Source organism: Parasteatoda tepidariorum, chromosome 3, assembly GCF_982258835.1.
Source record: "Parasteatoda tepidariorum strain Cologne lab strain chromosome 3, Ptep-v5.0, whole genome shotgun sequence".
NCBI lineage: Eukaryota > Metazoa > Arthropoda > Arachnida > Araneae > Theridiidae > Parasteatoda > Parasteatoda tepidariorum.
This window is the reverse complement of record NC_141757.1, coordinates 78,146,619-78,274,549: the sequence shown is the minus strand read 5'-3', so window position 1 is coordinate 78,274,549 and position 127,931 is coordinate 78,146,619. Positions and strand designations below refer to the sequence as shown.

General features: G+C 26.8%; 4 protein-coding genes and 1 long non-coding RNA gene across 13 annotated transcripts; 1 reads left to right on the top strand and 4 right to left on the bottom strand.

Moving 5' to 3' along the window:
* Positions 1–9,463: 9,463 nt before the first annotated feature.
* LOC107438996 (uncharacterized) lies at positions 9,464–22,959 on the bottom strand. Of its 7 annotated transcripts, none has more exons than XM_021144330.4 (7): positions 22,559–22,709; positions 20,510–20,699; positions 16,876–17,042; positions 16,212–16,443; positions 15,072–15,191; positions 12,389–12,553; positions 9,467–9,940 (listed from the first exon to the last, which is right to left on the bottom strand). In XM_021144330.4, the coding sequence occupies exons 1-7, from the start codon at positions 22,588–22,590 to the stop codon at positions 9,593–9,595; spliced, it is 1,254 nt and encodes a 417-aa protein (XP_020999989.3). In that variant the 5' UTR covers positions 22,591–22,709; the 3' UTR covers positions 9,467–9,592. The 7 variants fall into 7 exon arrangements, with proteins under 7 accessions (XP_042913917.2, XP_020999989.3, XP_020999991.3 ...); XM_021144332.4 differs by lacking the exon at positions 22,559–22,709 and adding an exon at positions 22,844–22,959 and having other exon boundaries at positions 9,468–9,940; XM_021144333.4 differs by lacking the exon at positions 22,559–22,709 and adding an exon at positions 22,201–22,319 and having other exon boundaries at positions 9,468–9,940.
* LOC107438997 (SH3 domain-binding glutamic acid-rich-like protein 2) lies at positions 22,876–28,708 on the top strand. The gene is made up of 4 exons (XM_043058044.3): positions 22,876–23,016; positions 24,583–24,765; positions 27,337–27,465; positions 28,419–28,708. Exons 1-4 carry the CDS (start codon positions 22,972–22,974, stop codon positions 28,641–28,643), a joined length of 582 nt encoding a protein of 193 aa, XP_042913978.1. The 5' UTR covers positions 22,876–22,971; the 3' UTR covers positions 28,644–28,708.
* A 12,291-nt stretch (positions 28,709–40,999) lies between these two features.
* numb (NUMB endocytic adaptor protein) lies at positions 41,000–100,127 on the bottom strand. Of its 3 annotated transcripts, none has more exons than XM_071181836.2 (9): positions 99,906–100,127; positions 54,714–54,850; positions 52,809–52,880; positions 51,535–51,612; positions 50,818–50,958; positions 49,181–49,367; positions 44,264–44,497; positions 43,209–43,358; positions 41,000–41,792 (listed from the first exon to the last, which is right to left on the bottom strand). In XM_071181836.2, exons 2-9 carry the CDS (start codon positions 54,846–54,848, stop codon positions 41,323–41,325), a joined length of 1,467 nt encoding a protein of 488 aa, XP_071037937.1. In that variant the 5' UTR covers positions 54,849–54,850; positions 99,906–100,127; the 3' UTR covers positions 41,000–41,322. The 3 variants fall into 3 exon arrangements, with proteins under 3 accessions (XP_071037937.1, XP_071037942.1, XP_015906919.1); XM_071181841.2 differs by lacking the exon at positions 99,906–100,127 and adding an exon at positions 94,148–94,171; XM_016051433.4 differs by lacking the exon at positions 99,906–100,127 and adding an exon at positions 58,589–58,950.
* A 6,104-nt stretch (positions 100,128–106,231) lies between these two features.
* Positions 106,232–109,161, bottom strand: LOC147813912 (uncharacterized). The gene is made up of 3 exons (XR_015432613.1): positions 109,008–109,161; positions 108,046–108,220; positions 106,232–107,443 (listed from the first exon to the last, which is right to left on the bottom strand). It is a non-coding gene; the product is annotated as an uncharacterized LOC147813912 (long non-coding RNA).
* Positions 109,162–112,467: 3,306 nt separating this feature from the next.
* On the bottom strand, positions 112,468–124,948 carry Tcs1 (Threonyl-carbamoyl synthesis 1). Its single transcript, XM_016051432.5, has 5 exons — positions 124,493–124,948; positions 122,284–122,464; positions 119,289–119,523; positions 118,025–118,161; positions 112,468–112,613 (listed from the first exon to the last, which is right to left on the bottom strand). Exons 1-5 carry the CDS (start codon positions 124,563–124,565, stop codon positions 112,550–112,552), a joined length of 690 nt encoding a protein of 229 aa, XP_015906918.3. The 5' UTR covers positions 124,566–124,948; the 3' UTR covers positions 112,468–112,549.
* Between the last annotated feature and the right edge of the window lie 2,983 nt (positions 124,949–127,931).

Sequence of the window (127,931 nt, the reverse complement as noted above, 5' to 3'; positions counted from 1 at the left end):
TTCACTGGGATAATTTTAGTTTCAGAAATTTTAACTTTAAAGACAAAGAATTAATATAATTTTTTTTAAACAGATTATTTTGTTTATTAAAATTTCTAATATATTTCAATTAATCTTTCAAAATCATTTTAAATATTTTATACTAGCACTATACTGACCAATGAATTTCCTAAACAATTAAAGAGTTATTTTATGAAAAAATATTTATTAAAAGAATATTTTCCCTACTTTCAAAACTCAAACAAAAACATCTATTGTTAAAAAAATATTTTTAATTAGTTGCTTTATGTAATAATAAAATAAATATAATTTTGTATTTGCAACCTCAGAAAATAACTTAGCTAATAATAAAATTACTTGTAATTAATATAGTATGTGAAGAACTTACTGCTTTGTTTTACTTGGTAAAATACTAGAGACTGATATATTAAACAAGATGCACTAACTTTCAAACTAACTGGGTAAACTTCACACTATCTCTACAAGAGTAAAGAGCAACTACTAAGCAAAATGATGAAAATTCTAGTAATAGCAAGAATCTCTGCCCTTTTTCTTAGAAAGGGAGAGGTGCTTCCTCACCTCTGTTTTTTTTTTTTTTTTTTTTTTTTTTTTACGCGTATATGAAATGGACGAACAAAAGTTCAAGTGTAGGACAGTTCCAATGATCTGAAAAGAAAGTAACTCTAGTTTAATGGTTCCCTGAATGAGAGTTTTTTGAAGTAAATTGTTAACCTCTCAAAACTAATATAATTTTATTGCTGTGCTACATCTTTTTGTCAGTTAAATAGAGCTATCAGATAAAACCAGTTCTACGGTTTGAGATTACAAAATACTTAAAATCCATCGAAGGTTGGATACAATACAGTGTCACAACTGTAAAAATTATTTGTTACCATAAATAAATATTTCAGGATGAAAAAAAGTATTTTTTCATTATTTCTATCTATGCACTTTGTTTTATCTAACCGAATGGTAGGATTTAGTGACTTTGTGGTCAACTCAATAGAAGATAAATTACGCACTTAAAATCAGCCCAATTCGAATCAGATTTCAGCAGTTAAAAATATATTTAAAAAAAAACAATAAATGAACACTGAATTGTATTCTCTAAAACATCAAAAATTTTATTAATCAACTGATGCTTTTTACTGGATTAGTTGATTTTCACACACTGGAGTAAAATTATTTTCAGTAATTAAAAAAGTCCCTACATTTATTTTCATTAAAAAAAAAATTCTTTATAAATTATAGTTATTTTATTTAAAATTAATGCATATTTTTTATTTTAATTTTTAAGAAAAAGCCTTTTAACTTCATTAAAATAATGGTTTGTAAGGTTAATTTACTAAAAATAATTCGAAAACAATTTTCTCAACATCTTATAAAATAAATTTGTTAATTACCTGTTTGCGTGTGTTTCGCAGAATTATTTTACCAACTATTTAATTAAATTTTAACATTTCTCGAAATTTTATTCTTAACATTACCACCATATTATTTTCCATTAATATACAGATCAATTGTTTTAGTACTTTCATTTATGTTTTCCGTTAAAGTAAAATTCCTTTTTAAATTATTGGCAAGTGTTCATAAAAAGAAAACTTAGAATTAGTAGTGTTATGAAATTAAAGATATTCTGCTGATCAAAATTATTTCATACAGAACAGCTGACTATTTACGAAGCATACTGAAAAAAAAAGCGAAATATGAAGATAAATTATTGTCTTTTTTATTGTTTCTTATTTATTTGAGTAATGAAAAGTAAATGCGTATGTGTGCACAGCAAAAAATACAACAGTTTGCTTTGTTTTTTAAAGGAACAAAAAATTATGGACATACAATTTTATTTTGATGTTCAAAATTAGTCTTGCCCGCTAACTTTAAGAAAGTTGCCCTTTTATAAATGATAACATTCAAAAAATTTACTTAAAAAGTTAATATTATTTCTCAACTTTAGCACGATTAAAAAAAAATATTGCTATAACAGGAAAATGCTCGATATGCCTTATTTTGGTAAACAGCAAATACTAAAAATGGAAAAAGATTTCAAAACCGTGCAGTTTTAAAATCCTCATCTTAAATAATTGTTCTTTTTCTATCTGTAGAATTTCCTTAAGGCTGAAATTTTGAAGAGATTTTTAGATAACAAATTATTTTATAGAAGCAATTAATGTGTTCAGCAAATAGTTTTAACATGCATTTTTTAGAAATTATAAATAGAAATTGTTCTTTCATTTCGCCGTAAAAAAATAAGAATATTAAAGTTGTTAACGATAATGTATGCTCAATTGAAATGTGACAATTATTTAATTAACCGCTGAATTAAAATGTGTTTGGACATAACATTTAATTGTTTGAAACAGTAAGAAACAATTAAACTTACTAGATAACTTATTCTTTTATTTTGTTATAAGTGGCAGGAAAAATGAAGAAACGTGGTGAAATGCCCAGTTTACCATCATACTTACTATTCATACGTATAAAAAAATAAAAATAAAGGGTAGAATATAAAAAGTTTTTGATTTCGTCCTCGTTTACATTTTCTTTATTTGTTTTCTTTTTTTTCAATTATTATGTATATAACAAAATTTGCTTCATTTATTGTTCTCTTTGTTTCAATTTTTTTTTTTTTTTTAAATTTTATAAATTTAACTTATGTGATACGCATTATTGTCATCTGTATCATCTTTATTGTGCAGTTATGAATTTTGTAATGGTTTACTTATGTGCCGAGTTTTGTGCGAGCTAGACTGTCGTCCAGACGTGGACTATATGGTTAAGGGTTTTGCAAACCTAGGTACACGTCTGGAAGAAAAGAAAAAAAAAAAAGAAAAAAAAAGAAGAAGAAAAAAAAAGAATATAAATTCGATTGAAATATGTCCTTAAGTATACACTAAAACATATCTAGAACAGATTTTGGATCAATGACTAAAAAATATATTTTCCAAAATTTTCGAATAGGGTGGAGACATTAACTTACTTGAAATAATTGACTTGTAACTACTTAACTTCGATTTAAGGGGAGTGGGGTCATTCAATTGTTTAATTCGACTTTTAAAATTTCACTTGTAGATGGAATTATCTAACATACTAAAAAATGTTTTTCAGAGCAGCAGTCAAAAAATAAATAAATATAAATAAATGAATTAAAAAAATGTACCGTTTCAAATTTTTTAGAAAGTTTGATGAATTTGCATTATGTTTTTTCAGTCTAAGAGCCACAATTATTATAATAACCTAATTTTAATATCACACTAAATATTTTAATTTAATATACTGTGCCATTAAATGAATAATCCCCTGAAACTAAAGCGGAAAGATAAGAATTTCATTATCTTCAAAAAATATGAAAATGTAAATAAAAGACGACATTGATAACCAAGAATCTTGTTCTGTTCATAAGAATGCCGATTCTCTTGTTAACGATATTAGTTCTCTGCCCGTGGAACATAGAAAGGCATTTTGCCTTTCTCAGCTATTGCAGTTTTAATAGTTTTGCTTTTATTTTTTATTTGCCTCTTGGGGACTGCAGTTTTTCAAGTTTTATTTTTTACTTTTATTCATATTTTGTAGTTGCAACTTCACATTTCTGTTTTATATAACTTTCCCCCCGTTCGCGCGAGTCTTAAGAATGGACATTCATTTTCTTCATATTTTTTGAAGCCGATGAAGTTTTTACCATGAAGTATAATGGATCGTCTGATCATTATTTTGATCAGAATCTTATGCTGAAAGCATAAAACATCTGTAAATTATTATTTCAACAGGGTTCATGCGGCCCTTAAAACATTAAAAATAACTGTGGCACCTATATTGAAATAAACAAGTTATTTTTTATTTTAAAAATAAAATTTCAAAACTTAAGATTTTGTTACCAGATATTTGAAGTTATATATTGAAATTGATTATTTAATACTGAGGTAAATATAACCTTAATAAAATACATTTTTTTTCTTAGTTTTGCTGCCACTATTATAGTTTCCTTTATTTAAGGACTTTACGAATTCTGTTTAAAAGGAGACTATTGCATCAGATATATGTATGATGGTAAGAGTCGTAAAATAAATTAGTATTAAAAGGAGTAAAGCAAAGAAATTTTAGCAGCAATATTTGGTGATCATAACTGTTGAACATGTTGAGCGACATTTTATGGTGAATTTAGGAAAATCTATTTCAGAATGTATAAAAACATCAGGATGCTATTTGCAAATTATCTTTAAGTAAAGAAAGCCACATAACTCATATATTTGGTAGAATGAAAAAATTTTTTGAAAAAAATGAATCATACAATATTCGTAAACATACATTTTTGAATCTTTCTATAATGTCACAAAACATTCACTTTTTTCTTCAATTATAAAAAAGAAATATTTATAAAACCTTGTGAATGTGCATTATAATTTTTTCCAGATATTTTATGGGATCTTTTTCATGATTTGCCCGGCAATCCTGTATATAATTAAAATAATACAAATTTGGTTTTCATGTACAATCTTCATATTTAAAGAAGTTAAATACGACTTAAATACAAATAATGCCATATCAAAAGTTCATGCGTTCAAATACTAAAATCTTGGAAAATAATATATAATTAATAAATTGATTCAAATTTTATTTTTAAAGGGGATGAAAATGAAAGCAATTGCTGCTATTTAAGCAGTAATCAAGTAAAAACAAATCTGTTGCCTAGAAACTTCAAGATACTTTTCTATTAACAACTTTAAAAAAAAAAAAAGAATGCCTTTTCAACTCGAGCTAACACAAAAACAAAAAATAGCTTCCTTCATTTTATTCTTCTTTATTCTCTCAGCCAGAGTTGGCCGTTGATTACAGTAATCGATTACAACTGTAATTGATTACAGATAATTACAGCTATGTAATCAATTACTTGTAATCACGATTACAAGTAATCAATTACTTGTAATCGTGATTACAACTTTCAAAAAAATTTGATTACAGCTGTAATCATGATTACAATTTTGATTACAGTAATCAATTACTTGTAATCACGATTACAAGTAATCAATTACTTGTAATCGTGATTACAACTTTCAAAAAATTTTGATTACAGCTGTAATCATGATTACAATTTTGATTACAGTAATCAATTACTTGTAATCATGATTCCAAGTAATTGCGATTACAAGTAATCACAACAAAAACGATTACGAGTAATTATGATTACAAGTAATCAAAATATATGATTACATGTAAATTACATGTAATTGTGATTACTTGTAATCAAACTATACGATTACAAGTTATTAAGATTGTATACTATAGTCAAATTTTTTATGTAAGTATTCATGTGTTTACATATTTTTATGTACATAGAATACGCATATGCTTAGTATAACGATTAGAATAACGTACACGCATTAACGTACAATTTGCGATTCCTATACTTACAATGTATCCACAAACGTTGCTTGTACGTACAATTTTCATAATTATATTGTAATATACTTAATGCAATGCGCATATGCTTAGTACATATAATTATGCATTTATGATACATGTACGCATGTATGTTAGTTTGTACAAAAAGGCAATGTTTTGTATCTTTGTATACGTAGACAATGTATGTATGAACGTATATGAAAATAATGTTTATGCGTTTGCATGCTTTTATGTACTTAAGTACATATATTGTATGAATTTACGATAATAGCACGTATATACAATGTACGTATGTATATAAAATTTTACGTATTTACGTACAATATGCAAGAATGCTATTTAAAGGTGCAATATATGTACATAGTTGCGTAGATAAAATGCGTACATGTATACATGCATATTTATATGTACATCGATATATGTGCACGCAAAGTATGTACTTATGTACAACTTTCGTATGTACTTGTATAACTACATACTTTGTTAATACTTAATGTAATGCATGGATGTACAAAAAATAGTTATATGCACAATGTACGCATGTACATACAACGTATACATGTACATAATTACAAGCAATGTACAAATACATGCGTACATTTAAATATATGTAATTACAATATACACATACATTGTGCATACATTAAAAAAATTTATATGAGTAAAGTTATTAAAATTTGTTTTAAAATTTATTCTAAGGCATATGAAACTCGACCTCATATTTTTTAGAAAGCAAACGATAATTTTATTTTGAATTTCTAAATATTAATTCCACACATAAAATTTACCGTTTTTCTTACCATTTAAAAAATTTCTATGAATCATGCATTATGTTATAAAAAAATAAATCTGTATTGTCAAACATTTCATGAAAATACCTGAAAATAATTTTTTATTCAGAGAATTTCAAAATGATATAGAACAATTAAAGCTGAAAACTAAATTTAAATATCGTTTGATTTTGTCATTTAACTTGCTTGAGTCATTAAAAGTTAACTTACATGCATTTTATTTATTGCATTGTACACATATTTAGACATAAATGTAATGTACATATGTATACGTGTAATGTATGTACGCATGTACAATGAATGTACATACATTCATGTATTGTACGTGCATATATAGTATATATGGATAAGCATACACGGAACATACGTGTATTGTACATGTGTGGATACATTCATTGGACATATATACATTGCACTATATGCAAAGATAGGGATAGCATGCATGTACACATGTAAAATTTGTACGAAAGAATTATGCTCAATATATTTATGCACATATGTACTGTATATGTACACACATATGTACATTATATGAGCATTATATGTTCATTTCATCATATGTACATTATATGAATATACATCTGTACACTATATGTATATACATCTGTACAATATATGCATCTCAAATGTGTGTATGTACGTACGTTATGCCTGTCGAATGTATGTATGAATATATGTAAAATATAAATACTCCCAATGTACGTACAATCGTACACAAATGTATTATGCATATTTGGATAAATACATTGAGCATGAACATATTATGTATATGTACATAAATACACTGGACATGCATATCATGTACATGTATACATACATATATTGTACATCCTACAGATATACCTATATTGTACAGCATACATATATTATACTGTTCATAAATCAATTGCACATGCATGCATGGGACATACATTGTACAGACAATGTATGTATGTTCGTACAAACACAAGTACTTGTGTATACATGCGTACATGAACATAGATATACATTTTACATACACAAATATTTGCATAAAATGCATATATTCATTGTGTATAAATGTACATGCCTACATTGTTTGCACATGCATACGTAATTATTATCTCTATACATACGTACATATATTTTATACCTACAATATAAGTGTATGTACATGTGTGTGAAACTAAACTGTCTGAACATATGCACTAGATAAAATCATATGTACATACATTTTAGTTATTCATGTGTACGTATACAAATGCGTACAAAATGCAGTGCATGTTCATACGTGCAAAATGTATCAGTATAAAATACATTCTACTATCTACTGTAAAATATAATCATTTATAAGAATACATAGTCTTGTAATCGTGTATTTAGATTACATGTAATCATAATTACATGTAATCAAATTACATGTAATCATGATTACATGTAATCAAATATTTTGATTACTTGTAATCATAATTACTCGTAATCGTTTTTGTTGTGATTACTTGTAATCGCAATTACTTGGAATCATGATTACAAGTAATTGATTACTGTAATCAAAATTGTAATCATGATTACAGCTGTAATCAAAATTTTTTGAAAGTTGTAATCATGATTACAAGTAATTGATTACTGTAATCGACTATGTAATCATGATTACAGCTGTAATCAAACTTTGTAATCACGATTACAAGTAATTGATTACTGTAATCAATATTGTAATCATGATTACAGCTGTTATCAAAATTTTTGAAAATTGTAATCATGATTACAAGTAATTGATTACTGTAATCAAAAAATGTAATTGATTACATTTTTGGCCAACTCTGCTCTCAGCTTAGTTGCTTAACAACAGAGTATTTCACTCTTGTCAATTATGTGGCTAGAGTATGGTTCGTTATATTAAATTTTTAATTCTGCTTGGGCGATAATTCTTGCCATCTTTTTGGGACAACGCCGAATATATAAAACTTTCTAGCACCTTAAATTTTGATCCAATTTTTTAAAAAATTTGAGGGTCAGAAATCCAAACATGTAAAGGAAAAAAAAATGTCTGTTCAGAGAAAGTGCGTTTTGTGCTTGATTTCGCAACTTAATTAATAATTAGTACTAATTAATTAGCACATTTGAAGTCACCCTTAGCAGCTATGAAGATTGAAAATCCGATCATTAGAATGAAAGTTATTCAGGGTGATATTTTTTTTGTTCACTGTACATGGCAAATAATGATATAAATTACACTAGGATGAAAGTCATATGAAAAAATTAGGAGATTAAATTATCAGAAAATGATAACTTCTATACTTGACTAAATTAAATAATAATAAATATATTTTTTTTATTGAAACACATATTTTTTTGCCTTTTATTATTACACATACAAGAAAACAACATAAAAAGATGACAAATATCACAGGTGCATTTTGAAATTAAAAACTACATTGTTAAAGAAAATATTTTCTTAACTGTATTTCTTTTTAGCTCCTTGTTAAATTGAAATTATTATGGGTGAATGAGTTTTTAAACTTCACAAATAATACTGAATTTAAATTAAACCAAAATTAACTTTAACACAGTTTTAGATCATTTTGTTTCAAATAGTTTCTAAACATTTCAGTTAGTGTAGAACGAAAAAAAAAAAGAAATTTGTTTTAAAAAAAAAAGCTTTGATTACAGATGAAATGAAAATATCACTCTAAGTAGCAAACAGCAATGATTTTCGATTAATAAATTTTTTAAAATGTGTGCAAACAAAATATGAATTTCTAATAATTGCCTAGGAATGATTATAATTTCTAAAACATTTTTAATGTCTACATTTTTATGATTATTTAAGGTTCACATTCTAATATAGGAAAAAATGAAAACAATAAGAAAAAGCTCAATTTTACATTTCAAAATTAAAATGATTACACTTTATGAACAATTATTCATTTTTATAAAGAGTTTTGTATAATAAAATCGTAACTTATAATATTTACTAGCTTTATTCATAATGCATAAAAACAAGTGTAATTTTGAATAAGTAATTTATAAATATATTTAAAAATGAGCAAAAGAAAATAATATCATAAACAATCTTTGTAAAGGTTACTATAATTTTTTCAAAATTTTAAAAAACATTTAAAATAGAGACTAAATTGCTAAAAATGGGTGAAAACTTTCAAAATAGAAATCTTACCTTAACAAAAACAAAATAGTATTGTTTTAAGACAATATGAAGGAACACAATATAGATTTTTATGTAACAAAAAATATGCAAGAATCATTCAAAAATAAATTATGATTAATTAATATGCATTATAAATTTCAATAATAGTATAAATAATTAAAACTTTGAAAACATTAATATTATCAAAGATTAACAACTTTATTTTACACTGCAGTTTTTTTGTTCTTTATCAGAACTTAAAACTTTATTTCGAATTGCATACATATATACATAATTTTTAAAACATTTTTTGAGAGAAACATTTCACTGCTTTGGCATTTTTGGTTGAATAATTAGACTGTAAGAAATTAGAAGACATTAAAAGATTACTGTTAGAAGCAAATGGGCTATAGGATGAATAAGAAGAGTGTACAGGATGAAATCCTGTCCTATTATTTTTAGGTTTTATAGCATGTGGAGTCCTTAATTTAATAGGTTTAAGTAAGCACTTCTGAATTTTTGGTGAAGGTAAATTAGATAAAACTTGGTTTTGATATGCACATAACTCAGAATATTTATCTTTGCAAATGTTGTCTGAGGATAAAATAGAGTTTTCTTCTTGTATTTTAATATTTTCACCATCAACCTATGTGAAAAGAAATTTAATGACATTCGTTAAAAAAATTAACAAAATTGTTAAAGAGATTCAAGTAACAAACACAAAATTTCATGAATAGCAATCTTATAAGTATGCATGGTTAGATATAAATTTTGAAAAGTACTTTTTAGGTGAAGGGCTACTTGCACAGCATATTGACTAACGAAGGGCCACACGCATATTAGTCATGTTGGCAGCAAATATGATAATTTTTATCTAAACATCAGTTTTCTAAGCACTAAATTTTTGTAGGAAATTAAATACTTTTAATTCTTAGAATTCATTCAAAAATGAAGAAACACACTTTTTCAGAAAATTTATAAGGTTTAAACAAAAGCCAAAAATTCAAACAGTTATAGTACAAAATAAGGTTCAATATTAATTTGGTATTATACTTCTTCAGATATTATTTATATTTCTTGAATTGGAGGTTTTATGAATTTTAAATGAGGAACTTTTCTTTTTTTGAAAAAAATCACCTAAGTTGTGCAAAATTTAAAACAAAATAAATTACAAGCAGTGAGTAGTTAAAATTTTGTGCTTTCCTACACTTTTCGAATCTTTCAGGTTGCCATATCATTGTATTATAATTCGGGATTCTAAATACCTCTTACAAATGCATGACTATGACTGCTGAAAATATGATGAAAAAATAACTGCAGAAATAAATAGTATCAAAAAGTGATTAGAAACTCACATGTTGTAATAACATCGTAGTTATGGTAACGGAATCGTTAAAATCATGTGGGAAAGCATCGCAATAGTTGAAAAGGAAAAAAAAACTTACATTTAAGATTAAATCAGCACAACAATAAGTAATTATTTAAATGTATGATTTAAAATTCGCACGCCGTAATAAAAATAGGAATTTTCAAAACCATGCAGGAATGCATCGCAAAATCTCATGAAAAAATTATTGAAAAATAACTTGGATTTAAGGTAAAATCTGCAAAAACACAGCAATTCAAAAAGTGGTTTTTTAAATATGCAATTTGAAAGTTGCTTGTCGTAATAATATCGTAGTAAAAATACAGGATTTTCAAATTCACTAGGAAAAGCCTACCAATAATTGCCTTTAAAAAAAAGAAGAAGAATTTAGATTTACAATGAAATCGGCACAAGTAAAGCTCGTAAAAAAGTGATAAATTAAATGAGCTATTTATAACTTACAAGTCAAATATTTTAAAAAACACAAGAATTTTAAAGACTGCATAAAGACTGCAGAATTTTAAAGACTGCAGACTGTTGGTAATAAAAATGGCAAAAAGGGGAAGAAAAAAAAAAGAGATCAAAACGTCACTTGGATTTCTGATGAAATCGGCAAAAAAGAAGCAAGTCGAAAAGTGATCACTCAAATTCGAAATTCGTGCATAGTAATATCATGTTTAAAACATTGGATTTTTGTTTAAAACCATGCGGAATTTTGTAGCAATAATCGCTGAAAAGCGATCGATAAACATCATGGATTTACAATAGAATCTGTGAAAATTGAGAGCATTAAAAAGTTATAACTCAAATGAGCGATAAAAATTTTTTTCTTAATTAAAAAAAAAACAAAAACGTCCAGAAGCTTCAGCGGGCCGAGTAACAACAGTTGGCGGATTGTGCACCCCTAAATTAGTATACATTAATGGATAATAAATTTTAACAAAAATACAAGAACATTTTAAATTATTTTTAAGTGTCATCATGTCATTTTAAGCAAATATTAAGGTAAAACAAACATAGTTTTACTTTTATGTACCTTTTTTGATTCATTTTTAGAGGAGTTCAAAGATGAATAAAATGATATGATAAGAAAATTTTTTAATTTTTAATCTATATAAAATATAAAAAAAATTATCAGTTTATAAATAAGAAATTATAATATCATTTCCCTAATATGAAAATAATATCGCCTAAAAAAATAAAATTATAACAAAAATATCATGTCTCCCCTCACTTTGACTTTTTCTTTAAATAAAGCTACATTTAATATTCCAAATTTCAAAGGCTCAAATAAAAATATTCATTAATCCTTACTAGCTAAAAACTATTTGCGCTGAATAACAATCGATCTCTATCTAAATGCTGAATAACAAAAAAAAAAAAAAATAATAATAATTCTTATAATGAAAGTACTGTTAATCAAAGTGTATATATTTTATTTATAATGAACAAGTTTGTTATTAATATAATTAATTCTTATAAGACAAGCACAAACTCTATTCTATTGACAAAAAATTTGGTATTTTTTTTAACACAACTCAATATTGGCCTGCCCAGTTATTTTGAATAGCTCATATTATCTTTGACATTATATTTTCAATGAAAATTTTAAACTTTACACAATAATACAAGCCCTATTTTTTTAAATCTAACAAAGTGATTATGAAATGGAATGGATTAAGACCTAAAAAACAGTTTTAAAGTAAAATTAACAGAATCAATAGTTACCCAATAATTGTCATTAGCTTTTAATTCATCATTGCTAACTTCACTTTTTTTGAAGAAGCCTTTTGACGCACCATCAGATGCTGAACATGAATTAATTTTACTGGTAATGCAATCAGTTTGAGTTTCAGCCACAACTAAAGTAGGGCATGACTTTGGCAAAGAAAACTAAAAATATAATAATGAACCTTGAATTCTGCTTAATTTAGTTAATTACTACATTTTACAGAATATACAATTTTGTTTTAGTATTCACTAATCATTTACAATCCTCATCATTTATACTTAACTCTACAAAACTTAAACCCTTGGGCAAATTTGTACTGAAATTTATTTACTATGCACTAGTTTGTCATTTTAAATACTTGACACGGAAAGAGGATAAAAAGGGAGATTCAATCAAGTCCCTAAAATTGATGATTTATTCATAACAGGAGATGCTTAAATAAGTCTCTGGGGTGATTATCCTAAAGAATGTAAGTAATTTGATCAAATCTCTAAACTGTTTTTATGAAAAGATGAAATAAATTGTTTAGAGGTTACTTTTAATGTAATTAATTGGCTAATATTAATAATTGATGGTTAAGACTAGTGGTAACCAATTAAGTTGGTTAAAGTATGGGCGAACGTATACCGGGTAATGGCACTTAATCTTAAAAAGAATTATCAGTGTTGGGTAAATCGTGCAATGGTCCTTACTTTACTTGATTAACCTGATTCTTAAAAGATAAAGAAAAGTTATTAATTATCAATAGCCGCATTCTATAGATTAATATTTTCATGAACTATATTTGTAAAGAAAACTTCTCAGTTTCTAAAAATTAAAGAGGGGTTAAGAAAATATTTCAATTAGAGAGTCGATTGAGGTAGAAAGCAAACTTTTCCTCATGTGACTTTTCTTTTACTTAATTCATGCAAGTATTTTGAGCAAAATGTGATCTCATGGGAAATGATATACTCTAAGTAGTATGCCATCTATCTATTACAGAAGAATAAAAGTTCATTTCCACCTATAGTTTGGATTAAGAAAAGGCATAGAAAATTTATTTCATTTCTTTAGTTAGAAGATGCATAAAAAATGGCGAAATTAATCGTACACTTTCACTATGAAGAAGAGTGCCTCATCTTATATAAAATAGATTTTACAAGGATTGAAAAATGTAAAAGTGGTTTTGGACTCTTTCAATGATGATTGGCCCAATTTTATGTTCAGAAGTTATGGAAGGGGGATATAGGCATTTATGTAATAAAGATTGGGGAAAAAAATGTTCCATGAAATTGTATGAATTTATATTGAAGTATACCCTATACTCATTGATCATAATTATATATCATCAGATTTGCACAAATAAAAACTTTAATAAAGTCATTTTTAAAAGGTTCAAATTGTGGTAGGTTCTCAAATGGTCACCACCTTTAAGTCAAAAATTAATATGAAAAAAACTAAGTAACTTGCATACCAACAATTGCTCTTAAAATTAATTTAGACATCTTTAAAAAAACAACAATTAACATTTAAAAAATAAAATAAAAAATCGTAATTATAACCATAAAATTTCACAATGCAGAGACATCAATTTAAGTGTTAAAAGAATAAATATATAGTTATCATTAAACTAAAGAAATTATTAAGTTATTGTAAATTGATCTAAAAACTGAATTCTCAGCTTTTAGAAGCAATATTTTGTTTGGCAGCAGTTCTCCTCCAAAAGAGATTGGGCATCTATAGTTTAAGTGAATATTTAATAAGTATAATTATTTAGAAGTAGAAATCGGCACAGTAATTTTTTTGAAACACTGACATCATATTTTGAAATATTACATAGTTATTAACTACAAAAGTATTTATTGACACAAGAATTAAATCAGTACATTCATCTAACAAGCATAATATTTAGTGATGCTTGTTTCATTCTACCTTTAGTGAAGTTGTGTTATTCTAAATGACCTAATCAACAAAATGAATTAGTACATATAAAATTTTTTTTTTGTCTAACCTTTGCTACATTTAATATTTTTCACTTATTTTGATCTAAATTAATACAAAATAATGAAAATTATCTAAGTGTTATAGTTAGTGATGCCATTTTAGGATGCTTTACCTAATCTTAGTATTAAACTAAAATATTATTATACACTGCATTTATTTATAGAAAAGGGTATAACTAAACAGCAAATACAGTTACACAATTTAATTCTATAGTTTTCAATTAAAGAAGTAATTTACAAATTAATTTTAAAAATTAACATAACGTGGCACACTGGGTAGCCAAAAATAAACAACCATAATTTAACTTGCATATTAATTGAAAAAAGTTCACAATCACTGCCTTAGAACAAATTTTTATTGATTGTTTAACTTTTGTCCTTCTCCATAACAAAATTATGTATTTTTTACTTAATTTGATCACAGTATTTAACAAAAGACATTTCCTTAAAAAACATTAAACAAGATAATTTAAAAACAAGGACTGAGAATTATATACAATTTTTTCCCCCTTGAAGCAATAATTCATTGTTAAAGTATGAGTTTATAACTAAATCAGAGATTAAGAACTGTATCCCTCCAATTTCAACAACTTAGATTTACACATTTTTTTCTTTTTTTCTAATATTTAATATAATTCAAGAAACTTAATCTCTTTCTAAGACTGTGACTACACCAAAGACAATATTTTTAACTTACATTTTGTTCCAACTCATTATAACTCTTTTGAAGTTTATTTAGATTTTCTTCCATTTCAGCTTTGTTATTTTCAGCAGATTCCAAGCTGTCTTTTAATGTTGAAACCTTACATTCCATTAGCTAAATTAAAGTGAAAAGAAGTAATAAATTATTTTTAATGAAAAAATTCTTTTACTATGGAAATTTATCTACAAAAGTTAATTTAAAAATCATTCACACATCTAAAAATTTTTAACCAAGTTTTAGTTAGCAAAATTTAGTTTAATGATTATATTTAACTCAACATTTTATTTAAGATAAATATTTTTTTTTATTCTAAATAAATAGATTATAATATTTAACTTTTATACTAACTAATAGATTATATTATTTTCAATACTCACAGATAAATAACTTTTCATATTTCAACTTCTATACTAATTTTATATTTTAACTTCTATGCTAATTCAGTTTCATAATACAGCAAACATTGATTTAAACAAATTAAAAACTCCCAAGAATTACACTAATATTAAAATTTTTTAAAAATAAAATTTTAAGATTTGTTTTTATATCGAATGATAATAATTATATATTGCTTGCTTACTACCCTTATAAATCAATTACCTACATATGATTATTCAATTACTACAATGATGTATGTATAGTACAATGTGCTATTTTCAGACTACATATGATGTATACTCATCGGAAATATTCTGTTTTAAGACGAAGGAGAGATTGCAAACTTTACAATGACAAAATAAACATTTTTATCGTGGAAGGTTCTCAAATATAAATTCAAATTTGAATAATATCATATTGAATAAATACTGCTTATATATATACATATATATTTTTACTATTAATGGAAAAGTTATGTTATATCAGTAAATTTTTAAAACATTCTATCACTACAATAATAATGCATTTAACTATGCCTTTGTTTACCAAGAAATAAATAATAGTGGATCACGAAAATGAAATATCTCTGAAAATGAAAATTCTAATACAGTTTGTTTAGAAACTAAGCAGTAACAAACTATACCCTTAAACAATATTGTTTAAAGTGGTTACCTTAAAATAAATATTACATTAACTAATATTATATTAAATTATATTACTTAATTTCAAATGATAACACAATATAAATCTACTAACTTCAACTATTTGCTGTAGTTCTTCATTTTTTAATTTAAACTCATTATTCAGTTCAAGCAATTCTTTGGATTCATTAACAACTTTTTCTTTTTCAGATTTTAATTCTTTATTCTCCAGAGTTAGTTCTTTAATGAGTCTTTCATTTTGCCTCTTAGCTGTAGTAAGTTTCTCAATTTGTTGATTCTTTCTAGCAACAGACTTTTCTTGTGTCTTTAAATTATTTTCAGTTATTCTTAAAAACAATAATCATTTTTATTAATACAATCATTAAAAATCTAGCATTGATTTAAACCTCAATGACAGTTAAAAAGAAAAATTCTAAAGTAAATTTTTAACAACTATACACTTGAACACAGATGACAAAGAAAGAAAATATTTAACTGAAACAAAAACTTAATTTTAATTCAAAACTACAGTTAAACTCAATAAAATATCAGATCAAAACTATTAATACAATAATCAAAATGTTCACTGAAAAAACAACCTAATTTTTATTCAAAACTATTGTTAAACTCACTCAATCATCAAAATAAAATTACTAAATCAATATTTAAAATTTTCACTGAAAAAAAAAGCTTAATTTCAATTTAAAGCTATTGATAGACTCACTCGAATATCAGATCAAAATTATTAAAACAATAATCAAAACTTAAGATAAAGCTACCTTAGTTGATCCTGTAAAGTAGACGCTTTTGATTGAATAGCTCTTATTTCCTCTTTGTAAGACCGCATTAAAGAAGATATTCCACAAGAACTGTCACACGTTTTCTTTAATTCTTTTTCCTGAAGAATGTTTGCTTTACACAAATTTTTATTCTCAAGTTTTAATTCCTATAAAATTAATAATAACATTTTAGTATACAAAACTGAAATTGGAAATTGGAGCACTAAATTTAAAACCAGTAACAATATATATAGCATTAAAAAACATCAACAATAATTTACTTTAAGCGCAATGTCGAAATAACATCCATTTAATAATCAGAAAAGAATTCTTATTAAGATTCAAGTATAATTAAAATACTTAAAAAAAAATTATTTAACTTTACTCAGATGATAGTTATAATACAGGCCAATTAAAAAAAAAAAAACTTCTTTTACAGACATACTGACACACATAAGAAACTTGAGTGGCCTATTAATAGAATGCAACAATTATGCAGTATTAAAAAAATAGGCTAGGCATTTGTTTAAACACTTTAATGTTCAGACCCTATATGAAATTTTAAATTTGAATCTGCACAACACTATTCAATAACTAAAAATATTTGTGACAGAAACTAATAACTTGATATATGAATTTTTTTTTGCACTAACAAGGAAATAGCATTAATTGTCTCTAAATTAATTTTTAAACTAAATTAAAAATTCTAGATGTAAGGCAAATTTTTTAATACTGATTTTGGGGAGATAAAACTAAATTTGTTATACATTTTAAGTTACTCAAATAATTTCCAATTTTTTTTTTTTTTTTTTTACACTGGGTAAGAATCTTGCCATTACTGATTGGAATTAAGTTGTAAAATAAATGTAAAAAAATATAAATAATAACGTAAGAATACTGTAATAAATGTAAATTATTGTTTATGATGTGTAAGGCAACAGTTCTATCTTCTCAAGAACTATCGCCGGACTATCAAAAAAGATGTAGACAAAAGATCCCTATGTAAACGAAGTTATATAGTTTGACTTACATCAATAGATCGATGAAATTTTACAACATTGACTATTAAAGGGTCATATTTGGCCATAGGTTAGGCATCTCAACTGTAGGTCAAGTCTATGGCTAACTAAAGGCAAAATATTATGAGAAATTACTCAGGGCGTGTAGCCAAATTTTTCAATAAAAAATAAGTACAGTAGGGAATCGATTGTCCGGAACGATCGGGACCACTGACTTTTCCGGTTTTCTGAATCGCTATAAAAAGTCGTTTTTTTATTGTTAAACCCAACTAAAAAAAAAAATATTTGGAAATAATCTTAAAAAGAAGAAATAACGATGAAGTAATACACTAATGGTTATTTCCAAAATGATGATAAGGTAAACATCTTTCAAAAAAGAAAGAAAAATCCTAAAATCTTATGAAGAAAAAAACATTTCTTTTAAAAAAATAGCGGCAAAATGTATCGAATTTCGTTCCAGTTTTTTGGTTTTCTGATTTCCAGATAACGGGTTCTGTACTGTACCTTTTAAGCACCTAAAAAACATTTTCAAGCACTTAAAAAAAATATCATAATTAGAAAATGCGCACCAATCAAATTTTTTTCTTCCTATTGTTGAAAGTTTTTCATATATACATTAACAAAATGCAGAATAATTTTCGAAGACACAACATGATTAAGATAAAATAACTAGTTTCTGACTAAGAACTCTTTTCTTGATTATATTAGTAACCCCAACAACAATTTTAAATAAATTCAATATTGAGTGCCTCATTCTACGTAATAAATAAATAATTACTTTAACTATTTAAAAATATTAATTCAAAATTTAATTAATTTAACTATTATTTAAGAAGATTATCAAATATATTTTTTAAATTTATATGAAAGTTATTTATAAAAGCATATTCAATAAAACATTAACAAGATTAATATTATTGATCATACCAAATCTGTAAAAATTTGTAAAGAATTAAGCAAACTAAAAAACTTTAGTAAATTTATATTACAAATGTAAATTATTGAATGGCCCTTAATAAATTTCTTAGCAAAATTTGTCACTTAGTTCAGTATTTCTTTAAAAAAAATGATTAAAAAAATTTAAATAATTTTGAAATGTAAATACAATGAGTATTAAAGATAAACACTTCTGTCAGAAGTAAATCTGAGATGATTGAATTTTTTGTTTCAATATTTACTAAATCAAATCACTGAGAGATGAATTAAAGTTTTTTGGAATGACAAATCCGAATAGCATAAGAATTTTTGCTGCATTGAAATTTCTTCACTTCGTACTTTTTTAAAATCTTGCCTTTAAATATTATTAAGCTTTTTCACAGAATAAATAAAAAACACTAAAAATTTTAGAAGTTTTTTTCCCCCCAATACCCACCTGTGTTAACATTTTCCGTCAATTCAGACATTTACAGGGCAGATTTGTTGGCCTCTCGTTCAGGGGCACCATATTAGGTGGGCCAACGTTGCTCTCACAGTAAGGACAGATAGTACAGAGAAGGAAAGAACATCCATGCCTTGCCCGGGATTCAAACCCATAACCTTTCTGATGCAAGGGCAGTTCCCTAACCCCTACATATGCCAGTCGGCAAAATTTTAAAAGTAATAATACAATAAAAAGTAAAAAAATAAAAATAATATGTACAGCAAAAGTTTAATTTTTCTAGGCAATTAGTGGATGGTCCTTCAGATAAAAAATTTTACATTTATAAATCTCAATTTTTATCTTTTTTAAATTAAATGAATAAAAGGAATATGGAAATTTTTAGGTGATTAAGCTTTGTGATTCTAAACAGTTCTCAAGAAAATACGTAATTAGTGAATGATTCTTAAGTCAAGTTCAATGATTATGATACTGATCTATAAATATAATAACACAAGGCCATTTGTCAGTGACGAAGACTATGGCGTTTCCCCAACGATTAAATCAACAAGAGACATAAAATTTTCCTTTGTTATTAAAGAAAAAATGAGGCAATGATTAGTTGGTTCCCGTTATCATCAAAAAGTCGAGAGATTTTTCAGTTCAATTTCAAAGGATGGAGAACGAAGCCTGGAATTGAGAATATCTTGCAAAATGCAGCTGAGTTACACATGAGAGTACAAGAATCCTTCTCACTGAATCCAGCTCAGTATATACACATGTGAACCTGCAAGTATTTCATCAAATATGTAAAATCATTGACTCATTGACGCTTTCATGTGCTACAAACCGACGGTTCGCCGAAATAGCTTGTAGGGGAATGAATTATGAAAAAATTAAAAAAAACAATGTGATAACCTCGCTTTTTGCATAATTAGAGGTAAAAATCGACAAGGTAAAGAAAAAATATCTCATATTGGAAAAGGGAAAATTAAGCACTTTTTAAAAACACCCAACGAAAAAAGATATTTTAAAGGCTTTTAAAAAATGAAAATAAGCACCTTTAGGCATTTTTTAAAAATGCTACGCACCAAGAAAGAAAATTTGATCACTAGAATTAAATTTATTGTGAGATTAAAATGACATTCAAAAAATGTCTCTGCACTGGAGAATTAAATACATAATCTGGAGTGAGTGAAAAATGACATTAACAATTAATGTATTGATTTAGTAAATATAATGCCATAAATAACTTTACTTTGATCTGTTTTCCTAATTCTGCAACTTTGTTTTCTAAAGATTTGATGTTAATTTTTTGTGTCTGAAAAATCTCTTCAGCAGTTGCATTCTGCATACGAAAACCCTCTGTAGTTTTTTTCCTCTGAGGTGGAGGCTTGCAATACTGGTAGTAAGAGGCATGTTTGTTACCTATTGACATTATATACCATCTAAAATAAAAAAATTTAAAAATTCATACATCAAAGATATAAATTGTGATAAAGCCATGAAAAAACATACTACATAGTACAAATGTAATGCACAAAAGATAAGAAACAGGTGGTATTAGTTTTACAAATAAGGTCATAAAGATTTTTCAATATTTTATTGGCTAAATTACAGAGACAAATTTAGCTTTGAAAATACTGTACAGAAATCTATCCTGAAGCTGGTAATAAAAAGATCAGGTAACTAGTCTTGAATTTAAACTTATTTTTAAATGTTTAAAATTAAAACTAACCAATGAATTTTTTTTAAATTCAAATAGAAAAAGAAGGCATACATCAAATCAGAAATATATAAAATCAGATACAAAATATTTGAAATTAATTAAATATTAAAAAAAATATTATTAACTGATAAATATATCACTTAGAATAAGCACCAGATTTCTTTAGGAACTGAAAAAAATCTTTTTATTATAAATACAAAGTCCAAGTTTAAAAAGAAGAAATTTAGAGTTAAATTTGAATTTTTCAATCATTTAACTTTTGATCTATACAACTCGGAAAAGTCAATGTGCGCCTTAATATTTTAATAAAAAATTATTTATGAGCTTTTTAATGAGAATACAATACCTCATTTTACATATCTGAATGCAAGTTAGTTAATTACTTTAGACATTTTTTTATTAGTGATGAAACATCACGAAAGTAAACAAAAATGTATGGTCAACAGTAAAGACAAATACATTAGATTTGGTGAAGATATTTCCTTCCCATGGTGTGATTTGTCACATCAACTACAAGCTCCAAAAGGATTTTAAACTTGAAAATATAAAAAAAAGTTTGCCTGGGAGTAGCTATAAGTTATACCCTTCTAGTCTGTCCCCTTCTGTGATGTTTATTTTTTAGTTTCTTGCGAGCCACTGCCTGGAAGTCGCAAAACTTATAAATTACTTTGGCACAGATCATGTAACAGAAACAATCATGAGGGGATATTATCATGACTTTATAATTCAACCCTTTAAAAAAATTCAATGAAAAAAAAAAATTGGCGTTCCGAAGTTGAATTGACTTTGTTTGAAAAGATGCATTGAAACAATACATTGATTGTTAAATTTGCTTTGCTTACAAAAATTCTTTAATTACATAATTTCCATTATAAAATTCATGAATTATATTTCTAAAGAAAGAACGGGAAATAGAGTATTAACATTAGTTCAAAATGAAATAACTGAGTAAAGAGCTTAATTATTTTTAAAGGGAAAATGAGATATTTCAAACAAACTAGAGTTATATCCAAATAGAGATTAAGGTTCCTATGGAACTATTATGATTATTCCTTGATTCGGAAGTGAACAATAGATAAAATAATAATATTTGAATGCAAAAGCGTAAAAGATTGAACTTCTTTTTTCAAGACTTAAAGGAAGCTGAATAACAGTACACTGAATACTTCAAAAAAAATTAAATATTTTGCTAAAAATTATTTTAAAACCAACCCATTTACCACAAAAGAATTAACCAAGCTATTAAAGTCAATTTCAAATATAAATGTTGCACAAGAAGATACATTTTATTCATAAAAATAATAGTAGCTTATTACTCTGATGGGTAATAAAAGCACGAGAATTAACTCCGGTATGAACGCATGCAGATACAAAAAGTTCTTCATTAAATTATTTGCTAAAGTAACATTATCAATGGTTAACATATTTTGTCCTGATATTAAAATCCTGGTAAAGTACTTATTTAATTTTACAAAATAATAATCGAAAACGAGAAGACAAACGATCGCGCTCCTTTAATTTGTTTACATTTGTTACAGTTAGTTCTTAAAAAATTGTAAACAAATGAAAAATAATTACATTTCAAAAAATAATTCATCTATAAATTCCATTCAGACATTATTCTATAACAAATAAATAATGAATTGATTTCTGAAAACAAATAAATTAATATCAATCAAAAATAAAATATTTCACATTCAAAGAACGTTTTTGTTAAAATTCTATGCATGTTTTAAACGTATTTATATAAGATTAATTGATATTAATTATCTCATGAACTTTAAATATAGGAATAATGTGTAAATAATGTTTCGAACAGCAATAAAAAAAATATATAAATTTGTGACGTTTTGTTTGTCCTACTTTCGTTTGGCGTTTTAGCTTTCTGCTTTGCTTACGAAGTGAAAGACGAGAAGATCCGGGTGTCTGGTTTTGGGATGCTAAAATAGCCTCTGGAGATTTAATCGGGATTTTTAAATTAAATTTTTAATATGACGATTAAAGTGTATATCTCTGGAATTTGTGGTAGTCACGAGGTTTGTTAATCCAAATGTTTTAATTATAAATTAGGCAATGAATAAACACGATATTGTGTTGATTACCAATCTTGAACAGTATATTCATTTCAACAGAATAATTAACATTTAATTGGATAAACAAAGCATTTGTGATCTAACTAATCCCTAATAATAACACTATTTATTGCTGTCTGAAATCTCTTTTAGTTTTAATTTGAAGTCCGCTTTGACAGAACATAAATATGCATGTTATGTTTACAAAATTTTATTAGAATATATTTTCCGGCTATTAAATTCTTATTTTATTCGTTACAACTCCTAAATATGAATTATGTTAGATTTTACAATATTTATATCTCAAATTTTAAGCAAATTTACTTATTTTAAAATATACTTCTATAATTGTATGCTTGAAAACTATGATTTGTATAATAACTTATGCTTTTCAGTATTATTTTACCCTTTTCTGCTTCTTTTAATGTAGCACAAACTTGATACTGCTTATTATGTGTTTGTTCTATGATAAGGTATCTATAATAAAATTTTATTCAACATAAGTTTCAAACTCTACCTACTTATATGTAATGAAATGGACTTTGTATGTAGCTTATGTTTAAATTTTATGATGTACAGAAATAAATTATCTTTTTAGTTTTACTGGTAGTATACCTGTGATTGTTTACACTTTGATTCAGAAAAATAATTTAGGTACAAAGAAATCCTAAAAATTTTTATGATATAAATGTAGAGGTGCACAGCAGGGCCAGATTAAGCATACATGGGGGCCCTAGGCCATTCAAATTTTTGGGGCCCTTCGAATAAGTTGTTTTTTTAGTATATTTTTTATTTATGCAATTATAAAAGTATTAATATATTTTTTCATTTAAGAAAGCATATTTAAAATAAATAATAATAAATTAAATTTTACTTTATTTTGTTAAATTAGAACTAAAAAAAAATAATCATAACATTTTGAAAAATTTGTAATATGTATTTGAAATTGATTTTTTTTTAAAATCATTGTTCCTCTTAATTCTTTTAAATTCATATTCAGAAAATCCATTTTAAGGGGACCCCTAATCATTGGGGGCCCCAGGCCATGGCCAAGTTTATAAGACATGTTAACTTGATCCTATCTTATTTAAATTTGTGGCATTAACCATCGAAAAGAAGCGATTAAAGAACTACACTCATAGAGATTGAGTGTGTCAAAGACTTAAATGACTGATTTCAATTTTCCGATTTTTCAAATGAATTTAAATAATATTTAAAAATTTTGTTCAGATTCAGCCGCGGTCTGCAAATCGAGAGTTGGTTGTGCACTTCTTAATATAAAAGATCTACTAACGAATTAAAACTTATTTTTTAAATATTTTTGTATCTTCACATTTTTGTTCTTATGGAAAAACTAGCACTAATTGCCAACCACTTTTTTCTTCATTAAAGGTGGAAGAATATTCAGGTTTAGGTAGTATGTATAGTCAGTATTTTAAATTTGCTTTATAAAAATTTTAAAAATGTTATAAAAAAACATTTTAGTTTTTTTTACATTGATTGACCTCGTCTTTTTATATTATTTATTAGGTGCGAAAACATCAGCAAAGAGTATTGTTTATACTGCAGGGCCTACCTATTGACTTACAGATAGTTGATATTACAGAACCAGGGCGTGATGATGATTTAGTTTTTATGCAAGAAGAAGCAAAAAAACATGATAAAAAGACTCAACTGCCACCTCAAATCTTTAATGACAGTAAATATTGTGGGGTATGAGTGGATTTATTAGTATTCATTTCTTTATTATAATTTATATTTAATCAGTGAATAGCAATATAATTTTAGTAAGCATAAAGCAGTATTAATAATAATGTAATTTTTCTTAATGGCTATTATTTCTTTTCTTTATCTAGGCATATTTATTTTTTAATCATATTACAATTCAATAACCTAGTCTTTCCAGTTTAATTAAATGAATAAAACTTAAAAGGCAACATGATTGAATTTTCTTTCCTCAGGAATTGTTCAATAGCTTTTGTTTTTACTTAGAATTTTGTCACTGAAAGTTATTTTGAAAGGATGTGAAAGTACCAGTTAAAATTAAGATGTATTTTTCTAATTTTCCTACCAACTAAACATTGGTGTTTGTTTTATAATTTACTTTATCTTATTTTTTAAAATTATATTTTAAATTCTTAATTGTTTCATCAAAATTATTTTCTTTGTGATTAAATTATTTTTCTCTTGTGCAATCGAAGCACACTTCTTTGTATTGAGATACAAATTTTAATTTTAAAGTTTTAACAAGGAAAGACCTTTAAGACTTGAAATTAATGGTGTTCTGCTGGTCCTGGATGACAGAATTAAGTACTTAAAATCAGGGTTCGTAATTTTTTTTATTTGTTTTAAATCAGATTTTTTTTTATTTTATTCAAATACATTGTAAAAACTTTGATTTATGATTAAAAAAACTTTATAAATGTTTAATCAAAAATAAATTAATATGAAAACCCCATAAGCAGAGTATTTTCAAATGTTCTGCAACAGGACTTATTAATTTATACAAATGTTCTGCAAGCATTTCACAGAGAAAAAAAAGTCAACTTCACGGTAAAATACTATATTTTCATTTATTAAAATACAGGATCATACACAGATACACAACATTATTTTTTAAACCAAGGCAAACATTCTTGATTTGTTACTTTTTCAATCACTTTTGAAGTACAAAATTTTGTTAATGACGATGATGAATTAACGAACGAATTAATGACGAACCTTTAATAAAATGCCTATGATATGAAGGTCTGAAAACTAAAATAAGGGCTGCCTTAAAAATCTTTCGAAGGAAAACGTTGTCACTTATTTAATATACAAATTGTTCTGCTGGACTTCGTTTGTTCTGCGACGTACGTCACAGTTTTATGCACTTTCTGCTACTGGGATGAAAACTATATTATAAAATATTTTAGAAACTCAAAGTACCTAAAACAGTTTTTCGTTATAATACTCAGCTTTACATGCATAACAACCATTTTGAAACAAATGTATGATAAAAATGTATGACTAGATAAAATACAGAATTTAAAGAATACTTTAATTATTAACACAAAGTTTCAATTAGCAAACCATAATCTTAATTTAAAATTGCGATTTCTTTTTTTTTCCCTCTTGATTTTTAAAATGACAAAATAAATATGACAGATTGTGTTTATAAATGTAGTTATTCATCAAAAAATAAATATTTAATCTAAATATTTTTATATTAAAACATTCATTTTTAATCTTATATGAAAATAGATAGGTTAAGCTAAAAAAAAGTTTTTAAAAATCTATGTACTCATAGGAATATTTTTTCACAAAATTACTTTATAGAAAATCTGATAATGCCAAAGATACAGTAAAGATATTATGAGAAAAAAACACTTATTGATAAAAGAGACAGCATAATTCTAATTCTGATTTATTTAATTTAATAACATAAACATTTTTATTCTTCGATTTGAAATTAATGTGCAATAATTTAATAATAATTTATTAAAAGTATAATATAATTTAATTTAATAATAAATAATAAAAGTATAATTAATTTAAAACACTTTTTTACCTTTACCAAGCTGATTTAAATCAACAAATCCTGCTTAAAATCCCAAGATAAAGTAATTAAAAATTCTAAATTTTTTTCAAACATTGCTATTATTTTTTTTAATAATTTTTTTTTAAATATTTTAAAAATATTTTATTTCAATAATTGTTCTTCTTTTCTTTTCATTAATCTTATTATATTTTTTTCCATGCTTTCTCTATATTTTTAACTTATTTTATGAGTTCTATATAAAAGAATCAGTTAATAAAATATTAAAAGAATACAAAATATTTAATTCTAAATTGGCAAAACATTCTTTGAAAGAAACGCGCTTAAAAGCAGCAGAATTTTCAAAAGAAAGAATAAATATAGCAATAAAGAAAACGAAGGAAATAAAAATATGACCACCGAAGCCGACGTCTTCAGGGGGTACCGCCCTTGGAAGCCTGGCCTGGACTTATACAAAACCTTCGGGGTACTGAGAGAGTTACTTTTGGCATTTAATTTTGCCTTTCTCTCAATAGAAAAGGTTTTGTTTTACGGCTTCTGAGGACGGTACCCCCTGAAGTCATCAGCTTCGGTGATCATATTTTCATTTTTATTTCCTTCATTTTCTTTATTGCTATATCAGTTAATAAAACTTATTATTATTTTTCTTAATTTTCTTCATTATTCTCTCTTTTCTTTTTATCCTTTTTGTCTTTATTACAATATATATATATATATATATATAAACTTTTTTTATCCCTTTCTAGGACTACGCAGATTTTGAACTTGCCAATGATGATGATGAAATCATGAGGTTTTTAAAACTTGAAACAAGCGTACCTAAATCTGAAGAAATTAAAGAAACTGTCTCCCAAAATGGTCATACAAATAATCTGGTAATTTCCCATTTAAAAGTATTTTAAGTTTTTAATTTTAAAAAAAGGGAAATATTCTTTAGTTTCCAGTTTTTATGTATATATATATATATTTGTACTGTGTACTCTTCCCCTTTGAGTTTCTTATTATTTTTTTATGAACTTTAGTAGCTTTAAGATTCTGTTTAAAATCTACATTTTTATATATTTTAGTTCATAAATGATGAATAATTACTAATTTCTAAATCATTTTGTGCTACATTTAAAGATATACACAGTATTCTTTTTAAGGAGAAAGTTATGCATTTATTTTAAGACATGATTACAGTAGAGTTGCAAATAAATAAATAATTAATTAAAAATAATAATGATGATGTAGAGAAAGTATTAAAAAATGTATAGCTTAATAGCTGAACTGTTATAAGTTCAATGTAACTAAATAGTCAAACATGAGTAAGGTAGTCAAAAAATAAATGTTCACGTCCTATGCAATTAATCCTAACTTTTTGTTATAAGTTTGTCAGAAACGTAGAGATTAACCATGAAACCAAAATATTTATCAGGGGGAAAAATTTTTTTTTTTTAAAATAGCTTGATTCAGAGAGGAAATGGCATCTCAAATTCAAGGTTAGTATAAATTCTAAAAAAAAAAAAAAAAAAAAGATATCTCTTAATAAATTTTTACATTTTAAAATTTATGTTAATAATAAAGTTAGTTTTTTCTCATGCTTGATGCGCTTAATATAATTAATTATCTATGTAATGCTAAGCTGGTAATTTCCTGCTCTCAGATGATCATTGCAATCTAAAATTTAATGTAAAAAGAAAAAACTTAATCTTTTTTTCTTTGAATGTAATTAATTATATTCTTCCTTCTTATTTTTATTTTTCTCTCTTTTTTTTAAATTTTTTTTTATCTATTTAGATTTTAATTTTATTTTTTATAATTGTGTTATGCTGTTACCTGATTATAGGAGAATTCTGAGGTAAATGAAGAACCTAGTCTAAATAGTGTCCAAGAAAACAATATATCTAATGATAAAGATGTATCATTAAATGATTTAGAAAGTAATGTTACAGGAGAAAATATTGAGACATCTGTTGATGATGATAACAAAAAAGATATACAAGAAGTTAATGTGTCTGAGAAAAAGAATGTTGAAGGATCTGAAGAAGAAAGTGAAGAAGAAACTGTTTGAAAAATTGAATTTAAAAAAAAAATCATTTAAAAACATTTCAGTTGAAGCTTTCAGAATTATCTCAATATATTTTTCTCTAGGAATAAATATTTATGAAAATTTTGAACTGTTTAACTGAAAAGAATGTGGGAGAGAAGAATTTGTTTAAAAACTTTCCTTTAACAAGAATAATCCATTATAAAATATTTCAGTTTAATCTTTTAGAATTATTTTAATATATTTTTATTCTACATTCTATATATTAAATTAATCTTAACTAATTTAAACTTATTGTTCTTCACAAAAATCATGTATCATATAAGTATCAGTAAAAGATTATTTATAAAAGCTTTTCATTATAATATTTTAAGTAAAGTTTTAAAATTATACTTAATTTAAGTATTCTAAATTAATTATTTTGTGTGCTTTAAAATTTATTTGTTTACTATGAAATATATTATTAAATAAATGTAAATGATCATTTTTTTACTGTAGCAGTTTAGTGTACCCCAAATGTTATTTTTGGAACAAAATTATGAGGTTGATTTTTTTTTTAAAGAAGACTAAATTTAAGTTTAATTTTTTGTGCATGAAATATTTTATTTAAATATTGATTTGCTTTATGTTATAGTTGGTATATATTAATGGATTGACATAACAGATTGTGTGCTTATCATAAGCCTCATTAATTCACACAGTTCACAAAAATCAAGGTCATTTATTTATTTGTTCCTTTTTTTTCCAGAATATTCTGATTTGGTTTAATGTAAATACTTTTATGTTGTAGGAATGTTGGTTTAGTTAACCTATAACTTTCTGGTTCTAAATTTATACATGTGTAATGTTTATTAGTTGGAAAAACCCTCTTCACTCAAAGTACATGTCATATTATTATTACTTTCCTTAAACTTAAATTTTTTTTAAAATAATTTTTGCAAATATCCCTGTTAATATCGGATTTTTTAATTTATATATCCATTACTGAAGCAAAATATTTTTCAAAAACTTTAATCTGAGAAGTTGATTCTTAGTAAAAAGGAATTGTCTCTAAAAAGAAATATCTTTCTGCGATATTAGTTTCAGATTCGATAGTTACAATATTTTATGATGTAAATTTGTGGAAGTTTTGTGAAATAAAGTATAGTAATTTGTGAATAAGTATGTATAGAGTAAACTTAAATATTGTGAAATCATTTAAACTGGGCAAATGTTAATTTTTTGAGATTACATAAAAACACATTTAATGCTAATGATTAAAATTTTTATATAGTTTTTTTAATTTATATTTATTTTCTCTCAGTTGAATGCTTGTTTCTTATACTAAAAAAGAATTCATAAATAGAAAATTTTTTGTTATCAAGTTAATCATTATTTAAATCTTTTGCTTACTTTCTGTTATAATATGTTAAATTTTATTATTTTTTTACTAAAATCAATAATCTTAATAATTATTGAAAATCATTCTCAATTAATTGAAATTTGTTATAATAAGCAATGGTTATAACAAAATGTTCAATAAAATCAAAAACAATCATATTTCCTTTTGCAAATAATTCATATTTTATGATAAAAATAAAACAATTATTTTGATTAATTGAATTGCATATTTTATATGCATTATATCAAAATATATCCATTTCTCATTCTGCACTTATGTAAATATACACTAACATTTTAATTTTCAAACCTAACCTTTTGGACATTTGACAGCTATTAAATCTTCCCTTTGTACGTGGCTCTTCTTTAATGCTATTCAGGTAATTTTAAATAGAGATTTCTAACAATGCCTATTACAAATATCATTAAAAAGTTTAACAAACCTAAATTTTGTTTATAAATTTTAAATATATAATAAAAAATATTTATTATATAAAATCCATTCTTGCACATTTAATTTTAATTAGGTTTTATTCTTGCTCTTTTTAGCAATTAAAATGCTCAACTATGAAGTGAAACCTATAACATCATATATTTTGATTTGTTTAAGTTAACTGTCTTATTCATTGTAACTAAAAAACACTGTTCAATAATAATAAGTATGCCTAAGATACATTTTTTACTTCTTTTACTTTCAGTATTAGATTAATTTTATTTCTGAAGTTTGTTTTTAAAAAAATAATTAAGCATATTATTGTATTTTTGAAATAAGTAATAAATATTTTATGCTATTAAAATTTTTAGCTTAGTTATTTTTATAGAGTGAAAAACATTCTTCAAGAAAGGAAACTGTTTGTTATAATATTTGTTTTCCTTTTTTTTATATCTGTTTGAATTGTTATTAATTGTAATATTTGTTTTACAATTATCTAATAAATACTACAATTTAATGTTTTCCATATTTTTTTCTCTGCTTATTTGTTTAAATATTAAGTTTAGTTTTTTCATAATACTTGTTTAAATTCCATCAGAGACACTTCTTGGAAAATTAAGAAAATAGCTTGGTCTAAATATTTGTCACTGGTTACTAATTTCAAACCAATCATCTGTTTATTAAGGTCAAATATGCTGGCTACTAAGTTCCCTTATTGAAACAAAGAGGATAAAGGATATCCTAGATTAACGATGGCAAAGCTTTTTAACTCTGCGAGAAAAACCTTAGCCTTGATTACATGTCACAATAAAAGCATTCATAATTTTTTGATGTTTGCATAGCAAAAAAAAGTATATTGTTTTCACTATGCTTGGAATTGTGTTATCACGATTTCATAATGAGGGTCTGACCAAAAATGAGTTTACAACAACGAGACACGTGTCACAGGTTCACTATCATGGTACTAGATCTATCTCTGAATATTGTTTCTTGCTGTAAATATTTATTATTCATACATGTTTTTTTTTCCAGTCAGATGATCGGAATTCTGCTTAAATCCTGTTTTGAAACTGGCCTGCCTTGCATCTCCATTTGCATGCTTCACTTAATTAACATCATGTCCATTAGCAGAGCATTAGATCAACATATATCCTTATCAATAGCTACCTTAATTTTTTTTTAACATTTAATGTCATCATGCTTTGCTTTTGATGTACAAATTACCATGCATGTTGCATAAATATCTCTGTGATAACATATCTCTAATTTAGAGATTAAAACATATGATTTTAAGATTATTTTGACCAGAAATTTGATTGTCTATTTACAGCTATTTTATTGTACTTAAAAATTAGCCTACTGCTGGCAGTAGTTTGTGTTTTTATGTAAGTGTATAGGTTTTATGATTTTAAGTATTTTTTTTTTTTTTAACATTTATGACATATTATACTTGCATGGTTATTACTCTTTTACTAACATAATTGTTATACGAATGATATGAGTGTTATTACACATAAAAAAAAAAATCTATATCCTGAACTAACCTTTTCATGTTTGCAAAAAGTGTAATTTTATAAAAACACCTAATTATTACTTGATATTGTTGATGTATTTTTTTTTTAACCAAGTATCTATTTTAGCCACAAAAAGTTATTTTATTTTTATTATATTTATTTATTTTTAAAAAAAAAAGTTATTGCTGTTATTATTTTAGATGCTAGACAATCTGTTATTATTATCATTCTAATTATTTGTTGATGGGTTTAAATATTGGAACGTTTGATATCTTTTCTATCCCAGTGGTCTTATATAATTTCAAAACTTTGAAACTAAGTTTTTTCGTATTTTTACTTTTATACAAAACATTTAAAATGTACTTAATTTGTAATTATAAATTAACTTGTTGCCTGACGAAAGCACTTCTCCAGTATTTGAACTGTCATAAGATTTAATTGTGGATTAAACCTCAAAATAAAATTGAAATTAAATTTTAAATCAATAATTAAATTTTGAGAATTATAGGTGAGACATTCTCTCATCTTTAATTCAAAATAAACAGTAGTCATAGTAATTTTTATTCATAGTAAGAATTCCTTTTTTTTGAGGAACATCTTTTCTAAAATGCTCTTTTTTAAGGAGCATTTTAATTTTCTTCTGTTACATTTCTGTTATTTAACATAATTTGCTAAAATATTATAATGTATTTCTATTCTATTATTACCCTTTTTGCAATTTTTAGACCCAATCAAGAATTATTAATTCATCGAATCTTTGTTTAATATAACCACAGTTGGATTATCATGTTGAAATAATAAGCAAATCATCGATACTTAGTTTTATTAGTTGCACATTTTTATTGTATTTTACTTTCATAGTTTTATTGTTAACGATTTTGGAATTTTTATACATATTTTAAATATTTGCATAAGCTTTTAAGGATCACATTCACATAATAGACCATGGGCCTAGTATCCAAAATAAATTTAATTCAAATAAATTTTTGATTTAAAATTATAACTCGGTAAATAAAGCAAAAGGACATTTTTTTTAAAATTTATTCATTTCAGTATTAATAAGTTTAAGATTTTTATATTTACAATTGATCATGAACAAATATTGTATAAACTTAGTTATTAATGTATTAAATATTTTATTTTTACTGGTTAGAGAGAGAACTTTAATATTATTAGGTTAATTATAATTGAATTAAGTCATTATTCAAGTAGTTCATCACATAGTATTTTGTTGTTTAATAATATGCATTTTAAATATCAATGCTACAAAAATATATATTGAACCCTCGATGACTGAAATAAGTTTTGCCTTCACCTTTTAGCTCAGCATTTGTTTCATTGACCCAAGTTAGTACTTATATTTCCTTTACATATATCAAATAAATTGGCCTATCTTAAAAGTGGTAAAATATAATATTTGCCATCTTTGAAGATATTTAAGTGTCTTTGCAAAACTGGTTAGAACTCTATTCGATGAATGTTTAGTTGTCCAAAATTAGACATAAAATCTCAGTTTATAACTAAATACTGTTGTTGTTTAAATATAATATATAAATGTGTTCATATTGCATTATAATATATGTATGTTTTTAATAGGTAGAAATAAAAAGTATCTGAATATCACTACTATATATAAAACATATGAATTGTGTGTCTTCCCTTTTATAACTAATCCCCAGTATTTAATTTTTATTATTAACTATTTTATTAATTTTGTCAAAATCTAGTCTTATTGTTGCTTCTGTTATTAAATATTTTATTTTTAAATATAATTGTTTCTTATAATATTTTAGGTTTATTTAAATTTTTTTCTTCGGAAATTAAGTTTTAAAACTGGTCGATAAGTATAACGCAGCTTAAGTTATTGTTAATTAATAATTTAAATCTTAAGTTTTCCATTTTTTTAAATTATCTTTGTGTGTGTGTTTAATGTCTAACATATTAATTGCTATGTAGCATGATTTGCACAATTTATTTTTTAAATAAAAGCTAATCCAATGTATTGCATATTTTGTCTTTAGAGTTTGAAATTATTTACCATATAATTGTTTCCTGTTGTGAAATGAAATAGATTGTGTCACATGTTCCTAATAATGAAAGCAGCAAAGAGGTTATTTGATTTTCTAAAAAAAAAAAAAATTACTTTGAAAATTTTAATTACACCTGAACAGTAGTTTTTGTAGAGAAACAAAAAGCTTTACTTTTAAAAATTGACAAAGCAGAGCTTTAAGCATTTCTAGAAACCATCCGAAATTTATGATCTGATCAACAACTTTAGTTTGTTTAATTAAACTTAGCAAAGCAAGTGATTCTATCAATCACAAAGCAAGTGATATCTATAGAATAGGGTCGTGAATAAAATACAAGCAATCATTTTTTTTTTTTTTAAAATCTATACTCAGATCTAAAATTTAAAGCAATTTTTTACACTGTCAAGGAAAAATTTTGTATTAAATATATTAATTGTTAATGAGATTCTCATCAGCAAATATTGTAAGAATACTATTCTCTTTAAATTTTACATAATTATAAGTTGTTATAACGTTTCATCATTTTGCGTTGCATTCCAAAATTTTTCCAATAAAACTAGTGGGTTGGATTTTTCGGTGACTTAACAGTTAATTTCATCTTAGTAAACAAAATATTGAAAAATTTTGACTTGTGCAATAATGGAATAATAGTGAGAAGTTTATATCTTTAAAAATATAAAGGTATCAGACTAGTTACACAGTTTCTGATATCACTACATTTTCTAATGATTACTGCTTATTTGTGTGATAATATTCAGGATATCGCCAATGTTAAAAATTTAATATGCATCCTATTAAAATTTATAGACATATAACAGGAATTTATGTTGATGTGATGAAGTATGAATTCAGAGAAAGTGCATCATATGTAATGATAGACAAATAATATTTATGAAGTATAATTATCTTTCTTGAAATGAGAGAACAGTTCTTATAGATAAGTAAACCATATTAAGCTAAACTCTGGTTGTATCGGTGATGAAAAGTTTACAAAAAATTTATTACTTTTTTAAGTTATCCTTTAATGTTTTTTACGTTAATATTTAGAATGAAATCTAGCTTCTCACAATGAAATAATTTCATGTTTAAAAAATTAATTGCCAAATTGAATTAGAACACTAAAAAACAGCAACTCATTCTCGTCATTAACTGATACTTTTAGCTAAAGTTGATATTTTTCAAGCCGAATAAATATAGAAAACTTCTTTTCAGTTTCACAAAACTTGCTTATTGTTAATCACCTATAGAATTTTGAATTGGTTACATAAATTTGACACGTGAATGCTAAAATTCATGAATGGTAGCGGCACTGACTTTTCTCATTTAATATTAGTGTTAACTTAAAAGGTCATGTAACGGTATTATCCAATTTTGTCACCAATTTGAAAGCTGCACAAGGAAATAGAACCCAATAATTTGTAGCACAAATACAAATTATTAGGATGGTCAATAACATGGAAGTAAAGTGACTTGCCAAATCAAAACATTTATTTTATGGAATGACCCTTCACTAAGACTTCATGTCCAAACAAATAAGACCATAAATGCCTTAATTAAAAAGAATTTGAAAGTTTTATTTCTATAATTGGACAAATTCAACAAAACATGCTATACCATCTAATTTTAAACAGCAAGCACATCATTTACGACTAATTTTATGTTGATATGACTTTTAGATGTTAATAATATATACACTAAATTTTTTCACACAAATGAGCTACAAAATAATTGACAGACACACAATTTAAATACACAGACATTTTTTCTTCATTATTATATTAGTGAGCTATAAAGGAAGCAAAAAAAAATATTAGTAATTTTTTGTTTCGTTTGTTTATACACATATCGTTGCACTTTTTTCAACTATACAAATAATCTATATTACATCTTTTTACAAGCATTAACAGTTCCATAAGCATTATTGGTCAACTTGTCAAATATCAGTTTCAGGTGTTATACTCGATGTTGAATATTATAGACAATAAGTATTGATATTTTCGAAACAGAAGTAGGCAAAATGGAATGGAAGCATACATTCATATACATACATGTAAAAAAAAAAATTGGTGTTTAATTATTTATTTTTGTTTTATAAGAAAAATTTAACAAATACATTTCATTTTAATCCAACAGAAAAATATTTCATGGGAATAAGACAGGAACACTTAGATACTAGTAGAAAATATTCTCTAAAAAAAGTGAGATGAAGTTTTGTAAAATCCATTGGCCCTTTTTAATTGTCCAATGTCCTAAAAGATGTTTAACATTCCAATGGGCATAATATAAACATTTGTTTTGACGCACAATGAATCCGTTATGTATCAACCAGTTTTGTTTATGGTATTTATTTATTTACAATACCTAAATATTTAATAATTGGTGCTGCAAAAATAATTGTAAGTTAAAAGGAAACGAGCAATTAATGTGTGTTTTTTTTTAAAAATTTATTATAAATAAAGTTGAAGTAACTGTTATTGAAACTAAGAATACAAAGATTGAAGCCTGCTTCAGTAAATTAGTGTGCAAAAACCCAGAGACAGAAATGACTTAATAGTAAAATTAAATCAATATATTTGCAGACATTTAAATTGTTTCTTTAAGTAAGAGTTTGCATAAATATAATTCATTTTTGTTATTTTTTCATTTGTATTAAATATGGTATTTATAACAATATGCGATATTAATTATTGCAGAGAAAAAATTTTTAAAAATTTAATTGAATTTATTAAGAATAAAGTTTTAAATTTACATTCCCTGAATATGATTTAGGATTTAAAAATATAGATCAAAAATATACTAAATCAAAATATGTGAGTAGTAAATTAGAAAACAATATTAAACTGTAAATTTGAGTATTTAACATCTGATATTAGATATCCCAGGTAAGTTGCACACAACAGTGTGTTATAGAAAATATGGAATGTAATCTGAGATATTTTATACATAGCATTGCCAATATTACAACCCAACATAACTTAAATCAGTGTTATTTTGTAGTTAATTATTAAACTCTCATAGTAACAGAGTTAAAAGAAAATATTTTAAATTTTTTTAATTTAAATGTAGGCAAATGATAAAATGTAATGCTTGCTACCTTTGAAAATGTGGGTGTTACAGTAACTTCCTGACTTGGCAAAACTGGGGAATACATTTGAAGAATGCTCAGTTACTTGAGGTTAAGTAAAACTTTCAAAATGCAAAGAAATATATTGCATTTTTTGCTAAAAGTTAAATAAATTACATATTTTATTCACATTAAAATTTTAGTACAAAAGCTACTTTTTCAAGGAAAAAAAAAGAGAATTGTAACATATCACTGTTCAATTATGATTGCAAACTGGGATTTAAAATAAGTACTCGCTTATTTAATCCCAACTGACTATTGGAAGTAAATTTTAACCACAAGTTGGAGGGAAAAAATGCAAATTTAAATATTTTAGTAAAGAAAAGATATCTTAAATCAATCGATAAAATAAGTTATTTTTTTTATAAAAAAAAATCTGAAACCAAAAAAGAAATAAAATATCAATTGAACCAATACTTGAAAGGAAAAAAAAGAAATTCATTTTAAAGTCACCAATTTAAAAATGAATTTAAGATAAAGTTTTCCGTTATTTTTACATGTTTTACAATATAAAAAGACTAAGATAAAATTTTTATATTGAAGAAAAATTGCAGACATTTTGGAAAAAACAATATGTACAAAAAAATAATATTTACTTTTAAAAAATGCATAGAAACAAAACAGACTTCTTTATATTTTCAAACATGTTACAACCATACTATTAATAAGATAGTAGAAAAAACATATTAAAGTTTTAATTATTTTAAATAAGCAAGATTTAAAATAAAATATTTTTATGCTTATTCAAAATGGCACTAATAATTTTATAAATTTAAAAATCATGATAAAAATACAGATAGAATATTATAAAATATATTTAAGTTTTGAAGCCTTTTATCAAGATAAGAACTCATAGTAATATTACTTAATTTACTATGCATTAGAAATACAAAAAATAACAGTTTTTATGTATAACACACAAATCAAGATAATCTTTACTAAAACAGGAAGAAATATTTCAATTTCAGCAATTTACAGAAAAAAACAATATTCTTGGCAGTTATGAACTATGTTCAGGGGCTAGCAATTAGAGATCACTTTAAACAAGGTGGTCATTTACATAGGCTATTATAGGCATAGGCTTTTAAAAGAAGCATCATAATTGACATGCTGCTCCCGACGGAAAAATGCTCTTTTCAAATAGAAACTTACAGTTTTGAGAAAAGTTGCAAAAAGAAAAATGTAACAATGTTAGCGAGTGGCTCAATGAACTTTTTGAAAAATCATAATATCCTCATTGCAGATTAGAATTGCCAAAATTAAAACTTTATTATAAAGAAAAAATTTAAATGTAGTTTTTTAAAGTCTCATTTTCAGACAAAAAATAGTATCTCTTATGAATTTAAACATATGTATAAATATGTACCTTTAAGTAATTAGTGACCCTTTCATAAATTTAAATTTCACTATAAGTTTTTTCAGTAATTTAGTTTATTGTTAGTTGTTATGTAAACAAAAACTAGTACTTCTAACTTCTGTAAATACTAATATTTTTTATTTCTACAAAGTTTAAAATAATGGCCAGTGATAATTGGTGAACACTTCATACAATCCATTTCAGCAACTAAATAGGGCTGTGAAGTCATGAGTTGCAAAAAAATTGTTCAACTTTGACTGTGATTATATGTCAAGTCCTATATGTTTAAAGATAATATAAAAGATATACATATATTTAAGTGAACAAATATTATAACAATTATGCAAATTATAACATATAACAAAATTAATTTATTAAATCTCTTTAAAATTAACTTAATCAAAAAATTACATTTTTATAAAAAACAAACAAACTAAGTTTAAATAAAATATCTTTAACTCTAATATTAAGTTAAAAGAAAATAGAAGTATATAATTTGAAATTTACTTTCTATGATTCAGTGACAATTTTAATAGAGTATAAGAAAATTGAACATTTTAACGGACTTCACAGCTTTGGTAACTAGACTCCAAATACATGAACTTATTTTATAATTTCCGCAGTATTTTTAGATCGTGGTAAAAAAGGAAGGAGTTTTCTAATTGCACCCAAGAGAAATATTAATATATAAAAGATTGTGAAATCTGCCACTAAAACTAATATTTACCACTAAAATAATATTTACAACATAAATTAACTCTTTTTAAAATAAGCAAATAAATAATGTTTAAAAAAAAAGTTCACTCGGACAAGTTGTTACAGCATCAAGCTACATATAATAAAATCAACAAAAAGTAAGAAAATAATCATGCCCTGCGTAACTTAAGAAGGAAACTGGCGAAAATAAGTTGCACAGCAAAATTAGTTTCCTTCACACAGTTAGAGAACATTAACCACAGTACTAAATAACAACAGTCTGCTTTAGAAAAATATAAGAGCAGCAACATTATGTTACTTAGTTGGATTGAATACAATATTTACAACCTTTCAATTTTTTTTATTCAATATATTTCTAAAAATGATCGAATATTCCATAAAAAATATATTCAAGAACATCAGCTTTTATATATCTTAACATATAAAATAAGTGCCAATGTTAAAGTTTCCAAAAGTGCTTATATTGAACTATGTTAATCTATGAAGCTAATTCTCACTAAATTTGTATCATTACTCACAATTGTTCTATGGTATTGAACACTAAATAGTTTCTAGAGAAAATCACAAAGCCACCATGCATGTTTAATTTTAAAATAACATTTTAACCCTTTTATTCTTACAATCCATTTTTAAAAATTTGTGTGTGCTGACAAATCTGACAAAGGATGGAAACATTTTACCTTAACTTTACTCATTAAAATTTAATTTTATCTTTATATGATGAACAATTTTTTCTTATCTGTGAACACACAACTTCTTATAAATTGATTTAGTCGGGTATAAAAGGGTTAAAAGTTTGCATGCTGTATCAAAAACAAATTTTCAGATAATTTTATGATTTTGATTTAAGTCAGTAGCAATGAGAATATAAATCTATGAAACATTAGAGAAAGGCATTAAGTAGCTTCTAATTGATGCAGTTTCATAGTGATACTATAAGATTTGACAAAATAGTATTTTTACTAATGTGATGAAATAAATTGTTTTAGAAAACTAAAAACAATAACTAAACATAATGTTCAAAACACAGCAAGGCGAAAATTATCCAGAATTTACAAAGACCCAAAATCCAAACTGACATATGGCAAGGAAAATATATCAATTTAATCTTAATTTGAAATTTTATAGTAAAGCTGTTCAATGTAACAAAAAAAGCAATAAAAAAACCCCGATCATTTGAAATATTACTTTACAATCACATTATAGGTCAAAAACTCAGTACAGTTACTCAGTAAAGTATTGATAGGTAAACTGTCAATAAAACTAGGAAACTTCAACAAAATAGAGGAAAAAGTTACATTTATTAGAAATAACTGGAGCTTCAACATTGAAAAAAAAAATATACCAATGTCACTAATTTCAACTTACACTTCAACAAAGAGCTTAAATTTCTTAGATTTAAAGAAAGACCAACAGATTAATTTTCTTTTGGATATTACATTGAAAAAGTAAGAAAATCAATATATTTTGAAAATTCAAATTTTAATTGCCAAATACAATAATGTTAGTAAGCAAGATTATAACACATTATGAATTTTTATTTATGATTATAAACAAAAATAGATATGCATAAATATGCAACCTAAAATAATATTAGAATCATGAAAAGAATTTCATTAAAATAAAATAAGGATGTAGTATGAGAAAGTGCATTTTAAAATAGTGCCAGAAAAAAAGTTTACAAAATATTGTTTCACACATTGAATAGGATAAAAAGAAAACTATTATTGTTTAAATTTAAGTTACACAAAATTATATGCTAAAGACAAATGACAGGTAATGCAGCACTTTGGGTCTTGATGATTCCAGATAATCGATCGCCCCATTTCTTTTTTGAAATATGTGGTTATTTGTTTACTGCAACTTATAATTACTTTTTATATCACATGTGCAAGAGCTTATTCAAGTAAAAAAAACATACATATTTCTCTCACAAAAACAACATAAAAAGTTTTAAGTTCTCAGCTTTGAGAGGACAAAACAATTTCAAGTCAAGTTCACAACTGTGTAAAACACAACTCATACAAATGCATTAGAAATTTGTTAATATTACAGGGATTTAAATATGACACATGTTTCAACAGCAAAAATAAATGGTGAGTATATCAAGTATAACGAGTCAATAAAATAACTTTTCCATCTCGTACATTACATGTGGACTTCAAATGCTTTCACAGAATTTTCAACAAAAGGATTTGTGCTACTTTTACGATTCTTATCTAATTCAACCCATTCTACATTAAAGGGATCGACATAAGGGTTGACTAACTTATCAGATTCCTTCTCAGTCCTTTTATTGTCTAGAATGCTATTTGTATTGGTATCACTTCCCACTTGGGTGGAGGCTTTCCAGTTCATTTGTGAAAAGAAGTTTTCAGCGGAACCCAAAGAATTGCTACGCAAGTGAGCAAAATTTGGGCTCGCCCGCCTCACAGGGGGTTGAATGGGCTTTGGAGAGGGTGGTTTAGCAAGGTTTGGAGTAACTCCAACAGGAGGTTGATTCAGAGACAGGATACCAGAATTAGAATTTTGGAAAGGTAATGGAACACCATGATCCAAAGAGCTTTTACGTACTATATTTGTGCTGCTGGCCAACCATTCTTCAGCTCTGGAAGTACCTGCAATATAATATAAAAGATGTTTTAGAACAAGTTATTAAATAAAATACAAGGGAATAATTATTATGTAAATAATTTCAGGATGGACAATTTGTAAAATTAAATCAGAGATCTATAAAAATATAGATAGCAAGTATACTTCATTGCAAAATACTGAAAATAACAATGTTAGCTAAACTAGCAACCTTCAAGAGTCAAATCAATTCAGTTCAAATATAATAAGAATAACCACTTATCAAAATTTTAAAGTCACATAAGAAGAAAAAACTCCAATTTTGCGAATCTCCTAACTATCTAGCAGAAAGCAAGCATGTTTTAGACCAGTCTAATTTCTCATAGCAAACTAGTTTCTTTATAAGAAAATGCATTACTGAAAAACGACTTCCAACATTTTTCAATTTGTAACTATCATTAGGTTGTAAAATTTTACTGTTAAAGTGTTTCAATATTGTAATGCACAAATTATATTATTAAAACCAAAGGGTTGAAATTAAATGCTAAGTATCTTTGTAAAATCTATGGGGATTTTCTCAGTTTGGAAATAATTTTTAAAGTCTTGAAAGCCATAACTATATTAAACATGACATTTTAATAATTAATCAGCTGAACTATGAATGCAGGAAAATTAAAACCTTTTAAAGATGGTGAGGTTTATGGTTATTAGAAATATGTTTGACAATTCAGACTATTTCTGCTGTGACAACTGATCCCATATGTTAGTGTGCAACTTCATCCTTTTTTTTCCAATTTTTAGTGAGTTTAAGCAGCAATTTTCCTAATAATTTAAAACATGAAAATGAAAGTTTATGCTGATAGCACACTATCCATAAAACTAAATAAAAAATTTAGAAAGAAATAAAATAAATCATTTATCACATAAATAACTCCATAGTAATAAAATCTATTTAATACAACAAAAAAATTAAAAATCATAATTTGAAATAGGGTTTACACACAATATAAATGTAAATCAACAAATATTTTCAAATTTATAAATGCTATAATAACTGCTCTTAAATACCAATATACATGTAAGTTACTCAAAATACTAGAGTAAAATAAAGAAAAAAAACTAAGCAGACTGATATTTTTTTCTTTATAGAATTTAAGTAATTAACTATTGAAAATTAAAAAAAGAGGTTGATGATCAAAAGTATACAATAATATAAAAATTTAATAAAAAAAAAAGCAATTATCCCATTGTAAATTTGGACTGTTATAAAATGCTTCTGCTCCTGCACCCCAGAGCCCAAGGCCAAGAAAACTGAGATGGGCACAGTAGGCCTTGGCCCTCTATGGGCTGTCGTGCCACTGAGTTTAGTTTAGTTATAAAATTCTAAATTAAAAATTAAAATCTCTATTAAATGTTAAAAGTTGAATTAATATACGACATTTAACACAATTTTTTATTCTTACCATCATGCTTTTGAGATTTAGAGCTTTCTAAATCAAATGGATCACCACCATGGTTTGATAACAGTGATAAACCTTGAGAAAGTTGCTGGCACATAGTACTAATTGTATCTTGTCTTTCCACAACAGGTGAAGATTCAGGAATAGGAGTCACTAAAATTATATTTTTGAAAAACAAATCAAGTCTTATGTATGTCAAATCCCGTTTATGCCGGAAGATATATGGCATTATATCGGTTTTCACGGTGTTCTTTCAGCATACGGATAAAATAAAATTCAAATATCAAAATAAATAAAAAAATTAAAACTAAAATATACATTTTTGATTTCATTAAATACCATCTCTCAGCCATCCACATCTTTCTGATACCATTTTTTAAAATAATTTTATACACAGATAGGGACACTTAGATAGTGTTGATGAAGTAAGTTTATAAAATATTTGGGCATTTGTGATAGTATTTAAAGATTTGCACAATACAAATAACAAAATGTATTACAGCATATATTTATGATATATATTTATTATTAAATATAGAATTTTAACTATACTGCTCTGCAATAAAAAAATTTTTTTTTGAGACATGACTAAATTATTTTAACTGATCATGTAATATGCTTTCTGAAATCTTATTTTGACTTCATTTTTTTTTTCAGGGGAGGGGGAGGGGTGTCAACTAATAGCACAGATAGATCAATAAATAAACATTATAGTCTGAATTTGAAAGAATTAATAACATGATATTAATAACAAAGATATTTTCAGCATTAATATCCCAAAAAATGTAATACATAATAAGAAGTCATAAAAAGTGAGACACATTTTAGATTAATTGTTGTATTTTTTGATTGATTTAAAGCGTGGCAGTTAATGTTACTAGATATAAGCTAATTTTCTATTCATTGCAATCAATAGAATTTTGACTAGAATTTTTTAAGTTATTTTTTTTCATTTTCCACTTTTAAGACAGGATTAAAATTAAATCATTTTTGTAGTTTAATTGTAGATAATGAAAAGTGTGCAAAGCTTTTTGTTTGATCAAAGAGGAGAAAAGTACCTGAAATCCCATTTTGATGGGTAATCATATCAGATGATCCGACAGACATGGATCGTTGCCTTTCTTGTGTAGATGGCAGATCGGCTATTCTAAGAGACAGCTGCCGCTTAAAAGGAGATGCCTGGTTGAGAGTATTAAATCCTCTGAAGGAGTTCTGCCTCTGTAGCATAGTCGGAGGTGCATGTGGTCGCTCAATCGCATAAGGATTGTGTACTTGCTTCGTAGGCGGAGGATCTGTGTGATGGAATTAAAGTTAAAATATTATAAAACAAAGAAAGTTTAAAACTAGACAAAAAATACAATTACATTTTATTTCCAGCACAGTATTTTATATTTATTATTTTTGTTTAAAAAAGTTTAATCAAGATAAGATTAATTTAAAGTAATATGAATGATACTGTGGATAATCTTAAGTATTAGAAAATCGAAAATACAAACTATTCAAAATATACTAATCAATTCAAGTTATATACAGTTTATCTCGGTGTATAAGTCGAAATCCTATTTTTGATTACAAGACAGGAAATTCTTGGAATGTCCCTTGAATAAGTCACCCACCTTAAAACCAAATATGAGCATTTCTAAAATTAAAAAGCTTAAAAAAAATTATTTACAAAATTTTCTACGATACCTGTGTGGCAAAAAAAAAGAGTGCAATTTCAAATTTTTTGAATGAGGAGGGGATAGAGGTGAGACTATTTTTTATTTGAGTTAGCAGATGAGGATAAAGTAGAATCAAATGCAAAGGATCTACAATGATACAATGAAGAAGACTACAATGATAACATTATTAAAACTGGTACAGATAATGTTCTGGTATCTATAAACTTGTAACTTTAGGGTATGTTTGAAAAGTTTTCATTGCGCTATATTTTTAAAATACTTTTGAATAAATTATCTTAACTTTTCATATCCTTATTTTTTTTTCTGAACGTAATTATAAGTAATGTTTCTTAAAAAAATAACTTTAACATGAAAGAAAAATACTATCGTACAAAACATATTAATATCCATTGACTTATAAGCATGAGATAATTGTTAAGTAAAGGGGTTTAAAACTGTTTTTGAAAGGAAAAAAATTAATATACAGTAATACATTTCTACTTGTTTATGATGTATTATTATTTCATGATTAACAAATGTCCAACTTTATAACCAATATGTAAGTCAACCTCCTGATTTTCATAAAATTTTGGGAGATAAAAAGTAAACTTATACTCAAGAGATATACAAAATTCAAATATTTCAAAAAATATGTCACAACTATTCTTCTTAAGTCAAAACTTACCCATAAATATGAATTAAAGATATATTAAACGTAGTTGATAATATAAAATAATATATTACACGAGAACATCTTCATAACACAAAACTTGAAATGTGTGTTTCATAGAACTTTGCATTATACGGATCATTTCACAGATCTTCAGATGTACCTTCTAAACATGATTTTAATAGTCAGGAACTGATCAATCTTAAAATGCTTTAAAATAATTTCAGATACAAATAGTGAAAAACAAAATATGTTCTGAAGTATTTATTATTTGTTAATGTGGTTTATAGAAAATTGGGGTTCATAAAATTGTTTTGTACAAATTTTTTACTTTATCATATAAAGACGAAACTCTTAAATGTAGTCAATACTCATCCATAAATACATTCTTTAGTTGTAAACTAAAATGTAAATATAAAATTTATATTATGTAAATATTAATTGAAAACTAAAATGTGTATATTAAAAAATGACTCAATGTTTTAAGGTAATATATGCAAATATGTAATTAGATTATTACCATAATATATAAACTTAATTGTTCTAGAGAATAAATAAATTCTGAAGGACCATGATAATCTGAACCAGTGTAGCCGAAGAAGGAAAATGTGAGTCATATATTAAACAATTTGTTGAATACTATTGAAAAATTTGTAAGAGTGCATTATTTTATAATAAATCATTTCATCAATTTACTATACTTATCAATTTATTGATTTATTCTGTTCAATAGGGATTTTCAAAACAATTTCTATTTCAAAATTTATAAATATTTCAAAACTTTATTTTTAATTAAATTATTGAAATTGAAGAAACAAAACATTTTTAAATATGATTTTTTTTATATAAAATTAACATTAATTACATACTCAGTGTAATCTGATTTAAAAAGCTGCTTTTTTATTTCTAATAAAAATGAACTTTTCTTAAATATTTTGTCCACCCTCAGAACTCATAAAACAAACATATGCAACTAGTCCGTGGGCCAAACTCATTTATCGTTCAAGTTCGTTCCGATACTTTGGGGGCAATTTTTTCTTTTGACAAAACGATTCAGAATGTTTTAGTATTTTTAATTTTATAAAGTTCTTCAAATATTATTTGGTCATAATTTAATAACAATCGATTTTATGACGCACTCTTTTTCTGTATGCTTTCGTACTCTCATCCAGTGAAATCGTCGAATTACTTTTTCCTCCGCCAAGCTAACCAATCACGTATTGTCTCCTCACAGACGCTTACAGCAATGTTTGTATGCAAATCGTTGGTTGCATTGTTGATAATTTTCTCGATTTCATTTTAATCCTTTGAATTTTTTTTTAAAATTTAAATAAAGGTCTCTTTTTAGATCCAACTATATATTGATAACGCTTCATTTTCCCGCTTTACTGTTAAATATTTGATTTTCATTCCGAAATTCGAATTGCAATGCCTCTCTGACCTAATCAAGAATTCGTCTCCGATTTTAAGATACAAAAATATATACTTAGCTTAAAAATGAGAAGGAATTATTTGTCCTATTTTAATTTTAATAATATTTGCTGAGTTACAAATTTAAAGGGGATATTTATATATAGATCCCACCGAAGAAATTAAAGTATTGTAGTTATGTTGATGAAATGTTAAAAAAAATGTTTTTAAACAATTTTCATTACTTTATGAAGATAAAATATTAGTTCCAAAATGTTTAAAAAATCTACATATTAACGTTAATGATCCATTATTCTTAAAAAAAATATTATTTTTGTTTCACTAACAAAGGTGCTATGGTAAGTATTGTTTCAAAAGATGGTTGTTTTGATGGCTTATTTATCCAATATATGTGATATTAAACATTTTTGTAGAGTCAAGCGCACATCTTATATTGCTTGCATTTTAATTTTACTTAAATATTACTTCTTTTTAAACTCTGAATGGCGTATAAATTTAAAATTTATTATTAAGATGTGCTTACTCGGAAAAAAGAAAACAAAACTTTTTATGTTTTTTTTTTTTTTGCTCTTACAAAAAAGCTATAAAAAATACTCCTCTTAAATAAATACTACTCTTAAGCTGTAAAAAAACTGTTAACGAATCTAAACTAAAAATAAATCATGAAATTTAAGGAAATTTATGTATGTCTTCTCTGTAGGGTCAGCAACAAGTAATTTGACAATTTTGTATTTAATCATTGAATATTTTTTTTTGAATTGAATTTGAAAACAATAGTGTAGATTCAAGACATGATTTAAACATTTAACTTCAGATATTGGTTTAAAAAATGTGTTTAATCAATTTTCCAACTGGCACTATTTCGAAAAATAGTTAAAGAATGTCTCTACACTTAAATGTAAATAAATTATTGAATATCAAACCATAATGAAATTTCCAAATATATTATTGTCTGGAATTATATTCTCTTGCTAAATAAAAATATATTCAACAATACCTGTCTAAGGTTTTTTGGAACACTCTGTATTTGTCTTTTGCTACACTTGCAAAAACTATTTGAAATAGCACTTGAAAACATTGTTTTTCAATTAAAGCTATGAATTCTACATTCTAAATATATTTTCTCTAAATCAATATTATTATTTTCAAAATTAATGCTGTACCTAAACATTAAAATTTTAAATAATGAAAAACCAAACTTTGTTAAATTGTTCAAATAAATTATGTATCAAGATAGTTCATTGCGTAAAATATCCGGTTTTTATATAGTAAAGAAAGTTTTAAAGCTTCAGTAAAACACAGTGTTCCAAGCAACAAATTAAAAAAAAAATCAATTCAAATTTATTGAAAATTTTACACAAATGAAATTTTTTATTTTTATGTCAAACTGAATTTCAAAATATTCATTTGTATAAAATGGTTCTTTAGCTTACTAAAATAAGTATCGTTTTAAAAAAATATCTCCAGATTTTTGAATAAAATCAGATTATTTTCTGTAGGGTAGCAGTTCTTAAAAAGTTGATGCAAATTTAAATTTTCACATAGTGGAGGAAAGATTTATATATTCTATAGAATTCAAGTTTTAAGTATTTTTACAAAAATAATAATAAAAAAACTGAAAAATAATCGCAGATGCAGTATTATAAACCTTCATATTACAACTATAACTGTCATAGTCTATGTTTTACCCTTTAATAGTGAATTATCAAATAATCATGATTTAAAATGAAAAAAAAAAGATTTAAAGATCTTGAAGTAACTAGTATAATTGTATAAAAATTTTTTAAGTACATACTTATAAAAAACTGTTAAGTGTTTTAGCGCAAAAGAAGCGTGAACGAACGGGAAATACTGCTTTTGTTCAACTGCTTTTGTTCTGATTGGTCCATTCATTTCCCAGTGACGTCAAATTACGCTTCTCTTCGCATATTCTTGGGCAAAATACTGAATTCGTGAAAACAAAATAGTTCCTCATTGTTTCGATAACTATCAATTAATGGCCAGTCAGATTTTGGAGAACTTTATGAATTTATGTTTCTCAGCCAAGATTGTGTTCTATTTTGGTAGAATAAAATTGCCCCTCAAATGTCGGAACGAAAATTAGTTTAGAGCTACTTTTGAGACTTCGGCCCACGGACTAAACAGTTCACATTATATCAGAAATTAATGGATTATAAATAAATAAAATAATATGTAGAAAAAAATCAATTCACCTGCTACTTTACAATCCTGAGGATCCTGCAGCCTTTCAGTTAAGGAGCCCTGTCGAAAAGATCCAGTTCTAGTGAAGGTAGCATTTTGTGGATCATAATTTACGATCACTGCTTCTTTATCTCGCTTTTGTTTTCTTTCTAGGCACACAGCAAATGCACAACCTACAGCATGGCTTAATCTTTCCCCCTATAAATGTCACAATTATAATATTATAAATAATATAATACTAATAATAGTTATAAATTGATACTAATATTGTATTGTAATTTTCAAAATGAAAATAATTAATATTGATCACAAGAAATATTTTGCAACAAGTAGGTATTAATAATCAAGAATAAAATTCTTACAAATTTTTTTGGGAGAATTATTAAGATCAACCATTTTGAAAAGACAGCAACTAATGTTATGAAAATTAAAGTATTTATAAGTAATATATACAGAAGGTATTAAGAACCATGTTAATAAATTATTGAACAGAATTACCCTTTATAAAAAATTTATTTCATGATTGATTATTAAATCAAACTTTACTTTCTAGTGATTATAAAATTCTGATTAAAATCAACCAGATAGATAAAAAATAAACTGTCTTAAAATTTATTCATATGGAACCAACCATTTAATGTAGTGTTGCCAAACAGTGGCTATCATCACTGGGTATATTTTTAAGACAAAACAACTGGTTCCTATAAGGTAACTAGTTTTATTATAATATTTAATATTTTGGTAATTTAAAAGGATTATGAAATAAATATTTTTGGACTATATGCAATAAAAAAATATTTTAATATATATAAAGTTTATTAAGAGACAATAAAAACCTTGGAAAAATGAAAGTAAAAATAAATATCTCGAATGATTTATCATTCTTATACCATGTATAGCTTTAAAAAAAAAAAAGTTCTTTCTAGTTATTCTATTTTTCTTTCTAGTTATCTAGTATTTCACTTATTTTTTAAAAAAGAAATATATTTTTTTCTGTTTGCTAATAAATTTCCCAGATTTGAGGACCAACTTGCTCCTTCATATAATATAGATTTCAAAAAATTTATAATAATAACAAATTATTATAAATGTGTGTTTTTAATTATTGTCATAAACTTTTAAAATGGTTCAGTTAAGAGTTCTTATTAGCAAACATTGATTATATTTTTAAAAACACATTCTATATCTAATAGAGATTAAAAGTTCTTGACTTTAGGCAAAAAACTTGAATCCCGTTTGCAATAGTTAGTCTTGAATAAGCAAAATAACATTTATACTGTAAATAGTATTTAGAATAAACATAACATTTCTGCTACCATTGACATGCAACAAAAATTATATTGCTAAAATGTTAATAATTTAATGCATTCATATAAGTAGAGAATTAATAATTTATTTAAAATATAAATGTAAAAGTGACCGTATTTTGACAAGGTGATTTTTTCACACTAATAAAGAAAATTTAAAATTTGAAAAATGCAGCAAGTAAAGAAAAAAATTTCAGACACAAGCACATGCTTGACTGTGGATAAAAACACATTAAAAATAAAATTTTGTTATAACATTAATAACAATGACAAGAATGATTCAGAATAAACAACAAAAGGCATGTATAATTTAAAATTTTACCAGAAATATAAGCTATTACCGAATCTTTTAAGGAGAGAAAGCCATGACACATCCATCGACGAGTGGTACCATCGCGACAGATATAAGAAAATCCTCGATCGTGATTTCTGTCTGGAGCACAGAAGGAAACTTTCTCAATAGTTTGATCAACTAAAAGACCCTGGGAAAATAATACATTTATTTATTTTAAAATTTAAAAAAATAGGATATATATTTCACATTTTTTTATGCACAGAAAAGGATTTTATTTCTTTGCACTATACAATACACACTTTTAAATTGTTTTAATTGTGTAAAGGTAAAAATAAAATATGAAGAGTTGAACATCAATGTTGCTACTCAACAAGAGACTTTAACATAAATAGTCACATTTTCATGGATCAATAAGCTTAAAGACATATTAGTTAGAAGAATTATCATTGCCAGATAAATCATAAGAATTACTATTTATGTTTATCATAAATTAAAGGAAGTAAAAAATAAACACGCAAAATAAAATAATAATGTTACTTAACAGAGATATCAACAAAACATACACATATATATTTCTCATGGATTAATAAACAAGAAAACATTGTAGTCAGAAGGATCAACAGCTTTATCTTTTATGATTCCTAACATTGTTATAACTAAAATATTTTTTGATAAGTGTTGAAACATTTTAAGACAACAGAAATACCAAATTAATAAAAAAGAATTATAGAATAAGAGAATAGTTAACAATTTGCATACTAACTTTAGTTTCATCATCTACTACTCTTAATCCATCTCCAGTAACAAATAATGTGCCTTTAATGATTCTTCTTCGAGAATTCTATAACATAATGGAATGGACAAGATATATAATAACTATCAAACAAATTGAACTAATACAACAGCGATAAGACACAATAACATTCATTTAATTAAACAATGTTTTTTACCTGATCTACCAAGACACTTTGCAGTTATCTACATCTAGTTAAGTTAACATCCTTTTGTCTACATCCCCCTTTTTTTTCAAATAACTAATATAATTCTAAAATATTAAGTTTTCTTACACAACAGAAGATTACAAATATTATTTTTTGCTCTTTATTCCAACTATATTCCTGTTTCCTTCCATATTCTATAGCTCCTAACTTTCTTTGCATTTGTAAAATGTAAGTAAAGTGATTTAATATGACCTTGGACACCACAAATAATAATTAATTCAAATAAATATATAAGAGATCCAATAATGTGTCGTAAGTAATAAGTAAAAAAAATCTGCAAAATTAAATAAATCCAATTGTTACTTCCCTAACACAGCGTGTAAAAAATCTTTCTCCAAATATCTAAGCAACTATGATATTCTTTACAGTCACAGAGTAACATAATCAAAAACCAGAGTAATTTTACCCAAAATAAAGATTAATTTACATTAAACAACAATGTCACATGCATTAAATTTCTTTTGATAAATAATACATTGTTTACAATTTTTTTTTTAAAAAAATGAATCTGATTTCTATGATTATTATTAAAAAAATTACAATAGTATTTACTTTTAATAAAAAAAATACTATTGTCTTGGTTATGATATTATAAAAGTAAGGAAAGAAAACTGCTAAACCATAGCTTTCAAGTACATGTACCAATTTGGAAAAGAACATGATTGACATAGAGGGATGCTTGTCAGACTGACAATGTTTGACAAGTGAAAGCACAGCTGTTAATATTGTTGTACCATTTTTAAACAATAGTCAGCTATTGTAAATATAGATGTGTAAATAGAGCTTATCTGAAGTGAGAGTAACAGGTAATTTTTCTAATCCTCTTTTAGATTTTTATTAATTTCCTTGTAAAATATAAAACATTTATTTCATTTATCTAGTTTAATGCATCTTATTACATTAATATACAAGGTAATTCAAAAATAACAAAAGAGAAAAAATATATAAAAATGTATGAAATGCAGAGTAAAATAAGAATAAATTTCGAAAATAAATTCTGAAAGGAAAGTATTTTGTGGCAAAATAAAATGCTTACCCTTAAAACTCTAAGAGCTTCTTCACACACTTGCATACCTCTGGATTCAAATACTTCGACACAGCCAAGGTACTGAAATTTAAAAGAGGAATATAATTTTAAACTGAAAGTTCTGATTATCCTGTAAAATAGAATTAAAAGATAATTTTTTCAAAATTGTAAGTTGAAAAATGTACATTTTCTTAATTTTAGAAGGAATTGCATATTCTTTAAAGAAAATAAAAAGAAAATTAGTTGTGTTAAAATTCTTTGTATAAAGTTGAATAACCTAAACAAAGATAAATCTTTTAATAAATTTATAAAAGTAAAATGTAATTTATTAAAAATTTTTTTACACTATTTGGAGGGAAAAAATATTAAATTTCATATGAAAAAAAAAAAGGATTCTTAACTATTTATTACTCTTAAAATAAAAAAATTAACAAAAAATTATGAATAAAAAATAAAATATTGCACAAGTTACAAACAATAAAATAAAATTAAATTATAAATAATGTTTTAGTTATAAAATATAAGCAATTGATATGTAATTATATATAAAGCTTAAAAAAAACAGATATAATTTCTTTTGTTGTTTTTTTTTGTTACACTAGTTGACGACAATGAAGAAGTTAGAAATATGTATTTGGTAATGGGTGTCTTGAAATGAGAGTAATATCTCTTCAGTTAAGTAGAAGTTATATAAAAAACTAATAATACATAGAACAATACATACTAATACATAGGTTAAATAAATAAATAAAAGGTATGTTTATTCACTCAATTTTTCCAAAATTATTTTAATAATAATTTTTTCATGATTATGTTATTTCCTTTTTTCCATAAAGAGTTAAAATAAAAATGTGAAAAACAAAAAAATAATATAAATAGTCACATAAAAAATTATCTGGTTGAAAGAGGGATGAAAAACGGGAGAGAGAGATACTGAAAATGCACCAAGTGCTACAAAAAACGTTCAAAAAAAAAAAACTTGCGACAAGAAATTATAGAATTATACAAAATAGAGTAAGAAGTTATTTTTAAAGTATTTTTTGTTTACAACATGCACGGTGAGTTAAATAAAAAGTGTTACATGAAAATTTAATGATATGATAACAAGGAATTTGATGATAAGCTAGAATTTAGAGCACTTTTTATGTTAAGATAATAAGGCAGGCCACACACTGAAGGTGCAAGATGAAAGGAAAAGACTTGGGGAAGGAGAATTCCTATATGTCTGCATTAGGATGCGCATGTCAGCTTTGCGTATGTTAATATAAACATACTGGAAATCGTCCCTAGCTTCCTACTTACTGCTACAGTGTAACCCGCTCCTAAGAAGTCACCAGTCTGCTTTATCCTAAGTACAGTGCTTGAATGATTATATCTAAGTGCAATACATACTTTCTTTTAAAATTATATCTGAAATGCAATACATACTTTGTTTAAAAATTTATAAGGATCGTTGTGCAATAAAAAGGATTTGATGCTTTTCTAAGTGAACATGTTTGCTTACACCACTCCTAGAAGAAATGCAAAATGTGAAAAGTATTCCTAATATCAATAAATAAGAACCGTGAGCTGTCATTGTGTCAGACTTAAGTTTGAAACTTAAGGGCCGATTGAAGCTCATCCAGCTTAAGATTGATAATTATCAGCTTGTCAATGAAGTGAAGGCAGTCTGTGTGCAATGCTGACCATAATCATGCCATTAGTCATGAAATTGTGGAACCTTAACCTCCATGACCCTCTTGGCCCACAATGGGCTGTTACAGGAAATACTTTTTATTAATAAATAAAAAATATTTAAAAAAAAGATCCATAGCCCATAAGTGGTATTTGAACAGCAAACTATAAGTGATGAACTTTATGTTTCAAAATATGACTTAATATTTTATTAAATAATAGAAAAGAGTCATAGATTACCTTAACAGGAAAGTTGCATGTCCCAGCACGCACAGCCGCTTCATCTGCCTGCCACTGGTGAGGTTTACTACATTCAGGAATGTGATCTTTCCTTCTACGAAAACTATCACGCAAGCTTCTTCTAAGACGATCCATGACTAAAAAATAAAAAGACATTTTAGAGAAAACTTTGTTCAATTAACAATAAATACAAAAAAATAATATGCTTTTTCTTTAAAAATCTCAATAAATCAGTTATAGAAATCCACTATATGTCAATTGAATATCGTAAAAAGTTTGTTTGATAGGATGGACTAAATTGTAGAGGAACTTTGTTTCATTTGTTCATTCTTATTTCGTTATTGTTTTTTTCTGTTTTCCCCTTGTTTTGTCTACAGTTACAGTAATATGTTATTAGAAATAAAATAAAAATCATTCAATATGGTTCTTTCTGACAAAACATATTTTACCTGTTCACCTTATACAGCTTACCATATTTTTGTTCCATTTGGCTGTGTTTGAAGTTCTAAACTATTATTCTACTCTAGAAAAACACTTGTTGCACAACTCTAAGTCTCCCATTCATGTTTCCTTTTTACGACAGACTCAATTTGATCATTTTACATCATTTATATTTGGTACAGTACAACCAATTCTGGCTCTTACATCAATGAATTCTAAATTCAAATCCATCAAAACTATAACAGGATCAATCAAGACTAATTCTCATGATATAGTCATGAAATTTCTACAATATAACATTCGTTTCAAGCTTATAATTTTTACATAAATAGTTCAACATTCAAACTTTTCCAACATTTTTCTTTCTTTCAAATGAATCTTTTAATATGGTTCAGTTTTTCAACACAATATAGATTTGGATAATGCATTTAAATACATTCAAAACTTCTTTTATGAGGTTCAACTTTCCTACATATCTATGAGATATAATATATAAGATAAATTTGCAAAGAAATATATAATTATTATATATTAGTTTGATGCATCATACTACTCTTAGTATTACATAATAGAGTACAATAATTCCCTTTCAAATTATGTTTTATGGAAACGTGAATTCTGTATTGACAACATATAAAAAATGATTTCAATTCAGTCAATTTTGATTTTTAAAACATAAAACTTACAGATGTGATAAAAAAATTTATGATTTTACAATAAATACAAAACTAGCAAAATTATACCAAAAAGTTTCAAATTTCAACTCCAATTTTATTTCAAAAAGCTTTTTAGAAGTCTTAGGAGATACAAATGAATAAAGGGATATTAAAATATTCCATCTGTATATTAAACCTCGTCTGATTACCAAATATATGCAAATAAACAATCGCCCTCTCCCATTCTCATAAGAACTTTTCAAAACAAATGATAATAAAATGTATGAATTTACAATAAATAACTTGAACAATTCTTGCAATTTACAAGGTTTTTTTTTTTTTTTTTATTTTTTTTTTATTGAAAAAAGGAATTTAGCAACTTACATTAAGAATTAATGACACCCTCACCCTAAACAAAAATAATTTATCAAGTAATTTATTTCTTAGATGCTAATATAATTAAATGACCATTAATAAAATAAAGTAATAACTAGCTAAACTGTAAGTTAATTAATTATTTATTTGTATTTCATAAATAACACTGAGAAACAATTTTTTGTTTGTTTTGTTTCCTGTGGCTGAATTTTTTTTAACAGATCTTAGAAATTTTCATTCGTGTGCATCTATTTCTTCGTATGGTGTTTGAACAGGTCATAATAGGGAAGCGCTTATTACCACATAGGACGAATTATCCTGGTATCGGTTTCTATTAATTTTAATCTTGATGATGTGCCTTAATTCCGCTAGAAGTTTGTCGCAACATTTATGTGACTCAGTTATATATAAAATTTTTCAACTTGTACATTTTGACAAAAAATAAATTAAAAATGTCATTTAAAAAAAAATCAGTTGCTTTAGGAGCAAAATTAATTTCATATTTGAAATCCCCACACCCAAATTAAGCAAGAACAAGTACTTGTATAAATGCAACAAAAAATTTGTTACGCTGTGTAATTAATGAAATTCGTTATTTGATGAGGACAATAAGGATAGAAATTAAAAATTTAAGAGAAACTTTTAGTATAGAAGAATTTTTTAGATAAAATTAATGTGAAAAATAAACAAAAATTTTATTAAACGACTAAAGCATAATATCACAGAATCAAATTCAAACGAAATACACAATGTGGACATGGTTTCACAGCATTTTTTTTCCATTGAACTAATTAATACACATTCACAATATGAAATTAAAAAATCATAGTTTCCGTGTGTTGAATGCACCTTTTCAAGTTTAAAAATGATTTTTATTTAAATTTGTAAAAGGGGTGTGGCGGTGGATCCACAGATATTTAAGAAATGTCTCGATCATTTCAATTCTTTAAATAATTTTTCAGAGTTTTTTTCTATAATATTATAGAAAAATATTAAAAATATAGTTAAAAAAACAAACAAAATGATTATGAATATTAAATTTTAAAACAGAAAACTAATGAGATTTTTAATAAGCAATTTACAATGTTTTTTTAAGTTATATTTGATTATTGTATTTATTTTTATAACAGGAATATATTTAATTATATTAATATACAGGAATATATTAATTTTTTTAGGGAGAGAAAAAGAGATATGAAAAGTATTGATATCTTAAATTATACTGAGGAAATATCTAACAATTTTTATTTTTTTGAAAATAAGCAAAAATATATAGAAGAGAAAGTGAAATACCTAATTTAAAAGTAACAATTTTTTTTATAAATATTACCAACTTTTATAGCCAAAGATCTTTACAAACATAAACACAAAAGCTATCTGAAACACATAAAAAACCTATAATATTTTAACAACTCCAAATTAGGTATTTTTAAATAAAAGAAAACTATGCAACACTTGAAAATGTTTAACTGCCAGCCGTTTTTATCTAACTATATTATTAAACATTTTAAACATCTAAGTAATGAAACACATCAATTCCTTAGCAAAATAAATAGGAAAAATATTTCAACAAAAGAATGAGGACAGTATGGGGTGTGGCATAGAAAGAAAACATTGAAGGTCTAAGCACTGAGCATAAAAGATAGCTTTGATTTTAAAATGCAAATTCATGAAATACCTAAAACATTTTAAAATTTAATATATAAAATAAGTATTAATCATAATTAAATTTTAATTATCAAATTTTAATTGTTGGAAAATTTTTAAATTATTGTAACTTATTTAAACAGATTCAAAAATTAAAAAGTGAAAAATAAAGTAATTAAATTCAGTTATAATCAGTTTAACAAAAAACAGCAAAAAACAAAGTAAATAATATGAAATAAAAACTTACTTACGACAACTATTTTGGGTATATTTCAAAAATAGAATATCTAGTTATGGAATGTATATCCAATGGGTTGAACACAAATATTTAATTACTGGGTTAAACAAAAAAAATCCAAACATTAATCACAAAAGCACCTGTCAAGGTGTGGAAAGGAAGAAGAAAGTAGGAAAGGTAAGTCCCGGCACAGGAGCATCCCTCACAGCTGTTTAAACTCTCATCCACGGAATGATGAGGGAAGAGTTGACAGCCACACACATCAAATTTAATTGAGCTCAAAGAGCTTTTGGCGAAAAAAGAAAAAAAAAATTCAATATCTTAAAATTAAATCCAAGCAACAACCTTCGCTGAGCATAGTTCGACCTACGCTTCAAGGTTCAACCTCATTAAACATGCACTCGCAGGCGCCAGATTCCCCATCGCTTGTTTACGATAGTTCAAATTAATGCAAAAAAAATCAACCCAGAGGAGGGTATAAATTAAAATTACTCGGGTGCTACCAGGGTAATACTTACCCATTCTCTTTTTAGCAGGTTTCTCTCGTAGTTCAGAGTGGTGGTTTCCCATTCTCAGTTAAATGGAGCGCAACACAGGTAATAGTTTCTCTTGATCCACCCAAACGCAGTCTGGAGGTGGACAAGTGTTTTTCTTACAACTTGCTTACCATTCTGAGTCCGGATAGTTCGGATTCGGGAGCAAAGAATGGACACGGCGTTTTTTCAAAAGGCACGAATGTGGCACACTATTTTTCATATGTTAGGATGCTTTTCTAAAAAACTTGCATCATCACACATTCCAGATTCAGTGGTCGGGAAGAGAAAACCTTGATGTGTGTACAGGTAGAACATCGCCACAGAAAGAGCGGACAAACCTGTTTGGCGCGAGGTAGTCTCGGTTTCTCAGCTGTGAGAATATTTTTTATTATTTTTTTTATAAGTATCTTCTTATCGGAGAGAAAACTTTTTTCATCGTTTTTTAATCTCAGCTGTTTTTGTGTAGAGTTTGAAGATTTGTTACTCTTTATTCTCTCTCGCTCTCTGTAAGGTCAAATCTCACAAGGTTTCTTTTCTATACATAAATATGTGGGTTTACACTCGACTAAGTAAGCAGTCAACAGTGCGAGGCATTAGCGTAATCTTTTGTGAGAGAGTATTTGGCGAAAAGGGAAATAAATGAAGAAAATTATAGTAATAAAATAATGTTATTTTCATTTCTATCTAAAGCGCGACTAGAGAAAAACACCATTGGATAATGATATGATTCAGAATAACTTATTTCAACATCAAGTTAGAAATGTATGTATATAGTTGAATTATATAATAATTTAAGAAAACATAATGATTAGAATAATTACTAACATTATCACCTAACTCTTAAGTGGTAATAAAACACTGCGAATATAATGAAACTGGATACCGGGAAAAAGTTACAAACCATGTTTATTGTTACAATTAGCAACTTACGAACATTGTAAAAAAATAAAACATTTTTTCGTAATAATATTAATATAATTATTAGTGCCAAATGAATGTTTTGGGATAGGACAACGTAAAATAATACTAAAAACGTATAATTCACTAAGTATTTATTTTATTCAAAGATTTATCTTACACGTGCAGTTTTTTCACACCTTGTAATCGCACAGGAAACTAATCTGAAAGTAATGAAAATATAATCAAATCATTAAGTTATTAATAGAGGAAAAAAATTTTTTTTTCTTTCTATTTACGTATCATTTTTCTTCTATTTACTTTTTTTTTTTTTCCCCTATTCACATAATTTCTCTTATCACCTAAAGTTTAGAGAATTTGTTTTTCTTTTCTGTATCACACATACATAAAGTATATAAGGTATATAAAAGAAATACATCCGTACAGATGCTTGATAAATTTAAGAAAGCGTTGTTAAATTTAAGAAAGTAAAAACTAAATCTATTAATGCTAAACTTATGTTTTTATTTCCTTATACAATTTAAATAATAAGAAGAATTACAGTATTTAATTTGAAAATTTAAATATTAACTACATATTTAACATAGCGTTTTAAGAATGTAAACGGATTTAAAATTATAATTATTTAAAAGAGTTAAATATGGAGAAAAAAAAAACTTTTTTTTCTTTTCTCCTTATTATAAAAATAATTTTAAATTTGTGGTTAATTCTTGAAGAAAAAAAAATTTTTTTTTGAGGTTTTAAATAGTTAACTTACAGAACGTTCACTACTTAACAAAAAATTAAACATCAGATCCGTATAATATACCTAAATGCCGTTCTCGGAAAATTCCTTATTATTACTGAAAAAGAAAAAAAAAATTCGTTTTTACACTTTTTCCTACCAATGCAATCGAGATTTAATAAATATTCACATGATTTAAAATCACACATCGCGATTCCTATTTGCGCAATTTAAGATCGCGCATCGTGCTCCTTACATTCAGGATATTATATCTAATATCGTGCTTCGTATTCACGCGATTTAAAAATTATGCATCGGAATTCGTGTTCAGGGACTTTGAAAATCAAACATCGAGATTTGTATTAAAGCGATTTTAAAATTAAACATTGAGATTCGTATTTACTCAATTTTAAAATTATAAGTTCGAATTCTCATTCAAGTAATTTAAAAATCACATATTGAGATTCATATTCAGACAATTTAATTAAATAAATAAAATGTCGCATTGATATTTTTATTAATATCTTGCTGAAATTTCAGGTATTTTTTCAATTAAAGTGCTTTTGCACCTAACATTTTTCGATTTCTATTTTCAGCTTTTTTGGTTATTTACCAAACTTATCCCTGTGGTATGAATCAATATATTATTATTATTTTTTTAAATTAAACTTTTTTGTAAAAAATCCATGATTTTCAAACGATTTCGGCAAAATGAGGTGGCGAAGAAAGGATTGAAACTAGTTACAAGAGTTAATCAATGCATACAGAAAGCTTTTTAATTGAGATTTTGTGTTCACAGAAACTTTTTCATCTAAATTAAACTCAAGATAGGAAAGCTCTCATAATTCAATGGATCGAATTTTACAGGTTGTGGCTACTAATTTCGAGTGGCAAAAATCGGAGTCTGTGTAAAAAGAGAGAGTTGTTCAGAGCAATACGCTTTCGTGTCTTATTTTGTTACACACCTGTTCTACTTTACGCTGCTTTATCTTTATGCTGCTGCCTGTGCTAGTTTAATTATTATACTTAAGGTATGCATTTTGGAACATTGAAAAAGGACCTTAGTAGGTAAAAATCCGATGATAAAGAGTGCAAAAGTTATCCAACATTATTACCCCCTTTTTTTAACGTTGACGCACTACACATGCTCTTTGTAATCTGTAACTAACAATAAAAAAATCTATATTAGTTAAATCAATGAATGAAGAATTTAGATCATTTCACCTTGTTCAAGTATAATTTTTTCTTCCTATACTTTAGGTTTTAAAATATTGGAATGGTCGTAATTTTTTCCTTCGGTTTCAATTCGTACTGAATACTTAAATTTTAAACTATCTGACTTTTTTGTCCCTTAACAGAAAATATTTTATTATTTAGATTTTTTTTCAAATTTAAAAGAAAATCGTAACTTTGTTAAATTTTAATTATACATATAAAATATTAATAAACTATAATATGAAATCAAATTGATTTATATCGAACTACACATCGAATGATATTTTGAAATATATTTGACGGCGAAAAAAAAAAAAAGAGTAAAATTAATTTAAAAATCCTGAGTTATAAATAACAGTTTTATTTTTATCGAAGGTTCCTGTTAATATGAAAAAATAACACAAATAACAATAGCAGTAAGTTTAATTCCAATCTTTCCAGAGATGAAATTAGTTGTCTTCAAAATAACAAACTTTCAGAAACAAGTTATTTTTAAGGAAACGAAATCAAAAGAAAGTATTCAAAACGCATCATTTATTTTTCCTTCAAACTTGCAATTAATTACAATTCAAAAGAAATTAACTTTTCTATTCTATAACTATGCTCATCTTCGAATTTAATTGCGAGATGAATTGATCTCATACGAAAACAAATCTACTATTCAGCAGAGGAATAGTAAAAGCCAAAAAACTTAGTTTTGATTAAATTTTTCTGAATGAAATTGCACAGTTCTTGGTTCTTTTATTTACTATGAATAAACAATATAATGAAAATCCAGAAAACGAGTTTTGGTAATGGAAACTTTAGGTAACAGTAGTTTAAACAAAATGGACGCAACGGGGATGTACGGTATAAGCACGAAAACAGCAATAAACTTGATTTGAGGCCTTGACAAGCTCATGATTAATTTGCTAGTTTTAATATCAGTACAAATTACAGAGAACTTTATAAGTCAACACGAATTTTCCATTAAGCTAGAATATGCACTTCATTTCTTTGTTTCATTAGTTATGAAGATAACCAGGAACTGGTTATCTTCGTAATAAATGATTTTTTTACTTATTTACTTTAGAAGCAATCGCATTGTCGGTCAAAACTGTCTCAACTTTTTATTTTACTGATTAACAAGACCATTATAATTATTACATTAGTAAATTATTATTATTATTATATCAGTATTAAAAATGCCTACAATATTAAAATGAAAATTTGGAAATTTAGGTTCAATAGAAAACATTTCAATTATTAAAATAAAACAAAAAATATTCCAAAATAGTAATTAATTACCTAAAATAATAAGGAAATCATATTTATGTAAGTCTTTAGGGATTATCATGGACATGGTGGAACCAAGCAATGGATTCGGCTGAAATCGCATATTTCATTATTGTGTAAGCTCATAGTATCAAGTTGATAGCACTCTCTTACGTTATTGTTTTCGTTATTGTTTCGAACTTTTTTTGGAAAAATATTTCAGCGATTTTGTAGTTTTCTTGTTTAAAACAAATAAATTGCAATTTGCTTTTTAGCTTTTACTTAAAAGATACTCAGAAGATACTATAAATTTATAACATCAGAAGTCAAAAAAAAAAAAAAAAAAAAAAAAAGAATGTTTCTATTCTTTCTGTAAATTTACTGAAACTAAATCAAACTATCACATTTAAATACTGTTAATCATCTACTCTTAAAGGTCACTAGAAAAAGGGGGGAGGGAACTTAGCACCAGGGTAACTCAGTTCTCAGTATGTCTGAAATCGAAGTTATCAAAAGATAGATAATGCCCTGAAGGGGCTTAAAAAAAGATTGTCACCTTATGGGTAACAATAAATTGGTAAAGTATGGGTAACAATATAATGAAACAGTGTAATGTATGCATGTGTAACAATGTAATGAAATTAAAATATGAGCCGCTATGGCAGAGTGGTGCAATATCTACTTAGTTTTAAAATTTATGTATATTTTATTAATTTATAAAATTTAAAATATTATACAGTAAAAAGGAAGAAAAAAAAAGATTTAATGTTTTCAGTAAATCTCATTATGCTTGCTAACTCCATCCCTAAGAAAATTACTTTTAATATTAATAAATAAAAGCCTTGGTCGCTCAGTGGTTAAAGCCACTGAACTGTCTTTGTGAAGGACTGGTCTTCGATCCTAGGTAAGTTGAAGTTCACCCAGCTTCAGATCGATGGGTACTAGCTTGTCAGTGAAATGAAGGTGGCCCTGGACATTGCTGATCACATTGCCACCATCATACTATTGGTAATGATATTATGGAGCTTCAACTTCAATGACCCTCCTGACTCACAACGGGCTGCTATTGGAGTGCTAAATCGAAATCGAAAACAAAAAATAAGTTAATTTTCCTTTGAGTTCCAGTCGTGTACTTTAAAAACAGAACCATGTTTTCAATCCACCAGTTCAATAATTGTCTTTTATAACCGGCATTGAACAACAGACTTTTAATTCTAAGTTTACGACAATCAATGTTCTGCCTCGTAGCCATGTAATTTTGAAGTCAACCCAGAAGACAAGGGAACTCCTGGATCAAACATTGGAACAAACTAGCTTTCGTGGAGGACTTTTTGATGGAACTAACCCGCATTTGTGTTACACGGAGAGGAAATCCACGAATAGTCCGAGACAAGAGGACTCTAACCCATGATTCGCCTACCACTGAGGATATTTTGCGTCAGCTCTGGGGTCAGTGCGAGCCGGTTACAGAATTTGTATCGATCAGTCATCGCTTGGATTCATACCCGAATCACCTCAATCAGAGACAAGCGCTTTAACCCTAGCTACCACGGCTTCTCTGTTTCGTTTTTATTTTAAAGTCATTCAAATATATAAAGAATCTTTCTTTCAAATTGACATTCTTATTAATAAAATGTGCATAGTATGAGGCAATTTACCTCCAATGAAATTAAATTAATTTTATTTTATTAAAGTCTAAATAAATTTACTTATGTTAAATGTTCGACTACCACGTTTACTATCTTTCAACACCGCATGCGTATGTTACATCGTAACCAAATGTTGGAAGTTATTAAATGATAAGGCGCAACAACCTAATATTTTCAGGCTTTCGAAAGTTTGGCAGTGCAAAACCTAGTTTGAAAAAGCCGTCATTCCTGTAGGAATTTCAAATACCTCCAATTCAAAGAAGTATCAATCAACATTTTCAAAAATAGATCCTAAACCCAGTCAGATAGCGATCGAACAGTTTAAAATAAACTTTCCCCAGACATGTGCTACAATAAGCCACGCTTCATATAACCATAAAACATTTTTATTTCATTGTGCATTTCATAATCTAGACTAGAGATCGAAAATAGCAATAAGCTATTAAACGATGAAGACAATTGAGAAAGTATGGAAGTAATCAATTCTTAAGTACCGCTTTGGCGTTCACTCACCTTTTGTGTACGCAACACATGTGATTTTTGTAATCCAATTAGATGTTTGTCTTGTCCACCTGTTATCCGCCTACCAGAAATATTTTTCTACACTCTTCATGGAACATCAATTAAACTGCAGATAACTCTCGGTTAGAACTTAAGATAAATAAACTGACAAAACCAAAAATAGTTAATGTAAACAAAAATGAGTTTATTTGATCTTGTGACAATTACCTTGTTTAAAAGTTAGGTTTAGCTGCATTTTCTATCAGAGCGAAAAAAAGGTGAATGCAGACTTAATTCGAAAGATAGAATAATACATTTGAAAATCATGTAGGAAGACTTTCTATTATGCATCATATTATATTACATATCATAAAAAAATAAATAATAATAACTAAGATAGCTATCATACATACGCTATTAAATGGGACTTATTTCTACACTTATTGCGAACCGAAAGCTCACTAAATTTTTAATTTGAAAAAAATGGAAAAGAAAGAAAATAAAAATGTACTGCCGTCTCATAAACGCCTGAATGGAAAGAAAAAAAAAGCCATTTTTTTTTTTAAAAAACGAAAGAAAGAAAGAATAGTTATTACGAATTGTGTTTTCTTGATCGTAACTACACTACTTTTAGATGTCAGAGAACAAGAAGAAAATTCTGAGTTACTTCCTATTAAAATAAATTGCCGAACTTACACTTTTTTATCATTACGAACGAAAGGAAAAAACAACAAACAGACGTTAACATTTTTGGAAATTGACAACAAAATTAATGTTTGCCTAAAAAAATATTCATACCTTATTAAAATATTGTGCTTAACAAATGCAAATGTGTAAGTAGAATAATTAAAATTTGCATTCTACTTACACTTAGACTTTTTTAAAACATGCATTTTAATTTCTGATTTCCAGAGACATTGTGGATTTTAAAAATGTTGAGCGCTTATGACAGTTTAAAAATTTTATAGGTCAATGCAAAAAAAAAAAAAAAAAAAAGTTTATTGCCATGGAAAAAGTTGGTAGCTCACATTTGATATAAAAAGTTTTTTTTCAAAAAAATAATGCGAATAATGTTAAATATTTAAATGTAAGAATATTCTGCTTCCGTTTGACTCGAAAACTTCTTGCATGTTGGTAAACTTGGCTACAAATAGTCTAAAAAGGCGCATAGTGGTCCGAATAGTCAACAGAAATCAGAAACTTGAAGTTAATTGATCTTGAAGTTAACAGAAAGCTATGGAAAATTAATCTGAAGAAAGGAGAAAAAAAAACTTTTTTTGTATATTGCAAGCATGCAACCTTACCCTGTAAAACATGAAGGCTTTAATAGTTTTGTAAAAAAAACATTGAACTTCTAATGCTCATCGAATTATTCAATTCATAACTTATTTGAAAAACTAATTTCAGAAGGAAAAATTCGAAAGTTTGTAACAAGCAATCAGAATAATTATATCTAATATAAATTAAATCCAATGTAAAAAAAAAATCGGTATTTTACCGATTTCCTCTCAAATAATATTTCATTTACAATCCCAATTGTTTTTACAGTTTAAACTTAAGTTGAAAATTATTTCAGTAAAAATCCATTTTCAATAGCAATAAAAACTCTTATATCCTCAGTTAAATTTTTTGTTAAATTGGCTTTATAATAGCAATTATAAATCCCGAAAATTAGTAGATACTCTTTTGTCAAAGTGTTACAATTATTGTTGGTAAGATATCGTCAACATAATCCCTTTTTCACAGAAACGTTGGATTGTAACCACAATAACTATTGCAAATCTGACAGCATATTCCTAATTAGTGATCTTCCGAAACCGAATTACACAACAGTTATTCAAAACGCTTAGATTATTGGCCAGCTTTTTTTCGATTCAGGCCACTGTGCGCCGCCACTGCTGTTTCTGAGAGTTTTCTCCAAGCATGCTTCTCACTTGTCGTTACTCAAAAACTAATGAAAACAAAAACCAAAATTGTGTATATATATTACACAATTTTAGAGGTTAAGGACACATAATTTTGTGACCAACGGCATGATTGTGGCAGTGGGCCACAATCATGCCGTATTCCATATTCTTATAACAACAAAGAGCGAAAGTATGTCGTTTCACTTAGACCAATGTTTCCCAAAATTATGACTTTTGTGTACCTAAAAAATTTTCGTAAAGCTGTGTACCACTAATAAAAAAATGAATGTATTTCTTTAAAAATATGTTTATGTATACAAATATATAGTAAAATATCTTTTTAGTACAAAGTTTTGTTAATAAGTATCAGTTAAAAGTTTTGTAATGCATCAGTGAGAAGGATGATATTGTTTTTGCTGTGATAACAGTTACTATAAAAAAAAAAAAAATTTCAGAAAAGTTAAAAATCACAACTGGCTGTTGACACCACTAATTATTAACTGTTAACTCTGCACAAAATAGCCAATAGAAAATATCTCATCGTAAATTTCCATGGCTAGCTTTGTTTCTAAATAAAATTGTTTGAAATTTTCGTTTGTTGCAAGATATTTCGCATAAGAACACGTACCTCAGCTAAACTGCTCCCGTACCCCTGGGGGTACGCGTACCACACTTCGGGAAACACTAACTTAGACTGTACTGTCTAATGTCGCACTTGCTAATGTCCTGTCTAAATCAAATTTTCTATCGAAATTAGCTGCTCAAACAAGAGTTAGAAGTTCGGCGGTGTTCCTATCATAAGGATTAAAATTATTTTGGTATATCCGACAAGGTTATTTCTTGTTACTCTAAACTGAAGTAATAAGAAATGGCAGTATAATTATAATTCATTTAGTTCCGTTGTTCAATCACATATTTATTTTTTACGAATTCTTACTACCATCGTCAATGATTTACAAATAATGCATGCACAATTTAATTTTTTCGTTAACATGGAAAATTATTTTTCCTTCTTTCGGCAAACTGATTTAATTTATTAGAATCTGAAAAAATAATTACAATTAAAAAAAAACATACGGCTTTACTTCTGACGTGTATTAAATTTGACTTCGTGTCAAAAATTCTAATTTGGTAATTAAGAATTATCAAGCAACTTCAATTTCCATCGTGCGAAAACAGCTTTTAATGAAGGTCGTCTTAGTTTAAAATTAAATTTTCATGACACTCGAGGGGAGGGGGGAAGGAAAGATGAAGCTCTTCAAGTATTCGAAGTAATATGAAGCTTTCCAGGTATGAATATGTACTGTAACTGAAAAGGGATATTTATAACTTTTAAATTAAAGATAAATACATACAAAGAATCTTTTAGAGCTGTGTCCAGAATTAAAAGCTCCCTGACGAGATACGTGTTAGGAAAAAATAAATAAATAAAAACACGACGTGGTTAATTGGTTTTATGTTTGGAAAGAAATCGCTCATTTGGCAGTCTTTTGCCTAGCTTGTTAATTACTTGCTTTGTATCGAAGATCATAATAACTAACAAGTGATTCAGAGGTTTAGTTTCGTTAAAAGAGAGTATTCGAATTAATAACAAGATTTTAATGGAAAACAATAATACTTTAACATCTGGAATTTTGATATAATGATTGAAGCTTCAAACAAGACAGTTTTCATCAGTCTAGAGTTCTAATAAAATCGGATCGCATGTTCAAAAATTTAAAATTTCAGTTTCATTTTGAAGGCGCTGCCAACGCCATCTGTAGATTTACTAAAAATCAAGTGAAGAAACTTGTGTGTGTGTTATCATCTATGTATCGATATGTTTCTTTTGTACATCAAATTTATTAAAACTAATTATTTTTATCAGAGTTTTATTTAATATTATTATTTCCTCTCAAATTATACATGTTTATTGCATTTTCGAAATTTTTGTTCGTATAAATTTAAATTATAAAACAAACTTAAAATAATATTAAAAAAATTTCACTTTAAAAAAAAATTCTTATAGTTTACAGTTTGTCCAATCCTTCAATACTCTTGACACGTTCAACAAAATGGGGCAAAATAGTCCCCGATACATTAAGCCCGAAATATCTATCTACAGTGAAGAGTCGAAACGCCACCTACTGTAAAAAATACCATCCATGCACTAAAAATGGAATTTGGAGCACAAATCACATGAGGTCTTCAAATCAGATTACCCGAAATTATATTTAACTTCTACACACACAAATAGTTAAAGTAAATGCATAAAAAATAATGTTTATTAAGTATACGGTAGAGTACAAAAATAGATAAAATTTCAAAATTTAGAAATAACTTTAGCAAAAATTTACACTAAAACAAAAGTTTTTTTTAATTTTTAATTACCTTAGCAACAATTTTATCTTGATTCCAGTTGAGCTTAAAATTGGCTCAATATGGATCCTATATGAACATGCACTGAAGGACCAATATTGGGATGTCTAGATTTTTTAACATTGGTCCTATACAGGCCTTTATCCCGGGCCAATAAAGAGCCTATATTGGCTGAAAAATGAACATAAAATATCGAGCGAATCTGACAATTCTATATAGGGCCTAATATTGGTTGTAAAATATCGAGCAAATCGGCCAATTCTATATTGGACCAATATCGGAAAAATAACGGACCTTTGAAAACTTATTGAATTCGTGAATATTGGTCCAATGAGCGTTTGAGTTATTTTGCTGCTAGGGTTATTTCTACTTAAATTGAATTCAAAGGAATATAATTTCGAATAATATTTGTAGAGTTATACATTAATCATATAATAATACAGTTTATCAATCAAAATGCTAAGATTTCCACTTATCACTCATTATTAGCATAGACTATTGCACTATCATTTAAATATAACAAATGTCTCAAACAATAACCTCTCGCACGCAAAGAGAGAGAAAAAGAACAAGAACAATTTTGTTTATTTAGGAGTAATTATAAGCAGGAAGTAATGTTTAAGTCTGTCTGCCATACTCGGTAAAGAAGCATAATTTCACTACAGATTTGTTTTGTTTCATTCAACATGCATTCAACCATAGAAAATATGAGTACTTATGAATACAATTTGTTATAGTTGCAAACAGTAAATGAAGTCTAATTTAGAAATTGGGTAACTTTTAGATCGGTAATTTCAGTAAATCTTGTTAAGGGTTTAGTAATCATTCGAAGAAAGTTAGAAAAAAGATACGATGCATTTTTTCCTACTACATTTTACGATTTATGTATTAACATTATTTATCTTTATGATTTAATACTTATTCAGATTTTATAATTTTAGATTACCTTTATATTTATATATATAATTATTTTTATTTTTCATTTATTAGAATTTATAATATATAGAGTGATACTTTCAAATTTTGTGTATTTTGCCATATTTTTGGAGCTGTTAAAGCGAATCGATAATTTTTTGCACACAAATATATTTATAGCTTTTTTATCCAAATATATGAAAAAAATACAATTTTGTAATTATTATTATATTTTATAATTCAATTTAAGCATGACTGGAAAATTATTAACATACTTATATACATAGTATACATACTTTTTTTACCTCATTTTAGAGAATGCAATTTGGAATGACAAAATTCAAAATTTTAAAGAAATTAGTCGCATTTTAAGAAATGAAAATTTAAAATTACGACTTTTTCGAAATTGCATTAGTCAGAAACAATACGACCTATTTAGCTTAAATTTTGTCATTTAAAATGTGTAAAATTTGTATACTTCACAATTCAAACATTTAATAAAAATTTAAATAATGAAATAGAAATTAAATAATTAATGAAATAAATTAAATAATTATTAAATTTTTTTAAAACAGAATTATTTTAGGATTAAAATAAGTTTTATACAAGTGTGCAAATACTTTGATTCGCTTAAAATAGTTTTTGTATCAGTTATTATAAGTTTAAATATCATCTGCACTAATAAATTAGGTTAGCCCATACATATAACATCTTAACACGCCAAAATCCGATTTGATCAAAATTTATTCGGATATTCAATTTTTTATCTTGTGTACTGTACAAGTTTTATAAATAAATTCTTATTAGCAAATATCCGAAGATATTCGCAGTACTATATATATGTTTGCATTAATTCCACTTTCTCTCACTCAATCTGTACAGGAAGATTAAAAAATAAGAAGAAAAATGTTTTTTTTTTTCAATTAGAATTATAAATAGTAAATAACATTTTAAAAAGAGTGATGTATGAATAACATTGTCTTAAAAAAAGCTTGGAAAATTGCAAGTTAAAGCAGCGGTTTCCAAATGGTGTTCCGCGGAACCCTAGGGTTCGGTAGGAAGGTCACAGAGGTTATACCGTGAGTTAGAATTTTTTTTTAACCAGTAATGATTTTTAAAACCTATAATAGGTTTGTATATTGTATTCAACCAATAATCCATTATTTATTTCATGATAAGGTTATTTTTACGAAGTTATTTATGTAAAAATGCAATAACATCAAAATAGGAAATTTTAAATTTTTCCAATAACAATACATTGAATAAAGTGCCACATGATATGCATTTGCAAATTATTACACACATATTTCTCATCCGACTTTGAAATTCAAAATAACATAATCCAATTCAAGAATAAAGAATTATTTTTCTTTGATAACCTTTCTCAAAACTAATACCAGTTCTTTTTCAAAAATTCTAATTCAGTTTAAATTATTCAACTTCATAGGCAAAAACAATTAGACTTAACTTATACAGCAAAAAACGTAAGCTATAGAATTCAAATGCCTAACATAAAACTAATTTTTTAAGATTTATTGATTAAACAATGAAAAAAATTCATTCACATTAATTTCTAAACTAATTTAAAGTATTTTTTTTTACATGCTTACACCTGCTAATGAATGTGTTTTAAAAGTCAGAATTCTACCAAGAGAAGTCAAAGTAAGAAGAAAAAGTTAGACAAAGAATATAAAGTTTAGGGTTTCGCGGCTGAAAAAAATTGGGAACCGCTGAGTTAAAGCATGAAATAAGTCTTTAATTTGATTTACTCGATGACGTAAAAGTGGCAATAATTCCAAATTTTCATTCTGAGGTAACATTTATCTACCTAACGGTAGTGAAAGATATTATGAAAACTGTTAGTTAAGTGGTTCCGCTTCAATAAAAAAAAAAAAAAATAATTCCAGAAAGTACTACAATAAATATCGCTGAGGTTGATATTTCATAAGCAACAAGAATTCAACAAAATAACAAGTTTTAAGAAAATTCTTTTTTCTGACCCATTACTATTTGCTACGTGCTATAGTGCAAGAAAGCGTGCTTTAAGGGTCCTATTCAGTCACGTTTGCAGCAATTTAGTAAATAGAAAAGATACGAGCATGCACTTGTATCAAAAACGTAAAATGGAAGAAGAAATACTCAAAGAATTTTTCGATCAAACAACGAAGCATCCCATTCAGAGAAAATCTTTTTTTTTTAATGCAAATTTAAATACAAATTATTTTTACATATGTAAGCACGCAGCATTAATCGAACTGACTCATTCGCATGTTTCTTAAGAAGACGTTGGAAGGCGGGAAAATTTTCATAGCAAATTATGTTTTACCTCTATTGGTATTTGGAAATTTAAAGAAAAGTGAGTTCAGATTAATCTAGATTAAATCAGGAAGTTTCGAATGCAAAAAAAATGTTTTCAAAAAGCAAATTATGTTTTACCTCTATTGGTATTTAGAAATTTAAAGAAAGTGAGTTCAGATAAATCTTGATTAAATCATAAAGTTTCAAATGCTAAAAAAAGGTTTTCAAAAAGCAAATTATGTTTTAATTCTATTGGTATTTAGAAATTGAAAGAAAGTGAGTTCAGATAAATCTAGATTAAATCATGAAGTTTCAAATGCTAAAAAAATGTTTTTAAAAAGCAAATTATGTTTTACCTCTATTGGTATTTGGAAATTTAAAGAAAGTGAGTTCAGATAAATCTAGATGAAATCATGAAGTTTCAAATGCTAAAAATTTTTTTTCAAAAAGCAAATTATGTTTTACCTCTATTGGTATTTAGAAATTTAAAGAAAGTGAGGTCAGATAAATCTAGATTAAATCATGAAGTTTCAAAAGCTTTAAAAAAAAAAAAAAAAAAAAAAGGTTTTCAGAATATCAAAATGGTAACAACTTATTGTAGGTTTACTTAACCACTATATTATCTCGGCATAATTTTCTCTCCTTTTTTTTTCCTTTTTTTTTTTTGCATTTTGACGTCTTTTTTGAAAAAAGACAACTTCAGTATTCCAAGCTTCCCGGTTTACTTTAGATTTTATTTTATAACTGTCGTTGAACAGCCGACCCAAATTTTTGGGTTTACGACTAATGTTCAACTCTGTAGCATTGTAATTTTGAACCAAATCCAGAAGACAAGGGAACTCCTGGATCAAGTACTGGGAGAAATTTGCTTCCGTGGAGGACTTTTAGATGGAACTAACCCGCATTAGCGTTACATGGAGAGGAAGACCACGAGAATCTCGTACGGTTAGCCTGACGGCAAGGGGGCGCTAACCCAATTTTCCATATTTTGATTAAACTTTAAGCAGCGGAAAGAAAATTTGCCGTGACGTTCGTCTCCCCCGGTATAGCGTCCTCTTAATATTCATATAAATAGGGATCGTCAAATATTTCGAGAAACACGAATCGAATCAAACATCTTGGAAATACATAAAAAATATTCTCAAAATATGCATTCTATGAGAACAAACTCAACCCACGCCATTCTTGCAAACTCACAGCTGTTCTAAAAATAGCATATTATTTGCAAAAAAGCATCATTTCCTATTACGACGGAGTCTTCGAAAAACAGATTTAAATAGGTTTTTAAAATATCAAACACGTCTACTTTTAATTTTCCGATCTGATAAGGATTTCTTGAAAATTTGTATGATATAAATTTAACGATCACAGCGCCATCTTGGAACAGACCTGCAAAAAACATGGTGTTTTATACACTAAGAAGTGCTGCAAGCTTTTCACCATTTTTGTCGTTGGCGACTGCGTTTTTTCTGGTTTCTAAAATGTTTAGCGTTCATCTAGATGAGGAAAGCCGTTTTTCTGCGGTGCAGCAAAGGAAGTTATTTTAAGTTTAAGTTAATATTTCATAGTTATTTTAATGATCAGTTAATGCATTAAATTTCCTTTAATGGGATAAATGACTACAGAATATCCTTTAAAGAGAGAAATAATTATTCATTTATTTCATAAAAACATTAAAAATAAATGGAGGCGTTTACAAATATCATTTATGCTTTAAAATGACAATTCTATGCCAATTTTATAAGAATGGAAGATTTAAATAGCTATTCAACCACGATTCAATCCCAAATACAACAAATAAGTATAATCTAGAAATTTGATAAAATTTTATGAATCAAGTGACAAACTTTTATTGTTATATATTAAAATATAACACTCTTCATTACAATACAAATATAATAGAACACGTGTGTGTTTTAAGTTGTGTTATATATGTAAAAGGTATGTTATGTATATTTTTCCTTAGTAAAAATGTAGATTTAAACGAAAATGCCATTTTTAGCTAAGGTGGGAAGCAAACAATCGATATCTATATAATGAATAATTTATAAGATACATATATTTGGATAAAAAAGACGACATAATTGTTTCTTCCAGTTCACATATTTTAAATGTGAAAGACGACAAGATGGAAAAAATAAATCCGAGGTATCACTGGATGGTGTAAAATAAACGAATACTATGAATAGATTATGTAATAGAATTGCGGAAATGTGTTATCAGCGTTTCATCTTGGATAATGGTGTGCCGAAAACTAGATCGTAAGCAGATTGTTCCAGAATCAGAAAAGGTGGATGTTCGATAAAAAATATAAAATGAATTCCTCATATAAAACAGGTCAAATAACGAACAATATAATCAATAATATAATATAAAACGGGCCAAATGAAAGAAGCCGATTCTACGCTAATTTTTTAATTCACAAAATTTGGAGCAGATTTTTTAAAAATTCACGAAAACTGAATTCTATCATTACTAATTCACCAAATTATGAATTGATTTTTCTCAAAAACAGGACTTTTTACAAAAAGTCAGGACAAACCTCTGTGAATGTTTTAAGTATACAATAACAGAAATATTTCATATGATTTTGATGGTATAATTTACAAAAACTTAGTTAGTTCCATTATTCATAATTGGTAGATTTGATTTTACACATAATTATATCAATAGGGATCCTTTCTTATGACAAATTTTATTCATGATCAGGTTTTCCAACACAAGTGGCATTTTCTTACCAAGAAAATGACACTAAAATTAAAATCGTTTGCAAAAAATCATGTACCTTCGATAACATTTTGAAGTCAATTAAGGTAACCTCTAAGAATGACCAACTTCCATTAACGACCTTAAAACAGATATACACTTTAGGGGTTACCTCCATACTGTGGAACAGAGAGTGGGTCACTCCAGAGAGGTTTCACTGTATAATTATATTTTGTCCTGTTTCAGACTATAACGAAAATGGATTAAACGAAATTGATTCTATTCTAATTTCATATTTTAACAAATAGCAACATGTTAGCAACCTATGCTTCAATTCATTGAAATCTATGTCCTGTTAATAAATTTCTTAAATATATTATCTAACAAAAGTGTGACCCGCGGGATTTCCTAAATTTATTGATATAGCCCTCTGGAGCAACAGAGGTAGAAGATTGCTACCACCATGTCTTAATGATCGTTCTGATTAAAGTGCGAAAGGAAAAAAGTTTTATCGTCAGTTACCGAATCTTTTAGGCATTTATTTCTATTTTAAGGAACTGTGAATTAAGATATAAGCGCAATTAATCTTGTGTAACTCAAATTTCAGTATTTTGTCGCATACAGAGAATGGAATTTAAGCGGCAAGTAGAACAAATTTATTAACTGACTCCTAGAATACAAAGAACATGGTAACTGCATTGAAAAGGAAGAATTTACATACAGCGTTCAAGAAACTTCTAGGAAGACTAGAAAAAACTAAAATAACTAAACAAACTAACTTTAACTAAAATCTTAAGTTACTTTTGTACAGTTTTTGTACTTATGAAACCTTGGTAGAAATCGGAAGAAATTGGAGGATCGAACTTAAGACTTCCGACTTGTCAGGTAAGTTCTTTCAACAGCTCGGTCATACCACATACCTCTTATCAGGACCGAATGTTTCAAGCATTTATTTCTGTTTCAAGGAACTGTGAATTAAAATACAGTGCAACCTCTCTGGAGCGATCGCTCTCTGTTCCACAGTAAAAGGGCAGAAAAAGAAGTTTTAAGGGGTTACCTCCACTGACTTCAAAATGTTATCGAGGATACCTGATTTTTGGCATAATTTTAATCAGTGTCATTTTCTTGGTGCGGAAATGCCACTTGTATTGGCGTCATGAAAACCGGATTGATGAATAAACTTTAGCATGAATAAAAATGATCTCTACTCATATAATTATGTGTTAAAACAAATTTACCAATTATAAAAAAGCTATTTTAAATAAATAAACATTTAAGTTTTTTGTTTAAATTTTATATTTTACTTAATTTTATATCATAAAAATTAGTTAGTTTCAAAGTTTGTTCGTTTGTGATGCTTAGTTTTTCCTGAAATAACTTTTTTTTTTTTCTAATTTGATTTTCAACTCAAAAAATAAATCATTGATAGCGTAGTCCTTAGTGCACCCTGACTGCAACATGAGGTTGTAGATCTCTTACAGAGATTGTCAAAAATCTAATTAAATCTAATCTCGCATCTAATTTAAACATATATTATTTTTGCACACATCTTTTTATAAAGGATTTTATACTATAAAAATGCAAATAAAATAAATTATGTCTATAATATTTTATTTTTAATAGGTAGCGTACAACAATTTTACAACATACACAGCTTCAATTACTGTATTAGGCTATAAGAATTGAAACCTTTCCACTATAAAGTGGAATTTTGCTTATTACGTTTACAATGACACAGAACTCAAATATTTTATTACAAGAAAGATTAAGATAGTGATCATGCTTATCTTGTTGATGGGTAAATGCAATATAAATACGAGTGGTAATATTTAATTAGTTTCAAAATGTTTAGTTACAAAAGCTTAATTGCATCAGAATTAAAGCACACTTTCAAAGAAAAGAATCTATTAAATAACTTTTTTTTATATTCATGCAACTTAATAAAGGCAATAATATCGGAATTGGAATCCATACAAGAATCGTTAGAAGCAAATTGAAGTGTAGGTCCATTTTGTGTGGCTGAGTTGGTAAATTCAGTTTTATTGTTTACCATAGCAATAAAAAAGGGACAGTAAAAAATAAAATTAAAAAAAAAAAAAACACATCAAAATAGAGAAAATTTGATTTAAACTATTTAGATAACGTAAACAGATTTTGCCACCAAATGTTTATTTACCATTAAAAAAAAAGGAGAAAAAAGAATTCGATAGAAATAGAATAAAACCTAGGAGAAAAATAATCTGAGTTAGACCAACCTGCATATGTTTGGGGTGTTCATCCTCTGGTGCCACAGGTATTTACCAAAAAAAAAAATCGTCTGACAACGAAGTTTAAATGCAACGAAGTAACATGTTAAATTTGAAATGAAGACATCGATTATTTTAACACCTCTCCATTGCAAATCAAATGAACAAGCCTCAGCAATGAAAAATAAATTATGAAACTATCTTCAAAACCACCTCTCGTCTTCTCACCCCGATATCAACCTTCACAATTCAACGTAATTGGATAGAGTAAACTTTAGTTACATACAGCGGCAGCAACTTTCGACAAAATTAATGAATTCAACAACTGAAGTATAAAAAATAACTTGAAAAATGGTAGCAAGTTCAACATACTACTGTTTCCACAGTAGCAGATTTCATGATGATCATAACGCGTTATCCACCTTTATTTGGTCCGCGTAGCTGGAAATGATGAAGGTCACATCATGCGGCATCTTAGTGATAAAACAAGCTATGCCCCCCACTTTTTATGCAGTAATTAACGAGAACAAGCTAGAATTTTTATGACTTGCCTGATGCTCAGAAGTCCCAAGGCTACGACATTCTTGGATTAATGATATTAAGGAAAATAAAGGCGAAAAGCTACCCAATATCAACGTTCGATTTTAGCAGAAATGCGATGAGAGACTGATATCACTTAAAAAGTCATCTCACATTTTACATCTTGCTTTATTTCTTGCATAAGTAGCTTCCCCTCCTAAAAAAAACCCTGTTGTGCCCAAGATCTGTGATTTGTAAGCAAGAATAGATAGATACCACTTTGATCAAACTTGGAGAGAAAAAAATGCATAGCTTAGATTTTGAAAAAATACGCTGAACTCTGATGTAGTTATTCAAAAACAGTTGTAGCTGACACAATGGTTATAGCTGTCAAATACAGTTTACAATTAGTTTATTTAAGTAATATTCCTAAAAACTAGTAACAGAGTAGTGAAGATCCATTTTTAATTCAATATTTTTCATTAAAAAAATAATTGTTTCATAATAAGTTCGGCTTAGGAAAATATGAAATAAATTAAATGGAAGATGTAAAAAATGAATGAAAAATCAAATATGAATATCATATCAGTTAGAAAAGAACGGGATAGAACTTCTTTAGTTGAAGCTAATTTTGTAAATATAGTAATATGCAATTATCAAAACCAGATTTTCTTTCACAAAACAAAGCGCAAATTTGATTATATGATAGAAGTTAAACATTAATAAACAGTGAGAATGAAGGAAGTAATGTTACGATATAGCACTGTAATTATGTTTAAAATCACATCAAGAATAACAAATCTACACCAAAAACTGAACTAAAACAAATATTGACCATGCTTACATAGTTTAATCTAAGCCTTAATGCATTGTATAACAAATGAAAAGCTTAACTTCCTTCTTTGCACCTTTCAAATTTATAGTTTATAGCAAACAGCATTATTTACTTAGCAATTTTTTTGTTGTTCAAATTTATTATTTATTTGCTCATTACCAAAGAAAGGCGAATGATAACAGTCTCAAAATTGCTATTCTCCTGAGTGTGAACTTAAACAACAATAAGGCATGCAACTCCAATCTGCCTTGAATGTAGTCCAAAAGAGAATTGCATGACATAAATGCCATTACGTTCTAACATCCCAATTACGAGATACGAAGAAAAAAGATAAAGGAGCAAAAAAACTAGAGTGATACTTTAATCTGTAAGGAACAGAGATACTTGTGAATGAATTTTATCACCAAGTTATCTTTAAGATTTAAATAATGTGGGAGGAGCTGTTATCTGAGAGCTTATTTATACGGAACAGATAATGAAGAATGAACTTTCCATTTATTAAAGTGTCACTCACTATCATGTAAACAAATGATTTATTATTTTTAAAATTTACTTTTTATCTCTCATCCTGAATAAGAAATCGATCAAAACCCAGTACAGTGTTGTGGATTAACTGAACAAAATATAGTAGATTTAGAACATTAAGGAAAAAGATTAAAATTGACAATTTTTTGCATCAAAAATATCATAGAACAGTTCAAATGAATTGATGAATGAATATTGAAAGAAAGTAATAATCATGCATTAAAATTAGCTATAAAAAATTTTGATGATTAATAACATATCAGGGCTTAGGTTACATTAGTTGCGCACATTTGACCCAACTAAAGCCCTGGATAGATTGAGTAGCGACACGCCGCCATTTTGGTGACTGCAACTCTCAATGTAGAAATATGGAGTTTCTATTCTTAAATGCCGCTTTTTATTGATCAATATTTTCATATTCTTGAAATTAACTGAAATATTTACTATTTATTCCCTTAATTCTTTTTATCTCTCTGAAATTATGTTTTAATTTATTCTATTCAGTGAAAATAATACCTTATCTAAAAGTTAAAACTTTCTCATTTTGTCTTTCATAATCTGCAATAACTTTTTATTTCTCAACTATTCGAAAATTTTTGCAATCGGTTTATTTATGAGGCTGAAAGGGTTGTATGTCATTATGGACATTATTATCAGTTTTCAAAGAAAAAGATTTTTCGCCAATAGTTCAAATCTTTTTCTTCTTAATCAATACTCAATTGTCATTTGGTCTTTTATAATAAACAATTTCTAAAACTTTATGTACAATTAATTAAATTTAAAATGAAATCTTAGCTAAAATTGTAGATACAAATAAACAACAAAGTCGAAAAATATCTTAAAATTGCTGTTTAATTTTTAAAATACAAAATTAAATCAAAATGTCAAAAGTTCAATATTTTGATTTTTATAATAAAAGTTTTCCTCGGCCTCGGTTCAAAAAAATTTTGTTCCAAGAATTATTTAGAAATAAAAATTGTAGGTAATTTATGTACAGAAAAAAAAATTTCCACGGAGAAATTTAAAACATACTACTATGTAATTTTTTAAGCTCAAAATTTTAAATGTTTTAGTTTGAAAACATAATACACATTATTTGCAGTACTTTGCCTTTTAATTTTTGAAACAAGTGAATATTGCTCTTTAAACAGAGTATAATTAAATTATTACGGAATGGAATTGATATAAAAACTAAATTCCTTAAGGTCCCTGAAATCTTAAAGAAAAGAAAGAAAAAGAAAAACAAATCAGCAGCCTTTCAAAAGAGATAGTGTACCCTCAGGTAAAATAAAGGTTTTTAATTTTTATTCAAGAAAATATTGCCATTACCGAAGTATGCCAATTATAAATAGAGGGTGTAGACATAATTTGATAAATATTTTAACAAGTCAAAATTAAAATAATCGTCAGCAATGCAGTACTTATCTGAAATGATTTCGAAGAAAAAAAATTATGTGCTCAAAGCATAAAAAAAAAACATATTTTAAAAGTCTACTACTCGAAAATGCTTAATAAAGCAGTACGCAAATACAACATACGTATTTGTAATTTTAATCTTTTACCTGTATTGCATAAAACACTATATTCATTTATAAAAGTTTAAAATTTTTCTTAATTTTTAATTTATTTATTTATTATTTACCTGTTTATTTAAAATTATTTTTTATTACTTTGATTAAAAAATATTAAATGATTTATTATAATTAAAACTGTATTATGTTTGTAATGAATTTGTATGTCAACTTCATTCTTACAATTCTCACAATTGGAAGAAATTTACTTTCCAAAAGTGAGAAAATAGAACCGACATTACATACGAGCACGTTGAAAAAACTTTCATACCAAACAAATCATTCTTTCTAAAAAATTAGAATTTTAGATCTTCAACAAAATAATGTAAGACAAACAAAAAACTATTTTATAGTAAAAAATGAGCAAAAAATGTTTATCTAATATTTTTTTTTTTTTGACAAACTCCATTTGGAAAATGGGACACAATAGGTACCATTTATTTGGAAACAAATAGCTTTTGATTCACAATAGACATAAAAAAGAAAAGACAAAAATCCAATGTCTCTCTATTTCGCATACCCATATCAAAGGGAGATAGTAAAATGGATGTTTCTGACATAATGCCAAACGATAAAAAGAATAAACGCGAGTAAAGAAAAATGCTGTAACGTAAACAATTTATAAAATATACACAGAAACTTTTCATTAAAAGTCTAAAGAATTTAGTCTTTACGAACTAAAATCTACAAATTCTTTTGCTGTTTACACAGTCGTATAAACAGCAAAACAAGAACAATCAAACATAGATTAAGTTTAGTTTTAAGACTATACTCCAACAATAAATGTCAAAATCTTGTTGTTATATATATTAAATAACTTTGTCGACATATGAACCTTTAGAAAGTGCACAGTTTGAGTGAACACAATAAAATTTAGTACATATGCATTGTGATCTATGAGTTCAAAAATGCTGTTAAAAACGATTGTGTAACTCTCACAGTTACAGTTACAAAATTTCCAAATGGCAACACCCACTTTTTTTGGTCAAACGTAATACTTACCATAAAAATCCTAAATTGTAGTCGATACTTTAAGCACAAGAAATTGCGACGCTAGGCTATTGCCATTTTTGCGACCACTAAAGAGAAGAGAGTGTGATAAAAAAAAAATCAAATAAATTACAAAAAAAGAAGAAAAAAACATTTAATGTTTTAAAATTTCTTGAAAATTTTTTTATACTAACATTTATTACGTTTCAATCTGAAAAAGTGGACATTACCATTTGAAAAATTTTCAATTTTATCACTGTAACTATAATATCAAGAGCTACGCAATCGTTTGTAACGTCATTCTTGAGCGATAGATCATAATACCTATGTATAAAATTTTATTCCGTTACTCAAACGGTATACTTTAAAGAGTCATATGTCGCCAAAGTTATTCTATAATCATCATTCATATATGTATAAGAGAAAAATGTAAAGAAGGCTAGAAAAAATGTATTATGAAAAAGCAGAGAGAAAATTATCAAATATAAAATTTTTTAAATTATTAAAATACGAGAAAACAAAATAAGGAAAAGATAATTTCGTCGTCAGCTCACACGACTATATCCGCAAATTAAAGTGCTATCTAATATTGTATTAATATAGCCAAAGCAAAATATACTAATACAATAATAGTGTTTCATCTTTGTTAATCTCACTTCTTCCTTTTTTGTTTCTTTATTGTGTTTAGATTATATCATTTTATCAAATGGAATGAAAGAGGTAAGTGGTATAGGCAGTACATACCAAATTATTATAATAATTTGTTAATATTTTACTATTTAGGACCCCTGCAACCTTGCATGGATTATGAAATTGATTCAATCAAAAAATTTTATCAAAACTATCATTGTTTAATATTTATATGGAAATAAGAACCAGGAGAAATCCTTATCACAATTTATTTTAATTTTTACCAAAAGAACTTTCGTTCCATGCCCAACATTTTTATAATTTTGAACATGAGTACATATTGAAACGTCCAGCAGCCTCCGAAAAGCCAATAAGTAATGCTTACATTTCGAAAGTAGTTAGTAATAACTACATCTAAAGGAATGGTTGTAATTAATTACATTTGTAATTAAGTATTCGGAATTAACAATAAAAAATTTATATTTCCGACCACAGATGTACAGTCAAAAAGAATGTACTACCAATCGGTAAATCGGTATCACATAAGATAAATAAAAAAAACATAAGCAAAAAGTATTACTTTCAGAGTTATTTTATTATTCGCCTTCAGTTTCTATTAATTCAATAAAAAGAGATGAAAGTCGCCATTTAACCTTCTTTCAAACGAACTTAATCAGATAACAGCAGCTGTCTACATAGAGATAAAACCACTAAAAGCATTCAGTTGAGACAAACACAAGCAGAAAAGCAAGCATAGGAGTGAAAACTCAACAACGGTGGCGTGTCCGTAGGCATAAGAAATATGACAAGATAATTACACTGATAATCAAGCGCAAGAAAGGAAATTTCTATTATCTACACTTGACATCAGCCGCTGATAGAACTGTCTTTAAAAAAAATAATAAGAATTGGAAGCTAAATTATTTCTGTAATGAAACTGTCGATTAATAATAATCACAACAAAATATACACACATCAGGCAACTAAAAGAATAGACTGTTAATTCTATATATGGTCTCTCTAGTGTATGTATTCGATAATAAAAGAATTTTAGCACTATCAGATAGCATCCCACAGGTTTAAGCACGAAAGTTCTATGCAAGGTCTGTAAAAATAGAGAACCAAGACTTTTCTATAGAAAGTGCGCTGCGAAGTACAGCTTTTAAGCGCGCTGGATGTTACATGAAAGTGATAAATCTTTATAATAATAAATTGAGAAATTTAAAAAAATGGCGCATCCCACACATTCATGTACACATTTTCTTTGCAAGCAAACTACTGAATTAAGATTGTTCTGAAGTAAACATACGTATGAAAACGTGCAGCATGCTACATGAAAGAGCTATATCTCTCGAATTTGTGCATAAGTAAATAAACACAAATTCTCACATAAGTAAAATTGAGTGGCCCGAAAGACTAATGTCATAAAAAAAATAGATAATGATTTCCGAAATCTCACATTTTTTGAAACATAATTCAAATCCCTAAAAAAAATATTTTTAATTGAGTTGTACAATTAATTTAATTGCGTATTAAAAACATTGGGGGGGGGATACAGTAAAGCAATAACAACAAAAAAATATATATATACAATTTAAAAAAAAAAAACACAAAAATTTGAAGGACATCAAAAAATTAAAAAGTAACATTCTAGAATCTAGAAGTAAGAAATCCAGAATATTACTTTTTTAATTTTTTGCTGTCCTTCCTTCACATTTTTGTGATTTTTTTTTCAAAATTGTATATTTTTTTTCTTCTCTGGGAAGATATCTTCTCTACTCCTCTTTTGATCTTCGATTTCATTCAGGTCAATGGGTTCATGGATCTGGTCTGACTTCGTCAGGCCAGATGAGGATAAGCAACAACAACAGAAGTAACAAATAAATGTGATTTCAGAAAAATAATTCTGATTGTTTTTAGAAATAAATTATTTTTTTAAAGCGTTCAGTGCCTGCCATTCGAAAAAAAAGTAAATAAATAAAAATAAATAAAAATTTAAAGCTGAATTGAATCAATTCAAGATAAATAAAAAAAACAGCATAATCGCTTTAACAGTGGTTAAAAATTTTAAGAAGGGTAAAAAAAGCAAAAGAGAAAATTTTATTTCATAGCTAAAAAAGATACTTAAAGTGCTTAAATTGCTATAACTAGAAATTTAGTTTTAATCTTTGAATGTATTACTATTTTATTTGAAACAGGAAAAGCTTGAAATAAAGGATATATTCAAAAAACAAAATAAAACCAGTTAAAAACTCACAGAAAAAAGTAAAATGAATAATCGATTGGCCATTGAAATAATGCAGATGGTAAAGCAATCCAAACTAAACTATTTTTTAATTAAAAGAGCTTATATACTCACTTAAAATAAATGAACAAAACGACCTACATTAAAGGCAGAGACAGTTAGGGGGGAAATGTCGATGAAATATTTGTAAAATGCTGGAGTCTGAATATTTTCTACACAACATTAACTTATTATTGGGTCTTTAAAAAGCAAATCATTAAATATATTCTCCAATAAATTATATTAAAGCAATAATAGAGAAAATTTTGGGACAACTGCCATATAAATGAATTTATTTATTAAAAGTAAATTAAATAAAGCTGCTGAATTTTATAAAATCAATTTTATACATTGAAAACTTCCATAAAATATAGGGAAAGACAATTTGAATACTGCAGTTCAAAGGCTATGAAGCTTCTTTTAACTCAGATCAGAGACGAAATATTGTTAGAATATAAAAAATAAACTCCCGAAGTTCTTATTTAGAATGCTAAAACGATGGCAGAAATAGTTTAATAATAAACTATGAATTTTTAGTCGTAAAATAAATAATTTATTACATCAAAATTACTAGTAATAAACTAGTAATGTTATTTTTTTAAATTTGTTGCTCTGAAAATAATTTAAAATTCTATTGCATTGTTAAAAAAGTAAAATTCAAAAAAAAATTTTTTTCGCTAAAATCTTTCTTTCAAAACAATCTGTTAAACATAATTAATATTTTTACATTATTTAATTAACAATGCCATTAAGAATAATATTTGATCATTAAGATTTCTTCATAATTTTTACTCAATAAAATCTGCACAACTAAGACGACTACTATGCTAGGGCTACAACTATACTATTTGCTTGCAGACTTTTGTTCATTTATTTATAAATGCACTTTCCTTGTGATCTTAATATTTTTTAAATTATACCTAAAACTAAATAATTTATACCTAAATCTTTTTTAACTAGAAAACCTAATTTTAAGCATAAGAGTGTTTCTTAAAAAATTAACTGTAACTTACAGATGTTTGTTTATATTATAAAATTCTTACAAATGTTCAATGTTCATCAGTTATAACGAATTTAAAGGTCAAAGATTTTTTTGAAAGTTTTATAAAGTAGGCTTCAAACTGGATCGAAAACCGGAATTTATTAACCTCATTGATTAGTTATTAAAAAAAGTATGTTTTAGTTTTTTTTTCTAGTTTAAATATATTCCATCAATAACACTAGAGAGCAAATTTTTTGTTGCATTTATACAAATACTTGATCGTGCCTAATTCAGGAAAGGGGATTCCAAATCGAAAGAGTTTTGCTCCCAAAAGCAAATTTTTTCCATTTTATACGACATTTTCATTCCTTTTTTTTTTTTTTTTTTGGTCAAAATATACAAGTTTAAAAATGTTCTATATAACAGGGGATCGTGAAAATATTGGGAGTTCTATGGAAGTTAAGGCACATCATTAGGCCGCGTTCACAACAGGGGAAGTGCTCCTAGCAGCCGGGCACGGGTGCAGATGCAAAATTAGTCCTAATGTGCCCTAACACCCCTTAGAGGTTTGTCGCAACATTTGCACGACCCTGTTATACATAAGGTTTATAAATCTGAACATTTCGACGGAAAAAAATAGACGAAAAATGTCATTTAAAAAAAAAAAATTAACTTAGTGAGAAACATATCGCAGATTTGAAACCAGCGATGTGAAAGCATCTAAAATCTGTTAAAAAATCTCATGCAACAGAAAAAAAATAAATAAATTTCCCAGTGTAATTATAACCTTCTCTAATTTCAACAAAAATAAATAAAACTTTTTAATGAAGCTAAAAATCAGTATGTATCAAAATAATTGGCAGAACAAAGCATATTCAACTATCATTCAATACTGAGATTTTAAATGACTTTCTAAGCGTGAAAAGAAAATTACCTGTAAATATAAATAAACCATGAATTATCGAGATCGGCAGTATAAATATCTAATCTAGAAATCAAAAAATATCGAATTGCAAGAAGAAAAAAATTAAAGTAATAAAATTAATATTTAAAAAGAAATTAGTAAAAACTCTTCTACTCCGTATCCATTCAATACTTGAATTCAAATCAGATTTCTAGTCTATTAAAATATAACAATATGAAATATGACAACAAATCATCGATCAACAGAAAAAATATGTAAATAATATTTTAAAGAAAATGTGGAAGTTAATCTAACTTAAATATCTTCATGATTTATTTTTGGGCTAAAATAATTCCAATAAGCAACTTTTCCCTCAATTACTTGCATATCTATATTAATAATAACACAGATATTCAATAAAAGACGTGAAGTCTTCTTTTTATATCACCATGGCAACGTTTGAGACACGTTGCCATTAATAAAAATAAAAAGGGAGAAAAATAATTTACTTAGTACAAGGAAACGCTTATTATCCTTGGATATTTACGTCAATCACACTTAATCTTTAAAATCCCAAATAAGAATTAAATTAATATAAAATTTAAAAAAAACCTAAACACAAAAAATGAATTTAAAACATATTACATTATTTTATCAAAACACTAATTTTATTCTTGACTCAGATCAATATTACAAAGGGCTTAAATCATAATTAAATTTACACTTTGGGCTTCTGGCCAACAAATAATCTTACAGATTTTCATACTCAATTAAATATATTTTTTTTTAACTTTAGATTCTTCTAAAGTAATATGATTATCGTTAAAAAAAAAAAAATTTTTAAGAGTCCTAACAATTTATTTTCGGTAGATTGCTTTCATATGTATTTAGTAAAGCATTTTTTTCCTACTTTTAATTAGCTAGTATATAACATTCAAATATTTCAAATTTCTTGTAATTTAGGACGAAAAACTATAATTAGCATTGACAATAGTTTGTTTTGCAACACAAGAAAAAAAATTAGCATTAGTGCCAGGCATAGATTAAATAGGGGGGAGGAGGGAGGGAGAGATAAGGAATTATATCATTTCCTCTTTTTTTCTTTTCTTCCTTTTTTAAAAAACAAATAGAATGAAAAACAATGTTTCTCCGAAAAAGAAAAGATAAGATTTACCGATTAGACCAAGACGTAAGAAACTAAAAATAAATTTCTATTCACGCAGGACTTGAAAGCTCTTACTGCTATAATTTATGTAACTTATTAAGTAACTGTCCAACTAACTTGCGTAAGTCAGCGGCTTCATTAAAATTTTAGTTAATTTACATGCTCCCCTATAAGAAGAAGCAATTGCGTAATAAAATATCCCCAAATTATTTTTTAAAAAATTAAGAAATAAAAATATGAGTTAAAATCATAGGTGTTATTTATTTTTATAACAGGGTGGTCACTCAAATTAGGTTTCGAATTTCCCTGAATTTTCCAGGTAAATTTCAGGTCAGCGTGTTTTTTTTTCTTTCTTCTTATAAAGTGTGTACAAGAAAAGCGTTAATATTATACAGTATTTTATTTAAAATTTTATTTTTTAAATAAATCATCTTGAATAAATAATTAGACTAAATTGATTTTAAGCAAGATTTTGTATTTTATCTCTAAATTTTTAATGTTTTGGTACAACATTAATTTTTATAAAAATACGATAGATGTGGGGAAAAAAATATGTCTAGTTTGTAGAACATTTTGCCTTTATTGAATAAAAATTGTTTTAATGTGTTACTTATTTTATTGCGTTATGTGTTTTAGTAGTTTCTGCACAAAATGTATCCAAATGGCAAATTCAGAGTGACCCAAAAAACCTTGGATAAGTATTATTTAATATATTTTCACTAAGCAAATTAAAGTAATTCCAAGTGATTATAATCAATAAATTTTTATATTTCTTTTGATTTCAATATAAAGCCATCTTATACTGTGTTTTATCCAAACATTTCTCTTTATAAAATTCATTGATCATATTTTCCTTAAACCAATATCTAAAGTAAAATGTTTAAATAATGTTGTTTGTTTTGAATCAGCATTATTATTTTAAGAGATATTCAGTTTTCGTACGGGGGATGGTGAGCGGAACCTCCTACTAATAATAAAAAATGCCATTATTTTTTATTTAATATAAATTTTAAAGATAAATAAATAAGATAAAATTATAATTGAAAAATATGTTTTTAATATAGTAAATAAGAAGAAAAAAAATTACAAATATTTTTTCATTGTTTCCAACCTTACGTCTTTCTGTGTGTTATTAACACTTACTCTTCAAAAATTATTAAGACATTTATATAGTAAGCCAGCTTAAAATAAGCTTATCTATTATGCTACTTGAATTTTTTGAGCTAACATGAAAAAATGTAATAAACTAAAAAGAGAAGAAAAAAAATTTTAAGAGATGTTTGATACTGATATTATTTTGTATTCATTTTGTTTCGTTTACAGAAAAAAAAAATTGCTTAAAAAAAAGAGATTAATATATTTATATATAAAAAAATTAAACCCTCTGGGGAAAAAATATATAATTTAAGGTGTAAGAACATGAAAGATAAAAAAAGAGCAGAAGAAAAAAGTGTAAAAAATTACACCTTTCTATTGAAGGAAAAAATTTCAATAAAGTCAAAAAATTTCAATAAAGTCAAAAAATTTAATAAATTAAAATAAATATTTTCAATTAAAAGAATTGAGAAATATGAAAATCAAATGTTCAATCATTGATGATTTACACAACAAACCGGAAATAAACCTATAAAAAAGGGAAATTATCCACAACCTAGTCAAGGCCATGGCAACTTGCTGTACATTAGGAACAAAAAGAAATAACAATAAATAATGATAAATGCAATGCCAATAATTTCACAAAAGCTACTAATAATCTGTAACGTAATAGGTAAGCACGCTTCGCTGAATCGCTGTGTAAACTTCCGCTTTTTTTAGGGTTAAAAACTTGTTCCGCTTCGGCACTTCTTTGATTGATGACTCTAGAAAATTCTGACATTTTTAAGAACTTAAATTTTACACGGACATGAAATTATCATGGGAATAAAAATAGATTATTTTTAACTCCTAAGATCCCACATTAAATTTAACGACGCCAATAAATAACTAATTATACTGCGCAAATGGTAATTTGACGACACCTTAGAATGTAATAACATAAAATACCATTTTATGTTATGGACAGGAATTAAAAGGAATAAGGATGCCAAATGAAATTAAATTCATAAGGAAGTTGAAGAAAAAATTCTTGAAAAAATTAGAGACTTAAGAGTTGTAAAAAGTTACAAAACAAGTTGTTTCAGCACCAAAGCAACAACTTTAAAGGGCAATAGAACATGATCAAATAAGCACATTAGTAAAAGAACATGGGTCCACAAATGTAAAGGGCAACTGCCACAGAGGACACTGTTTTGAATATAGTAATAAAATATTTCAAAAAAAAAAAAAAAAAAAAAACGGTAAAAAAAATAGAGTACAAAATATGATTATTAACATCGTGATTTTTTTTTACATTAAAATACAAAATTTAAAGTAGACCAATCATAAACAAGATTAAGGGACCATCTACAAATGATGTCGCGTTTATAGCAGAGGCAGTTGATGAAATTATGACAGAATGTGACAAGGGGAGAGGGGGAAGTTACAAGTATGTCAACATACATTTTTGTTAAAATAAAAACACTTAAAATCATTAGATTAAATAATTTTTTTGTATGCTGTAATAACACATGTTGTAAAATAAACAATATATACACTAAATAAATATATCGGTAAATAAATACCAACAATTAGATGCGTTTTGTTTCTGAAGTGTTAATATATCTTTATGTAATATAGCCTAACAAGTGGCAAGAGGGTTGGGGTATGATGAAATGTGAGACTTCGTAACTAAGGGGAGTCATATAAACAATCATTATTTTTCGAAGATACAATAATAAATAAAGTTCAGAATGAAATAACCTATACCCTTGATTTTTCTTAAATTGTTACCATACCATAAAAAATAAATAAGATGCAAGTAGGGCTAGAATTTATTTAAAAAAAAAAATGAAATTTCTAACTAAAAGAAATCAAAAATACTGTAGAAATTATATTTTAATGCAACTTCAACTTACATGCACCATGAGCGCGACAATAAAACCTTCTTCGGTACATCCTTCACTGATCAATGAATTGGGAAAAAATGGTAAAAAGAGTATTTCATAAGGGATGTAAGTTTAGAAGGTTATTTTACAGCTGTTAAGAAAGTAGTATGGTTTCCTTTTCCAGTGGGGTGCACAAGGAAGACGGGGGGGGGGGGATATGACATAAGGGAACAAAGCAGATGTTTTACATCAAATACAAGGAAGGCAATGATGGTACAAATAATGGTGGTAGTGTGAAGTGTGAAGAGACAGAAGACTTTAAAGGGCAAAAATAAGAATACTATATAAAGGGATAAATTTACAATCCATAAAATGATTAAAGTATACATCAGAGCTTTATCGAAATTGATTGGGAAATAGGCTATTATATTTTGTAAGGTACGGTGTTTTAAACTGCCGTGATAAATTAAAAGGCATTAAAGCATTTCTGAAAAGGTTTAAAAAATACCCTTTTTGTTTATGGTATCACAAAATTGTAAATTCAATGTAGTGATGAGTTATATTGATATTTAGAATGGCTTGAAAATACGGGAGAGCTGAAAAAGTCAATGTTTTAGAAGTGATTCAGTTTATCGTACAGGCATGGGAATTAATAACACCATATGTAATTGCTAATTGTTTTCAAAAAACTGAATTCTCTGATGGAGTTACAACCGAAGAGTATGACTTTGAAGCTGAAGATGAAATGTCAGATGAAGAAACAAATGAAAATTTTGATAATAATTGGAAGTCGCTCCAAAAGAAACTTAATTTCACTGCATCGTTTGAAGAGTATGTATCAGTTGACGACAAAATTTTGCCTTGTGATATGCTTACATTAGAGGACATTTGTGAAGCTATAATTGGCACAAAAGAACTGAGAGAAACTGAAGAAGATATTGCTACACCTCTTAGTCTTTCTAATGCCAGAAAATGGTTGGAAACTTTTCACAAATTTATTTACAATCTTGAAAATGTCAATGTGCTCCCGAAAATGTTCAAATATTTACAGCAGTTGGACAATTTTCACTTAAAGGTAGATGGTCGATTAAGTTCTAGTCGGATTGATTTGACAAATGCATAAAAATGTTTGTACACCATGCAATTCAAATTCTTCCGACTATTGTTAAATAAAGTTAAAAGTAACCATATTTCACAGATTGCGGCTATTCCTCATATTTTGATGATCAGAAATCTAATTTTGTCGGGGGAAAAAATAAATGTATATTCAATTATTCAATAAAAATACTTTGTGTCCGATTTCGCAACTTAAAATATAGTCTACTCTAACTAACTAGCATAATTGAGGTCAGTCCCTCAAACCATTAAGATTGAGTCCAAATATTTGAAAATCCTAGCACATTTGAACATAAGTTATTCAAAATGATTCGTTTTTTTTTTTAAATTGCATTGTAGGACTAAACTATCAATTTTAAAAATCCACCCACTAGTTTTTAGAAGAAAAAATCTTATTAATTGTTCGAAGAAGCTACGTACTCTTAATAACATTCCTAACCATTCTTTTCAGGAAAATAAAATTAATTACACAAAAAGGTGATTTAATAATCATGTAAATAAACAATACAATAGTTGTGTTATAAGAATAACTTGCAAAATTTATTCCAAATAATCATATACAATAAAAATGTTATTTTTGTAACTATAATTGCCTCTAATATATATAGTACAGAGAACGATAGAAACACCCATGCCTTCCCCGGGATTCGAACCCAGAACTTATCTGATGAAAGGTACCTGAGTTCCCTGACCCCAACGCAGTCCGGTCGGCGCAGGTAATATCTTTAAAATAGTTAATAGTTCACCAAAAAAGATTTCCTACCTTAAAATCAAATAAAAGCTATTCTGGTTTATTTTCGGATATTTCATTAATATCTGTTAAAAACATATTATTCAAGGCAATATAAAATCCTTAAAATGCATCCTAGAAAAACCTTCAACATTTGGGTAATTAAGTATTTTCCTTGAGTGTCTGGAAACAAACCAATAAAAAAACACTCTCTATGAACAATTTTTAAATCATTAATCAACAAAACAAAACTAAATCCTCGTCTTCCTTTGAAACCTCTTTAAAATGTAAACGACGGGGGGAACACAATACAGTAAAGTCTTTCCATTTATAGCAGAACCACATTGATTGCTACGAAGTTACAAATTCCGAAGTGAAACATTCGTTACAATAATACCCAGAAAACTGGTTCCAACAGTTTTTCTATCAACTGTTTTTTGAAAATTCCAATCAACCGTTAAAGTGGAGACTATTTTCGTTTCCTTCTTAGGTTCATAGTTAGGTGCAATGATTAAAATGAAAGGAAAAATAAGAGGAAAAAGCGTTTCCCTTTTAAAATTAATTGTGCTAACTAATTGAAATTGGATTAATTTAGGGAATAGCTTATACTTATATATTTTTTCGATCAAGAACTTAAAACTTCTTGCTGTGATGCTCGATTCAAAATTTTTATCTGCTAATGTTAAACAGTTCGGCTGTAGCTGAAAAATTAATTTTAAAAAAAAATCCTGATTGGAAAATTTTTGTTTTATTTTAAAAATCTGATACATTTATTTTTATTTAATGTTATAAATATTTACTAAAATACTTACTGAATACGAAGAAATTATTAAATAAGTAAATCAATGACACAACAATCCATGTGTGTTCTTTCCGTATTTCCTGCAAAATCTTATGGACATAGTGAAAAACTTTTGAAACCCATTTGAAAAGGGATGCACCATTGATAGAGAGTTTGACACAATACAAGCTGCTACTAATTGAAAAGAGAGGGGGAGGAGGAAAGTAAGCTGACACATCGATGCGGAAAAAATAATTATGAGTTTATTATGTTGCATATCTCACGATTTTGAAGTCCATTTAAAATTGCCCCTAAAAAGAACTGAAACAAAACCAAATATGCCTCAAATATTACAGATTGTTATGAACAAATTTTAATTTAGCTTATAGTATTTAGAAAAGTAACTGAAATCTTGTGTCGGCATTAATATTATTTCTACAGCATTTATCCTTCATTATTAATAATTACTATTGGCAGTGATAACCAAATTCATATGCTCTTTGGTCGAAATTTTACTAGCTCTGAGCGAGCACGTGCTAAATGACTAGATGCATCCTAAACAGTAAGAAATATCAAATTAATGAAATTGTAGAACGAAGTTAACAATCAAAACTAAATAATGGTTGCGTTTTTTTTTATTTTTAAGTTCACATAACTATTAAACTTTCCATCGAGTCAATCATTCTCGGTGTTTCTAATTCAGACATCGAACTATTATTTCGCTGACGGAAGATAATTTTGAGATTTTAAACAAATATTGGTCACATAAATAATAAATAGTTTTAAAAATAAAGCAAAATTAAAGACAGAAATTATATTTATTTAAGATAATAATAAGCTTTATATACAACATACCCTAAATGTCCTTTATATCCTAAAACATTTAAAGTATTTTTGCATGTATTGATAAAATCTGCAGATGACTTTCAGAAAAATTTAGAGACATTGTGAAAAAAATTGTGTGACTTGCAAATCGACCAATCAATACGGAGCAAACAAACATACGCATCGGGTGAAACGAGAAATTAAATAGTACGCCGATCCTTTTCCTTTTCAATTGATAGAAGAAAATAGAACGAATATGACAGCTGGAGAAATTAATGTTTAAACGAAAGCCTCCATAACTGTGCACCTGAATTCAAGTTATTCGAAAGAAAAACAGTAAATAAACAACTTCTGTTTATTTAATAAAAATTAATAAGTTGCTCAGAAAGGAAATAAAATTTCAAATATCTTGAAAATTCAAAACCTATAAAGGTTAACTTAATTTTATAAAAAATTTAAGGAAGGATCATTTTTTAATTATTTTCTCATTTAAATTTAATGTTAAAGTGAGAAAAAAAAATGAAAAAAAAAAAAAAATGAAAGAAATTATTAAAAGTGAATACTTCGGTAGGCAACAAAACTTGTTTTCAAATATAAACTTCTCAATAGTTTTAAACATTTGAATGTATTGAACATAAAGCGCTTTTACAAAAAAATAAAAACCTGAAAAAAAAGGGAAGAAAATATGGAGAAGGGAGAATATTTTAATAAGAAAACAATGCTGTGGTGGAAGATTGTTCCATCTTTTATTCTTATGATTTTCTTAATTATTGTTTTCCGCAGACATTTTTAAACAGAAAAAAGAAAAGAAAAAGAGATTTATTGCTGAAACTCGTGTTTAAACTAAGTAAAACTTTAAAAAAATTGATAAACAAATTCGTAATTTACAGGCTTGTAGTAATGCGAACTAAAAAAATAGCAACAACAAACTTAAAATTGTTACTGTTTAGTGATTTTTATTAAGGAATTATTTAAATTAAGTCCAAAAGAATTTCTATGCAAATTGGAATTTATATGTAAATTGGAATTTATATGTAAATTTTCATACACATATGTAATTGGTCATAAAAATATTTTATTAAAATTTATAAATTTCAGTTTTTAAAAGTTTTATAAAATATAATCTTCATTATGATCCTTAACAATATCTTAGTTTTTCTTTCCATTTTTAAATGAAAAATTCAGCTAATCCATATAAACTCATAAAATAAAGCCCCCTTACAACAGCTCAAAGGGGTGATGGAGGTTAAGGCTACACGATATCGAACCCAATGGCACATTGGTGGCAGGGTAGTTAGCAGTGCACATTGGCAATCTTAAATTTCCAGGCAATGGATGAATGGTACAATCAGAACCCATTGGTACCAAACTTGTATCCATCAATCTGAAGTTAGATGAACTTAGTCTCTCTAGTTGGAATAAAATCCTAGTGCTTCACAGTAACAGCTTATTGCTTCAATCACTGTGCCGCTGCTGCTCAAGAAAACCTTATTGACCCTTTAACACAGATGGGACAACAGTGTTCCTTTCATATATTACTTTCCTGATGCTCTAATTACAAGCAAAAATATATTTTATTCATAAAAAACAGTCTAATAGTTATTAAAAAAATTTGTTAGATTATCAGAATTATATTTGTACTAAAATATAAAATCCAAAAAAAGTAATTCAAATTTTTAATTCACGTTCAAAAATTTATCAATGATTGATTTCGAAAATTAAAGAAACTTCAAAGATAAACAATTGTTTCTTTTAGATCTAAATAACTGCAAATAAGTGCAAATTTGAAAAATTATTGCGTGGAAGTGAGCAGTATTTAGAAGATACCTTTAACACAGAAAAAAACACCAGTAATTCATGACCATAAATTATTAAAATGCTTAATATATTATTTTTTCTCTCATTTTGACCTAAATTAATACAAAATAACGAAAAAAGTGAAAATTATGTTCTATAAAAATTCTTCGTTAAAGAGTTAATGAATAAATTTTAATACCTACACAATTGCAACAGAGTTAGCAAAAAATATTTAATATAAGAAAATTGCAACAAAAATTAACAAAAAACAGTAACCCCATTCCATTTAAAAAAGCACGTATTTGTAAATATACATACACACCACAATTTTATTTACAAATTATTAAAGCGTACTTCTACAGTACTATACTATAGTAATTTCATGTGTTCTAGTTTGGGTAGTTTCTTCTCTGTAATAGGGGAGCAATAACTGAATTAAAAGAAAAAAAAATTATTTTTCTTTAATCAAATCCCTTGAAAACATACCCCAAATGATGAATTATATTCAATAAATTTTTAATAATTTACTTAATATTGTAGAAGCTTAAGGAGAAACAAAAATTACTTTTAACTAAATAAAACGATTTAATGTAAATAACATTTCTCAAAAAATATTCAACGAATTTTTGAAAAACGTCCCATTGTACATAAAATAAATGGAAACTAAAAAACAAGGTTTGATTGATTGGATTGTACCAATGAACTAATAAATGGTACCAATAGCAAAAAAAAAAAAAAAAAAAAAAACTCTATACAGTGCATAAAGCTACTCATATTTTTCAACCTACCTTTTGTTTGCAAATTTAATTAAACTTTGTTTGAACTCTTGCCCATAAACCACTTAAATATATATATATATATATATATATTTTTTTTTTTTTTTTTTTTTTTTTTTTTTGCCTGTTTGTAACATTTCCTTTTATTTTCTGCTTTCTTATAACTTTTTTATTAGTTAGATTTAAACAAACTAATAAAAGAGTTTTATTAGTTAGTAATAAAAGATTTTTTCTAATAAAAGTTTAGATACAGGCAAGCAAAATACCTATCTATATAGTGCATAACTCAATGACAATACCCAAGGCAACAAAATCAAATGGTGAATGTTTCTATTAATAGAGCAACACTTGAAATTATGTAAAACTTGGGAATTCATAAATCTAAGCACATTATATGAAAAGAAATATAACAATAAATTAATTAAAGTTTATAATTCAGTTATCAAAAAATTTAAGAGTTTATTACTTAATAATTTAGCTTGTAAGCTAAAATTTTTAATAAAATAATAAGAATTTAATAGCATTTATAATAATTTTATAGCCATACAATTATGTTTAGTTTTAATAAATCTGTACAGAAAAAAATACAAATAGAAACAGAGGAGAGATCCATAAAATAAGATAGTAATATATATAGTTAGCTCTGTGTCTGCGAGTCAGCAAGCTGAAGTGCTGATCTCATTAAAATTGAAACTGAAACAAATCTGAGGCTAAATGCAGATAAACCAAAGAACATTATAAACTAAACCTGATGAAAAAATAAATAAAACATATGAAATAAAAGACTACCAGAAAGTTTTTGTGACATGTATTCTACATTTTATCTAAAGAAATTAAATCATTTGAGAGTTTGAAAACAAAGAAAATGCTTGCAAAGATTTGAAAAACCAATGAAATAAAAAAAAAAAGCTCCAGAAGATAACCTTACATGTATAAACAATAATTATAAATGAAATAAGTTATCAAGAAGTGTAAGAAACTTGTGGAACCTATGTTTTCCTAAGATTCAAAAATTAAGAAAGAATTTGGAAGAAAATTTCACAACAAAATTCAATTAAAAATTTTCTTTAGAAATAGCAGGATTCTAAGGGGAAGAGTTTTGTACAGTGATCTACGGCAGAATAGTTGCCACTATTGGGCAGGGGCTTGCAAGAAACAATTAAAAAAAAAAAAAAACACCAGAGAAGGGGTGAATTGTAAAATTCATAGCCACTCCAAGCAAACCATTTAAAAAAAAAAAAAACATTTAACATACACATTAACATATGCTAAAACATAAAAAAAGTTAATTAAAAGTTAATTTATATATGGGTGAACTAACAAACATGTAAATAAAAATAGATTTACTTTTTATTACTTAAATTGCATAGATCTAACAATACAGATCTCATTTATGACTATCATAAAAATTATATTGAAAACTTTTCTTATCAGTGAATATACCACACCATTCGATTCTACATAGTACAATCTAGCTTAAACTAAAATAATCATAGTTTTAAATTGCTCTTAATCATTACAATTGGCAGACTTAAATAAAATGAATCTATATTTTATCAAAACATAAGAGCATCTTTATTTAATTCTATAAAAAATGTCATGTATCAGTAAAAAAAATCAGGGTGTATCTGCACTTATACCTATAATCGCTTTGCTTTAGCAATTTCTGGGCAGTGCTAAGCTAGAAACTAAAAAACAACAACACAGAGGGAGACCAACCAGACAAAGCTCTTCATTGTTTTTCCTTAAATTTTTCAAAACTTAAAACTCTTCGGACCCTTGGCGATTGTTGTGAAAGCGAAAAGGTACCAAAATGGAAAATTCTCAACATTCCATCAAGTTATCCCTAATTAAACTTTATTCCAATTCGTATGCAAGCATTCAGTTTTTCTAGGTTATAATTTTGCATCTCAGTTCGGTACTCGCACATTAAGAAGAAAATCATGGATACCAAGACATGCGACCAATGACGTAAGTGTCAACTGATCGTTTATAAGCAAGATGGCATGCTGAAATTGAGCAAGTTTCCCCACATAAGTTAGAATATTAATTAATGTGAAATTAACTAAACACAGTGCCGTATCGCATATCAAATTTGCTATCTTTTACTTAACTTAGATTCATTATTTATGTATTTTATTGTAATCTTAATATATTTTTATTTTCTGTACCTGGCAACTAGGATACATAACTAGTTTGTTTATATTCTAATTGTGCCATGCCTGTTTTTTTGATACGAAAAAAATAGATAGTAAAAGAATTGAAATCTTTGTTAAAGAATTAATACTTAGCAGGCTTGGCATACTCGAAATAGAATGGAAATAACAGTTCCTAATGTAAACAAATGCCATGTTTCTACAACCAATCAAGATTGAGATACCCATACTCGTCACTGGCATCCTGTTGTGCATTTATTGTTTCTACCACACCAAGGTATTTAAAGAGAAATTTAAAATTACTTTTAAAATCATTCATAAAAGCCTTATAGCAAATATTTTTACATAAATTTGTTATCAATTTATGGAAAAGCTTAAGGGGGTAAGCAGGCTGATAACAAACAATTTAATGTTTCTTTATAATTTAACCATATAACACACATAGCTATATAAAAACGAAACCGCATAGCCATGCAGTTAATTCGTAGAATGGTTATTTAATTAAGAAGTGGTACTTAAGGAAGAGTACTTAATTTTAGTAACCAGAGGAATTTAGAGATTTCTCTTATTTTTTCAATGTTATCTTATAAGCCTTCTTAAAACCTGAAAGCTGGAAACACTATGTATGATTTCAAATAATTTAACTCAAAAATTAAGTGAAAGGGGAAAAAAAACATGTTGACTTCAAACATTCCGATAGGATCCTTCGAAATTTAATCATGAAAAATAAACAAGCTGAAACAATTTAAATGAAAGCTTCTTTTCTACCCATAATTAACCAAGAAGATTATGATGACTACATGAGTAGAAGTAAAAAATTAATTAATCTGCAAAAAAAATAAGCCAACAGTTCAACTTTTGCTAAATGTCATGATGCACTTCAAAAGTAAAAATACCGATATATATAAGAGATTGCAATTGAACTTATCACCCAACACGCAGAAATTGTTCTCCTAAAAATTTGCAAAACAAAATTGAGCTGTTTTGCAATGCAGCTGTAACACACCTGTCACTGAACTATTACATTTCAATTTTATAAAATAAGAGAATTATGATTACCTGTATGATTTAGCAAACGAGTTTGCTAATTGCTCTGTCAACACAGCAAAAGAATATTATAGGACACAACCACTTTAGTACAAAAGATTTAGAGCGGTAGAATATCATAAGCAAATATTAATGTAAACAATATCGGCAAGCGAGCAGAGGAAATTCATTTCCAAAGCCAAAACTTTCTCGATTGACATTGATCTTCTCTAAACAGACAGACGAACGTCGTTCTAGTGACGTAGATTTTCGCCTAAGATTAGAAGGAAGTGAAGGTCCTATCTTCCCGGTGGCAACAAAATTCCAAGAACTTACCCTCTTTCAGGTTTACCTTAGTCGAGTGGTTTATCCCATTATTGGCGAATCTTTAGTGAGCGCAAAAATCTGAAATTTTTTGCCCTGTCTATGATTGGACAGATTTATTACTGTCTCTAGGCTTTAGAACATCTTACGTCGAAGTATCTTGCACACGTGACTGTAATTAACGATGTACTATTTCTTAACTTGGAAATTTTATAGATTCGCAGTTGCACAAAGATATTATTTAGTCTTACTCAATTAAGTCATTTTATTATGATATTGAACACAATAAGATTATATTACTTCACCATTTATGTCTTTTAAAATCACATTAAAAGGTGAATTTTATTAAACATGATTTTAACATTTATATCGCTTGATTGTTATCGTTAAAAAAATTTAAAAATGATGTTAAAATAAATTTAGACTATCATTTAACAAACATTGAAGATGTTTGTTAATTAAGCTTTTAGAAAAACAGTTGTTTATTCATTTATTTTTTTTGAAGGGAAAATATTTATTTTCAGGAAATATTTGCTAGGCAAAAGTATTAATGTTTCATTTTGCTATAAAATTTAACTACGTCAACTTCTCTCAATAGAGTAAAAATCTAAAACACATTATAAATTAATGAAGATTTTTAAAAATAATAAGTGAAAGAAATTAAAAAAACAGCATAATTTTTAAAAGATTTAACTCTGTAAAGCGCTGTAGGCAAGAAAACTTGATTGCGCATAGATTTCCAAAGATTTAAAATCCTTCTCCATCGAGTTTAACAACTAAATTGGATTTAAAATGAAATTCTATCAAATAAAATTTCATTCGGAGGAAAAAAATCTACTGGAAAGAGAAATGTTTGCTTCAACTTGTAAATTTTTAAGGTGCTTTTTATTTCCATAAGTACAATTACAGCTGATTTTTTTCTTCTTCTTTTTCCAAAGAGGAAAAAATCATGTTAATTAAAATCGTTAGCTTTTTAGGAAGAAGTTCTATAATACAAATAACTTAAAATGCTGTCTCCAACTTAGCTGAACCCGGATTTAGCATTAATATTAAGAAAATCTCTGATACAAAAATAAATAAATAAATTCCCAAGATTCGATAGTAACTTTTCCTTCGAAAGTGCATCCCATTTTATTATTTTTATTAAAAAAAAAAAGGTGAAATTGTTAAAAAATACTTTATAATATTGCGAAATTTGGTTTTTTATTTCAAGTTTAAAATTATTCTTTTTTCGAAATCATCCTTATAAATTTTACCATGCTTACTTTAAGAAATGTTTTAAAAGAATTGCCTTATAATATGAAGCTTTTTTCAATCATTTAAAAGTTTCAAATTCTGTAAAAATGCCCTCTGTTAAAAATGTTACAAACCACTGGAGTGAAATTTCCGAAATTCGTCATATATCCTAGAAGAATGAATACAACTTTTTCCAAAAGTAATATTTTAACCTTAAACTGCTCTTTACTATAATTTTCAAAGACCTACCAAAGAAATTACCAAAAGTTTCTCTAGATAACATTAAAAAAGACATTGTCTATTTCTTACTTAGAGACTGTATTTTGTCTTTAAAAAAATCCAAAAGCTTTTCTTTAGCAATTTGATACCATACTTAACTCACTTATTTTGACGAAGAAATAGACTAATCTTGTATTCCTTCACGAAATATTAAAAAGTATTACCTCGAAAGTTTGTTATAAGTCAGTAAAACTCAATTCTGGGTTCCCATTTTTTTAGCAGAACAAAAATTAAGAACTCTTTAGGACTTTTTTTGAAAAAAATTAAGTAATTGTTTTAAAAAACTAAGGGCATTAAATATAGTATAATTGTTCATCCTAAAATTTACATATGCCCCCAGTGACAATGCCAATTTTTGCATTTAAAAAATAAATAAATACTAAGAGAGCAATTTCATCATAATTCAAGCACTGATACCATTGTATTGATTACCAGGAAAATTTCGCGAACCCGAACTCGATTTGTTCGAGTGGGCCTATTTAAAGAAAGAAATTCACATTTTTCCAAGGTGGTGTTTTTTGAAAATTAATTAAACGAGATTAAGCATAATAATTGTCCTTCGAACAATACTTTTTAAAAATTAAAGAAAAATTAACTTGATACATAAATTGGTATATATTCAACTCATTCTAAGAGCATACTAATGTGCCGTTAGTTATAATGGAAAAATGATGTAACCGTCCTTTATAAAACATCCAGGATTCTTAAACCTTGAGAATATTTTTTAATTTATATAAAATAATTGTTGTTGTTAATAAAATTTCCATTACAAGTGCTTAACTTTTAATATGATAACTAATATTGCATTTTTTTCAAATATTTAGACGTATTACAGTGATTTAAATTAAAAATTAAACTACTTCATTAATAAAAAATTATCTATTTTTATGAAGTGAAATTATTATGTAAATTAGGGGTGTGCAACCAGCGGCCTGACAAACCTTAATGTGCGAACAGCTGTAGCAACTTGAACAAAATAAAGAGATCAATTCAAATTTTTTTTTTTTTTTTTTGAAAATAAAAAAAAATAATAATAATTCGAAAATTTATAATAGCGCATCTAGGTTTTTGACTCACCCTATCTCTCTTAATGTAGTTTTTCGATTGCTTTTTTCCGGTGGTTAATGCTATGAATTTACACATAATTTTGAAAATCCCAATATTTTTAATACGACTATATATAATTTCGAATTTTATTTGTCACTTTTGACTATCTTTATGTATGCCGATTTTATGATAAATCCAATGACTTTTCGCTAGTTACTACGCTTTTCTCCGTGATTTAAAAAATCTTGACATTTTTAGTACTACATTTTCACAGCACATGGGTTATGAATCACGCATTAAAATAATGATTTTTTACGTGCTCTAATTGTGACATAAATATAAGAGATGAAACGTTATTTTCTTCTTCCTTTTTTGGCAGTTATTGATGTATTGTGATTTTGATTATCCCGATATTTAAACAAAGATTAGAACTCATGAAATTTGATTCTTTTTTTTCTTCTTCTTTTTAGTTAATTTAAAAAGTACTTACGTATTTTAGCGAAATCGATTCCTTTCCAAAGAGAATAATAATAATAAAGAAATAAAACGAGATATATAAATTTATACTAAGCGCGAATCTCTTATGCAAGGGAACATTTCAATACACTTTCACAATTCTATAGTTTCATGAACATGTGCATGTTTAGCAACACATATCCAACATATTCTTTTTCGTGATCACATGATTTAAAAATCACATGTCGTGATTCGTGCGTTTTTAAAATTATTTTGTTTGATTCTTCTCGTAATTAAGTCACCCATCGTGTGTCGTATTCTGGCGTTTAAAATATCATACACTGTGAATCTTCTCGCAATTTAAAAATCTCGCATCTCGATTTGTGTTTATGCATCGAGTGTTTTATTCACGCTGTTTAAATATCACACATAACAATTCATAAAGTGATTTAAAAATCACACATCGCTACTCGTATTCACACGATTCAAAAATTAGAAAAGGAAGAGCACCATGTGGGACAAATTCCAAAAACTGATTAAGTTATTTGCCTTAAGTTTAAAGCAGATCACAAGATCAGATTCTGCAGAAAGACTGTTTTCCAGAATGAATTGGACTTGTTCTAGAGTTTGTGGAGCAGTCTTTAAAAAAAATTATTAAATTTTCATTTAATATCCCAAAAAAGCTATCAGATGATCAAGTAGATGAAATTATCACAATATTTGAAAATTTGCACATCGCAGGTTAAACCGTAAGAAATTTTTTAAGTCATTTGCTATCTACATGGACCATCTTGTATCATTTATCATCATATGCTGGGAAATCTGTATATCCTTAAATTTTAACAGAAAAAAAAGTTTAATCAAGATGAGTAACGTAATGTTAATTTTAATTAGCTGTTAATATATATGTCTATTAACTGTAAGTAGTAACATGTTAAAAAAGTATTGGTCATAAAGAGTTGTAAACAAGTATCTTAATAGTTTTTTATTATTAAGGAAAATAATTCCTTCAAAATTAATACTTATTTTCTTTTCTCTTATAATTTATTTAAAATGTTTTAAAGTTGGAGTACTAATTTGCCTACTAAATGTTGAATCTTATTATTCCCTGCAAGGCAAGGGTTTTGTTTCAATTTTACATCATTTTTAGTCCTGCAAACTTTCTTTAAATTATTCAACTTGCATTTAATTTATCAATTAGTATATTTAATTTTTTTAAAATTTTAGTTGTATGAACATTACAAATTTTTAATGTTAAATGAACTTTATTATGCAATGTGATGAAACAAAAAAATATGAATTTTCTCATTATTTTTTACTTTATCTGAATTTTTTTGATTCTGTTCTTTCCCTAAGTAATCAGCTTTTAATTTTAAGCACTTAAAGATATTCAATTTTATGCAAACATATTACATAATTAACATGTCTTTCTAAATACTTGGCATGCGTCACTTCAATGGTCAATTTGCTGTGAATGTGGCCCTTCACTCAAAAAGGTTGTGCATCCCTATGCAAATTACTGTACAACTTTTTTCACATCTTCCAAAAAAAAATTTTTTTCCGTCTGTTTATAAAATGTTTCATTTATACGGGTATATAATAAAAGAATTCGTGATGTTACGCATGAGAATTTTCTTAATTATGTCATGCTAAATTAAGCTTCATTCCAAGTAAATACAAGACTCTACTAATATCCAAACACCTTAATTTGTTCTACTTCTTTTTTTACCCACAAGCCCTAATTTTACAATTCATTGCATTAAATATCTTATGAAACTTTATACAGGATAAAAGTACGATTAAGCTTGAGAGGATTTATAATTTTCAAACTAAGATATTTTATCTATTAGTTTTTAATGCTATAGATTAAATAGTCTAAAACGATTTTTCATGGTCAGAAAATTTTTAAGGTTATTTAATTAAAATATAAATTTATTTTTTCATAATTTTCTTGTCACTCTTTTGTAAAATAATTATCTACTATTGTTATGATTCAGTTCATTAAAAATAGTAAGCGATTTAAATATTTTGAAATTATTACTGAATGGCAAATATGCTACATTATTATAATTAGCTATATATAAAATTATTTCCAGCCAAAACTGTTATTAGGAATTATTATCACATATTATAAGTAACATTTTTTACATTTTACTTACATTTACAAACATTTATCTTTTACTTACAGCTGGTACAATGGTGCACCCTAAGCAAAAGGATTAACTAATTTTAATGCAACCATTTTTTACCATAAAGGGTGCCATCTTAATCAAAAGAAAGAATTTATAAAAAGAACCAATATATTAATGAAATGAGATCTCTGGCTGTCTCGCTAAAATGTTTTACTCTTAATGCATGGTCTCATTCCAGGAGATAAAAGAACGAATTGTTGTTTCTAATATTTTTGTAAGACTAAAAAATTGTTTCTATCAACTATAATGATACTGAAATTTGAGGAATTTTTACTAAAATCTTGTACCATAGTAAAATTTAAGCAGTTTTCAAGGACCAAGGGAACCCTGTAAATAACGTTGAATTAGAGCTTCAATAATTAAAAAGAGATTATAGCATAAAACGGTTTTTTTTTATTGGTGTTTATTTAAAATTGAAACAGTTTTTAAAATTTAACAGTTTCGTACACTGGAAATTCGATTACCATTTGAATAATAATAAAAAATGGAATCAATTTGAAATGAATATGAGCTTCTAACAACTTATTTATGTCAAGAAAAAATATTACAGGGGAAAAGTTAATTGATTAATAATTAATAATTTATTAGGTAATATAAATAGTTTTTTTTTCAGTTAGAATTCTGTAAAATGAAGCACAAAGTTTTGATGAGATAGAATCTTAACTAAACATTCTCACTTTAAAAAAACAAAAAACTTTTTGTAAAAATTATACACCTCGCAAAAAAAAGCGGGTGCTGCTTGCAAGATATATTATTAAAAGGTACATTAACTCTGCAGTGTGAGAACAGAAAATTAGTTAAAAAACGTGCATATAAACACAGTAATTGTTGAGCAAAAACCAAACACAATAGTTTTATTATATACAGCTTAAAGATGACATACAAGTACATTCTAAAAATATTGAGTTGCCCTTCAAAAGGTAACATTGAAGTTTCAAACAAGCTCTTCGTTCAAAAATTAAACAAATTTGAATATACAGCTGATTGAACCAATTTTCATCACCTAGGACAGACAAGATGGTTAATAATGACAGGCTGCTCCAGCTTCCACCTCTAGGTTAAGTAAATGCTTGTAAATTTAGCTCTCCTCAGAATAATGAAAAGAACATACCTGAAATTCAAGTTTTAAAACATGCATGATTGCAACCATTTTCCACATCACCTAAGAGCAGGGCTGTAAACTCTCTATGCTTTTTTGAAGTGAAACTTCAAATTTTTATTTTCATTTTATTCTTACAATAATCTTAAATGAAACTCTTAACACTTTACAAATAAGCAAAGTAAATACAGCTCTGCTCAAGAGGTACAGTTGCACAGATGCGTTGACCCCTTTTATTAGGTTGTTCCAAAAACATATTTAAAAACAAATTATTATACTTAAAAACCTAAACTGCTATAATTTAGCTCATTTTCTTTTAATTTCAAATGATTAAATATCTAAAAAAATAATAAATTTAAAACATTGCTTAGGGTTTAACATTTTATATAATCTATTATTATATATAGAAAACCAGGAACAAGTAATAAGTACACTATAATCAATACAACCTAACAGCAATATGGAACAACCTAACAGCATATAGCAAGGCGGGTTCCCCAAGAGGCATATATTCCTTTTGTGTCATGACCATTAAATATTTTTAATCACTTAAATCTTTGAATTTTTTTAATCCTTAACTTGAAGGGAAGAAAGGTTTACATTCTATAAATATCTTATGCCTTACATTACTTGGTTTTATAAAATTCTTAATCATGAATGGCACACTTGTTTATTATTATTATTATTATTAAATTTATTAAAAAAGGTAAAGAATGTTACGGATTTTATAAAATCCTTAGGCACTTATTGTTGGTTAAAATGGCCATGACACTATACAAAAGAACACCATTTATAAATCTTCTAATACAAGAATTAAAATGCAAAAATATTAATGAACATTTTCTTTATACTATACCCTTCTAGGATTGTTCAACAAAATTTCTTAATCTTTCAAACTGTTATATTGGCTCTACCATCCACAGAGCAATCGATAGAACCTGAAATTAATGTTAAACACTTACAAAATATTTAAAACGATTATGAAAAACTGCTTCTACTACAGCAGTTTCGTGTCTTTATAAATATAGGAGGAAAAAAAAAAACCCCCAGCATTATAAAAATAATATCTAAAGACAATAGGGAGTTTATTAACAAATTAAAGTATATTATATTCTGAAAACATATAATAAAAGGAATAAAATCATTTTGATTCATTAATAATTACAAATCAGATTTGTGTTTGGCAGTTGAATGCACATTCGTGAAGTTTTTGGTATATATACAAAAGCTGAGAATTAAATGAACAGGGAGAAATATGGTTCCCATTGAAACGGGAGCTAAAAAGGTATAAACATTGAAAAGATTGTTAGAAAATCACATTCTTTCTTAACAAATTTAGCTATCCTATTTCAATTTGAAAAGCGTAACAGAAAATACATATATTCTCAAGAACCTTCTCATAATTTATTCAAGATATAACAACTAAAAAACAAAATTCTTTTTATTCATAGAAAACCCTTTTATTAAATAACCACTGAGTTCTATTATCTAGAATTATAACGGCATAGCCAATTTATGTGAAATTAGACAAAGTACTTACCAATATGTAGAACAGTCACACCAAATCTACTAAACTCTTTTATTTTCTCCATTAAACATTTAATTTTAAATCCTGGAAAGTTTTGAAGCTGCACATTGCGACCCAGAATTACATCAGGAAGATGGGGTTTCAAATAATTCAACTTTTAATCCTGGATTACTGAAGCCTTAACCACCTAAATGAAAAAAAATTATTTATTAGAAGAAATACTATAACATGCTTAAACAAATACTAGATCACTGAGTGTGATAACCAATTAAATTCTTTCAGTTTATTTGTATTTTTTTTACATTCATTAAAATTATTTAAATGTAGTTAATTATAAATCATATTTTTGATTTTATGCATATAATATTACATGTATTATACAATACTGAGTTATAAATTAGACCACATGTTTTCTGTAAGCGAATGCATGCCTGCAACCTGAACACATTTTATTGTAACAGTCTAAATTGTGATATCCGAAGATACAACACAGGAGATTTATATACTATAATATGTAGCAGAATTATACTCATACGTTATTTACTGCACACTTACACGTTTATACATAATGTTAACAATCAAGCGACTACACTATTAAAAACAGAAAAGGTTACATGAGTTAAAATAAATATATGAATTGAATAGTAAAGAATAGAATATTTAAAATCCAAAACTATAAATTAAACTTTTGAAATTAATAAAACCCTACAAATCTGATAACATGCAAATCTGATAACATAACAAATCTGATAACATGCTTACGGAATTAAATATAATCGTAGTAAGTTTCTTTATATTAGCTATACGTTGTTTATTCAACATTTACACGTGCATAGGAAGAAGAAAAAAACACTTAACTATATCAATAATCGAGCGATTATAATATGTATAAATATAAGATTTAACATGGGATGTAACATACAACAACATAAAAGTTGAATATTTTCAAAACTTATATAAGTAGTTAAACTTACCATAAGAGATTTAATAGATTATCCAAGTCCTAAAATGAAGAATTAAGTACTAAAATTAATAAAATCAATGTTTATCACCAGTGAATCTAACACGTGCTGCACTGAACTGCTACTCTACAATGAAGCCAAAGCACAAAGCACTGGCTGGCGACTAAAACAGCAAATAATGTAGCCACGAGAATTAAAATAGTAACCTTTTAATCGTTGCCAACATATAAAACAGACCTTCACTTCCCATTAATCTTAGGCGAAAATCTACAAAAATCACGTCGTTCACCTCAAACTGTTTACTTCACTTGAGATCATTTCCTCCATGGAGGGAAATTAGTAAATGCCCCACCCACAGCTCTTACTTTCGTTTAGCAAAACTGGCAACTCAATAATCAAAGCAATCGCGAACTGCTGCATGCCCCGATTCACTTGCTCTTTGAAGGAAAATGGAATGCAGTGACAATGGTTCCTAGGCCCACTCGCACTCGCGCAGCATATGATTGCCAGGAAAATATTTTTCACTAAATTAAATTCTCATTCTCCCTCAACTGCGATCGAAAATTTGTGAACCTAACAGCATTCAGTGAGAGTGGCCAACAAGTGAGACAACTACTTGCGCATACGTGAATCACCCGACGAATCGCATTTGCGGGTAACTCCATTAATGCACAGCAAGAATGTTCCTGAAAGGAACTGTCCAACGCATGTGTGACTCGCATTTAAATGAGATCACACGCAGTTGAAATTCTCCATACTGCTCATAAAATTTCTATGAACTTTTCCCAAAATAAGGCATGTGGTAGCTCAGTGGTTAGTCGTTGTTGTTGTTAATTTACTGTTGTTGTTGTTCATTTACGTCGCACTAGAGCTGCACAAAGGGCTATAGGTGACGGTCTGGGAAACATCCTTGAGGATGATCCGAAGACAAGACATTCAATTCGAATTCATTCGAAGACATCACAATTTTGATCCACTGCAGAGGGGATGGCAGCCCCGATTCGGTGACCCAACGACCTGCACGCGAAGTCGAGCACTTTACGGTAAAATAGTTTAACGAGAACCAATATCGCACACCCTCGGTCCCTACGCAGACTAATCTAAGTGGTCATCCACCCGCACACTGACTGCAGCCAGTGATGCTTGACTTCGGTGATCTGTTGGGAACCGTGTCTTAACGATCAATCCGCTGCTGGACAGCTCAGTGGTTAGAGATCAGGCATGTTCACTGTTATTTTTTAAAGTTCAAGGGAAATTTGTGGAGAGACGTAGTAATTGTAATAATTGTGCGATTGGGGTGAGTCTTGCGGAGACTTGATGATTACAGTCACCATCTGCTCCTCCGATTTAATTTGTAGTAGTGAAGTGTAATTTTAGGTTTACTTCAATGTTTTCATTAATTGATTATTTTATTGCATTGCAGTTTATTCTTTCCAAAGCCCAATTAACTCGATTTTGTTACAATTTGAAACATGGCTTATTCTATGTTAAAATAGTTTTTTTTAGCATTTACGTTAATATAAATCTTTCCTGTGTTTCAGTTACTTTTTGTTAAATTTTATCAATATTGTTCATTTACGTCGCACTAGAGCTGCACAATGGGCTATTGGCGACGGTCTGGGAAACATCCCTGAGGATGATCCGAAGACATGCCATCACAATTTTGATCCTCTGCGGAGGGGATGGCACCCCCACTTTGGTAGCCCGACGTCCTGCACGCGAAGTCGAGCACTTTACGGTAGAACAGTTTAACGAGGACCAATACCGCACATCATCGGTCCCTACGCAGGCTGATCCAAGTGGTCACCCACACGCACACTGACTGCAGCCAGTGATCTGCTGGGAACCGTGTCTTAACGATCAGTCCACTGCGGGACTTATCAATATTGTAACATAGACTTTAAAATAGTCATATATTCGAAAAAATTAACAATACAACTCAACTTAATTCACAGGATTTTATTAAAATGTAATTGAAATATGAAGCAGCAAGCAGAAACCCTAAAAACAAAATGAATGTTTCAATTAAAAAAAAAATTATAGTTTATTAGAAATTTATGAGAGTTTGGGGAGGAAAAAGTCATTACAATTTATTTGCAAGTTTTTTAATATATTTTGTTAAGATGGTATTTGTTTTCTTCCTTTCTTTTTGTTGCTACATATAAGTCCTTTTTTAATATTTTTTTATCATGTTTAAATTTTTAACCATGTTACTATTATTTCCTTTTTAAATTGTTTAGCTTTAAAAATCAAAATACATTATCATAAAAATTATAGTTGCTTACGTCAATTTATATAAATAGTTTTGTTAAAATAAAAGCAAATCGTTAAATTCAGGAACAACAAATACGCATTAGTAATATAAATATATATATAATTTACAAATATACACTTATGGTGCTGCAGTGAATGAGTATATATTTAGTTTCCTAAATTTTCTCAAAAATAGTTTTGTCAAGTATAAATAATTAAAAAAAAAAAAAACTTAAAAAGAATAAGTGAAATTATCTTTGAAATCGAAGACCAAGTTTTAGGTTCAAAGTCCTCCCCAAGGCCAAAATTTAAAAAGATAAATGTGTCGCTTTAAAGCCATATTGAACGCTTTGAGCTTGAAAGTAATTAGGAAAAATAATATTAAAACTATTATAAAGTAGTAATTAATAAAAAGATTAAGAGAAACTTGTATACCTTTGTTTTAAAATTACTCAAATTTTAAATAACTTAGTTGAACAGCTGAAAACATAACAATTCCAAATTATGACTTATTATTATAACAACCTTCTCATAACTCTTTAGATATATTTTTAGAAACTATTCAACACCTTTTCTTTTGAACAATGAGTTTTCAGTCGTATCTTAAATATCTTGTCGCTGTGGCACAGTTATTAAAAGGCACTGGACTGCATTGTGAACAACTGAGGTTTAATCCTCAGTGGTAGCTTGAAGCTTATCCAGCTTCAGATCAAAATGTATCAGCTTGTCTAGGAAGTGAAGCGGTTTGTGCCCAATGATGACCACACTGTAACCTTTATCTCTCCCTTCATCACAACGGGTTGCTGCAGGAATACTTCTATACAAAATAAATGTATATCACAATTGAATTTGTACCTTGCATTTTATCTAGCACCATGTCTTGTGGTTAATTGACTTAGAAATAACCCTTGAAACAATCACACTATTTGCCTTAGCAATGTGAAATGTTGTTTTATCAGGTGCTGTCATTTTTTAACACTTTCTACTTAATGCATGTTACTGTTAGTAACCGAAATTGATGGTTGTAGATTTTTGCTGGTGAATGTCAACAATCAATAAAAATATATATATATATATATACTTATTGCAAAACAAAATATGGTGACATCAATTAAAGATTAAATTATTCATTTCATTAATGTTCCAGTCAAAACAAAAAAATTTTTTTAAAAAGAGAAAGATAATAAGGGTAGAAAAGCATTTAATAAAATTGAAAGCATTCAATGTAAAATGGTTTATTAATTTACAAAACAATAAATAAAATTATCAGTATTTTATAAATAATCTCAAATACAAAATATCTAAGATGATATGATTTCAGTTAAGCCATATTTCTGCAATATATTGATGGTATTTTCATGAGAGCTAAAATAAAGAAACATAAAAAAATTAATAAAGTTGGATTAAAATATGTTTAAAATTCAAATTCAACACAAACAATAAAAGGAACTTGTTTAACTCTTTGCTTCCCGGGGTCTAAATTTCACTACCTCCCTTAGATTGCCGAAACACCCAAGAATTTGTTTGATAACTTCCCTATCCTCTTTCTCTGCAAGCTATGATAGTTAACTCACCTTAACAATACCAAGTGCTAAGAAGTTGAAACTGGAGACTTTTCAAGGACCAAAAAGTATTGAAAAAAATATTTGCTTTCCGGTTTCTTTAATTTTGACCCTTTTTGTAAAGAAATAAGTAAAACTAAAATCAATACTTATTAAAAATACACACCTTCTCAAAAATTTTTTTAAGCAGGTTTGTTTAACAGAAAAAGTTTTTTTTTTTTTTTTTTAAATCTAGAGACTATTTTTTTACGAATCATAATTAGATAATCCTAATTAATACAGGCTAAAATTTTTAATTTTCTACTTAAATTGTTTTAAGAACATATTTAAAAATATTAAGTATCATTTGCACTCAATCTTCCTTATTTTTAATAAGTAAATAGAGAAAAATATATTCGTCACATGACATCTATACTATCGTTATATATTTTTTTAAAAATACAAAAGAAAATTTTACACATATATTAATGAGAATATTAACTATTAAATAATTAATGTTAAGCTGAATATTTTGATGATTGAAAATGTTGACATTAATAGCATTTTATCTAAACTCAAAAGTAAAATTAATGATTTTAAAACATATTTTAAAAATTAATGGTTTTAAAATATCAACTAGATGATTATCATACAGCAATAATTATTAAAATATAGGAGTACAGGTTGCATGCATATAGTTGAGAAATACTTGTCAAAAATTGATAATTTTTTATTTTAAGGGATATTTCATTAATTGAGGCCTCTTATTAATTAACAGTCCAATAACATTTTCTCCATATACAAGTCAAGTAATTTGTTTGGAATGTGTCGGATGATCTTTAGGATATTCTTTAGAATAGCATATTATATTGATTAACAAAATTCAAAATTAATAAATAAAATTGAGAATAATTTAGAATTTTAAAGATGAAGATATATTTATGCTGAAACTTCCAAGAAATCGAAACAAACAATCCATATACAAATAGAAATCTACATATACATAAAAGCTTTTTCTTTTCGAAATGAAACAAGATTTTAATTTGAATATCATAGCAAGTGACAGTGAGTCGTAAAGAAAAAAAATCCTTTCATCAGATATGAATAATTTTTTCCTTCCTCCTTTAAATAAATAATAAATTGTGACGGTATGGATTCTATTTCGTTACGGACTCTAAAATCCCTATTATGTGCCACCTGGAGAAATTCTAAACTTAATACTGATTGTATTAAGTGATTTTTCTATTTCATTCTTTTTTCTCAAACATTTTTAAAAACATTTAACAGTACCTTAATACTTTTGTAATAAAATAGATTATTTTCTCTGATAACTAATATGGCTTGCTTTATTAATCACGGAAAAAACACTAGCAGGAAAAAGTCAGAAAATTGAACCTCAATTAGTTATCATATAAATTTAATGCCTGCTTCCATTCGTGCAGTTGGACCTGAATTTAATTAAATTAATTAAATTATAGTTATTAATAATTATTTGAAGCAAATTATATATTTTTAAAAATTAATTCATTATATAGTTTAATTTGAAGTTTTAAAGCTATTTATATAATTGAAATTTTTAATTCAATTATACAATAAATAGTAGTATTGTTATAAATAATGTATCAATAAACAATAATCTCTCAATAATAATTATAATCAATTGAATAATAGTAAATAAATTATAAACATTTGAAAATTATTTTAAAATATATTTCGGGTATAAACCTTAAAATTCTCTTTATTTTTTCTATTTTAAAATCATATAACTTAACAGTTTTATCCATTAACATTATTTTAAATCACACACTTAATTTACTACATTTCAATGATATCAAATTATTTTTTTTAAGGAAATTAAAATCATAGAATAAAAGTGTACATTGTTAGTGATCGATTTTTTAGCTTCATAAAACAATATGGAACGTTTAAATTAATTTCAGGACATTGAAACTTTATTTTTTATAACTTAAATATGTTTTCAGAATGATTTTTTTTATTAATGACGAAAAAAAAATTAGATCCTTGTGCAGTTAATTAATTTAAGGAATTTTATTTTTTTCAAAAATGTTTTTAAACAAATAGTAGTTTGTAAACATCAAAACTGGTTTTAGGTTAGAGCAAAAATTTCGCAATTATACTAAAGGCTTGATTGTGCGTACATTCTTCAGTTATAAGCAATAACCAACTGCTTAAATTATACTTTACAAAATATTGCAAATTAAACTGGATACATTGTCGTGGAAAATTAAACAAAAATAAAATCTTTTAGAATCATTCTTATCACTAATTACAAGAATAAATAAGGTCATTTTTTTCGAAATGGGAACACTTAAAAAAACAGATCAATGCAACTAAAATGTTTTTTGGTGAACAAATGTTTAGTTCAATAATTAGTTGCAAACGAAATAGCAAATCTGCAAACTAAATGTTTACAATGTCAAATATGTAAACTTATATAACAATACTTGCTAATAAAAATCGTAATGTTCAGTATTATCTTCGCAATGACAAAAAAAATTATCTTTCAATGTTAAAAACACTTGTTTACCCACTGTTTTATTTTTAGTTTTTTCCATAATTTTTATATTTATAGAAAAAAAATTAATTTCCTAAAAACAAATCAATAAAATATTATTAGGTGCCTCATATTAGCTACATACACTGACTCACTTAAATCCTAGACTATTTCTTATATTAGATGCTCGATTTTAATTGTTTTAAATTTAAGCTAAACTAAACATATGTCAAAGTTTATTTACTCGTTATCTGCAGCACTACCTTTTTTAAAAACTGATAATATAAATATAAATGTATACATAATATATACATTTTTCAATGTTTTTAATTTAATTTTATACACTTATATGGGCTTGTGTGCTTAATACTATGTAACAGCTTATAAATATAAGGACATAAAGGCACAAATTAGTGATGGAAAGCACAAGCTAGAAATATAATGGGATTTAAACCAGCTACTTCCAAATAAATTTGCACTTTCGGACTAAAAATTATCTTACAAAAAATTTTATAACATGCTAATAATTAGAAAAATCTTAACAATATAAATGTTTAAACTTATATTTGGCAACACTTAATTTCTCTCTTTTTCCGACAATCATGGCAAAAATTTATACAATGAGAAATTTTAAAAGAGAATATTTTAATGTTTTGAATGCTAAATGTGTACGCAATGATTCTATATTTTAAGTATAAAAAAAGCACAAACTCCATTTTATTATCATATAAAATAACAACATATCTAAATTAGCCTCATCATTTTGAGTGTTTCATTTTAGCTTTGGAGAACCATATAAATTTTACGTTAAATAAATTCTACTTGCAATGAGAAAGTACGCAGATACTTTCAGAAGTTAAAAGTTCGTAAAAAATAAATAAATACTTCTATGATAAACTCAAGTATTGTTGTATTTGTATGCTTCCCTCTTTCAAAATTTTGTTACGAAAAGTTCCCAGAATTTCCCTTTTTAGTCATCTAAACATTTAATAATTTGTCTCGCAATTATTTTCTATACTGCTTACATGCTATTATGGCAAAGACTATTTGTCATAAAAAATCTTTAATTTCAACACAAAATATTCAAATGCGACAAAAAAATATTTTTATTTTAAATGATCTTTGAAGAAATAATAATTTTTGATTTTTTTTTTTGGAAATAGAAAATATATTTTATAATAGAATATCTATTTTTTTGTAATTAAAATCAGAGTTACTCAGAATAATACTATCCAGTCCTACAACAAAACTTAAATTTATTGATAATCCCCAATATCAAAGAGGGTTCTTCAGAAGCCATCCTGCTTTTATGACTCTATGGTTTCTTCTACCTGCGCATCTAGGGGGGAAAAGCATGCCAAAACTCAGGCGCTGCCTCGGAAATCTAGATGGTCAGGCATTTGAGGTGCATTGGGATAGAAAAAGTTAAAGAACAGTTAAAGCATATGTTTTCTTGTATTATAAACTTGCTAAGTAGTATACTTAAGCTTTTAATACTCATTCACTCATTCAGAAAAATTCTAATGCTTAATACTATAATCAGAGTTCTCCTTAGGAATGAAAAAGGGCAGGGTGAAAAGACACTCACCTAATAATGCAAGAATTCATCAAAATGTGTAAATTTATGTAATAACTGAATTTGATCCTCAACAATTTCTAAATTACCCTCATAATATTTTATGTATATATTTCAAAAAGTAAGTCTCAGACAATATCAAAACATCAGAAAAATTCTCGTTTATAAAAAATTAAAGGCATGCTATAAAACAATCTCTAAACACAATTTTTTTCAAAAATAAGTAAACTAATAAAAAATGATTAATTGATAAACAACTTTTTTCTATAATTGAAATTGAAAACTTTGAAAAAATGATCATTAAAAGGAGCCCCCCCCCCTTTTTTTTAGAAAAAAAAGAAGGTACATATTTAAAATTACTTAAATTCATTAATATACCTGAAATACCCTGATATATATATAATATACCCTGGAAAAAAGAGAAACTTAATAATTTAATCATTTGAGAATGAACCTAACAAAGTAAATGTTTGTAATTAAAATCAGAATTAAACATATAAACACAGATAATTTTACCAGTGTGTAATTATCATTTAAACAGTGACAGACATATATATATGTGGCAGCTTATTTTTACAAAAAGGGCAAAGAGGGAGTATTTATAGGGATCAAAGGGCAGATAGGACGAACTGCCCTTTTAAAAACGTTTAGGGAGAACACTGCTATAGTCAAGATTTATTTTTAAACTTGAAAAATGTTTTAAAACAATCTTGAAAAATGTTTTAAAACACGAAAAGTCTGAAGCGTTAATATTTCTTCTTAAGGTTTTATTGTGAAACTGAAATATTGTGAGAAGAACATTTAAGCGTTTAAAATTTAAATGCCAATAACCTAATGATTAATTATTGATCTAATTATTACACTTAATACAAATAAGCATTAATTTTAATTAAATAATTTGCTGTTTCTTTTAAAATTATATCAAACTAAAAATTAATAGAACCATGCAATTCAAGAACCCATACAAAGATTAATTTATAGTCTTAAAAGTTTACAGTTTGAAATTTCTTTTCTTCAGATTTTTCAAAAATTGAAGAATAGTTTTTCTCATATTTTTAGACCAATAACAAATATAATAACAAGGGACACTAAGAGAAAAATCATGCAGATACAAATTTCTTGGATATCTTAAGATAAAACTTACCATCCACTTCGCCAAACTTTAAAATGACCTTTAACAGAAAGATCTATAATAGTTGATCCAAGTCTTTTAGGGTCTACTTGTCCAAGAATGCCACCATCAACTATCAAATCAAGTGATGGCCACAGCTCCTTAAATTCCTATTAAATTCATTCATATAACTAAATTTAGTTTTTAAAAAAATTACAGTTTAAATGAATCTGAATATAAAATGACAGTAACACTGAAGCCATGCTCTTATAATTTTATATTTTTTAACAATATAAAATTTAACAGTTTAAAAAAATATTTTTAACAGTTTTCGTAAACTGTATAAGACTTCGTTTTATGTTATACATAATATAGCTAATATATATTCAACTTCAATATTAAAAATTAAGAAAACTTAATAGCATAGTTTCTAAAGCTTTTTGGATAACCACCCACTTTGCAAATCTGATATTTTTAACACTGTACTCTTAAGTGCTTATTTTTAATATAAATAATGTTAATATTTATGATTCGATAGATGTTCGTCAATTTTACTATGTTATTAAAAATCATTAAATTATTTTTATACTGATTTCAATAAAAAGAAGCTCATTTGCAAAAACATTTACAAGTTTGCTTTAATTTAAACTTCCACAATTATATGTCACATTAACTTTTATATTCTAAATTGCAAAGAATTAAACATACTAAATTTGCAAAGAATTAAATATACTTCAAATTCAAAAATAATTAAATATACTTAAATCTCTTGAGTTAAATTATTTATTTATTGACAAATAAACAAAAAGACATTTGTTCAACATATTGTGCTATATTTTAAATAATTATCAAGTGTTAGTCATAATCAACAAATTATTTATAATTAAGATAAAATTCTTGATCAAAGACTTGACTGAAGAATGAATTGAGTTTTATTTTTTCATATGTTATAAGTCTAGTATATTTTAACATATAAAAGGGAAATATTGACAATTAAGATTTCAATTATGGTGTGCATTACTTTTTTCCATAACTAAGTTTACTGTCTGGTAACTATTAATATGTTAGACAGCTTTGATGAATGTACAAGTATGATGTTTAAACAAGATTACTAGACTACAACATCTTAGTTTTTGGAGAATGAGTTATGCAAGGAGTCAGTAAACCCCTAAAAAAATAATCCTTTTTCTTGTTTCAATCAAAATAAAGTAAACTTAAATTGCAAAACAACACACATTCTACAATATGCAGTTTGTATTAAAAATCAGAATAGAATAAGATTAGAATAGAAATAAACCTTGATTGATAAAGAGCTAGAAGATGAACTGATGTTAGCACTAGTAAGAGCTAGAGGTTCAATGCATGATGATGCTAAATCTTGAATGAATTTACACTTAGGAATCCTGATTCCTATAGTAGGCCAATCAGGATTTAAATTTGGATTTAAGTTGGGCGTTCTTTCCATAACTATAGTAACAGGCCCAGGCAACAAATCACGAAGTAAACCTTCGGGGAATGTAATTTTCCCCCACCTGTCATGAGAAAACTATTATTAGATATTAAGAAAGGAAATGTGTGGTTTGATTAAAGAAATTTGTATAGAAAAGTCAGAATAAATGTATTTGTGCAGAAAATACAACTTGCTAGTTAAATTTCCTAGATTTCAAAACTTTATATCCAGGAATCAGTACTTTTTAGAGAAATCTTTAAACCGAATTAAGCGAGATAACTAAATTAAATAAATCTGTGAAACACTAATTTTTTATACAGTCAAACCACTAATTTCCACACATTTTTTTTTAAAACACAAAAAATTCTGAAGTGCTTATGCAATCGCTATGAGGATAACAGGAAAAATCCTCTTTTAACCTAAAACATTTCTAGGTGGTACTTAAATTCACAGAATATTTTGGGTTACCCATAAAGCTCCCCCCCCCCTGAATTTCTGAATAATTTAGAATGCTTTCACTAACTTCAAGCCTTAAAGATTTTTCTTGAAGCCCTAATAAGAAAGAGACTTTCTACCAGACTGAAAATAAGTTACCTGAATCATTCATTCATAAAGAAGTAGATTTGTGAAATATCTGTGCACATATAAGTATAACCCACCCATAATATTTGAAAGAACTTTGACGGTGAGCATTTCATTCTGAGTACAGCTCTTGAAGTGCATGCTTGAAAGAATGGTTGGAATTACGAGTGTAAGAAAATGGACATAGCTAAAAATGTGAGTTTAAAAAATGGACATAGTTCAAGATATATGTTCAAGAAAAAACAGCTCTAATTGTGTGTTTAAGAAAATGGACACAGCACAAAATGCACCACAATGCACAAAATGCACAAGTGTTTAATCCTCCAGATTAAAAACTAAATGAAGAAATGCATACTTATTTTCTCTTGCTTTTTTAAACACTAGGCACACTTATTAAGGGGCATGCATCTGAACTTCAGGGCTGTGATGGCTGGGCTTACTACATATATGACACATCAAGCATCTCTTTTTGTATTCAGAATAGTCAACCATAAAGTGGTTTAAAAAAAATCTATATATTTTTACAACATCAATTTAATACCACTATTATAAATTTTTAGAATCTGTGATAATATCATAAAATAAAATATTGACATCAGAATAATGAATTTATTTGAAATCATTAGTTTATTTTTTAAAAAATGAACAATTTTCACAAGAAAAGTTTGAAAAACAGAATCAAGTGTTAATTTTCTTTTTTAATAGTTTTGTCCATTTTCTTAAAAAAGCATTTTTAGCTGTGACCATTTTTGTTAAACATGCATTCTAAGCTATGCTTATTTTTTTTAAAACAAGTATTTTTAGCTGTGTCCATCTTCTACACATCTCGATGTGTGTTTATTATATTAAACAAGCATTTGAAGCTGTGTCTAGAATAAAAAAGTTCACCAACAACTCGATAATTTAATTAATCGAGAAGAAAATTCCATTTATTAGGGGTTGATGAAAGGTTTATTTTTAGGCCCCCCTTTTTTGAAAAAAAAAATTTTTTTTTTTCAAAAAATGGAAATTATTTTAGGAAAACTTTTGAATTTAAAAAATTCAGTTTTAGCAATCACTATATTTTATGTTTTATTAAAAAAATTTAAAAATAAGTAGATGCAGTAATTTGATACAATACTAAAAAAAGCTTTTACACATTTTTTTTTTACAATGTCTTGTTAAAAAATGGTACTAACATTTTATTCTTAGCTTGATTCTAGTGTCAAATAAAGAGTTGGAGATAACTAGATGCTCCCAGTATAACACATATGCTCCTCAAAATTTTTTAAAATTAAAGTGAACAGCATAAGAAAAACTTTTATTTGTTCTCCACTTCTAAGTTTTCTATAATTGTACTTAATGAACTTTTCAATGATTGAATAGTGACCAAAAACTATGAAAAACTTTTAAGATTTCTAAGTGTTGAAGCTTAATTATTCACAAAATTTTTATAGATTTTTTTTCAATCAAATATCAACTGATCCACGAATCAAAAATTAACTTTCATGATGCTTAGTAATACAATTTTATTTTTTTAAAAACAAAATCTCCATTCAAATTTACTTGTTTAAATTTTTACTCTTTTTTCCTTTTCCATTAACATTTTATATTTATTAGTATGCAGTATGTAAATGTGTCTCTTTGAGTGGAAACTTCCCATAAATAGTTTCCTATTTAAAGTAAAATTTAATGAAAAACTTATGGAAAGTATTTTAAATTTTAGTTTCACAGATCACTAATAGTTTAAGAATCTAATTTTGGGTCTAATTTGGAATCTAATTTAGTTAACAAAAATTATTTGATATTGCACAAAATACTTCTTCTAACAACTAAATTAAAGAGAAGACTTAACCTTTTAATTTCAAATTAAAATTACTCAAGACAAATTAAATAAAATTGAAAGTAGACCATAAGTTAGGAATTGGATAGCAGAGCTGAATGTATTTAAAATATTTCTAATATAAGTAACTAAGCATCATCAAAATATAATTTATTTCTTATTTCAAATTTACATTTAATTTTTGCAAAGAAGAAAAAACTAGTCATATCCTTAAAGTCACATTTACTTTTGGTGGATAATAATGCAAAAGCAAATGTGTAATTTAAAAAAAATAATGATAGATATACACCAGAAAATGTAAAAAACAAATACATCATCAACAGGACTAAAAACTCTAAAATATTATTTTCGACAATTTTTAAAAAAATTAATATTTAAATGAATAATTAAAGCCAAATAAAACAGACTTTAAAGCTAAAAGCTCAAAATAAAGTTTACTTAGGAATGTCTTCTATAGATCCAACACATATGGATACAGGTTTTTCACAATGCCTTCCTTTGATATCATACATAGAAGAGACTGCAGAATCATTTTGAGATAAAACAGCAATTCCATAAATAGTGTCAGTTGGAACAGCAATAATTTTTCCTTCTTTAAGTGCAACAGCTGCAGTTTTCACTAAAATAAAAAATACTTTTTAGTTCACACATAAAATATAATACGAGAATTTAAAAAATATAAAAGGGAGAAAAACAGCATAAGAAGTAGAAATTAATTAATTCATAAATTCATTCAGTACTAATACATTGTTTTACAACCAGAACAAAGGTTACTCTACTTACTTGGATAAATCCAGTAATACCTACCATGCAGTATAATAGTAATGTCTCAAATTGAAAAGAATTAGGTAAAGTAAGACTACAGACTATTTTTAACTTCAGATCTCGTTAAAATGAAATCAAATTGATTTTTAGCCATTACATTGATTTTATATCGTGAACTCTTTGTGTCGTCATTTTCACTTAATTTTTCTACCTTTTGACAGTAAATAAGCATAAGCATACTATTTAATCTTCTGAAGAGAAGATTTCTGTATGACATCATAGCAAAATAACTGCAAAGTTTTGTCAAATTAAGGGCAGTGATACAGTAGAAATTAAAAAAAAAAAAAAAAAAAAATCACAGAATGTGACAAGGCAAAGAAGTAGAGCCTGTACAAATACCGAGCAAGTCACTAAATATTCACTTTTAATTTCAATTGAATAAATAACAATAAACTTGCCAATTTCATTCTGTGCAAATAGATACAAATATGGAAATATCTCAATTTTAAACATGGATAACAGTGGCATAAATAACACCCCTCTACTGCTGCGGGAGGTGGCGAGGTTTGAGGGCGCATGTTACAGAAAAAATAACACCATATGAATTACAAGAAAATATTTGTTTCAATTATTAGATAATTTTCTCAATCCACTTTCCAAGAGCCGCAATGGCTCAGGAAATAGAGTGTTCTCCTTCCAATGAGGTGAACCGGGTACAAATGAATTCCGCATCTAGCTTGTAACAACCACATTACTTACACGAAATATGCTTAGTGGTAGCCAGATCACTAGTTAGAGTCTCCTTGCCATCAGGTTAACCGTGGGAGGTTCTCTTGGTCTTCTCCATGTAACGCAAACGCGGGTTAGTTCCAAGAAAAAGTTCGCCACAAAGGCAAATTTCTCCTAATACTTGATCCAGGAGTTCCCTTGTCTTCTGGATTGGGTTCAAAATTACAAGGCTACAGAGTCGTAAGGCCGAAAATTGGGTGGGCTGTTCAACGACGGTTATAAAATGTAAAATAAAAATTCACTTTCCAAATAATAATTACCCTGACTTAAGCTTTGGATAATATTATTGTGAGATTGTGAGTTATTTTCTAGTATTAATAAGATAAATTCCTTTAAATGTGATAAGTCAGTAATTGCGTTAAAAGAGACATTAATATTTATTGCGTTAAAAAAGATATTAAAATAGTTTGCATTTATATAATTATTAGGAAAATAAATTTTTTTTAAAAAACTATTCGTGTTCTCTTATACTGTTTAGAAATCTCACTCAGTTTTTGGGAAAGGGTGAGATTTTTTTAATTTTATCTGAGATGAAAACCTTGCTAATGCAATAATAAAAAAGTAATAACTGCCAAAATTTTAGTTCATCATTTGGAGCAATATTTATTTAAACAAAAAAGTGAAAAATGTTCTTAGGTTGATAGAAATGTATTTTAAGTGGCTATTAATAACCATTTGCATTTTTTAAAAAAGATTTCAAATGCTTTGCAATATTTTATTAATTGTGATAAATATAACTAAAACATATGGTTAAGAATAAATAATATGATGTAAACTTTTGAATGAATACTATTGCATTAAATTATAGAAATAACAAATATAAAAGAATTGCATATTTTGTGCTACACTTACTGAGCTCTAGGCATTTTAATGAATAGATATAGTAAAAACCTAATTAAAACCACGCATACTGAATTATTGATTTTGAAATGAAAGTGTATATCAACGCAAAATAGTATTATTCAGCTTATTTTTAAAGGGAAAAGAAACGGAAAGATTCCCAAATTAAGAAGCATGGCAAGTAAACTAATAAGACATACCTATAATACATTGGATATATGAAAATATGTATTTATTAAATAAAATTATTCACCTATTTCATTCATTGAACAACCATTTGACATTAATTTTACAATTTGTGTCATCTTATTTCTTATAGCAAACATCTTGGAAACAAATAAGCTAAGAACATTATAAGAGCAGTAAAAACAAAGCGTCAATATTCATTTAAATTTAATTAATATATTTTTCTAAACTCGGCCAAAGATAAAATAAACTGGCACATTGATACATTTCGTTTATTAAACTGGTCTGTCCTTTCTCTACGGTTTAATAACCTATTAAATTTTATATGTTATGTTCAAAATTTCACGATACCATGATGCAATGTTTACATGCCGAAAAGAAGTTAAAGTTACAGTTATTTAAGAAATTTTTAAGTTTCTAAACTGTTGTAAATCATTGTGATTGCGTTAAGGACTACTCCCACTAATATGACTTAAATTACCCTATCAATGCATGTGAGTCGCTGAGGAGAGTACACGGTAATACGACACTCACATATGCGAGCAGTTCTTCTTACACGTACTTTCTAAATATTCGCATGAGATTGCATGTGATCGCGCTTAAATGTTATTCATGCATGAGCAAGCAGTTTCTCTTATCTTAAGAGTTGTTTAAATTGTATGTGAAAAAAATCGCGTGGGACTACGGAGATGCAAGTGAGAACCCGATTGACCCCAATCAAGATTTATACCATAGAGCCTTCCCAAATTAATCGCATACAGTGGGAACGATACCGTAATAGGCATTCTGAAGTTCTCGCTCGCAAGCGATAAAATCGCATCTAGTGAGCCTTGTTTTTCATGTAGTTTTTGAATACGTATTGCGTAGTTTTGAGTTTTTACACCCGTGTGTTTGATGTGTCTAGTCCACTCGCATGCAAAAAATAGCGTTCTGCGTCAATTCGTTGAGCATAATTTAACGTGAGGCAATCCGTCATGAGCACAATACGTCGAAGCGACAATTCTTCGTGAGCATAACTCCTCACAAAGACATTTCGTTGTGAGCACAGTTAGTCACAGAAGCAAGTCATCATGGATCCAACTCGTAGTAACGATAGAGCTTTGTGGGCACAATTGGGTATAATATAAAAAAAACACAACTACTTCCACTTAGTAGGAATAACATTTTCATGACGCAATGCTAAATTCTATGCCACTATTCTCGATCGCAACACTCGAATACGCCATCTGGGGAGAGATCGGTTTCATGCCTTTAGCCCTTCTCCCTTCCCTCTCCTCCTCTTTTCAGTTGTATAGGAATGTACTACAGTATTTTTCCTTTTCTTAATATTTTTCCTTTTTATTTAATAAGAATATTTTTTAAAATTTCCATAATACTTTTCTTTAGAACTATGTTTAATGTAGTTTTCAGTTCCATATAGTTTTTGAAGTTAAAAGATTTCAATCTATATGAAAATCAAGAGAGAAACTAACGTACTTCCTTCCTCTGTGACTTTCCACACGCTAATGGGGAAAGCATGTGAAATGTTGCCATAGGAAAAGAGTTCTGCTCTACGCCATCTGCAGCCCATTTCGATCGCCAATCCACTTAAATGCCACTATCCACATAAATCAATTATTAATCAAAAATCGAATATCAATTACTTTTCTTTATAATGCAATAAAATCTGGCGAGCAGCTATTTAAACGATCAAACACTTCGTTTGTTTATTTGTGGCTTGAAGTTAGGCTCGCAGAAAATGCCGTTCATGGGTTAAATTTAGTAGGAATAACACAACCTGTGACGTAGGCCAGTGTTTCCCAAACTTATGACTTTTGTGTACCCTTTGCAAATTTTTCGTTACGCTGTGTACCACTAATAAAAAAATTAATGTATTTTTTACTATTAAAAAATTGCATAAAAAATAAAAATCACAACTGGCTGTTAACAGCACTAATTATTAACTGTTGACTCTGCAAAAAATAGCCAATAGAAATATATGTAATAGTAAACTTTCATGGCTAGCTTTGTTTCTAAATAAATTTTTTTTGTAATTTTAGTTTGTTACAAGATAATTCGCATGAGAACGCGTACCCCAACTAAACTGTTCCCGTACCCCTGGGGGTACGCGTACCACACTTTGGGAAACACTGACGTAGGCTATAGTATACCCAATTAGGGATGTTTCTTCAGAAAAATTGACACTTAAGATATTTTTTGGCAGAAAGCTTCGTTATGTTATGTCATCATAAATGATACCTGAAAACTCCCCAATTCTCTAATATAGGCTTTTTCTTTTTTTAATGGAAACGAAGATGATTTGAGGAGAAAACTGAATTTCTTCCAAGCAAGCAAGTGAGGGGCCGAAGAAAACCCATTACCGAAATATCTATCATAAAAATGTACAGCAGTTGTTATGGGTACTAAATTTAGTCATAACATAACACACTTTGCACCTATATGAGAATATATATGGTACACATTAAAACTGCACCAGTCATTATGCCAGAGGAGCCCATAACCAAAATTAAATAGTTTAATATATCATAGGTGTAAAAAATTGCATGGCGTCTTTTTACTGGTCACTTTAACAAATAAGTGCATTGTCATCATTAATTTCGCTTTTTAGTATATAGCTAATTTTTTTTTTTAATTTCAATTTGTACTTATCACTAAAATTAATTAAGTATCCATGACGTCAATAATAGTGGCCCAATTGTTTTGCTCTCACTTAAACAAATTAGTATTATCGTTTCTCCAGCAATTTTGCTTTTTAGTTTATAACTTATTTGGTTTAATTCAATGCATAACTATTACCAAAATTAATTATCATTGGCATTATTAATTATTATTTATTTATTTATTAATTATTAAAATTAATTATTATTTTACGTTTCTCCTCAACGAATTACTACTATATTTATTTATTAATTTTGCTTTTCAGTTCAAAACTTTTTATTTTTATTTCAATGGGATAACTTCATGGGACGTGGTGTGGGTATCTCGATCCTGATTGGATGTTGAAACGTGGCATTTGTTTGCATTAGCAACTATTCTTTTCATTCTATTTCGAGTAGGCTAAGCCAATCATTTCTCTTAAGTGGCACATTTTATATTCTGACACAAAGATTCTGTCTCAAAGGTTTCAATTCCTTCACTATATATTTCTTACTTACTAACTCAAAGAGACACAAGAAGCCATGTAGAACATAACGCAACTAATTATGCATCGAAGTTGCCAGGTACGCAAAACAAATATACATCACAGTTATAATAAAATGCATAAACAAATATTAAACCTAAGTTAATGACGTAGAATAATTATATTTTAATAAATTCGATGAGAAATAATTATATTTTAATAAATTCGATGTGTGATACGGGGCTTTATTTATTTAACTTTACGTTAATTAACATTCTAACTTATGTGAAGAAACTTAGTACAACTTTAACTCGCCAATTTACTTATAAGAGATCAGCTGAACTGCCACCGACCATAGGTTACATGTGCAGGTATCCCTGCTCAT

Bases quoted from the DNA above. Each gene is read 5' to 3' on its own strand.
- LOC107438997 (XM_043058044.3), top strand. From the start codon at position 22,972: ATGACGATTAAAGTGTATATCTCTGGAATTTGTGGTAGTCACGAG. The intron at 24,766-27,336 runs GTATGAGTGGAT...ATCCCTTTCTAG, and splicing joins ATGACAGTAAATATTGTGGG to GACTACGCAGATTTTGAACT. The intron at 27,466-28,418 runs GTAATTTCCCAT...ACCTGATTATAG, and splicing joins ATGGTCATACAAATAATCTG to GAGAATTCTGAGGTAAATGA.
- Tcs1 (XM_016051432.5), bottom strand. From the start codon at position 124,565: ATGTTTGCTATAAGAAATAAGATGACACAAATTGTAAAATTAATGTCA. The intron at 122,465-124,492 runs GTGAATAATTTT...TTTTTATTTTAG, and splicing joins TTGTTCAATGAATGAAATAG to TGAAAACTGCAGCTGTTGCA. The intron at 118,162-119,288 runs GTTTATTTCTAT...TGAATTTAATAG, and splicing joins CTAGCTCTTTATCAATCAAG to GAATTTAAGGAGCTGTGGCC.
- numb (XM_016051433.4), bottom strand. From the start codon at position 58,640: ATGGGAAACCACCACTCTGAACTACGAGAGAAACCTGCTAAAAAGAGA. The intron at 50,959-51,534 runs GTTAGTATGCAA...TTATTTTCCCAG, and splicing joins TAGTAGATGATGAAACTAAA to GGTCTTTTAGTTGATCAAAC. The intron at 43,359-44,263 runs GTACTTTTCTCC...ATATAATTTTAG, and splicing joins CCATCAAAATGGGATTTCAG to TGACTCCTATTCCTGAATCT.
- LOC107438996 (XM_021144330.4), bottom strand. From the start codon at position 22,590: ATGGAATTTATAGATGAATTATTTTTTGAAAT. The intron at 20,700-22,558 runs GTAATTATTTTT...TTTTTATTTTAG, and splicing joins GATGAATTATTTTTTGAAAT to ATGGTATATAATGTCAATAG. The intron at 15,192-16,211 runs GTTAGTAGATTT...ACTTTAATTTAG, and splicing joins AACTACAGCAAATAGTTGAA to CTAATGGAATGTAAGGTTTC.